Source organism: Lepisma saccharinum, chromosome 28, assembly GCF_977018435.1.
Source record: "Lepisma saccharinum chromosome 28, izLepSacc3.1, whole genome shotgun sequence".
In the NCBI taxonomy this organism is placed as follows: Eukaryota; Metazoa; Arthropoda; class Insecta; order Zygentoma; family Lepismatidae; genus Lepisma; species Lepisma saccharinum.
In genome coordinates this window covers 16,760,489-16,877,283 of record NC_139256.1, presented here as the reverse complement: position 1 = coordinate 16,877,283, position 116,795 = coordinate 16,760,489, and the positions used below count along the sequence as shown (strand labels likewise).

The 116,795-nt window shown below is 37.5% G+C and overlaps 1 protein-coding gene across 1 annotated transcript; it reads right to left on the bottom strand.

Annotated features, from left to right (window-relative positions):
- Positions 1 to 36,274: 36,274 nt before the first annotated feature.
- On the bottom strand, positions 36,275 to 105,060 carry LOC145980972 (uncharacterized). Its single transcript, XM_083114060.1, has 17 exons — positions 102,878 to 105,060; positions 98,887 to 98,941; positions 97,633 to 97,741; positions 95,518 to 95,598; positions 94,560 to 94,661; positions 87,755 to 87,893; positions 86,029 to 86,225; positions 81,081 to 81,184; positions 80,499 to 80,535; positions 77,595 to 78,124; positions 68,746 to 68,917; positions 66,700 to 66,870; positions 50,478 to 51,970; positions 44,754 to 44,922; positions 44,129 to 44,296; positions 41,903 to 42,045; positions 36,275 to 37,757 (listed from the first exon to the last, which is right to left on the bottom strand). Exons 1-17 carry the CDS (start codon positions 104,775 to 104,777, stop codon positions 37,661 to 37,663), a joined length of 5,667 nt encoding a protein of 1,888 aa, XP_082970186.1. The 5' UTR covers positions 104,778 to 105,060; the 3' UTR covers positions 36,275 to 37,660.
- Positions 105,061 to 116,795: the final 11,735 nt, after the last annotated feature.

The window sequence follows — 116,795 nt, the reverse complement described above, 5'->3', positions numbered from 1 at the left end:
CATACATTGTTATACCTTTAAAATTAAAAGTCCCGGTTTGACTTGAACACCCCTCGTATGTAAAGAATATTTTATGAGCTCTGGTGTTTCATTTAACATGGCACTTCACAGTCATGCTGGGGATTGAAGTTTGATTTCCAGAGTGGTCTCAGGTGGAAATTTAAATGGCATAAAATGGCCCTTGGGTTCACCCAACAACTAACGAATGTGTTCCTTTGAAGGGAGGATAGTAACAGAGGCAGTCAGAGCGTATCCTTCCTGAAATCGAGAATATGTGGAGTCCTATCTCCACAACCCTCATGTGCTGTCATGATATGGTACAATGTATGGGGGGTAGCCTCTTTTTAGCTTGAGATAATATTTTAAGTTAATTGGTCATTACGGAATAAGGAAACACTTGCATGTGTACAATAAATTTTTACTATTCATTCTACTCTGGTAACATACTACAGTATGCAAATTTTTAAGAAGAACACTTACGTATTTTTTCCATTCATGTTTCCTTATTGAAAAGGTTTGGGTGCAGGGCATAACGAAGAGGATACGAACCAGTTGGTCAAACCAATTGAAAACTGCCATTATTCATTTGAAATTAGAAAAAATAAGTAAAATTTTTATTTGATAGTTGATAATGAAATAAAGTTCAGTTAATCAGTATTCCAGTAAAATAAAGGGAAAAGAGGAATAAGTCAGTTGACTGGAAAAATTAATACAGCGGTTTCATGACTATTCAAGATTTAAAAAAAAAAATTGTGAGATGTTACACAAGGTAAACTTCGTGACTAAAATTTTCCCTTACTAGCTAAGATTTTTTCGTGGACGACGTATGTAAAGGTAATAACAAAAGATAAAAACTATAAAATTTCAAATAGTAACGGTTTGAAATTGGAAAAACATATATGTGTAGACAGGACAGTTGTATTTGATGTTCACCCATCTGTTACATCAAGTAGAAGAGCCTCTTGAAGCCTACAATAATTCTAATTCAGGATCAATAAAATAATATCTTATTATTACTTGTTTATAATAGCAATTGTTATTTGATTATTGTTCCTTGATTTTTTCTGTGGTTGATTGTAAGAATAACCCAAGATGTTTTACTACCAGACTGCTGCTTTAATCTTCGCAAAATTTCACTATCTTTGGTGAGAAATTTATCTACAATATGTTGTACAACTGAGACTGGCACTGTTTGCTACTGACAATGTTTCGAAGGTAGACTGTGCAGTATAGAATGAATCTGACACGGCCCACTTCAACCTCCGATTAGTTCTAAGGGGATATATTTGCTTGTGCAATTGTACAGAACAAATTCTGGTTTTATATTTGGCTGACCAACATATGGGAGTTTCAGTGCACAAGTGGTGTTACTGCACTCAAAACAGCCCTTGAGAAAAAGGCACATTTAGTTCTATGTTTATCGGTTGGAGTACAAACATAGTGGTGCTTCTATGAGCAAGAATGTAAAAACTGAGAGTTACTTCTAGCACAGAAATGTTGGTACTTCACAGTTCTAAGTTATAAATGTAACTCTATTTCCATGAAAAGTGGAGGCCAACCTCCCATGTTGACCTCCAGAGACCATCGAGTGTTGAAGAGGGTCGTACAGCATTATCGTCAATCATCCATCGCCACCATCACACAGGAATTCCGAACTGCATCAGGATCTACTCCAAGCACCATTACTGTTTGGCGTAAGTTGCGGCAACTTGGTTTCCATGGCCGAGCAGCTGCCCATAAGTCAAACATCACACAGACAAATGCGAAACACCGCCTCGTGTGGTGCAAGGAGCGTCGACACTGGACCATAGAACAGTGGAAAACCGTTGTGTGGAGTGATGAATCACAGTACACATGTGGGTGTGGCGAATGCCTGGTGAATGACATCTACCAGCCTATGTAGTGCCAACAGTGAAATTTCGAGGTGGTGGGGTTACAGTGTGGTCATGTTTCTCCTGGAGGGGCTTGGCCCCCTTGTTGCTTTACATGGCAATGTCACGGCACAAGCTTACGTTGACATTTTAACAGCTTTCATGCTGCCTACCGTCGAAGACCAGTTCGGGGATGACCATTCTGTCTTTCAACACGACCGAGCACCCGTCCATACTGCAGGGCTTGTGGGAGAGTGGTTTGACGACAACAACGTCCCACTAATGGACTGGCTTGCACAGAGTCCTGATTTGAATCCCATAGAACATCTCTGGGATGTTTTGGAATGCTGACTTCATGCTAGACCACATCAATACCTCTTCTCATTTTGGCGCTCTGCGAGGAATGGGCTGCCATTTCTCATGAAACCTTCCGGCACCTGATTGAAAGTATGCCTGTGAGAGTGAACGCTGTTATCAAGGCTAAGGCTGGGCCAACACTGCATTGACTGCCAGTGTTCCCGATGGAGGGTTTCCCAAACTTGTACTTTATTTTCAGGTGGGTGTCCCGATACTTCTGATCACATACAGTATGTCAAAAGTAATTTTTTAAAATAAAGTTTAACTTAACTTAACTTAATGTCATTTGTTCTTATGTAATAATCATATTACCGACACTAATGAACCCACCATACAGATTCGGACAATGGAATTTGATGGATTCTCAACAGATGGTAGCACTTACACAAATTATATATTACTAGCAAATAAAGTTGTTTAATTTTTGTACACAATAAGTTAACAAACTATGTACCCTTTTTAATTCATATATATATATATATATATATATATATTATTATTATTAAAAACATATTCACTAAAGCGTGTAATTTTGGAGTTCTTTAGGTTCGTTAACAAATTATTATGTAACACCTGCATACATCAGACATCTTGATAATTCTTAATTATAGTGACTGAATTTTTTTAATAACGCACAGAAGATCACAATATTCTACTGATCAGTGATCGGTTAGTTCATATGAACTTTCCAGCCTGATTATTACCAGTGCGTAGTTAGAGATCGGTTAGTTCATTAAACTCTCCAGCCTAACTATTGCCTATTTTTGTGGGAACAGGAAAAGGTTTATTATCCAATAATGCACAGAAAACCACTCATGTAGCTATGTGGTGGCGTGGGGCACCTTTCGCCACTCTAAACTCTAAACTCTTTGGGAAGGCTAGGACTGCCGGCGGCCCTTGCCTAACATTGGCAAATTAATTACTAATCGAATAACGATCATTCCGAAGAAATAAATCCTCGAGTTCATTTTCGAATTGTTCCTAGCCTCTTTATAATTTTACCTTTGAGCAGTTATTTACTCCACTTGCCCTCCTGCTTTTACGTGCGTCGTTTCTCTTCTAGATATATATTTTCAAAAGTAAACTATATTGAATGGTTTTCTTTAATAAGATTACGTATGAGAATCTGCCTGGTTCCCAAGGATAAATTCCATATAACTTATCATATATTTCATTTGGTTGTGATCTTAAGAGGCAAGCGTTGAAAGAAAGTCCGGAAAAATTATCTTTGAATAGTATACCCTGTCTCAGCTACCTCTGGATTAAGATCGCGCATCGAGTCAGGGGGGGGGGGGGGTCGAATGGTCAGAGTAAAGCAGTACGCGCTGCTGGGAAGGATGGTAACTAGTCACTTCCCCCTTCCATGCATGCAGGCCCCTCTCGCGTGTTCATTGGTGGAGCTGTCTCGCGTCACTACTTGCGCAGATACATGTTTTCGTTCGCCTGCTCCAGAGATAAGTGGGACAGAGTGTAATAAAGCGAGAATGAACCAGCATCCATTATCTACTCCTTAATAGCCAGCATCTAATCATGCAGCAACATTAAAGGACAATCTCGTCTTAGTGGCTGTTGGAAATGCTCGCCACGCCATCTACTGCCCCGTAAATGAATTAATAATGCAACAGCTCAACAGTATAAGTTAAATTGAAAGAATCTATGAGAGAGTGTCCTTGTGTCAATTGAGTCAATATCTTGCTACGTCAGAAAGGACAAAACGGTGAGAAAGTTCTTTCAAAACCGGATTCAGCTATGTTATAGTACTTTGCGTCGCTCTTACGGTTGTCCCGATTGCATAAAGTGTCCAGTTCTTAAATTGGACGACATAAACAGGGCTGTGGCGCCTCTATTTTCCATGTGAGTGCTTCCTCTACAGTTCATCACTCCCTTCGCAACCAATTTTCATCGTAACAGTAACAATAACAAAAAAAATGGTTATATTTGAAGGCAAGATTTCTGAATATTGGAATCACTCGATCTGCTCCTACATATTAGGTGGCGATACTCATGTCCAAAGTGTAATAATCAACTTCAAATCAGTGACGCTTAGTTCCCTTGCTGTTTACTATAGTGAGTCACTCATATACTTTAGTTTCGAATTGAGGATAGTTTTCCATTACCTACTGCTTTTTTTTATTATTAACATTTCTTTCATGTTAGTTTTTTTAGTGTTCCCCTGTGATTAGCACCACTTACAGCATGCAAGTTCTCATTTGATTAGTATTTAATTTGCCAATTTTAAGCAAAGGCTGCCGGCAACCCTTACTATAATATGTTAGATAAGTATTATCATTATACTTCTAATGTGTGTGTGTAGGACTTAAAGCTGAACTTTAAAATTATAAAAGTTGCAAAATCTGTCAGTCACTCTGTGTAAGGATAAATAAGTGTTTTTTCGACAAAATAAGCCACACATACTTCATAGTGAACTCTGGACCTCTGCGCACACATAGATGTTATATATGTGTCTCTTTGTTTTCGTGAGAAGATTGTCGGTTAGCTTTGACAAGTAACCAAGAAGACTGTGCACCTAAACTGTCCAGTCATCATTATAAATAACATAATATTTAAAAAAAATATATACTTATAAATAACCTTTTGAGATACTCACAGCTCCATGCAGTCAGTGATGGCATTTGATTGTTGTTACCTAGATACAGACAGCTGTTGTATGTATCAACAATACCAAATTATTGCTTCGACATTGTTGTGCACCTGGAAGATGTAAATTGACACCAAATCTCAGGTTAATAAAGACGATGAGGTTGAATGATGCTATGACAGAATAAATTCTTACAATTTTAGCTAGCAAGCGAAATTATTGGGTTGGTGCGAATGAAATGTCCGGCCCAGTTGCATCATTGCCAAAGGCCAAAAGAATCAAAACTACAATGCCTGGTTAATCAAAATAGTCGCCGTCTGCAGCCACACACTTTTGCCAACGCTCAGCCAACAATTGGATTCCAAAGCGGAAGAAGTCTTGAGTCTGCGACGCAAAGAACTCCTCAACAGCATGTTGCACCGCCCGATCATCAGCGAAGGTCTTCCCTATCAGGAAGTGATCGACATGCCGGAAGAGATGGTAGTCAGTGGGAGAGAGATCGAGAGAATATGTTGGATGAGGAAGGGTTTCATATTGCAACTTATGGAGAGCCTGCACCATCCTTTGGGCGACATGTGGGCGAGCATTGTCGTGCAACATGAAGACACCATGTCTGTGGACCATTCCTGGATGCTTGCGGAGAGGTTTGTGGTGCAATTCATGGAGTTCAGCACTGTAACGATCTGCATTGATGGTTTCACCTCGCCTGAGAAAGACATGATGGATCACACCCACCATAGACCACCATACCAGCAAGAACACCTTCCGTGGGTGGAGAGGTGGTTTCGGAAACCGTCCTGGACGTTGATCACTATCCAACCATTGTCCTGATCGTTTACGATTGTCATAGCAGATCCATTTTTCATCTGAAGTGACAATCCAATGCAGGAAACCATCCCGGTTATTCCTTACACTCAGAGAACTGCACACCTCCAGACGGCGAGTCTTGTTGGCCGGTGTCAAATCATGTGGTACCCATGAGTCCAACTTTTTCACTTTACCGAGCGCACGGAGCCGCCGAATGACAGTGGTATGGTGTATGCCTAACCCGTCTGCAATGGCACGAACACTTTTCCGAGGGTCCGCTTCAACGGCGTTCCTGAGGAGCTCATCCGAACATGATGTTGGTCGATGGCCACGGGGCTTATTTTGCAATGCTGTATCACCGGAACGAAATTTGACAAACCAGCGACGAATGGTGCGTTCATTTGCCATTCCTGCCCCAAATGCACTGTTAATGTTTTTGGCGGCTTGCTGAGCAGAATGTCCCAGTTTGAATTCGTAAAGAAAAATCACTCGCAATTGTGTGTTCCCCATGGTGCACTTTCAGATGACCCTGTTCAGCAATACACTGCCTCCTGACTATCTGGGTGCTCCAGCCTGTTTGTTGGACGTATACATAGTTTATGACGTTAGACCCGTGACCTCAGTTAATCCATGTGTTGTGTTGTCGAGGTGAGTTTCCCACCAGACGTCAAAGCGGACATTTCATTCCCACCAACCCAATATATTTAAATGCATACAAAATCTTGCAACATATTTATAGTAGATATTAACGTGCATGCAAATTTTCCACTTAGCATTGATTTAGTATTTGTAATTGCTTCAGCAGAAAAAAAAAATATTATTTTTCAGAAAAACCAAAGAGATTCGATATAGTTCTAGTTAATGTTATGTGCAACTTTTGGAAGCTCCTAAGAATTTATTCGATACTCCAGAATGTTGATTGAATGATTTTACTTCGCTTGTTGTGCCACTTTTGGCTAATCTGCGAAGATGGGGATGAGTGATGATATGATCAAATTGATGAATGGACATTCACAAACAACATGCCCAGGCCAGGATTTCAATCGCTGACCCCTCGCGTCGTAGCGCGATGTGCTAACCACTCTGCCACGGGAGTCGGCGATACACCAGAATGTATTGTCGCATGTGCTTTAAAAAAATAAAATTAATATTTATCAAAATGGGCATTATTGATTGTGTACTGGCAAGGTTGTCAAGGGGACCCAGGTTCCATTACCAGTGGAGACACTTTGGACAGCGGTTCATAATATGTGCATAGCGCATATGCTTGAGTCAAGAGATTCTTGATGTCTGCCCCACAAATTTAGCCAACGTACGTACCGGACCAGAACTGGATTTTTCTTTACAACGTGGACCATAATATCATCTCTTTCCAATATTACGGGAATTCCGCAGGGAATCAACGGAACCTTTTTGAACCCTTTTTCTATTCACTACATATTTCGATTCCTGGACCGCATGGAGTTCTTTACTGTCCAGAACCCATTTACGCTTGCTGATTTTCTCTCCCGGACAATTCCTGGACCATTAACAACCCTGCCCGAAACCCCTTGATTATGAGGCAACGTTATGTTTGAAGACGAAGGCAGTCTCCCTGATAGAGTATACTGTTCGCATTTCTAGCTGGCGGCTGGGAAACAATGAACCAGCGATCAGCTGAATTCGCTTCGACTGACATCGGACATTTTCGTCGGTGCTTCGGACGAAACAAATGAGAGTTGGATATACAACATGTTGCCACACGTACTGTACAATCGCCGAGGGAAAGAGTTGATCAGAGCCGTTACTGGATAAAAGTTGTACAAAAGTATACAAAACACAGAAAATTAGTACACAAAACACCCAAACACTGTACAAAGAAGCTAATAAAAACAACTGACCAAAACAAATGTACGCTTGGCAAGTAACGGGAGAGCGATGTTACCACTACAGCTTTTACAATCCAACTGAGGTTGTTGTTGTTGACATTGCCTTGGTCAGTATTTTAATGTTTTATTTAGAAGTATCCATGTAACCAAGAGGTCCCATGGTCTAATCCGGTCGTTTGAAACTGTAGGTCCGTCCAGTCCTTTAGCATATCCAAGTATAAATACAGGTGGGCACAATTGAATTTACCGTACTCAGATCCCTCTGGTGCCCATTTGAAGCAACATATTGGCGTCGAGCTACTCTGGCATGTGTGTACGAGTTCCGGCTCCCTTCAAGTTGGTTTCTTATTGTGTTCATTACAAAAACTTCTCAAAATAGCGGTATGATGATGTGAAATGATCAAGTATAAATAGGTGCTAGTATGGCGTACCACTGCGTACCACTAGAAGAAAAGTACTGCATAAAAGTAATCACATTTTGGCTACCTGTACCTGGGCACATATATCAAGTGTTTTACATGTTATAATAATAATAAAGTTTATAATAAGTATGATGATAAGACTAATATACCTATCACAGTGGCGTATACTAAGTCTAACACCTGGACTAGCTCACTATGACACCTGGTCCGAGGGGAGAAGACTAGGCTCATTCTTGACGTCTTCAAGGAACCCACGTTGCCATCCCAACGGTAAATAAGTTGCAAACTTATAAAAATTCAGGTTGCCAACTTATAAACATTCAGGTTGCCAACTAGTATTGCTCACGGGACGGGACAAATGTTTTGAAATTCGAGACGGGACGAGATGGAATGCCTGTCTCGTCTCGTTTTCGAGACGAGACGGGACGGGACGGCTTTTGAAAAGTCTCGTCTCGACTCGAATGTCTCGAAAAAATAAAAGCAAAATATTTAATCAGTTGCAAATACTTGTTTGCTTGGAATAAAGTATTTGAATTAGAAACGTTGATAAGCGTGTATTAAGTCAAAAGATAACTAACTATTCTAGAGAGAGTAATGAATGAATTGAATACCTAAACTTATTTTCAATACTCTTTCGAAACACAGCAATACTACCTATTTTTTTAAAAAATTATTCCAGATTAATAATTTTATGTTATGATGGCACTCCAGATACTAAAACAATTTTGAATAACATCAAGTAAAAGGCCAGGTAGAGAAGGTGGAAGGAGAGGCCAAAATATCGTGGAGTGTCCGAGTCCGAGATTTATCTTCTAAACATAGTCTCAGCTCTATAGGTTGGAAAGATAAACGGACCGACGGATAGGGTTTATTATTATTATTATTATTTAATATTTACACCAAAGTTTGTACAGAAGTGAATGTTATTAGGAAGTAGGAAAAACATTGTATAATTATTTATTGCTCATCTCGTGTGCGAGCCATAGGCTGTGCGCACTACATCTATTTTTATTACTAGAGCCCGGAAGTTCAGGCATTTATTTTCCTTAAAATAGGCAGGCAAAAAGGCATTTATAATGTGGAAAAAAGGCAAAATAAACTGAAAAAGGCACATTTGAAAGTCACTGACTTTTATCTATAATTTCTGGCAAAATGTTAATGAAGCATACATAAAACAAGCAAATGTAGCTGGACTCATTTCGATAACACCATTTTCACCTTTTAGAATATCACAAATTGTTTTCAATTGTTTCAAGTCATCATTTGCACTCATTACCCGTTTGCACTTTTCCACAACAGCTGACCCCTTTTCTCCCGACACTTCCATCATCTGCTGCATAGATTTTCATGGATGCTACAAGAGTCTCACCTCTTTTTTCTAGCTTTGTAATTGTCTCTGGCAATGCACCATAATGTGCAAAAATAAACGACAGTTCATTCTTCAGTTCTGAATAGCACAGGAGTTTTTTCACTTCACGAATTGAAGCCGTATCATTTTCTGGAAGAGCATCGATCACCTCACTGATTTTTTCAAGGTGGTTAGCATAATATATACCTGCTGATATCCAGGTTCCCCATTTCGTCAAGACTGGTTGCGGAGGTAAACTAAGCTCAGGTGCAACTTCCTGAAATGTTCAGGTTCGAGAGGGAGATTTCAGAAATATCTTCTTTGTGTTTGAAATCAACCTGTCCACTTCTGGGTGCAACACTCTAACTTTTTTGGCGATTCTGTGCATTGCGTGGGCTACACATGTGATATGAATCATGTTCAGGAAGAGAATTTTCAATGCTATGGCAGCCTTCTTTATATAGGGAGCTGCATCACTGATACAAAGTAACATGTCATCATGATGTACACCATCTGGCCAGAGCAGAAGTAGGGAATTTGAGAATAACTGAGATATTGACGAACCATTGGCTCTCTCTAGTTGTTCTGACATGAGAAGAAATGACGAGGATTCTCCTCATGTTGGTTCCATAGTTCATATGATGACGTTGGCTATTCAGCGTCCCATAGCATCAGTACTTTCATCTGTTTAAATCCAAACTTTCTTTCCACCAACTTTAGCACGAATTCTTTGCAGAGCTTCTTCGTAGCAGATGCTTAAATATGTTTTCCGCAGCGTAGATTCTGACGGCACGGTTTCTTTAGTGTATTTCTCCAGGAATTTCCTCAGTGACTTGTTTTCCACTTTCCAGAAAGGTATCCCTGCTTCCATGAAAGCTTTGCACAGTTCAAGAGAAAACTGAGATTGCCTGTTGGATGAAGTGCCCACTGTTGAAATTAGGGATATCTTCTTCTGTCCAACCTTTTTGGCAACTGCAGATTTATGTTTTGCTGTTGACACATGCTGAGATATAAAGTATTTTTTCTCATGGTTGAATGTTTTTTCACATATCTTGCAGAGAAGAATAGTACCATCTGTCAAAAATGTGCTTTCACCAAATTCATGCACGTAACCATGTAACTTACAACTTAATGGCACACTAAATTTCGGCATGATGACAACTACACAATCCTTTCCCTCCAAAGTGCAGAACTAAACTGAAGATAGAGAACTTGATTTTGGAATCCATGCAAAGGCCCTTGGGCATTAGTGCTGTTTCTTGTCAATAACCTCCTCACACGGACGCTGGATGTGATGACGTAATTGTGCAGGTGTTCTGCAACAGGTTTTCAGCAGTCAATCATTCACAAGGACATGTTAACGGAAAGGTAATATCTTAACTCAGCATGAAATACTATTTTTTTTAAACACACTTTTCTCCTTCAGCAATGTTGAAACATACGTGAGTTCAATATTACTTAAATAAGGTGAAAATTATTCACATAATAAACGGAAGAAAAATAAATGCCAACAACGTTTTTTGGGAGAAAAATAATTTATTTACACATTTTTTTAAAAAATGTTCAAATTTCATTGAAAAAGGCAAAAAAAAGGCATTATAATTAAAAATTGGCAGTGGGGTCCCAAATAGGCAAAATAGGCAAAATGAAAAGGCTTCTAAAACATTCGAAACAACATAAAAAAACATATATCCGGAAAAATTTTATCAATATATGCAGTAGATAAAAAGAGGCATTTTGCCAAACTTCCGGGCTCTACTTATTACACAACTATGATTCCCTACAGACTACAATATCCGTTACATTCCGTACAGATGTTAACATAGCAGTTCTGGTAAATTAACACTTATTCCTCTTCCTTATCCCTTCTCTTTACAGCACTTCTTTTCCCCCTAAATGTTTGTAAATACACGCCCACTTTTTCCAATAGTTCCATGCTCCTTTGCACTACAATTGATTCGAACACTCTCTCCAAGCTTATGTTGCGTAGCTTCTCCTCCTGCAGAACGTGCGTGTCCTGACATGAGAATAAAGGTTCTGGCCTATCATTACCATTGCGCATTTATATCTGCCTTCCTCGTTTCTTACTGTATTGTGTCTCCATCCCCCAGCCTCATCCATGTCAACCACTTTCTTGCCACCATGCTCACCTTCTTGATGTCCCCATTCCCGGAACTCCCCTTCTTTGGAGTTCGAGCGGTCTCTTAGTTTTACATTCCGCTATTATTTCCTGTCTATCTATATCCTCTAATCTTTGTTTCACTAATTGCAATGTCCCCTGGTCGACGTGTCCTCCTTCCCATATCCATCCCAGTCCAATTTCGTATAGTTTGCCTCTGATCTCTTTCGCCCATGTTCCCATTTCCTCCCCTTGTGCCCGTTGCACCAGCGCTTGCCATTTTACAGAGTTCTCCCTTCTCGATATTAATGTTGCCCAGTATTTAACCCTTCTCAACATATCCCACGTATGCTCCCTGACCAGTCCAAGTTCCCGTAGTACGCCGCAGTTTGCAGTGCCCATGCTGATATGCAAAGCCTTCTTGTAAAATGTGCATTGGATTCTGTTTAGTACATAGCCCCCCTTTGCTTCCCATATTTCCCTCCCGTACCCTATTGACCCTATTAATAATGTATTATACAGTTTTTCCACAAAATGTATATCGTATTTCTCCAATTTCCATACTATCCGCATTATTTCATTTGTTATTACCCCAGTCTTTCCTTGTACCGTTTGCATATGTCTTGTCCGTGTCCCTGCCATAGTGAAAACTAGTCCCAAGTATTTTATTCTTTTTATCCCTTCCAATTCTTGATTTCTGAAAGTCCACCTTTCGTCTTTTCCATATACATATCTGTTTTTGAACACCATAATTTTTGTTTTTGTGAGATTTACTTGCAGTTTGGATTCTCTGCTGTATTTTTCCAACCCGTCCAGAGCCCTTTGTAGGCCGGCATTTGTCTCCGAGATCAGAACCATGTCATCTGCGAACAGGAGCGCCGGTACCCTTGTCGTCTCCACCTTGGGGATGTCGGCTTGTTCACTCTTTATATACGCCACTATATAATATATAGAGAGAGTGAAGAGCAGGGGTGACAGAACACATCCTTGCTCTACCTCCGCTTCCGATTTTCGTTTCTCTGTCACGGTATCCACTTGACACCGTACACAGAATTCTACATTCGAGTATTGTAGCAAACATGCCAGTACAAATTGATGAGGAGTTCTTGGTAAAGTTATTAGGGAGTCCAAGATATGAGCAAAGTCTAAGAGGAGATAATTAGGGACAAATAATCTTGCATTATCCCACTCCGAGCAGCTAAGAGCTAAAGAGGAGGAGAAAATACGGGAAATTTGGAAAGAACTAATTTGGTGATTTTAGTGTTTACAGGGAACCATGACAAGATTCTAACACCCTATTTGCACGGGTTGCAAAATTGGAATTGTGGAAATTTCTTTGTTGAGAAAATTCTTGTTGTTTCCCTCAGGCATTCCACAGGTGGTTGGATTCGATTATTTTATGTCCGTTTGAAGATTATTTCCAATGCTTTTATTTTTATTTAAGGAGAACACTATTCCTTGGATTGTAATAACGAAATACTGAGGCTGAAATACAATAGAATAGATTTCTAGTGAAGGAAGATAACTGTATAACTGTCGTAGGAGGAAACATTGTTCTATGAGGGGACTCCCCGACGGTACAGTGATAGGGTCGTCACCTTGTAATCAAGGGGTCCCGGGTATGATACCCGGTGAAGCCACATAGTGATTTGGACCCCACTTTAAACTGTGGGTCCAGTCCCGACTAGCCTTTCTGTAAATCAGATGAACGAATGTTGTATCTGTTCTTTTTATTCTGTGAATTTAGCCAAGTTTTTGAGCAAAATACATGTAGTATCTACTGTCTACATTTTGACTCGTTACCAAACAAATTTCACAAAGTATTTTTTTTTTATCAAACTTCAGAGGGAAGCTGACAGCAATGCCAGGAAGGGGGGGGCGGGAGCTCAGCGCACCCCCTGCCTGGTTACGGCCAGGGTGTATTCCGAGACTATTTTTCGCCGCTCACCACTGATAGAGGTTTCGCTTTGAACAATGGACACCGTTGCTTCAGGGACGAGGTTGACCTGCAGTAGCGGGCAGGGTTGGCATGTTTAAAACAAAAGTGTTTAAAACACGTTGTTTTAAACGTTTAAAACAATGTGTTTTAAACATGTTTTTTTTAGAAGTGTTTAAAACACATTTTGGTACTTGATATTATAATCTATGATATTTTTTGTTTGGCAACCCTGTTTTTTCATTGAATCTGTGTCAATTAATCCTTGCTTTATGGGTCTCACTTATCGCACAACACTTGACCAAACTTGTGTTCTGACAAGGTAGCAAAAGTGTTGTGCGACAAGAAAGACCCGTGCTTTACCGTAGAAATCGAAACTTCTCAGTTCTTTGTTTCCTACCGTCCTGTAAGTTTGAGACAGGTGGAAGCTGGAAACTAATATCTGAATACACAATGCGTGATTTTGATCATGAGGTGATTTTTATTTCTCTTGCGATGCGATTCATTGGTTTATATAACTGAATGAAGCGCAGATGGTTACTCTTTGTCCCTGCAGTAGAGGTGTGCGGGATCCCGAAAAGTCGGGACGGCGATCAAAGGCAAAACAAGCCCGTAGCTAGAGGGGGGCAGGGGGGCAACTGCCGTTCCCTGAGAGCCTACTTTGGCACACCTGTGAAAAATACAGAACACGTTCCTACCTGAAATTCTCAATAATCTTTACAATTATATCATGTGTTACTCTAGCAACATAACAAAGACACTTATTGATTTTGTGATTTATTAGGGTGTGTGGGATTCCGTATTATGTCGTATCATGATTGGGGGAGGGGGGAATTCCCTTCCAGATTCAGACTTCGGAAAATGATTTCGCAATTTTCAGTATCTAGAAGAGTTGTGACATTTTGAGTAGTATTGTATTAAAAGTGCGTAAAGGTGTCGGATGTTTTTCTTGGGATGTGTTGCTATGAACTTGGAACTGCTTAAATTTTTGCTTCATGTGATAGAGAGAGGGAGTGGATATTTGAGTTTTGTTACGTATCGTTGCATTTCTGCCACTTCTAGCTAATGACAACAATGGCTGATGACGTGAAATTGATGAAGAGACACTCAAAAACAGTGCCGAAACCACATGGGGCATGGGGCATTGCCCCCCCCCCTCCACCTTGGACGGAAGTCCATTCTATGGGAAACAAACATTGAAGTAAAAACAAGACTTGAAGAATCTAAGAATAGCAGGACAATTGGATACTCATGATGGAATTGGTTTTTACGTGTTCCTTGCATTTTTCTTACAGACGGCCAAGGGGACTTGCAAGGGGCAATAGCCCCCCCCCCCTCCATTTCAAATTTTATACAAATAACAATACATTTCGTAAAATGTTCTTGCTCGCTTCACTCGCAATATCTGCTATTCTTATAGTCCAAGTTCAGAGCCATAGCTATGGGGCGGCGGGAGTCGGCCCTGGGAGCCAAATGATCTATAGTAAAAAAAATGTTAAAGAAAATGCCATGGCACCCCGTAAAGTTATTTGCGCCCTATTAAAACAATTTCTTTCTATGAAATTTAATATGAAATATTAAAGATGACACTGTAATCCAAGAAGTCATTGATCAGTCAAGGGATTCCTATTTGTTTGTCAGATGTCAAAACATGTATTTCGACTATAATATAATGCAATTCAAACAATATTTTGCAAAATGGTTAAGGCAACCAGTAGGCAAACATTGTCTGTAGTGATGCAAGAGTCTCCCCTTTGAAGGAAATAGAGTCCGTGGTGGACTAAGGGACCCATGCTTTAATGTTTTAGCAAGTACAAAAAATGTATTACAAATTTTTACACAATCCATCAAAGTGTAGATAATATGTAACCATTATTATTTAATTAATTCGATTTTTCTTACATAACACAATACAAAGGTGTTGTTGGATTCACATTAGATACCTTTGTGAATAAAAATCTTGCATCCTGGAAACTAGAGGGAATCATTATGAAGCATGATTTATAAAGGGCTCCCTTAATCAGTTGCAGAGAGGCCCAAAGCTGTTGGTACATATTAATAATCTATTAACATTATCGACCTGTAGATATCAAGTTGATACAGTCTCTACTATTTATAGTCTTATTTATGTTAAACTTTATATTCTTTGAAGTGACGTGCCCAGGATTTTCGAAAGATAGGGGTTATGTCTATATTTTTAAGTAGTCATTCCTCATTTTGCCACATTTTTCTGGCTCTGACGTTATATTTTTTAAATATTGGACCAAAAGGGAGGGGTATAACTCCCACTAGCCCCCCTTTGGCACGCCACTGATTCCTTGACAATCTGGAAAGATCATTATCGAAATGTTGCTATTTGATGCTGCTCGAAGATTTTATTGATCGTTGCAGTTTCAAGATATCAACCACTTATCTATTTTGGGGGGAGGGGGCAAGTGCCTCTGTGTACAATGCTATATCTGCCAATGTGACACAATATATTAAGAAATTACCCCCTCTAGGATTGACTTCCTGGCTACGGGCCTGGGGCAAAAATTCCCGGCCCGATCGCGACTTCGGGAAATGACTTCCCGACTTTTCGGGATCCCAAGCAGTCAGGAAATACCGAATGGTCATTTTAAAAAGTCGTCAATTCTCGACGTTTTCTGCATTGTAAATGTCTGGAACTTATCCGAAATTGTTAGTTTTGTACCAGAAGTGCAAAAACATGCACTTAAGATGGAAATTACGTGTAGAATTCGAGATTTCAAGACCTTTGGGAAATTTCGAACATATCCCGTCCCGAAAATTTTCCCCGTCCCGAATGTCGAGATTTAAAGAATTTCCCGTCCCGACCCAAAAAATTGTGTCCCGCACACCCTGCAGTATGGTAAACCTTATCTCCAAAGGTAAATAAACTCTCCTTGCCGCCGCTACACTCATAAAAATGAGTATTTTTTCTTTAACGACTTTAACTATAATTTACTGTGAAAAGGTTGACTTTCTTTTGTTTAAAACATGTTTAAAACATGTTTTTTTAACTCATGTTTGAAACTATGTTTAAAACAAAAAAAAATGTTTTAAACAAAAAAAACAGTTTGTTTTGTTCTTTTTAAAAAAAACACAATTTTTGCCAACCCTGGTAGCGGGTAAGTGCCATAAATCCAGACCTAGGAGAAGGTTGATGCAAGGGAGGGGCAATAAATATTCTGTAATTTGCTTTGCTTACCGACAGGAAGTTTTGCAGGAACAATAATACGAGGGACACTTATATAGGATTCTTTTCAGCTACTAGCAAAAGCTGAGAGAAATAGAAAGCGGCAGACTGTGAATGAAAGAAGGACAGTGAACCCCTTGTATTATTCGCCGACATGCAAGCTTCTATTTCGAAGCTGAGGCTATCAGCAGTGAAGTTATTAGAGGGTTGGAAGCAGTGACGACGCCAAAGGGGGGGCAGGGGGCGCTCCAAGTCAAACACTTCGCCCCCCTTGCCCCCCAACTGAAGATAATTAAATATCGAATAATAAGAGAGTTCATTTATAAGAGTATGACAATTTTCACCTTTTCAAAGTGGTGTATTCTGTATGATATCACTTTCCTGCTTATAATACCAACTTGACTAAATTTGTTTTAGTACGCGTATATAGCTATTCGAATGCGTGTGTGCGACTTTCGTTCAAGATTCCAGCGCTGACCTGGGCATAGGTGATTTCTCATTCATTTACGTCCTGTAATTGTCGCGATTAACCTATGTTTTAACCAGTTTTAAGAACTGGGAGAAAGCGTTGAATGTGGGTGGTTTTAAAACATCACGGATATTTTGAGGAACACAAAACATCATCTGTAGTACGGACAGATTATTCTAATCGTGGGTCGTTAGTGACAACGCTAATGGACATTTCCACTCATTTTTTTTTTTTTTTACAACAATTTTAAAAACTACACCCTGGAAAAATGACCCCTGCAAGTTCTCGCGTTTCTCTGCGTCCAGTTTAAGGCAGAAACGAGACTTCGAAAGTTGCGAGGCTAGCGTTGCGCTGAAAACACACCGCCGCCATGTTAATACGTCACGCCTTAGAGAGGGCTCGTTTGTCGTCTGCTTCGAGCGTCCAGTTCCGGATGGGTAGCCCACGGTGAGCGAACACGTGCAGCAGTTTTACAAATCTCTACCGATTTAAATAATGGAAGAAGGAGCGATAGGAGAAAGGGAAGCTATGCTTTGTAATGATCATTCTTCTATGAAATATCAGTGCTGCTCACGTGCAAGATAAATGATAGGGTTCAGCTGCGTGTGTATTCTCAGGCCATGCGAAAAATATTGCTTATAAAATTGGTTGCTGACCAGACACTCAAAAATATTTTTTAAACTTATATTTATCGAAATTTACCGTAACCTATGTAGTGCAAAATAAGAATTTTCACATTCTTCACTTTATTTATAAAGCCTATTTAACTTTCTTTTCCATAAAGCAATTTCAGTTTGTGTTCCATTTCTGTTGCGCAAATTATGATCAAATATTTTTGTGCAGATAAGAGAAAATACACTGAGAAGATTACATTAGTTGCACAGTACATATCTATACTTAGTTTATGTATAATTATTACAAGGAAATAATAAGTATAACCATGGGCGTATTTAAGGGGGATTCAACGGGTCCAACCCCCCTCTTTTTTTGGTTCAATAAAATTACCAGAGTTACCTGTTCTATCCGCTTGTTCATAAAAAATTCTTCGTACTTATTTCATTCTCTTAAATTAGAGACGAATAGGACGGGATACGGATGGGAAGGAAATTTCGTAATTCCACACACCAGATGGGACTGCAGACCAATGTCTGCAATTTCCTGAAAGTTTCGTAATTTCTGCGATAAGAAACTGCATTGAGACTGCCAAATCAGTAATTTTTCCCCCCTCGAGTCATCTTAAAGATATTTGGTTTCTAAAAACGTAGTGACACAAGATGAACAGAAAAGTATCAATACTAGCGTGACTTTGTGACTACATACACACAACTTTGTCGGGTCCAGTACCCCCTGCTCCCCAACAAGCTTCCAGCCAGCAGTGTCCTGGATTTTTACTTACGAAATAAAGCAACCCTAATCATACCAAAAGTTGATCCACCCCCCCCCCCCCCGTGAACTATATATAGGCCCATGTGTATAACAATATCCCATACTGAAATGGTACGATATATTTTGAATTTTGTTCTGCGAAAAAAGCCGCCTCATCTCGTTACCCCGAACGCATTAATTAGTTGGTTCACAACTTCACCACTAAGGATCCTATCGAGACGAGACATGGTCTCGTTCTCGTTGAGAGTTGTAAATGTCTGTCTCGTGTTTATTTGTAAATATCTCATTGACAGTCTCGTCTCGATTTATAAACATCCGTCTCGGTTTGGAAGGGCAATTCTCGTTCTCGTCTCAAGTCTCGAAAAATATAGAATTAACAACGTATGCATCATTATAAATACAAAAAAACTTTCTTAATTTTTTAAAATTTTTTTTGACTCCTCGTTTCGACGGTACGAGCCCTCGAAAACTGAATATTATCCTGCTTATATATGCAAACCAAACTGCAGATTCAGAATTACCAGGAATGAACTGGCGTTGTAATTATTATACACAAAATTCATGATTTATTTGAGGAAGTCGCATGTTCCAGGTTTGACTCTCGACCTGGGCATGACTGTTTCGTTGTGAGTGACATTTCATTGAACTGGAAATTGTTAAATGGGAGGATGTTTGCTCGAGACTTTGGGGACAGCAGAGGGGATGCTTCTATTCTTAATGTTAGTGTTACTCACGGGACGAGACATTTTCCGTCTCGTCTCATAAAAGGAGATGGGACAAGTGAATGTTTTCGAAATTAAATGGGACAGAAGAAAAAGTTCGTCTCGTATCGTGGCAGGTTGGGTGATACTTAGATTGTGCAGTTGGTGGTAGTGTGTGTGTGTGTGTGGTGGGGGTGTACTCCCGCACCCCGACTTCGAATACTCTTGTAGTCATTCATCTGCATTGTAGCTATTAGCCAAAAGTGGGAAGAAATGTGATGTTAGAGAAGATACATACTAAATTAACCATGCGTTCTTATCGTTGCGGTTAAACAAAGTGAACGGAAAAGCGACGTAAAAGTAGGCTAAATACAAAAATTTGCAATATACATATTAACTGAAGAAAACTGTCATTTACTGCAGGAAATTAAAAAACACCGTACCTTTTTATACCGTATCACCTCTTATATTGCAGAAATTGGCGTGTAAACCAGTGTTCTAAAAGTATTATCTTAAAATTTGCGAAGAAAATATCATGACGAAAATAATTGTAATTCCAGAAAAGGCATTCCTATAACATTAAGTTCTTGCCAGTCAGAACCAACCTATGTATTCGCAATGAACAAGGCTGTTCACGTGTTCAGCCATTGACTGTTACAAGGTTTGCTTTGTCACCCTAATGGGAAAACCTTCTACCGAATGGCTGAATTATAGTAAATACTGCTATACTGCTAGGGCATAATTCATCTCCAAGAAATGGAGCACAGATTTTTGCACTGGAAGTTGCAAGATACTTGTTTTACACAGTAACAAGTGAGTTTGCCGTCGCTTCCGCTGCTCATGCTTTGTAAGTTGTCGGGACGAGCAGAAGCATAGGCAGAAGCTCTGCCTGCACGCATTTCTATGTGATGACGTCAGAGGACCTCGTGTCTGTGGAGAGGACGTTTTCAAATCCGTGAAGTAGGAGGTGAATTTCAGCGGTGTTTGAAGGCGTGTTTCTCGAGAACCAAAACAAATATCGCCAAGATATTTTGCACATCCCATGTTTGTGTCATTATCTGTAAAATGAATGGATTTAAAACGTTTTTCATGTCAAAGTGGAAATGTCCATTAGTAAAATACATTCAAAGTTGATTCCAGATTTGGCTGGTTGATTGATTTGGTGTTTTAAGTCCAATTTATGCACAGTATGGCTAATCGGGACTGGACCTACAGTTTAAAGTGCCTCCACTGGGTATCGAACCCGGGACCAAAGGTGATCGGAGAAAACCGACACTACATGTCAGTTGTTGTGGATTCATCGCTGTTTCTTACTATTCAGGGACTTGAATTTCGAGATGATGAGCCTGAGGCAAACCTTAACAAAGGGAATTTCTTTGATACTCTTGAAGTGAATTTCAAAATGAGGGGATAATATTCGGAAATGTATTGAACTTGAACCTTAAAATGCAAATTACACTTAAAATTCGATTCAAAATACATTGCAGGCAGTTTCGCTCTTTCTCGTACATATCAAAGTCGAAGAACTTCTTCCCACGAAATCCAAAGGTGCTTGCAATTGTGTAGCACAGACATGCGTTGGAGTGGTAGAGTAACAGTAAGTAATGCCAGGGTCAGAATATTTCTTTTTCAGATTTTTTATCCTGTGATAACATTTCCCTGAAAAGTGAAACACAAATTTTGCCCAAAACTCTTCTGCGTTACGAAGATGGCACTAAAATACTCCAATTAATGGATTTCTTTGAAATCATAGGAAAATATAAATTGGCATTTCACAAGGTTCACACACTAGTTGTATTCTCTGTAACAATTGATTTCTGTTGGGGCAGAAACAGGCCAACCCCCGGCCTGCCACTAGCCGCACACCAGCTACAATTCGGGATGTCAGGCGCTGGTCACCAGGGAGAATTCAGCCACACAGAGAAGTATCGCAAACTGGCTACAAACATCACTGAAGAGTGCACACCCTCATTGACCACGATTTGGGTTTCGAAAAGCGACGCAAAAGGCGTGTTCATAAGCTCTTGCAGTGGCGTCGCGTGCGGTTTACATACGGGTGTTCACAATACAATTTTTATACTGAAAGGAGATTTACTCCTCTTCCCTTGTAACTTCATATTCAATTGAAAAAGTAAGAATAACAGTTAAACTTATTTTCAACTATTTCCCACAAAAATCACGCTATATTTGAAGAAATACAAGATTTTTTATTCAACTAACACTCTTTTAATTACGCAATTTACAATTAATAATGGCTAGTGCAAACTAATTAGTATAACATGCAATCTCAGGTATGTGCAATGCAAGACTACCATACTTCGCAATCTACTTTCTATTACACCGACCATATGTTAACCAACGACATGCATTCAGCATTGAGAGCACTTGCATCATTAGTGGGACAGAGAGGAGGACGCCTCCAGTCCAGAAAAAAATATTTTCTGTATGTACGATATTTGGGTATTATACAGAATGCCCTCGCCCCGCCCACAATAACTCGGTTGGGAGTACTTACCTCTTGTACAATGCAGAGGTCCGTCTGGTGAGGGGCCATCGTTTTTACTTCCGTTGGTTCTGCTTCGCTCATTCGCGAAAATGAAGTTTCTTTCAAACTCCTAGCAGTATTCATAGTGTACAAAACACAACACTACATTACACACACACACACACACACACACACACACACACACACACGGCACAACACACACGAACGTCTGAAAGCCGAGGCACATAAATTCACCCAACCGCTTGCCAATAGATATCACGCTCTCAACAGTCGACACCACTCTAACCGCGTTTTGCCGGTTGCCGCCAAAGAGCATAGGCTTTTTTATTGCCCCGCAAAACGAAGGGAACTTGACTAACTTGACCTTTCCAAAAATAACGTGTCCCCTTTGCAGTTCTCCTACAGCAACAGTGTTGCCAACAATTGAAACGCAGAAGTTGCTAAATCTTCAACATGCGCTAAAAGTTGCTGAATCAAATTTACATGTGAAAAATGAAAATATATTTTTAAAAAATGCTGCAAGGAACAACTTACATCAGGTTTATTCCAACCAATAAATTAAATTTCAATGTTTGTGCGTTTATAAGTAGATTAAAAATAACAATTTCAAATGAGATAATTTTATGCATATTTAATTTTAACTTTCTAACTTCAAAGAAAAAATATTATGTGTAGCAAAAATGCATCTCTAGTATTCTGAAAGTTATATTTTGTTCTTCATAAGAAGCATATTCTAATAACGTAGAGAATAGTAAAATTAATTTACTAACATCAATTGATAACTGTTTTCGGTAACAGCTATTTAGGCCTAGGACTCCATGCTATTCTGAGTATAGTTACCAGAAAAATACACGTTCAATTGATGTAAATATAGTCCGCACTTTCCTTTGTAATTTAAGTTGGTGAGAGTTCTTTTTTTTTTTGCATTAAAAACGTCGATTACTAAAATAAGTTGCATAGTCTAAATGGGCCTTAGACGCACATGCGCAAATCATATAAACCTTGAAAGATATGTAACTCCTGCAGACTAGTTTCTAAAGAAAAGTCGCTCGTCACTATTCCTTGAACTTTAGCGCCCACTGAAATTTAAAATTCGCCAGGTTTAGCGATTTCTCACTAAAGTTTGCAAGTATGTAGCGCAGACCGTCTCGAGCACAGAGTCCCCCTAGACATGCCTTGTATATGCTGCACTCTGGTGCCGAATGCAAGAAGTATTGCCGCTTGAATCAGGGCTCCCAGCACCATAAGTTCGCACAGCCCAGTGAACATTTTCGCGGTATAGTGGCCAAGAGTCCCTTAGCTGTCAGTTTGATGCGACACGCACAGCAATTGTGTTCAACGCAATCCGTGGAACACCGTGGGAGTCAGTGATACCAACTCTCTAAAAACGTTATCAGACGTGAAAGACGTCAACTCCGAGTAAGTAAATTGTGTGTATATATTCGAGCAACAAAGAAGTATTTTTTTCGAATAAATATATGTGTGTGTGTGTGTGCATTTAATATGTACGTAATTTAAAACATTTACATGAGTGTTCACGTGCTCATGCGAACATTATCACGCGACGTGCCTGAGCTCTTGCCAAAACACATCCAGGAACGTCGCACCAACTGTTGAAAGCTTTCTGAGCGGCACCTGTCAGGTGAAAAGTGGAAGTTCATTGCTACATTGGACGAGGCATATGTTTATCTTGATGACTGTCACAAGCCACGTGCAATTTTTTATCGATCGACAGGTTCGAGGGACTTTCAAAGATGGTTCACTGAATGTAAGGAAAGTTTTGGCACAGGTTTCATGATCATTGCTGGATGCTCGTACAATGGCAAGCTGACCATACATTGTGTTGCCAAAAATACGAAGGTTCATTCCGATTATTATCAGGCTAACGTCCTGAGATCAGTTTATCGCCATGACATTCCCCATCTCTACGGGGGGGACCAGAATCGTGTGTGGGTGCATCAAGACAAGGCGTCAAGTCACACATCTCGCTCAACCCGCCTCCTCCTCCAACAAATGGCAGAAGAAACTGGAATTCGTGTCATTCCTTTCACAGACATTCCAGTGAAGTCACCTGATGACTCACTGATGGACTTCTGCGCCTTCGGCCTACTGAAACGAGCCTTGTCTCAGGGAAGACCCCGTACCATTGAAGGGCTATGGAAAGCCTGTTAGGAGGAGTGGTTGAGGCTGGACATGACTACACTTTGTGCCAGTCTCCTACAGTGGAAACTTCACTGTCGGGCAATTGCCAAGATGCAGGGCCATCAAATAGAGCACTCTCGATGGTGATGACATGGTTTCTCTTAAGATAGGAGCAGTTTGAAATCATCACCATAGATCGGAAACAACCTCTGTATAATCAGGGCCGTTTTTTTTTGTTATTAGCGATAAACGCGAAATGTAACGGAGAGATGCAGCAAGTAGTATATGCACGATTTATCAAAAATGTGACTGATTTAAGGCTGTAATTTTGTCGCGAATTTTCGCAAAAATTGACAGTTTCTGCGAACATTTTCATTCTTACGATAAGAACGAAAAAATGGCATTTTTTACAAATTTCTTTTTAAGAACTATATTCGATTTGAAGATGTTGGCTGCAAAGAAATGAGAAATCATTTGGATAGGCACAGTAACCCGAAAGTTACATTCCACTTTTTCTAAAATATAAATATAACTGATTAAGGCTGATTTTCAGAAGGTGAAATTTATTATTTACTATTTTTAAGCTTATTTCCGATAAATGTTGCAAATAATATGCCTTGTATAAAATCATTCATTGAATTAGTAACATTATGTACTCGTATAAGTGCATGGCATTAAAAATTACCACGAAATTACTGCCATATTTTTAACTTTGGTTTGAGTTGCTGTTTTAAGTCCACTTTATGCACAGTAAGGCTAATCGGGACTGGACCTACAATTTAAAGTGGAATCAGAACCACTTGTGCCTCCACGGGGTATCGAACCCGGGACCCATTGATTACAAGGCAATGACGCTACCACTGCGCCATCCATATTTTTAACTATAAACACGGTATTTTATATATTTTTCACGAAATTTTTGAAAAATTAACACAAAAAAAAAACGGCCCTATGTATAATTTGTGTGTGTCTGTGTAGACCCCAATCTTCCTGCCCCCCCCCCCGCAAAAAAAACACATCAATCTTCAATGATTTTGCATCCTGGTAGGGTATGCAGCTGCCTGGCAAAATCCTCACCCTGTAAATTCACGATCTGCATGAAATCAGAAAACGAAATATATTTCCACCTCGTTTTCAGAAAACCGGTTTCTCAACCACTCCCGTCCTTTCTGTGGTGAAGGGAACTCCAGTGGGTCAATGAATCTCGCCCCCTATTTACTAGGAGCAACAAGAGAAGACGACCGCGCCATCTATTGACCACCGATGGAACTGCAATTTCCAAGTGCAGCGAGGTGTAAATGTAGCTTCCCCTTCTATAACCTAACTATTTTATGCTACTATTTCGTATATTTTACGTCCTTTGCTACCTTTAAGGCTTTCGCTTTATAGGATAATCGTGCAATGAGGATGCATGGTCAATTATTGAAATAAAATTATTATTTCTTTGTGTATGTAATTATTATTTTTTATAATTATGTAAGTAAAACAATAACAACGAACATTGAAATAACCATTTCTTGCCGAGGATTCGAACCTGCGACACCTGACACTTCAGAGCGTGCTAAAATAACAAAAGTATGCTTGTAAGTAATGTTTTCACCCAAAAACAGTTCTGCTACCTCAAAAACATTGCTTCAATCCGAAATTATCGCATTCCTGCGACAACGTATGTCAATCTCAATCGGCCCTTTCAACAATTATCACAAATTCCTGTAACCGAAATAAAGCCCCTATCACACGGAACTAGATTTCTAGTAGGAATGCTCTAGTTGACGCTGGACTGACTACCCATTTGCTAGTTTTCGCCTCACACGGTACTTGTTATACCGTACTTGTCGATAGTCTTTCGTTTCCATAATGGCGGCCGCGCGAGATGTAAACAACGTATCACTTCACACTTTTAAAATGCGATAACTATCCAACCGAGAGGAATATCGCATCGCATTAAATGGTTTTAGGTAGAGAAGAACGGCGCTGATAAAATACGTACTTTACAACGTTTACTATACACGTATGGAAGAATATTTTAGCTTTTTCAATTGTAAACTTGCCTTTCGTGTTGTGTGCACTCGGAAGCCACAGACAAAAAAAGGCTACTTTAGAAACTCACAGAATATCTTCACATGGCCAAACTTTGCTCTGATTGGCTGTTCCACAGTATCTAGTCGAAGAAGTTAGTAGCAATTAGAACATGTCCTATTCCTCAAAACCAGTCAAGCAGTCAGCCAGGCGGCCATGATTACTACCCAGAAAGTTAGTTCATCGCCAACTAACTAGAAATCCAGTTCCGTGTGATAGGGGCTTAATATTATATGTGTGAAATATATAATTTTAGGTTGACATTTTTAGAAGAACAGCGGACCCCTTGACCATCCCCATCCCTCTCCTCTCCTTCTCGCCCATGATGTCGAAGAAGGACAAAGAGGACTTTCGAAATCGCTGATATTTAGAGTAAATACAAAATATCACTTGGTAGTTTGCTTTTCACCCAGGGTGATTTGATTTTTAAAATTTTGATTTGGCGATTTAAGTCCACTTCATGCACAGTAATGCTAATCGGGACAGTTTAAAGTTGGATCCGAACCACTTGTGGCTCCACCGGGTATCGAACCCGGAATCCCTTGATTACAAGGCGGCGACGCTACCACTGCGCCATCGTTCCCCAGTGTGACTGGACACCTTCAGAGTAAGATAGACCCGATTAGGCCACTTAGCTCTTTTCTGTCAATTGAAAATGGCAACATTGATCCGTATCCGGTAAGTATCAACGGCAAGTCATGCCAATAACCCGCCTCCTTCTCCTTCCTTGGGGTGCCTTTCCTCATGTTGCCTGAGGAGGGTACCGGATCAGTCGTCTTCTTCGCTCTTGCCGGTGTCAGAAAAAATGTCAGTTTGCAATGTTTACTTTACGACAATATTAGGTGTTTTATAAAAACACAGAAAGTTTTTTATTAAAATTTAATCCATTGTTGGTCACTTCTTGCCACTCTGCACGGAATTTTCTAACTTGTTTCCGCGGTGTTTTTTCATCTTCCGATAATTCTCCATGATGTTTTCTAATATATTCTGCAGTTGCAGATAGTTTCCTTTGCTTCCCTTGTTCTCGCGTCGTCCAAGACGGGCACAGCCTTCCACCAAACACTCGCACACGACGAATAACCCACCCAGTGTCCAATGAAGACTGAAGTAAAGATAGGTTTGCGACAAAGATAACTTTATGGTTTGCACGTGTAGTGTTTGAGGCAAAATTCAGAGAACCGGGGAAAGCTTAAATAAACAATACCCTCGGACTCCCACTCCCATAAGGGTGAATGGCCAAAGACCTCCGGCCCCAAACGGTAGCCAGATGTGGGTCAACCCAAATTCCACCCTTCCTCTCAGAACAAAGTATACGACAAAATAAAAAAAATAATAAGTTCTCACTTTCAAAACTGGAATCTGTTATCTGTTAAAGGGAAATTTCCCTTCATGTGGCAACACAGCCGCAATCTTACGATACCTAGTAGGTCTCAGTTCGTTCTTTCCATCAACTGCAGGCCCCTCCCTCTGCATGACGTAGTTGCTTCGAGTAGGAACTCCACCGGTCGCACACCTGTCTGCAAGTGTTGCCAACTGCAATAGATTTCCACTACTTAGAAAGGGAACTCAAAGCCACATCGCCAATGAAATGAGATTTAAGAATGTTGCTAGTTTTGCCCCCACACACATTGAAATAGGTTTTCCGTGGTATAGGCTCCATAAGAATATGTCGTAAACAACCAATAATCCAGTGCACTACTGGAACATGTCACGTTCGACGCCAAGGTCGCGAGTATAGCAACACACTCTTCTACTGCGAACACCAGAGCCGTAGCCAGACAGGGTCCAGGGGCATTGCAGTAATCCCCCTCCCCTTTCTGAAGTTTGGTAAACTACTTTGTAAAATTTGTTTGCAGTGACGAGTGAAAATGTAGACTGCAGAAATTATTTTACTCAAAACTTGATAAAGGTTAAATTCACATAATACAAAGAACAGATAGGCGTAAAATTATTTCATTTGATTTACGAGCCGAAGTCAAAGTAGCAGGTAGTAATTAGAATATTTTATCTGGGCTTCAGCTATGAATGGGAAGATATTGAAAATATAGTGTAAGTATTTGAACAATATTTCTAGATTTTCATTGTCCTATATTAACTTAATGATTAGCCTACACAAACATATAATTTACTTTCATATAATACTATTAAACCTTTGAAAATGGACTTGGTTTATGAAGCCCTCCCTGATAACCCATGAAACATGAATTCACATATGAAACATGAATTTGAATTTGAATTTAAAATTTTTGGGTGCGTCAGCCATGGGGCCAGTCGCCAGAGCCTCGTTAGTCTGCAGTCCAGGGTGTACTACGTGGAAGACATATGAAACATGGAGCGACGTAAAATAAGAAAATATGCTACATGTTAACACTAAATTGTGTACGTATTCAAAGTTTCTTTAATGCATATTTAAATACATTACATAATCAATTAATCAATCTAATAACAAAACAACATTGATAGCAATGTTGGCATTTGGCCACCATGGCATTCTCTGTTTTAAAAACGTTTTTCATTTAGATCGTTCGGTTCCCAGGGCCGAGCTCAGCTACCCCCTAGCTACGGCATTGAACTTGATTTGACTGTATAATATACTTTAATATATTTCTACTTTCATAAAATTTGAAATCAAGGGAATTGCAATTGCCCCTCCGTTCCCCTCTGCAGGTGCCCTTTGCCGTCTGGAAGGAAAAATACAAGAAAAATATGAAAACTAATTCCATCTTGAGTATCCTTTAGCCTAGTTTTTCTTGTACTTTAATGTTTGCCCCCTTTGCCCAACCCCGTTATACTTAATTTTCGTCGAAAGTTAATGAGCAATGCCCCCTGACCCCTGTGGTTGCGCCACTGCGTGCCTGGTTAAGACACCATGTAATGAAAAACAATTAGTTTTCGATGAGGAGCTTTTTGTTTGCCCGATCATTCATTTAAATAAATGAAGCTGTAATATTGCGTGCATTTCCTGGCAATAAGATAAAAACTGCTTACAATGAACTGAAATCGCTAAGTATATACTGTAAATTCTCCTTAAAGCAGAGAGTTCCTCCTAGGACTTCGTAGGATTTTGGAGCTATGTAAGTAGGCAACACTGGCTGCAGCTGTCCACGTGGTGAAGAAACGCCTGGAGCGACACGCTGCCGGAGGGCTGTTTCCTTCTAGCAGGTTTTGCACGTGCCCGGGTATTGTTGAATGCCCAGGTACCTTGTAAGCGCAGAGCACCTTGAAGACGAGGAACCCGGGTAAAGACACAAGTCGACTTGTTGCCGTGGGCAGGCAAACAGGTAAACCTGTTCTCGCGGGGCAAGAACCACGGGCAGGCAAAAGCTAGACTTTGCAGTACTCTGGTTAAGATTACAAATAAGATTTTTTGTTGCCTTGTGGTCAGTGTTGTGGATATCACAGTGAAAAATAAAGATTTCATTATCATGCACAAATACGAGTACCAGATGCTCCAATATGATATTTATCAAAGTCAACAAATGAGAAGAAAAAAAACACGATTTGTAAATCTACAAGACCAATGACATTGGTCTGTGAAGGCTCTGTAAAAGTGCAAGTTACTAAAAATACTGTTCTATTTGATTACATTGTAGTGCATTACCATGGGCGTAGCCAGAAATTTTTGTACGGAGGGGGTTCAGGCTTTGATAAAAGTTAAAACATTAAAAATAATAATAATAAAATGGTTATGATTGTTATTGCACAACAATAACTATTATAAACTAATTTTATTTCTATAATAATTTTATTACATCCTTCCTTGGGCAGGCTGTTGTATTTGGTCCACCAGATTAGCGAATATGCAGCACAATTATTATTACTATTTACATTCACACGCCTTGTTCAAGAAAAAATTAAGTACAACCTCTCACATAAGAAATCTAATTTTTGGAATTTTGAAAACTTGAACCACCAATTCCTTGGATTAAGGAATAAAAATATGGTTTCTGCATTTTACACTCAACTTTTCGATCTCGCGTATTTTTACTTTGATTATTCTGTTGGATTCATGGGCGTCGAAAGGAGGGTATTGGAAATTGGCATAGTTCATTTCAAGTAAAAAAAAAAAAAATAGAAAGCTTGTTATTTTTATTGTTAATAGGATAAATAAAGATCATTTAGTTAGTATTTGAACAGAACAGAACATTGTAAAGTAACAATTTTATTATTATCAATTTCTATTATTGTTATTATTTCTACTATTCAAGTTTTATCATTTCCCTGGCTCCAGCAAAAAATTCTGGCAACGTGCATGGTTTAAATAATATCTAACTGAAATTTATTTCTGTTATTATTATTTACAATAAAAATAATATACTTTCCGTTTTTTGAAACTTGAAATTAATAATGCCAACTTCTAAGAGCTGGTCAATGGACCGGTTCAAACTCCTGCCCTTCCCGACGCTCATTTGCATTACATACATTTATTTTCAGCTATGCAAGAAATTTTTTTTAAAAAAAAGCTGGATTATACCCTCATGCAAAAAGACACTGACATTTTTCTTCAGGTAAACCTAATTCACTGCAGTAATACCAGCACTACTAATAATAACTGAAACTTAGGAAGGATTGTTACTGAAAAAAATTTCAACAGAGTAATATTAAATGATCTTGAATAAGCTGTTGATGAAACCCAGTGGCTGATTAAAGACTCTCTCTCGGAGGGGGCGGCAGCCATTACGGCACCCCTCTCTCCCGAACTTTCGGCGCTTAGCACACTTCCCTTACAAACTACAGTCCTACCATATGTCATAAAATCACTGTCATAACTAAACTGTTGGAGAGCCAGCTGTGTGTTTTTTTAAAGACATAAAAAAATGCATGATATATGTATTTCGAATATAATTATTTTTTTTACATGTAACACATACTGTGCGTCCAATTCCTTGTGAGGCCAAGAGATCGGGAGAAGTGTTGAGGGTGACGCTAGCGACATTTTCGACCAGTAACTCCCTAACTGGCTCGGAACTTATCAAGAGTAAGGAAAGAAGGCATTGCGAGCGAACCGAGCAAGAAAATTTTACAAAATGTATTTTTATTTGCATAAAATTTGACATCGAAAAGGATGTGTCCCTCCGAAGGTGCCATTCTCTGTCAATATTTGCCCCCCTAGAATTGATATTTTTAGATTGGCGGGCAATGCCTCCCTGCCCCCCTGTGGTTGCGCCACAGATGTAACATGGAGCAATGTGAAATATAAAATACACATGCAACATGTGTAACTTAAATTACATTTTAGACAAAATCAATAAAGAGAAGTCTTACAGAATTGCATTACAGAAAAGAAAATACAATGCGAGCAAAGTGAGGAAGAAAAATTTTAGATCGATTTTCTTGCAAACTGAAAACAATATTGATTTAATAGGGCACAAATAATTCCACGGGGTTCCATGGCATTCTCTCTTTTACAACTTTTTTCATTTAGATTGCTCGGCACCCAGGGCTGACTCCCGCTGCCCCCTAGCTACGGTTCTGAACTTGATGAGACTAAGAAAAGTAGGAATTGCGAGCGAAGCGAGCAAGAACATTTTAACAAATGTATTTTTATTTGCATAAAATCTGAAACCCGGGGGGGGGGCCTTGGCTGTCAATGTTTGGCCCCCTAGAATTGATTTCCATCCAAGGTTGTGGGGGAAGCAATGCCCTCTGCTTCCCCTGTGGTTATGCCACTGTGTACCACACCAATCATTCTAAGTTCTTTAACTTCATTAAAATAAAGACTAAGAGATTCTTCAAAAATCAAAATCAAAATACATTGATTTTTGATTCCAATAGATGTGACTGTCGGGAACATGGAGCAGTTTAAGCTATGTCTTGCCCCAAACAGGCAAGAAGAGCATTGCTGTGTCACCTTCCATGGTTGCTAATTCTTAGCTATTGGGTATCTCATAAAATGCCACAACGTTTGATATATTTCGTTCCAACTTTGTGAATTGATCAATAAATTTTTTTAAAAAAAAACTCTTGTGAGAGGCGCAGAAGAAGAATGATCACCCCCTCAAGCCTTTAATTCGCCCTTGCAGCAAGCTACTAAGATTGATAGTTGTAGTTTGCCTAAATTTTTTCCTTGTCACCCTAGTAGCACTGGGGTACATGTCAGCTGTTCTCTCTCCCTGGCTATGGCGTATCCACAGTGACTGTGCACGAAAATATGAGTGAGAAGGAAGAAGTGGCGGGAGTATTTTCTAGGTCCTCTGTGAAGGGACCACGACTCCTTTGATTCTCTTAAGTTCATTTTGTGCTTATCTTTCGTCGCCCCTCCCCCTTCCTTCGCCAACCTTACCTTTATTTGCCCCCACTTCGCCTCCTATCTGTCCTCTCTTTCTAATCTTTTGTCAGCTGCCATCTTTCATCCCACCCATCCTTCTTAATATTTATCTTTGTTAGCCCCTGTCTCTCGTTGCCCCTATCTTTGTTCACCCCGGCCCCCTATCTCTCGCTGCCCCATCCTTCGTCATTCTTAATTTTGTTCGCCCCCTTATCATTCGTCGCCTCTATCTTTGTTCACCTCTGTCTCACGTTGCCCCCTTATCATTCATCACCCCTATCTTTTGTCATTCTTATCTTTGTTAGCCCCTATCTCTCGTCACCCCTATCTTTCGTCATTCTTACCTTTGTTCTCCCCTTATCATTCGTCGCCTCCTATCTTTCGTGATTCTTATCTTTGTTAGCCCCCTTATCATTCGTCGCCCCTATCTTTGTTAGCCCCTGTCTCTCATCGTCCCCTTCATTTGTCATTCTTATCTTTGTTTGCCCCTCATCATTCGTCGCCTCCTATCTTTCATCATTCTTATCTTTCTTCATTCCCTTATCATTCGTCGCCTCCAATCTTTTGTCCCCCCTATCTTCTCTTCCATTCCCTTATGCCGTTAAGCGTCGGGTACCTCGTTCTGTCCATCTCATCCACTCCGTCCGGTCTCGACTCATTCTTCTCATTTCGTTCTTAGTTTTTCCATATTTTAATCCTATCTTTTCTATTCTACCCTCAACCCTCATCTCCATCACTTGCTTGGCTTTCCTATCTTCATTCATTCTATTTACATGTCCATACCACTTCAGCTGGCGTTCCTCTACTACTTCAGTCATTGTCTTCTTTTGTTTTACCTCTTCTCTTATTCTTTCATTTCTTATTCCATCTCTTCGAGTTTTCCCCACTGTTCTTCTAAGATATTTCATCTCTATTGCTTGAAATTTACTTAGATGTTTATCTTGGAGTGCTAAGCTTTCTGTGCCATAGCCCATGATGGGAACTACAATTGAGTTGTAGAGTTGCATTTTTGTTTTTATACTGATCTCTCTTTTTCCCACTAAAGTATTACTTATTTGATAATATGCTGATGCTGCCTTCTTTGTCCTATTCATTATCTCTTGATCAAATTTCCCACTGCTACTTATGATAGTTCCTAAGTATTCATATGTTTCTACTTTCTCTAGTTGTTTCCCTTCACATATTATATTCAGGGCTTCATTTTCCTTGTCCTCTTTAGTCACCCGCATGATCTTACTCTTTTCTATATTAATCTTCATGCCTTTCCTTTTAAGTTCTTCATACCATTCTTCCACTGCTTGCTGAAGTCTCTCAGGTGTATCTGATATCAGTACGATATCATCAGCATATAATAGTGCTTGGATATATACTGGCCTTAATCTCCACATACCTATTTTCGTTCTGTGTGTTCGTCGTTTGCATATTTTAGAAATTTCATCTAAAAAGACGTTAAAAAGGATTGACTGAGGCTGTCTCCTTGTTTTATGCCTTTCTCAATGTCAAGTCCACCTGAGTGTTTGCCATCTACTCTAATTGTTCCTACAGGATTATTATATACAATTTTTATTGCATTCAATAATCTTACTGGTACTTTCTTTGCCTCCAATGCTTCCCATACATATTGCCTAGGGACTGAATCAAAAGCAGCTTTTAGGTCTATAAAAGCTAGATATGTGTCCTTGTTCTTGGCAATTCTTTTTTCCATAATCGTTCTTATAGTATATATATATCTTGTGACTTGTGGACACTTATGCTAAAAAACAAAGGTTTCCTTCAGCACACTTCGAAATTCCATTCTCACAACGCAGATTCAACAACCAGTCTTCCCCCTTCCCCACTCCTTGCTTGCGCCCTCACGGAAAACTTTCATTTTGACATCGGATACTGATAAACAAGCTTCCTTCGAATGCAGTTAACAGGCGGGAGTGAAAAGCATTGCTTTAGAACAACAAAGCCCATCTTCCTTTGTCGGCAAAAATTTTCCCTTGAAAAGAGACGCAAAATTAGAAGTCCCTTTTCCCCTTCATTTTCATGAAGAAAAAAAAAAGGTGCAAGAAACATTTCTGTTAAATACATGTGTTAGGAACAATATATATATATATAAAAAAAAATCGAAACTCTAGCCAAAAATAGAAAAGTTATAACGTAAAACCTACAACCTTGACACAGCGTCTCGATCGAGATGCTTGGGACCGTGAGGGTTACATTTGGGTATCTCGATCGAGACGCTTGGGACACAAAAGGTTAAATCCGACCCTAGGATCCTACACTCCTCAAATGACTTCAAAAGGACACCAAGTATGACATTCAAAGAAGTTTTCTATGATCATATTACCTATTCATTCTTTTTCTTCCACAAATTCTATAGTCTCAATCTGTTTGCTCGTCGCGACTTTTAATCCTTGTGCGGAATGTATGGTCTCCATAAAATGCACATGCACTTTAACTTTTATAGACAACTGAAGAAAATATCACAAAAGGAATATCCAATAGTTCATCTGCAAAATAAAAATGCTGTAAAATACTCACAGTACATATTTGTGATATCAACCTAGTGGCGTGTGCAGGACTATCGAAAGGGAGGATGGGGGGTTGCATATACTCTTTTCGTAGTCAGTCCTCATTTTGCCATCTTTTACTGTCTTTGATGTTAATTTTTAGGAATACTGGGCCAAAGGGGGAGGGGGATTATATCTCTGCTTCAGCCATACTGGTATCTACACGAAGCTGAAGACTACCAATGAAATAGAATCGACTACTTTAAATTTAAATTATTATTCAGCAATGTTAATTATGAAATATATATAACTTTCTATGTCACTGATGTGAACTGTAGTTTCAGTTTGTGGTTATTATAAACATTTATTTTATTAAATATTTAATATATATTTCTATGTGAAACATAACAGTATTTCAGATTGACTTCTGTGAAAGCTTCCTGTTGCTTCAACTTCATTCCATCCTTGTCTTCCTACAAGTGTCCCTCTTGTGTGTGTCCACATCACATTATGTACTCACCAAAAAATGGATTCAATAGCTGTAATTGTGATGTTCCATTTTACACATTCTCCTTCACTCACCTCCTTTTACTCCAAACATATTCAGAAGCTTTTATGCTGCTCCTCTTTTAGTGTAAGGGACTACATCCATACAAAAACTGAATGTAAGAATTGATGTTTTGTACAATTTACACTTTAGACGAAAGGAACATATGCATTATCTGAATTAAGTCTTCTTTAATTTCTATGTTACTATCATTCTGATTTGTTGATATTACTCCTAATTATGCAAGAGGCTAGTGGTCTCATTGATCAACACCTGGTGCTTTATTCTTGTCTCTTGAATTTAAATGGTTCTCTAGGCTGAAGAGTTGAGGGAGGGGAGGTTGAAATTTGGATAAGCATATATATTTGTGTGTGTAGACCATGAATCTGTGCCACATGGTTGCATTCATACAAGATATAAAATATTTTTCAAGGGCTTGCAGCACCAAAATGAGACCTCAATGTTTGTGTTAGTGTCCTCCACATGCCGTGTGGAGGCCTCTACGATGGCGCAGTGGTAGAGTCGTTGCCTTGTAAGCAAGGGGTTCCGGGTTCGATTCCCGGTGGAGGCACATAGTGGTTCGGATCCCACTTTAAACTGTAGGTCCAGTCCCGATTAGCCTTACTGTGCATAAAGTGGACTTAAAACAACAAATCAATCCAATCCAATCAACACGCTGTGAAAGTTTGTGGCTGTTGTACGGTGACATCCTCTATATATGAGCAACAAGAGGGTTCAACCAGATATAACATGAACAAGTGAATCTTTATGAAATTTAAAAAATGCAAGTTGGGCCTACGTGAAAAGATTTCTGATTAAATAATTTGAGGGATTTTTAACATAAAAGTAAATTTTACTGTAAGCCACGAAAAATTTGGAGGTGTGGGTCCAGTGTCTCTCCCCTTAATGGCATTCTTCGTCCTATAACACAGATTATTGTTTCAAATAATAAAATGCATAGAATATAATTTATGAGTTTCAATTGAAATTTATTTTAATGCAACGTTTTGCTACTTGTAATTGTCTTGAACAAAAATACACATTCGGATGGATGCGCTGCCACGATTCATGTCTGAACCAGCCAACGTTCCATGGAAGACTAATTGCGAGACTTGCAGCTGCCTAGGCATGGGAAACTTTTGCGCATGCGCACCTGCATTCCGACAGGGTTGCCAACTTATATTGGTAGATACAATATGCACCACCCTATAGGATAGACAATGTTGTTTCTCAAATATTCGCAGCATTGAATTTAGCAAAATATTCTTGAGTTTATTGGTGACATACAGCGACACCCGACAGACACACACATGCCTGTGTGTATTTTCGTGCATAGCCTTGTACTACCTTATCAAGCTATCTGAGACCACACATCGAGTACGGTAAGTTAACTTGTACCACAATATAATATTATAATTTCTTGTTGGTTTGAAAACTTTTTTTTTTATTATTTATTTATAAAAACAGAGATATTCTTTGAACAGCAGCATCTTGTGCCTGTTAAGTTATTTGAGAGCATAGAAGGGGTATAATTCTGATTAGTAGACTTTTATGAAAGTGTTTTTTGTACCCAACGGCATGAAGACAAAAGTGGTTGCATTTTGCAAGTTCATTTATGCACGTCACATTAGCTATTCTTAAGCAGTGGGGAAGTCAAACGTTAGCAGTACTGACATCCAATCTCCTCTTGCATAGAGTGAAAGATGGATTCAAGTATGAATTATTTTATACATCGGCAAGTTGAAAAGAAAAAAACAGAAAATAATAAATTGTCTGCTGAGAATGCAAATGTTCTATCTCCAAATTTTGTATAAACAAATTGCGACATTTTTTCTGTTGCCTATTTAGGATGCAGTTGTTTCACCTTAAATACAAATACACATAAGGTATACTTATTTGAAGTATCCAGTATTGGCCAGGAGTAGGTGACTTGTCAGTGGACTGTACTGTGGGCAACAATTCAACATAAAGAAATGTTTGCATATCAGTACAAACCTTGAAAACAAATTGCAGCATACAATAACCCCATACATATATATGTTAATTGTGCATAACATTCAATTACACAATTTGATGAAAAAAATCGAAGCAGAATATTTCTGATTTCTTTTACAGATCATGTATCTTACAAAGGAATTAATAGTAACAGAGAAAATTTATTTTACAATAAAGAATGCCACAAACAATTTCATGAAATAATTGAACCATGACGTGAAAAACACCCACTTGAAAAAACATTTCCCAGTTTGTAGTGAAATGTGTGTGTCAGTAACACTACAATAATATTAACAAATTATAGTTTCATATCTTTGTCAATTATAAATAATATATTCTAACACAACATGCACATCGGTTAAGTGAAATTTTATATATTTTATTATAAACATTATTCTTTTAACTTTAGAGTCCGTATTTGATGAGCAATTATGCTTTCAAGTAGATTTGTGTATAATATATACAAAAGTTATCACACAATTAGAAAATTGTTCATTGGAATCCACTAAATGCATGTCACAATTTATAATACATAAGAAAGTGTTCTCAGTGGTATGCTTCCTTAGGGATCTTTTGTTGCTTGTCGAGTTCCTTGAATATTTGAACAGCTTTCATCAAATTCCAATTATTGTCTTGCAGACACCTGGAATTTATTTTTCACATATTAAAAATAAGTACTACAAAATGATTAGTGTCAAAAATTAATAATAATGGAAAAATCAAAGGGCTTCTATTTTATAGCAATCTTCAGTTGTCAAACCCTTAAATTATTGTTAAAACTTTTATTTAGATTTTCGTATTTTGTGAGAAGGTAGCAAAAATAACTCCATGGCTTAGTATGCTGGTAAGAGGGAATATGGAACTTTATATTATTTACGTTGAATTGCACACCATTATCAAAAGTGAAAACTTGGCTGCCCAAACGAATGAATATCAAAAAAGTCACTCTTAATACTAGAAATACAATGTAGCAATTCACAGGGTTCAGAATAGTTAAATAACATAAGAATGACAGTGGAAATATATCAATGTACTCAAGTTTTACTTTAAAATATTCATAGATTACGAGGAGATCTTGAGTTTTTTTAAACTTTTAACCACTGTTTTAAATTTTAAATACTACGTTTTGGAGACTGATCCTTTCTCCATCCGCATGGTAGTGTGATGTATTTAGTCAATCATTTGTTCAGTTTGGATGTGTTTGGAGATGGCGTCTATATGGTGGAGTATAAAGTCTGTTGCCTGGGAGGATTATATTTCAGTGGCCGAGGCTCCACAGGCCATGACGTGACCACCAGACAAGGAAGAACCTGGGTCACCAAAAATATCCCGGCACCCTCACAACAAACAGGTCTTGACCACTAGACAAGGTGGAGCCTCAGTCATCGAAATATATTCCTCCCAGGAAACAGACTTTATACTCTATCATACAGACACCGTTCCCAAACACATCACATGTCCAGGGACTGAACAAATGATTGACTAAATACATCACACTACCCTGCGGACGAAGACAGAATCCGTCTCCGAAATGTATGCATTTAAAATTTAAAACAGTTGTTAAAAAAAACAAAAAAAACTCAAGATGAATGAATCACCAATGATCAGCTGCAAAGAATTACCATGAAATAATCAAAATTTTGAAATAGCTGCCACTTAAACATGAAATCAAGGTTTGTTGTGCAATATTGCCACGTAAGTAATGAAACACTTCAATCAGGTACTTACTAGGGCTGAGCAGATACCACAATTTGCTGATATCGATTCCAATACCTTAACCGATTCCAACCGATACCGATACTTGTTTAATTCGAGTAAAATAACAAAGGCTAGTTACTGAGTCACAAAACTCATCACATCACATTAGTATTAATGATATCAAATACTCCTAAATTATTCTCATATAACATTATATCACTTAAAATGTCCTGTGACATTTTATGTCAACTTCTTTCTATCCCCAGTGGATGCAAAAGAAGAAGAATAAGTTTTTGAAATGTTGCAAGCAATTGCTAAAGTGTTGCAGATTCACCGTAAAAATCGGTGACAAAATTCGATTTTATTATTCAATATAGTTGCCTTCGAGGGCGATACAACGATTATAGCGGTCATACAATTTTTCGATGCCATTTTTATAGTACGATTTCTCTTTAGCCTCAAAATAGGCCTCAGTTTCGGCGATTACCTCTTCATCAGTGCTAAATTTCTTTCCAGCGAGCATTCTTTTAAGGTCTGCAAACAGAAAAAAGTCACTGGGGGCCAGATCTGGAGAATATGGTGGATGGGGAAGCAATTCGTAGTCTAATTCATATAATTTTGCCATCGTTTTCATTGATTTGTGACACGGTGCATTGTCTTGATGAAACAGCACTTTTTTCTTCTTCAAATGGGGCCGTTTTTTCGTGATTTCATCCTTTAAACGCTCCAACAACGCTATGTAATAATCGCTGTTGATGGTCTGGCCCTTTTTGAGGTAATCGATGAATATAATACCATGCGCATCCCAGAATACTGATGCCATAACCTTGCCAGCCGACTGTTGCGTCTTTCCACGCTTTGGATTCGGTTCATCACGTGCAGTCCACTCGGCTGACTGTCGATTGGACTCTGGAGTGTAGTTATGGAGCAATGTTTCATCCATTGTAATATATCGACGGAAAAATTCGTGTTTATTACGGTTGAATATCGCTAAACATTGCTCCGAATCATCAAAACGTTGTTGCTTTTGATCGATTGTGAGCACGCGCGGCACCCATTTTGCACACAGCTTTCGCATGTTCAAATATTCATGCACAATTTGTCCAACACGTTCCTTTGATATTTTTAAAGTCTCAGCTATCTCGATCAACTTCACTTTACGATCATTTAAAATTGTTTTGTGGACTTTTTTGATGTTTTCGTCGGTAACAGCCTCTTTGGGGCGTCCACTGCGTGCATCGTCTTCGATGCTCATTTCGCCTCGTTTAAATTTAGCAAACCACTTCTCAACAGTTGATTTTCCTGGTGCAGAGTCCGAATAATGTTTATCAAGCCAAGCCTTGGCTTCAACAGTATTTTTTTTCGCCAAAAAGCAATGCTTTATTAACACACGAAATTCTGTTTTTATCCATTTTTTCACAATAACAAAAGCTGCTTCACTCACAATGCTATCTCTCACGAACTAATTATCCGGCAGCTGTGAAATTTATACACGTATCTTTTGAAGGTTAGTACTAAGTAAAAATCACATGGATTTAATTCTAGTAACGCCATCTATGAGTCAGCCTATGAACTTTTCAGTCCAACTGTTATTATTATAAGTGTCCATGCCAGAGAAAATTATAGTGTGTAAATAAAATATATGCAGTGCGTATAGTGTACAGCTTGCACAAGGAATGCAAAATAAATACAAATGTAAACAACATTCTTATCGTTTGGATTAATCTGTGGAGGGAGGAAAAAACGACGTAAAATATACACAAATACAGATGTATATATATGCTCATTTGACATCTCTGTATATGCCCTGCTGTCCATAATTATCTGTCATTTGCAATAAAAACAAGTCACTGCAGTGTTGGCATCGGGGAGCAGTCACACAGAAGGGTAAGAGCACAAGAAGAAAATCCACAACCCTCCCTCCTACAGCGACATTCATTCCTTTCCCAGGAACTCAGGAATGAGCCTAGCAGTATAACAATGCTGGTTTTGAAAACGTCACATTCTTAACCAACGAGCTGTTTAAAACATTCGTGGAATGTATATCGGTGCAGGCATGAGTCTCGCAACTCAAAGGTGACGAGAAGGAAATTATACAGGAAAATGTCAGGTCACTGCCTGGGGTGAACGAGGTGTGATCGCGGAATATGGACAGAACAAAAAGAGATTGCAGTGACGACACATTCAATGGACCATATTAGTGTGTCACGCTGGAAGATTGAGTCCAAACAGAGTGGGTCACGCGTTTGTCTCCTATTCAGAGCCATTTGAATTTTCCATCAGAAGGGGTAGCTTTAATGATTGTGACAGCAGTTATGAAACAAAATTGTGATGTGTATCATCCATCAATGTAAATATGAGATTTTGGAGAATACATCTATATATAACACATACCTTACAGATGAAAATGTAAAGAATAAATGTAGTAGAAAATTGAGTAATGATGTCCGATTTGGAATGGCAGCCAAAGGACAGCATCACTGCAGTCACGTGAGGCTGCTGGTTTCCCATGATCCATAGCAGCAGCGTGGATGCACTGCATTTGAGATTGGCTGAGCTTCGGGCCGGCTTCAGCTGTGCTCTGAACTGGAATATCTAGATTTTTTAAAAAAATGCATGATTTTCTTCCTCCGGTTATTCTTTGCCTTATTCTCTGTAAGGCATGTGTTATATATAGACATATTCTCCAAAATCTCATCTTTACATTTATGTATGACACACATCACAATTTTGTTTCATAACTGCTGTCTCAATCATTCTGATGGAAAATTCAAATTGCTTTGAATAGGAGACAAACACGTGACCGCTTTGTTTGGACTCAAATCGTGCTCTGTCGTCTGCTGTGATGTCACCACTAATATGGTCCATTGAAAAAAAAAAGTGTTTTCCAACACAAGACATGACACAATCTTGTATGAAAAGAAAATGAGTGGTGGGGAAAGCTGCTATGAAATGATTGTATGTCACCACTATTTTTAGTAAAAAAAAAAGTGTAAAAAAGAAGATCTATTGTACTTGCAAATTGTCCCAGATACTCTTTTTAACCTATCAACGTATAAATATAGAAAACCTCATGGAAGTAACACTTACTTCAGAGCCCAAACTGGGATTAATCCTGTAATATGTACTAAAGTTTCTATCATTAGGCATTTTGTAAAGTTATCCAGATTATTTTCTGCAATCCCTTCTCCTACTTTAAATGCTGTATGGTCTTCGGGCAATTTTTGCAATTTCTGAAAGCATTAAAAAAGATGTAAATTTAATAGAGCTTTACTGCAAAATATAGAGATATCCATAATGAAGAGAATGCCAATCCAATATAAGATGGCAAACAATCAGTAACAATCGATACTTAATTGTGGTCATCTTTAATTTACAAATGAATGTCTGACAACAGGGTGTTTACTAAAATAACAAATCCAAATGCTTGACTTTTTCTTGACCTTTCTCTTTTGTTTTTCTTAACTTTTATTTATTCGATTTCTTCTCAGGTAACGGAAATTAGCAATTAAGAAAATTAAATATTTATTTAATGAAAAACTCATATCAAAAAGCCAGTTAAGACGAAAACTGAACAGGAGAATTAGGCATACTTTATCTATTAATGCATCCTGGACTGCACTTGGCAGACTAGTAAGGCTTAGCATCTAGACTCACAGCCAGTTGGGTTTGTGTTGTTGTCCCTGTATATTTGAGATTGTCCCTTCATCCATCATATCTTACCACCATTCATCCTCATCTTCGCGATTCGCCAAAAGGGGCAAAAAAGTGAAGTAAAATAAACTAAATCATTCAATCATTGTGCTAGCAAAATTATTGACCACAAGTATAATTTTTTGACTTTTCATTGACTTCTTGACCTACTTGTTCATTTCCTTACTATTCCTTGACTTTCATGACTTTCTTGACCGGAAGATGCCCTGGACAAAAAGAGCACAAATCTCCTGAAAGATAATAATATAAATATGTTGATGTGCTAGTAATAACTAAACTGAACTCCATGATGCAACAGATGTTCTGAGGAGCTGGGCTAGTCACGTAGCTTTTCATTGGGTAACACATGGTCACATCATGGCTGTTTTCTGACATTTGAGACCGAAATCCATTACTTCGTCTTTTAAAGTATCGCCCCTCTTGTCCTGAAGATGATGCTGGGTCAATACCGAATTTTTGGTGCTTCCATCAGGTATCACACTCGGGACAGTCGAGAGGTCTTGTAATAACCATACGTGAGTGAGAAAAGCATCATTTTATGTTACTTTTCTACCTTGCCAGGTTAATTACTAAGAGGGCTAATCAACAAAAAGTGAGACTGATTTTTTTTTTTTTGACAGCACCCTGAATCGTTACATGTTTCTAATGTGCATAAATAATACCCAAATATGGCAGCACCATGAGATCCTTTGTTTGGCAGCAACACTCCTTGTTGGCACTGTGCATTTCGCATGACACAATGGAGGTAAGGAGCAGTGTGCAGCAATTAAGTGGACACATGTCGTGAGGTGCTACATCACTTCAGTGATGGAGGCATAGTTTTTCTAGAATCAGTTATCACCAGATGAGTCTTGGGTGCACCACTACAACTCAAAAAAGCCAGCACAGTATGGAAATCGCCAGGGTCTCCAAAACCAGATAAGGCTAAAGTTGTTCCATCTGCAGGTAAGGTGATGATGATCACTTTCTTTGACTGTAAGGGAATGGTGTACAAGCACACATTTCCCTCGAACACTACAGTTATAGCAGAATACTACACGTCAGTGTTGGTGACACTGAGGAGACACATCGCAAAGAAACGACCACAACTTCACTGGAATTGGTAGCGACTTCATCATGACAATGCACTACCTCATGTGGCAAATCACGTCATGGCATATGTATTTGGTAAAATTCAACATCAACACATCCACCTTATATCCCAGACATGGTGACCTTATATCGCTGTGACTTTTTTTTATGTTCCCTGCACTCCAAAACTACGTTTTGCGGACTCTCAAGCAGTGCTGAACAAATGTGAGAAGATTCTCACGGATCTCACAAAGAATGGCTTACATCATGTGTTTGTGGACTGGCAGAAATGTTGTCACAATTGCATTGAAGTCAGGGGAGAATCACTAGAGTAATAAACAACTGTACAAAAAAAATCAGTCTCTCTTTATTGATCAGCCCTCGTATGATGTAGATCAATGGTAATAACATGAAATTGATAAAAGAGAAATACCCATGTAAGTATCTGGATTTGAACCTAGAATCTCTCCTAAGAATTAAAATTATGACAACTGACAGTTTTTCAACAAAAATGAATGATCAATATTTTACCCGAAGTTGTCTCTTTTGTGTGGCACCCACAAACAATTCCTCATTCACAATCCTGCAGCCTTCGTCAATTGGTATTATCACAAATACTCTACTAAATGAGTAGTATGGTTTATTCTTCATTTGCAGTTCACGGAAAATACCACTGACACACAGTGATATAAGAGTTCTCTGAAAAAGTAAGAAAATTAATATTAAAATAACGATAGTACTTACTCAAAAAGTATAACACATATTGTCCATATAATTACACACATTATATATTAAATAGCAAAATATTTTTTAAAAAATGTACTCTCGGTGATTAGAACTTCCCTTTTGATTGAAACTAAAATTATGGGTACAACAGCACATAAGCAATTTGCAACGGAGTTTGAATTTGTATCTATAAAGTCCACTTTATGCACAGGAAGGTTAAAACTTTACCTACAGTTTAAAGTGGGATCTGAATCACTATATGCTCCTGCTGGGTATCAAAACCAGAACATCTTGATTACCACTAAGCCACGGTCACATCATATGCAAACAAGACTTCTCAGGGTTCGCACTCAGATAACTTTTCATTCCCAAATCCTGGTAAGCACAAAAAACATTGATCTTCCATTACACTCACTAGAGAATAACTTACCGTACACTTCAATAAGTCAATATTCAGTGTTTCCATCAAGTGCTTTGTCCTGGGCAGTGTCCTGAGGCAATTAATTATAGCAACATTTTTTTGGTACAGAAGTTTGTTTTGTTGATTTGGATCATTGTATTCCAGTATATTTCGAACTTTGCTTGCAAAGTTCACAAATCTGGAATAAAGAATTAATAAATAATGAAAAAGTAAATAAATAAACTTATCAGTAGACCCCAGATTTTCATTAATATGAAAGTACAAAATATGTAACAATAATTGATAACATATGTACCAAAATATGTATTATCAAAAGGATATGTAGTTAAATAGGAAGCATCAAAAATATGTAACAGCAATTTCAAGAATTCTGCTAGATACAGTATGCGCCAAAATACACAGTACTGAAATAAAAAGACTAACATCTTGTCATCCGTGAGTTTATTTCTCCCAAAACAATTGGGGAACAGACATATCGCTGACATTCAGTTTCAAGGCCGTTAATTGTAGACTTTAAAGGGTGAATGCAGCACCTGATGGATAACACATGCATGATTCACAATTTGTCAAAACAGTTACTGGTCGACCAGACTTCCCTTTCCGTTGACACAGTACACTACTAGTGTAAAGGCAGCCATACATTAACATAAAAAAACATCGAGGTCATTAAATTTTGCATGGAAAGTAGAAATCCGACAGTATTTGGGGACCTGCAGATGGTACGCACCGTAATTTTTGTATGCTCCCCATAATTTTCATACGGGGGTGTAGTACAGGTAGTACACCCAATTGTCAACCTCACTTCCACATAGTACACCCTCGACTGCATTTTGCAGACGAACGAGGCTCATGCGTCTGGACCTATGGCCACTATAATCTTCGTAGGACTGTGTGCGTGTTGTCCTGTGTTTTGTCCTTATGTGTGCTGAGTGTGTGTTACAGCCTCAGCTTTTAACAGAGGTCAGAATATTTTAATATTTTAGTTATGACACGACATTACAGTTATGTTATACACACCCAAAATTTTAAATTCAGATTCAAATTAAAAAATAATTTCCATATGGCCCAAAACTTTAAGAGGTCTTTCACTTTTCTGCATGTACATGTGCGTAAAGGCATTTGGGGAGTAAGAGCACGTTGGAACTGGAAGGGACCAGCGGAGATAATTGCCCTGCTCTTCCCTCGGCTAAGACCCAGCTACTGCGAACAACGATAAACCGTGATGTACCACCACTGAAAGGTCAGTCCCTTTGTAGAAAGCAGGTAGTATGGGACTACCTGAGCTTGAGCTTGGAAGAACTGGGATCTTAGGAAAGGGTGTACGGATGAAAATATATGTCGCAGTGTATGTCTCAGCAATCAGGCGTAACGTACTTGAGTAAATAAGCAGCAGATTTACGTCGCGTATTTGCACATTAGTATTTGGGTCACTTTACAATTCTTTTTCAAACTTGAACCCTCTTCACGACCACTTCCATATGAGCGGAAATAATACTCAATTATGAATGCTTGTTCCTCCGTTGTGAGATCTATTTCCAACAACAAGTGTAGAACACAACTTCCTTTTCACAACTGAGAACATGTGCAGCTGGAGCTATGACCCATTGTCAAATGCACATGCATTATACTGGCTGTAAGTCCTTGCTAGTCTGCCAAATGCAGTCCAGGATGCATTAATAGATAAAGTAAGCCTAATTCTCCTGTTAAATACAGCTTCAGTCTTCATCTTACCTGGGTTTTTTCATAAAATAAATATTTATTTTTCTTAATTGCTAATTTCCGTTACCTGAGGAGAGATCGAATAAATAAAAGTTAAGAAAAAAAAGGAAGGTCAAGAAAAAGTAATGAAAAAGTCAACAATTTTGGATTTGTTATTTTACTTTATATACGAGTCATTCCATGCCAAATCAACACAGCCTTTGACCTGACCATCTCCGATTTTCATGAAATTTGGGGAATTGAAACTATGCATGGAACTTAGTAACTATGGAAATTTTTAGTCTCGTGCGTCTTGTAATTGTTAAATTATTAAAGGTCAAAGTTAGCATAAATTGCCCTTTTTGAGCCCGCTTAGCTATACTAAATCTGCTGTAACTCCGCCCCTATTTTGCCTAGGAAGCTTAAATAAAGCTTATTGTACAGGGAATTGAACAAGCTTTCCAGTGATATATAACAAGCCTACCTTTGGATAAAAATATAATTTTGTCACGTGACCTTGACTTTTGACCTTGAATATCTCAAAACATGTCATCACCAAAAATCGTGAAAAAAATATATTTGTCCCTCATTCCATACTCTAAAACATATCATAAAATCATTCTGGGACTGCAATGGGATCAGAAGATACAAAATAATATGTGTAACTATGTGACTGATAAAAGCCCGATTACATGAACTATGAAGAGTCAAATGTCCCTTAACACCCCCTACAAAATGTGAAGGAGTTATCCTGGGTATAATTGGTCTTGAAAGAAATAGGTTAGGCACAGGGAGATCCCTAGCCGTGTGTGTCAAGCGCAGATCCGGCATATTGTTGACCGCCATATTGAATTCAACGCAAAAATTTCAAAGGAAAGGGGGTGATGTGATATATCAAATGAGGCTAGAATTTCACGAGAAATGAAGTGACGAAGGATTTTCCAACATATATTTAACCATCAAAAATTTATTACTGCATGCTTGTAACCATTTTCTCCTTTTCGAGGTGTTAAAAACAAAGCATTGGAATGCTCCTAACGTGTTAGGAACTCATCGAGATCCCGCTGACATCTTGGGAGAGAAAGAAGTATACGCACCATTGCATATGATTTTAATCAGCTACATTCACCAAATAGTTGAATAGTGAAGAATATTGGGAAAAGTATCTCAAACAATTACGTGACACTTCCTTTGGAATGAAAAATTCTTCAGTGACGAGGCAAAGTTTTATGTTCACGTTAAATTAATAAAAATAATATGCAATACCTGTGATTTGCTCAGTCGAATGGTTGTTGCTGGTAAGCTAATTATGTGGTATAATGTATGGCGAACGGAAATGGTTGGTCCATATTCAACAACGGAACCTTAAATGGTGAGGGCTTCTTGGATTTGTTAAGTGAACAGGTTTTTTCACTCTTGCTTACGGGATATGGCACTTTTCGGGAGTTTTGAAACAGGACAGATTGTGACCACACTATGTGGACATTGTGGCAATTTCTTCATGGTAAATTTCTAGGTAGATTGATGGACACACGGGGATCTATTAAAAGGCCTGCACATTCCCCAGATCTAACATCTTAGGAGGACTTTTACCTTCAGAAACATTTAAAGAGAATGGTGTATGCGCTAAAAGTTTGTGATATTGACCATCTGAGAGAAGGCATAGTTGCTGCTTGCGATGTTGTTGCACCTGCTACATTACCAAATGTTCTATGCGAGTGTGAGAGACGTCAACGAGTGTGCTCACAGGAACATTGACAACATTATAATGTGCATATATGGTAAGTGAAAGATATGTGTATAACTTTTTGCTGGCGTCAGATACGTTGGAAAATCCTTCGTCACTTCATTTCTCGTAAAATTCTAGCCTCATTTGATATATCACATCACCCCCTTTCCTTTGAAATATTTGCGTTGAATTCAATATGGCGGTCAACAATATGCCGGATCTGCGCTTGACACACACGGCTAGGGATCTCCCTGTGCCTAACCTATTTCTTTCATGACCAATTATACCCAGGATAACTCCTTCACATTTTGTAGGGGGTGTTAAGGGACATTTGACTCTTCATAGTTCATGTAATCGGGCTTTTATCAGTCACATAGTTACACATATTATTTTGTATCTTCTGATCCCATTGCAGTCCCAGAATGATTTTTTGATATGTTTTAGAGTATGGTATGAGGGACCAAATATATTTTTTTCACGATTTTTGGTGATGACATGTTTTGAGATATTCAAGGTCAAAAGTCAAGGTCACGTGACAAAATTGTATTTTTATCCAAAGGTAGGCTTGTTATATATCACTGGAAAGCTTGTTCAATTCCCTGTACAATAAGCTTTATTTGAGCTTCCTAGGCGAAATAGGAGCGGAGGTACAGCACATTTAGTATAGCTAAGCGGGCTCAAAAAGGGCAATTTCTGCTAACTTTGACCTTTAATAATTTAACAATTACAAGACGCACGAGACTAAAAATTTTCATAGTTACTAAGTTCTATGCATAGTTTCAACTCCCCAAATTTCATGAAAATCGGAGATGGTCAGGTTAAAAATTGCACATATCTGTGTTGATTTGGCATGGAATGACTCATACTGTATATTTTGGCACATACCGTATTTATTTTATTTGAACATATTCAACACAATTTTAAGGACATAAGTTGTTCAAATTAAACTTGTATCAAATTTATAAACTCAAAAAGTACAGCAACATGTACATATTTAAGAAACCAATTTTGTCAACTATTAATTACGGTTTTCATTGCAAATTATTGTAGAATATGTAAATATATAACAGAGCTCTTTGTAACTTTCAAAACAAATTGTAAAGAAGCATCTACAGAAACAACAATTGAATAAAATACATAGCTACTTTTGCACTTTTTGTATAAGGGAACATAGCGTAACTTGCTACGTACAGGAAAGAAGCATTCTTGTCCACAGATGCCAAGTTTCTAGGTGCTTTGCCTAAACCTAAAAGCGAAATGAAAATATGTAAGCAGAAGGGAGGGGGGATAAACTCCAGCATCCTTTGATAAATAACAGTTCCCATTTTTTATTTAGCCTGTCTTTGACTTGGTAGTCAATTTTAGGTGACCGTAAGCACTATGCATCTCATTGATTAGAAAATATGACATCACATGAGCTACAAATTTTCTTCATGTTTCATAAATCGAAAATTTAGGAAAAAGGATCAAGATAAGAAAAAATTACCAAAATATGTTGTTTTATGCAAAGTTTAATAGCAAATATGTAATATCCTGGCAAATATATAAAAATATGTAACATGAACCTTATGTAAAATCATGTCAGTTATATAATTTGTTGACATTATCCTGTTCAAGGTGTGTATTTAAAGAGGAATAGAATATGTAATTACATACAAATCTGGGCTCTACTTATCAAATAATAATCCTTTATTCATAATATTAATATTGCACAATATCAATATTTTATAATATCTTGCTATGTGGGATCCATCAAGATTGAATGTATAATACGGGACAATGTAAAATTTGGGAACATAAAATCGGGGTTCCACTGTATTATAACATGGAAGAAATTTGCACTAAGTTAGATACTACTTATTAAATCACTAAAACTATCAGCAATGTTATGGATAAAAAAATATGCCTACATCAAGAGAACACTGATAGGTAAAGTTCCCCATTCAAATAGCATTATGCCATGAAGGCATATTTAGGTAGGGCTCCACACATTCTTAATATAGGCCATTTTGGAGGTGATTTGATCAGCACCATGCTCTGGCTGCCCTTACCATCCCAGGGTTATCCCCAGGTACCCATTGATTTGAGGCTGGGTGAGCCCCAGAGCTGCTTTATGTTTGGACAAGGCTGGAAAATTCCAATCTTAGATCACCCACTCTGGGAATCAAACCTGGGTCTCCCATGTGGAAGTCAGATGCCCTACTGACTAGATCACTGAGACCCTGATTCCGTGCCAATTTATATATATCATTGCACAAGACAATAAACATAAACAAAGCCCTCATAAAATTTAAGATGTTTCTTACCTAACACCACTTATTGAAAATAGAGCATTTTCATGGTAGAAGTCTCTCAGTAAGGATCTATTTGATGAATCAAATATACAAAAGTAGTGATCCAGAAATCTGTGAACAAATGTTTTTATATCCTCATCATCAGTACCAAAGTAGATCTTCTTATACAATGGAAGAATTGTCCGTTTATATGTGGTAGTGCTGACTCTGGTTTCTATGGAATTTCCTTTCCTCATAGTTGCTTTGGCTACTACAGAACTTTTATTTTGTTCACGGGTTTTATTTGCCAAGCTACCTGGTACTTCTACAATTTCCTTCCTGACAGCAATGTTCTTCACAGGTTGTTGGCTTGATGCATCTGTTTCTTTTCCTGCAACATTCCTTGCAGGTTGTTGGCTCCCTACATTTCTTTTTTTCCTTGCAACATTCTTTGTAGGGCGTTGACTTCCTATGTTTGCCTCCTTTCCTGCAACATTCTTTGCAGGTTGTTGGCTTCCTACATCTGCCTTCTTTGCAGGTTGTTGGCTTTCTACGTCTGCTTTCTTTGCAGGTTGTTGGCTTCCTACGTCTGCTTTCTTTGGAAGTTGTTGGCTTCCTACATCTGCCTTCTTTGCAGGTTGTTGGCTTCCTACATCTGCTTTCATTGCAGGTTGTTGGCTTCCTATGTCTGCCTTCTTTGCAGGTTGTTGGCTTCCTACGTCTGCCTTCTTTGCAGGTTGCTGGTTTCCTATGTCTGCTTTCTTTGGAAGTTGTTGGCTTCCTACATCTGCTTTCTTTGCAAGTTGTTGGTTTCCTACATCTGCTTTCTTTGCAAGTTGTTGGTTTCCTACGTCTACCTTCTTTTCAGGTTGTTGGTTTCCTACGTGTGCTTTCTTTGCAGGTTGTTGGTTTCCTATGTCTGCTTTCTTTGCAGGTTGTTGGTTTCCTATGTCTACTTTCTTTGCAAGTTGTTGGTCTCCTACGTCTATTTTCTTTGCAGGTTGTTGGCTTCCTACATCTGCTTTCTTTGCAAGTTGTTGGTTTCCTACGTCTACCTTCTTTTCAGGTTGTTGGCTTCCTACGTCTGCTTTCTTTGCAAGTTGTTGGTCTCCTATGTCTGTTTTCTTTGCAGGTTGTTGGCTTCCTACATCTGCTTTCTTTGCAATTTGTTGGTTTCCTACGTCTACCTTCTTTTTAGGTTGTTGGCTTCCTATGTCTGCTTTCTTTGCAAGTTGATGGTTTCCTAAAACTGACACCTTTGCAGGTTGTTGGCTTCCTATGTCTGCTTTCTTTGCAAGTTGTTGGCTTACTACGTCTGCTTTCTTTGCAGGTTGTTGGTTTCCTATGTCTGCTTTCTTTGAAAGTTGTGGGCTTCCTATGTCTGCTTTCTTTCCTGCAACATTTCTTGCAGTTTGTGGGCTTCCTACGTCTGCTTTCTTTCCTGCAACATTCTTCACAGCCTGCTGACTTACTACCTTTGCTTTCTTTTTCTTCTCAACCTTCCTGTCCATAAATATCCCTTGCACCTACAAAAAGATATTTCAAATCATAATCATTCTTTCTTACAAGATAATATTTTTCACTACAAGGATCCATTTTTCAGTAAAAACTCAATTGTAACAAAATGTCCATGACCAAAAATCAATCAATCCAAAATTTCTAAAAAAATTCTTACATAAAAAAAAATAATGCGAGCATTTTTTATTTTATTTTAAAGGAAGATTATCAAAACTGGATGAATGGAAGATCATCAAATGATTCAATGTCGGCTTCATCTTGAACAGCTACTATTCTGATATGTGTATCATTTTCATGTATCCTACATCCTGTTTCATCTGGTTTTCACCCATTCCCCAAATTTTAGAAATCAATTATCCTGAAAATTGGGCAAATTCAAATTTTTCATTTATCTTGTATTGTGTGAAAAATGTATTTTTGTGATTAAATTACATCAATTTTAATATTTCTTTTCCTTCTTAAAGTAAAACTCTAGTAAATTGATGTGGTATAATTGTGATGGACTACTTACATATTAATACTAATCAATGTTCTCAACAACTTTCACAAAATTCAAGCATTGGTAAGATTACCGCATTGATATCCATATTGGTTAAAAGTGGTATCGGTTGAACCCCTAATTTAAACCTATCACAATATGCTAAAAAAATGTTAATAAAGAACTGCAATTTAACCAATTAGCACTACAGAGCAACCACAAACAAAGGAATCCTCAGCTAGAACCTTTGTGCTGTAACGTACAGCTCATTGTGCTGCATAAAAGGGCGTTGCCTCTAAGGAAGTGTAAAAACAGAACTCAAGCAGGAAGTAAGGACTTACGTCACATACACTTGTCTCATCCTTGACGCGTGTGATAAAGACAAGGCCCTTCCTCCCCCCTTCTTCTTAGTCAAGGGCAAGGTTACCGTAAAGGCGACCAACAGGAAGTTGAGGTGGTTTAGTAAAAATAAACAAGGCCAAGACCTTGGCCCTGACGACAGGCCTCAAGGCATTCTAACCACAAGAAAGCCTCCGTCAGGGCCAGCAAGGCCAAATGGACAGATTACGAAAATAGCCACAAGGTTGGGAGCACTAAGAGCTGGGTTGAGGACGAAGACAAGGTCGTATTGTGAATATATACTTCTTGCAAAACGAGGTTCTGGGTCTGTGTCCTGCCGACTTGTGTGACGACGAGAGGCCGCCCTGCCTGACGCCGCTGCTATCTTGGAGGGTAAGACCCATTTTTACTAAGTGGTCTTTCCACTTAGAACTTGCCTATTAGTTATAATCAAGATATGGCCATGAAGCTAGCAATCAGTACTTAGGTACTATAGTGTAAGTCTAAGATAAATAACATATGTCATGACACGAAACAATGCCTTTTAGTTGAAGAGTTAGTGTTAAGTTCTTAGTTATTAGAAACCCCACGCAATAGCGTTACATTTGGTGGAGGTGCGATCTCTGCTTTATCCAGCGGAGGGCCGATCCCAGTTAAAATAATTTACCCCCTCAATCCCAAAATTGGTTGTCTAGATACTTTGATTCTAGGTTCCGTGTTGTCTCTTGTGGTTTGTTGGCGGTCTTTGGTTCAAAAGTGTTATTCTTCTTTTCGTCGCTTTCTGTCGTATTGGTTCCGCTTTGGGTTGTCTTGAGGTGTCCGCTTTGCTCGTTGTCCGGAATTATGTAGGTTTAATGGTTCTCACACGTCAACAGACGACTGGTGAACGCAAACCCCTGCTTACTGCCACCGTTACGTGTCCTCTCCCTGCTTGTTCGGAGGAAGCAATACATACACCGCTACCTACCGAAAGTGATATATTCGAAATGCCAGATCCTACGTCAAACTCCGCTATGTGTTCTTACGCTAGGGTTCCGTCGATCCAACCGGATATTTTTAACGCTGACCCTGGAGAAAGTATAACAGACTTTTTCAACACATATAAGAGAGTTTCTTCCATTTTAGGTTGGACCGATCCGCAAAAGGTCACATTTCTGCCTGCGTATTTAAAGAAAAGCGCGTTGGCTTACTGGGATTTGAATCGCGCCACGTTAGAAGGTCTAGAAGGGTTTCCACAGGTCGAAGAAGCATTGACTAAGGCTTTTCAACCACTTTTACCGGTCGGACAAGCTTATCTAGATTTAGCTGCAAGAAAGAAACAAACCAACGAGTCGATAGAGAATTATTTTTACGATGTGCTAAAAATGTGCAAGCGAGCAGATCCTAATATGAATGATGACGGGAAAATAAATTTTGTTTGTAATGGCTTGCCAGCACAAGACGCAGAAAGGTTAGTAACAATGAAAGCACAAACACTAGATGAATTGTTGGCTAATTTGCGACTTTTGGAACGCGCAAAACGGCAAGCAGACATCGCTTCGCGATCTTACGCACAGGTTGTCAAAGGTTCAAATGACAAGCAGAAAGAATTTGACGGAAGATCGGGAAGTGAAACGAGATATGTACACACGATGGAAGAATCTCGAAACGCTGACCGTGAGAGACGAAACAACCCTCCAGTTTCAAACACACACAGAGGTTCCAATAGAGGTAGAGGTTTTTCTAATTCCTTCCGAGGTAGAGCTAATAACGGCAATAACAGTAGGAACAATGATCGAGCTTGCTACTCGTGTGGATCAAAATTTCACTATGCGCGTTTTTGTCCAAATAAGGGTTCATATCCTTCAAATGAAAGATATTCCACCAATCGAGGACGTGGATCTTTTTCAATGCAAGGCCGTGATTCTAGAGGAAATACTCATAGGAATTTCGAACGAAATCCTAACAGAGGGCCCCGAACCCCTTCACCTTTTCCAAGAAACTCGGGAAACCCAAACGCATAACGGGAATGCGCCACAGGGGTCGCCTTCGCCCAAATAAGCAAAAACCCCTGAGAGAGCGATCGTGTCGTGCAGAAAATTGTTCTTCTTTCTCATTAGGTGACGAGAATTACAACAAAAGACCGATGATACTTGTCAATATTTTTAGGAAAAATATTCCAGCACTTATAGACACTGGTAGTACTTGTAGCCTATTACACTTTGGTATGTTACCGCGCCATCTTAAAATTTCTGCTAGGAAAACAGGTTCAGTGACATTGTCTACGTTATCAGGAGTTGCATCACGGAACACTCCAGTATGTAACTTTTATTTTTGGGTTGGACCACATAAGTTTTATATGCCATTAGCGGTTTGTGCTAATTCTTCGTTGCGAGATCGCATCATTTTAGGCGCAGACTTCTTTAATTGCTTTGTTAGATATTTGAACTCGTCCGGAGTAGTGTTACGTAAACCACAACCTTCCTTTGTACCTTATATTCGGGAAAGGTACACACCTATGGTGAATAACGAGATCCGAACCCTAGTACGGAAAGACGACCAAAGCAGAAGCACGACTAGACGATCGTCACCCGAAAAAGACTCTAAACGTATAAACACGGCATCAATAAAGGTTCCAAGCACTTTCATGCCTCCTAAGAAATTCGTCGCATTTGTTTCCGAGACTAATCGCGACCGAAACTTGCATACTGTCGTTTCCAGAACACAAAAGGAAAAGACAACGGAAGAAGCGCCGAGCGCGATTAACGATAACCTCCCTTCGGGTAGGAAGAGCACTGCTATGACATATTCCAGTGACGTAGCAGATAAGACTCTATTTGAGGAACTTCCGCACATGAACAAGGAGGAAAACAGGAAATGTTCGTCCGCCACAACCAAGCTAAAAGTCTTATCTTCGCATTCGGTGGTATTGGAGCCGTACGAATATTCGGAATTAACTATAACTTTTGCTACAGCTGTTCCCAACAATGAGGATTTCATCCTTGAAACGAATAATGGTCTCTATGACCAGTATCGTTGCTTAGTCCCTCGCCTGTTAATAAATTCGTACACAACGACTCATATCCCTATCATTAACATGAATCATTTTCCGGTCACTTTTCCACAGAATTATGTAATTGGTATTTTATGCAAGCCAGAAATAATCTCTCCGACCCCTTCTTCCCCTCGTCAGGATGAAATGCATCATCACGTGGATGTAATAAAGGATGAAAACCTGAAAAGTTCTTTCAAATTCGAAGACAAAGAATTCAACGTTGAGACCGACTTAGATATTTCATCTGATATCACGGACGAACAAAAACGCGAATTACTGACTATTCTGGAGAAATATAAGCACTGTTTTGCATCCTCGCCGGAACAACTTGGTGTCACAAACGCCTATGAAGTTACAATTCCGCTCACAGATGATATTCCAGTTAGACGCACTCCATACAGGGTTTCTCCTAAACAACGTGATTTTATCGAGTCGGAATTGAAGAAAATGCTTTCCTTAGGTATTATCCAGGAATCTGAGTCTGAATATGGAGCACCTATTATCCTTGTAGCGAAAAAAGACGGTTCTTGTCGCATGGTAGTAGATTTTCGCGGGATTAACTCGAAAATGAAGGTTCCAAACTATTGTTTACCAGTTATATCAGATATCATTCACTATATAAGTGGAGTAAAATACATATCTACGTTAGACCTCTTTTCAGCGTACCATCAGTTAAAAATTGCAGAGAAAGATAGGCATAAAACAGCCCTGGTGACCCCTCTTGGAACATATGAGTATACTCGGCTTCCTTTTGGGTTGGCGAACGCCCCAGCAGCATTTCAAAGGTGTGTAGATAAAGTTTTTGCAGGTCTTAAATGGAACAGTTTATGTGTCTTCCTGGATGACATAATAGTATTTAGCGAAACTTGGGAACAACATTTGGAGAGACTGGAAAAAATGTTTCTCGCTCTGGACCGAGCTAACTTAAAAGCTAAGCCTAGTAAATGTCACTTTGCTTACGCGGAAACAGAAATATTAGGACATGTAATAGGAAGAAACGGAGTCGCCACCGATCCGAAAAAGGTAGCAGCTATTAAGAAAATTCCAGTTCCAACGAACCTAAAACAGGTTAGATCGTTTCTTGGTTGTGCAAATTTTTTTCGTCGGTTTATAGAGGGCTTTTCATTAATTGCCAAACCTCTTACCGATCTTACAAAGAAAGGTGTACCATTTCTTATGGGTGAACATCAAATCGAAGCTTTTAACAAACTGAAAGAACGTTTGTCGTCCGCCCCTGTGCTACGACATTTTGATCCCAAATTGCCAATCGAATTACATTGCGATTCTTCAACAATGGGCTTCGGTTCAATGCTCTGTCACGTGACACGAGATCCAAATAATGAAAAGAAAACTATAACCCAGCCAGTTTCATTTTGTTCACGATTATTCACGGGACCACAGGTTAATTATAGTATTTGCGAAAAAGAAGTATACTGTCTTGTATTCTCTGTGCTTCACTTTCGTCAATACTTGACAGACACTTTCTTCACAGCAGTAGTAGATAGTGCAGGAGCTTGTTGGTTACGAACAGCGAAGGATCTCACCAATCGTTTGGCTCGCTGGAGCATAAGGCTCTCTGAATATAAGTTCGCCATAAGACACCGTCCAGGACGTCTTAATTGCGTGCCGGACTGTCTATCTCGCACTGCATCAGCTCCTTTAACAGACGAGGAACGTGATTTCATTGATCATGGGGATATAGTCGAGACTATAGATCAACAGGTTGATCTTGGGTTAACTGACCGCGCTACCATGATACGAAATCGCCAGATGCAGGATCCAGAAGTCAAGGCACTAATAGAATTAAAAGAACGCGACCCATCCCATCTTTCTGTTCGTTATTACGAACTAGATAACGGAGTGCTATATAGGCGCAATACAGGCAGAAAGCTTCTGGTAATTCCCGATAACATGATACATGATGTGCTAACAGAGGTGCATGACTCACCGTACACCGGAGGACACTTAGGTCAAACTAAATGTTTGCAGAAGGTAAATGAAAGATATTACTGGAGAACATCGCGAAATGACGTAATACATTACGTACGCTCGTGCCAGATATGTCAAGAGAAAAACGCACCATCAGGAATGAAGCAGGGTTATCTTCACCCTCTTCCGATGGGAAATATTTGTGAATCTTGGAGTTCAGATGTATTCGGACCAATAACGCCATCCAATGGTTACAAGTATATTTTGTTTGCTGTAGATTCACTCTCATCTTGGGTAGTTGCTCAACCTCTCAGAAGCTTATCTGCAAAGAAAATCGCTACCTTCTTTGTCCAGAAAATTTTTACAGTATATGGTCCAGTGTCCACTATTCTTACGGACCGTGGTTCTGTTTACCAAGCTGCCTTGGTGGAAAATATCTTGAACGAACTTAAAATAAAACATCTGAATACCAGCGGCTATCACCCTCAGTGTAATGGAAAAGCAGAACGCGTAAATAGGAGCATTGCTAATATGCTCAGTAAATATACCGCTAAACATCAGAAAGACTGGGTGTCTTATCTGAATCTTGCAGTATATGCTTACAACTGTAGTCCCCTAGAAGGATTATCAGGTTTATCTCCCTACGAAATCATGTATGGTCGTAAACCAAATTTTCCACTAGAAATAGGATTGAATTCAAATCCTGTAGACTCATTCTCTGAAAATTTTCGGAAACATGCACGAACCATTCGTGATATCGCCAAAGAACTGCACAGTAAACGGCACCAGAACTCAAAACATCGGTACGACAATAACCGTCAAGAACCATCCTTTGTTGTAGGTGACCTTGTTATGGTTTACATGCCTGCAAAACAAAAAGGACTTTCCGACAAGTTACGACGTAAATATGATGGTCCATTTTCAATTACAAATGTCAGAGGTAAGAATGTTTATGATGTGGAACGAGTGAAGGGAAAGAAAACACTACGTGTGAACATTTCTCGCTTAAAGCAATACTGGCCACGATCAGGTCTTTCACAGTAAAGCAAGTTATTTTATGCACCAAGGTTAATCGGGACGCCGATTAAAAACGTATTTAAATATAGTGGACGCATATATTATATAAAAAGGGTTTAGTTTCGAACATGGTTCTTTTGATTACCAGGCAAGTAATTGCTACTTTTCATCGCATTCAGGAGAAATTCATTTCAAAGGGCAATATATATATAATTGTTATTTCGCTTAGGAGAAACAACAGCAGTATCTGGTTCTCAATTATTTTTCCTCCTCTGTTTATAGTGGATATTTCTATGGCTATCGCCACACAGGTAAGAAAGAAGGAATGAGCGATCTCAACTGTCTAGACAAACAACATATGCATGCAACTCGCTTCCTGACAACTTCCTCGTGCCGTGGCGATAGGCTCTTAGCCCAGGCTCCGCGTATTATCTATCAACCGAGTTGCGGTCTGCTTCTTATCTTATCTCTACAAGAAAGACCTAAACAAGTCGACTTCCCTATCTAATTCTCTTATTAAACTTCCAGAATAAAATAGCACACGATTGTTTCTTAAACTTGTTTTATTCGGTTATAGTAGCCCAAATTACAGATATACATATCTACTATAAAATCCCATATGCATTATAGTCACAAAAATAAATTATTTTTTTTTCTTTCAGTTGCCATAATTAAAAGACTTTCTTAGGAAGGTAGGAAAACAGTTCTATTTTTGTGCCTTACGCTACGCGTATATACGCTTCGCCTTCATAAGACACGAAAGCACGCCAGTTGGCTAATCATCGCGCTTACGCTGTTTTAGCATTTTTTTTTCTCTCTTTCTATCTACCCATTATTGTTACTATTATTTTAACTCTTTTAATATATATTTATCTATGTCTAACGGTTACCTGGGAAAAATTGTAATAGAAGGATTGGAATTAGTAATTACTCCTGCTGGGCCCCAATTTCAATCCATCATTCAAGGAATAGCTTCGCAGCTAAACGTTTCTCCATCGAGAGTTCTTGAACCAGTTAAAGTAGAAACAATTAACAAATATCTTTCAGTGTTATTTAAAACTCAGTCGGCCGACAAATTCTTCACGGATTGCACTGAAATTGCCCGTAATTTTATACGCATTCATATGAAAGCTGGTATTTATAGGAATTTTCCGATTAGCATCGGCGATAAAAGTAACACGGAAGTATTGCAACTTTTGCAACAGTTGGATACCCTTTTAGCTACAGAGGCGCCAAAAGAACGTTCCCCCTTGGAGTAACTACTGCTCTCGGAACTTACTTAAGCATTCATGAAGTAAAAATGTGAAAGGCAATTTTAACACAGATTATAGATATGTAATAGTTTTATTGCGTCAACAAAGAAAGCGTCGTCTACGTCCAATTGTATTGTTAGTAGGCCTATCTCTATATTATATTCTTACCTGTAGATAAACAACATTTCTTTTTAGGGGGTACACAAGTTTTATCACGTTTTAATTTAACTTGGTCTTAATGATGCAGTATGGCAATTAATGTTGACCATAGGTTATTTCGATTGAGCACAGATATTTTCGAAATTCCAAGTGTTGGAAATATTAGAGACTCCGTGTGTGAGCAAGTAGTTTTTTCGGAGCTATTGTTATTTGTAAAGTTTGTCAACGCTTGCGCAGTTACAGTTGAGAGAAAGAACGCCTTTCTTGAGGATTCCCTTTTATGTATTCAAACGTTCATTTTTAGATGTTACCAGCTCTATCACTTGGAATTCCATTTTGATTGTGAGTTCAACGTTTCCTTCCAAACATTGGATTTATATGCTTACTAACATGAGTTCTGATACCGTTCCCATTCACATTGACGAGAGCAGTCAAGATTCTATTTCTAGCCTTTCGACTGTTCTTGTTCATGCTTTTCCTGGTGACATGTCCATCTCGGATGACTCAATGGATAATATATCAATTCTTGTGAATGACGATGAATTTGCCTGGGGCATACTTCCAGAAGTTCCCAATTTACCTTTACATTTGTATTCACCAACCATGATGGATATTCAGGACGCTTTTATGCCAATAGGCCATGATGAGGAAATCGAATTATTAATTTTTACCTTTATGCATATCGATTTCGTACAGGCCTTTGTAACAGTGGAAAATGTGCACATAGATGAGGGCATTGATATCCTGCCCGCAGTCCTACCACGGGACTCTGCGGCTTTTCTTTATGTTATCCATGACGTTATTACATTCCTACGTGAGGGTCTACGCAGACTGGTGACTTCCGAGTCACGGACAACCTGGCTCGAAGAGAGAGCTATAGAGCTACGGAATTACATTGGGTCCATTGTTCAGGTGGCAGGAGATCTATGGACTCTTCATACCTGCCTCGATACTACCAATGGGTCATTGCAATACTGGCCTGTCTACCTTGAAGCTAGGGTAGGCTTATACGAACCGTAGTTCATTTGTTGTGTATATACATATGATTATGTGTACAACTAGTTATGTTCACGGTCTTATTCGACCGGGCTGAAGTACTCATATTATATCTACCTATATATATTTTTTCTCATTATTTTTTTTATTATATTTTTATTATTATTATTATTATATTGTTATTATTGTTGGCAAAGTTATTACTGTAGGTGTTCAACCTTTGCCACTGTTGTAATGTCTCATACCAATATTATCATATATTCTTCTGAGTATTATTATTATTATTTTTATTATTATTAATAATACTATTAGTTATTGTTGTTTAGTTTTGCAACCGAGTGTCGTTTAGCGTTCATTTACAACCCATAGCATTTTCAACATGCTTTCCTTCAACCCTACAAACAATGTCTGGCTATTGTCTAGGTCACAACTTATGTTACGTGTTTTAATTGCTTCGGGTCGAAGCAATAATTCCCAGGGGAGATATATAAGTGTATAGTATGGGCACTTATGCTATCTCTAGTTTCAGATATTCAAGATGCTTTTGGTATACCTAATTTTATTTTTGGATGATGTTTGGACCATCCCAACCATTAGGCTCATGCCTGGAGCTTACTGGCGCCAACTACCCAAGGTCATCCTCTATGAAGGAAGCGTCCCCCTTACCTACATGGAGTCTCTACCCGACCAAGATATTGTTGACTATTCTATGATGAACTTCGCTAAAAAGGATAAGGTAAATTACGTGGAAACGAACCACGAGGTAGAAATATTTCATTCCTTGGACAAACTGGTAAGTGAATTTCAACACTTATTTAGTGTTCATTTGAATAATACATATGTTGAATTTCCTCCACCTCCTGAGGAGTATTCCAGAGCTAAACGTGGACTTGGACTAAATTTCATTGGAAACTTTGCTAACTGGTGCTGCGGTATTTTGAGTGAGAACCAATTCCATGAACTTTTGGTGAATGAACACACTCTTAACGCTGAAATACATAAGGTCACGTCTAGTCTCAAAAATGAACATCAGAAAGTACACTTATTAAAAACGCAAATTCGTGATTTAATTCAACAGACAAACGACACGCTGATTACTGTTGAAACTCAAGTAAATTTACTAAAAACTAGTTTTGGAAATAAATTGACAGAATTGGCCAAAATCACCAATAGGACGACTCAAAACTTGAATATAATGGCTTTAAGATCTCTATTATTGCATCAGCTCTTGTTAAGCTCTATGATTAATTCCGAGATACGAGAATTAAGAACGTCATGTTTCGCAAACAAAATTCCGTTATATCTAATCAGACCTCAAACATTAAAACGAGACCTCAAACAACTAAAATTCACCTTAGCAGTAAAGGGATATCAGTTAGCTATACCTACTACTAATCTAATGAAATACTATACAGTGCCATTAGCTCATTGCTTGTTTTCACCTAAACAAGTAGTAGTCACATTAAAAATTCCGATCACGAAAATAGGTGAAAACCCTATCCTAGAAGAATTTCTTACGGTTCCATTTCGTTGGCTAAATAGCACTTGCAACATTATTCATCCGCCATTATACTCGGCAACAAGTCCAACTTCGGTTCGACTCCTGTCAGGGACCTTTTTGGCCACCTGCGACCCACACAATTCGCCAATGTGTTACTTACCTCGATTCGGTCACGATGCCACTTTAGGTTCTTCTTGTGCACAAAAGATCCGCCAAGGAGCGACTATTAGTGAGTTAGCTGGCCATTGCATGTATCAATGTTACGAAGGAAGTAACGTAATAGTGACGGAAGTATCGCAGGATCATTACGTAATCACCAACCCACCGCCCAAGATTAAAGGAGAATGCAACGGCAATGACATCATAATCGACACTTACAAAACTGAACCCGGAGCTTTGGAAGTCACTCTGCCATGTAATTGCTCATTGTCAATTACAGACGAAACTCATATTCCTAGAACTTTCCCCTGCTCTAGTGAAACGAGCGACGAGCTGCATAGTTATCATATTCTGCCAGCCTCGTGGGGCAAAATACCGACGATGAAAATAGATGTATTATTTTCTGGTAGTAAGGCAGCCGAGTTTAACCATTTCAACGACTGCCTAGACGCAAAGTGGCCCACAAAAATACCATTTCTAAAGATAACAACTCAAACAGAACCGCCTGAGGAAAATAATGAATTAATTGACGATTTAGACGATTTAGACACCGACATCTATAAGGGAAACCTTTCCAAAATTTCGTTTAGTCTAATTTGGAATGTAGCACTCACTCTAATCACAGCATGGTTGATATACAAATATCGCTTATTGGCCACACAGTTAATTGCTCTTAAACAAGTCCAACCCTCAGAAGCACTGGAACCCTCACAGGAAGTATTCCATACAATCATTGATTACTCAATAGTTATAATGATTTTAATATTAGTTCTTGTGTTTTTAATTTGGATAATCAAGAGATATAAGGAAAGTTGTTGCCAACACAAACCTAATCAGAAAGCCCCAAACGCTTCTACAAGTGTACTATTTCATAATGACAAGGTGCAACTGACACCCAAAACCCCCAAAACACCACGACCTCTACCACGTACGTTCACACCAGCGCATAACCCGATACACATGAGCATGACAGCATGACTAGCCGTGCTGACAATCTTAGTACATTCATTTATACCAATTAATGGCTTATCAATGAAAACCTTTGTCACCCCGGGAATTTATATGACAGAAATAGATCCCCCTATCTTATATACAACTTCTGTTCCTCTGCTGTACCGTTTACAGTACAATGCAGCCTTTACTGAGATTGTTGATTGGGAAAATTTACCCTTTTCTTTAGGAAATACCACGATTGCTACTGATCCCGCATTACAAGGATGGAGTTATTTCTTAGCTTCCAAAACTCACATTCGCTCACTTTTCCTGAAAGATTCAGATATCAACAGAATCCAAACCAGAATACGGCAATTCCCTGCCGGTGACTGGATAGATATTAAGGAGCTTGCACTAAACATTCATCCCCAAATGCTAACTATGTTAATTTCAGCTTGTCAGAATAGGAAGATTCATCCTGCTCTGTTACCATTTCACATTCTGTTACAACATATACAAGCTCTCACCAGTAAATTACGGAATTATAACTATACTCTAGCCATACCTTCTGATAACCTCGGACAGTATTACAACACACCTATACTCGAATGCACTATTGGGCCCACATATGCCCTCATTGCATTGAAAATACCGCTAATCCAACGTCGTTCCAGAATTAGGATATTCGATCTAAAACCCCTGCCCTTCCAGCATAACGATCAAATATGTCAAGTGCAAATAATAAAGGATACAATTATTTTCGATGAAATCGATCAAACCTATTTCGATCATTTATGTACCTTAACCACAGACACGTTATGCTTCATCTCTCCGATTAGGAATGTAGTTACTACAGAACACCAATGTGTTAGATCAATTATTAGCGAGAATGTACCTTCTGTCGTACGAAACTGTCCCCTACACTGTCACACTGACTCGATGGTTAATCTACCTGTATTACTAAATGTTTCCACTTATTTAGTACTCTCACCAATGGATCAAGAGATCAGCGTGAAATGTGAAAGCATCTTATTTAGCTTCAAGAGGAACTCTCCCTATGGCACATTAGTTGTACAACTTGGTTGTCAATGTACACTCTGCGTCTTTTCTAGGTGTTATCAAGCACAATTTCCTTGCATTTTACCCAATCAGTCAAGAGCCCAAATCTCTAATTTTATTCCTATCCACTGGATAAATTATCAATCCACAAACATCACTAACTATGAATGTACAACCGAATTAATTGACAAACCTGCATGCACCATGGACAGTCATCAGATACAACACTTGAATGGAGACCCAATATCACTAGTCCCCACTCATGCCTGGTTGAGCATTATGACTGGTATAGTCTTCCTTATCATAGCATGGATCCTATACAAGGTCCATTGCAGAAAATCGAAGCCATTGAAACCTACCTCCGTTCCGGTGGGCATGAAAACAAATACCATGAGAGCTCCGTCTTATGAAGCACCGAAATGTCCCATTTATGAAAGTATTCTAGAATAAACTTCACTTTACTAATGACACGTAAGTTTCAGAGTATGGACATCTTTATTCTCCAAGATGACCAGAGCCCGGAACAAGTCATCCCTGAGAGGACTTCCCTGACTCTACAAGAATCTTCAACTTGATGGACTCAACTACGGAGCACCACATTCTCCCCTTCGGCTGAGAACATCAACTATGACCTGCGCACTGCATCCAAGAGACCTTCGCGCAAGAACTACCATAAGTGAAGTGAAAAGTGATACCTATCTAAAGGACATTACTAGCCAGACAAAAGGCCAATATATTATTGTAATTATATCAAATGTAGCTAGTACTTCAAAGGCCATATCCATGATATCCATATATATATATATTCTCAATTTTAATTTTAGCTTTGACTGCCACATACATTATATACAGGGCATGTCAATACTTAGCTTAGATGGGGGCCATCTAAGATAAGGAGGGGCGTTATGTAACGTACAGCTCATTGTGCTGCATAAAAGGGCGTTGCCTCTAAGGAAGTGTAAAAACAGAACTCAAGCAGGAAGTAAGGACTTACGTCACATACACTTGTCTCATCCTTGACGCGTGTGATAAAGACAAGGCCCTTCCTCCCCCCTTCTTCTTAGTCAAGGGCAAGGTTACCGTAAAGGCGACCAACAGGAAGTTGAGGTGGTTTAGTAAAAATAAACAAGGCCAAGACCTTGGCCCTGACGACAGGCCTCAAGGCATTCTAACCACAAGAAAGCCTCCGTCAGGGCCAGCAAGGCCAAATGGACAGATTACGAAAATAGCCACAAGGTTGGGAGCACTAAGAGCTGGGTTGAGGACGAAGACAAGGTCGTATTGTGAATATATACTTCTTGCAAAACGAGGTTCTGGGTCTGTGTCCTGCCGACTTGTGTGACGACGAGAGGCCGCCCTGCCTGACGCCGCTGCTATCTTGGAGGGTAAGACCCATTTTTACTAAGTGGTCTTTCCACTTAGAACTTGCCTATTAGTTATAATCAAGATATGGCCATGAAGCTAGCAATCAGTACTTAGGTACTATAGTGTAAGTCTAAGATAAATAACATATGTCATGACACGAAACAATGCCTTTTAGTTGAAGAGTTAGTGTTAAGTTCTTAGTTATTAGAAACCCCACGCAATAGCGTTACAGTGCATCTTCCCCTCCATTCATTCAGCTTGGATCATGGGCTAACCCACTCCACTCTAGCCCTCCCCTCCATGCTTGAGTAAGATGAACTGAGAATGCGGTTCTGCACAGGTTCTTAAATACACTACTGAAACTTTTTTACAGTGGTGTTTGGAGAATGTGGATTTCTAACCTAAACTGCTATCTTTTTTGCAAAAAATAATATAGTTCTCTTTCTTTTGTCACAGGAGATATGTTGATAATATTTTTGTATGAATAACTACCACCACAACCAATGGAGACATACCTTAAACAGTTGTCCAGCTGTTTCTCTTGTTATGAGCAATTCATCATTGCAAATGCAGTACCTATTTCCCTTGGGAACAATCATGAACAGCCTTCTGAATGACTTAAGGTTTACTACTGTTTCCCACATCTCCTCAAAAACTCCACAGACAGAGATCAGAACATAGTAATTCTGGAAAAAAAGAATACATAAATATCTATCCTTAATTAATTCTCTCTTTCTCCCTCTCTCATGAATTTCATCTGAACATGTTTCATTCTCATCTTCCCAGTCAGCCAAAACTGGCAGAAAATAGAAATAAAATCAGTCAATACTTAAACAATAAAAAGTTACCATTTGTTGAAACCCCGTGACTTATGGGCCACCCTGTATATGGGTCATTCCATACCATTTCAACCAAACCTTCTCGCATCACCATTTCTAAAAATATTATTAATTTAATTCCTATTTTAATATTTTAAAGTGTTGAAAATCAATGAATTTTTTTTCACGCGTTTTAAGGGCATTTTGAATTAGTCATTTTACAGTGTTTTTGCATTTCATTATCAACTATAATAATAATATATTTATATATAAAATACAGTTAATTATCTTTCAATACAAGAGTTCAACTATTTAGCAAAGATTGAGCATGTATCCTTTTTCAGCATATTGGCCAGGTTAGCTGCAGTGCTAATTCAGCAATTTCGTATCTGATTGGACCTGATATACATATTATAAAAGTACTCATAAAAACGATGAACCAAGCAAATAGTTGATTTTGACTGAGGCATACAGAGTACAAAAATACTGCTTAGTTCATATTCATGTATACAGAAGGTTGCCCATGATAAAAATAGTAGACTTTGAACCTTGCAACTGGCTAGTAAATTCTCTTGCGCCACCACCGATTGTGTTCAATGTACGGCCACGGGCCCAAACGATCGCCCGGCAGCATAGTTTCCACTGTAGCAAACTCCTGTGTAGAATGGGAAGGGGAATGTCTCGCCATACCCCTTTGGCAACTTTCGCAAGACCCTGCATCGAGCAAGTGCCAGTTTGAGGAGTCCAAACCCACAGTAGTCCATTGGTGAGGCATCCGGGAATTTCACAGGGATGGACGAAAATGGGATCACTCGAATTCCTGTCTCTTCTGCCTTCCTTGCATAGAATGCCTGGGATGCTCAAGCGGTATGGCTGGAGGCCTTGTCCATGTGGATCCATATATGTGTGGTCTCGTCACCGTACAGGTGGCTGCAATATCCGGCCACCACCAGAAATCCTTTGGAAAACTTTTCCTTGCACTGCAGCACAATGACTCTTCTGGTCTGTTGGACGGTAGAAAATGGATCGAACTCTGTTGGTCTCATCTAGGTAGACACACCCCTCATCCAGGGTACACACCCATTTCCACTTGTCAACTGCAAAGTATATTTCATACAGTTTTCTGGCGTTTGTGAACCTCTCCTGGATGTGGCGCTCTGTGAGGCGGTGTCTGTGTGCTTTGTGACGTGCTTCCAATGAGAGGTTCTTCCGGATGATGTTGGAAACTGTGCCTTTTGAGATACTGTGGCGTATAGCCAAACTTCTCTGCATTGGGGGATTGTCGTGTGTCACTGATGTCCTAATGGTGCACACTGTATTGGAGGTTCGAGCGGGCTGGGGCCGTGATCTCCTCACAATTTCTGGCCGACCACGTACCGCAGGGACCTGCTGGGCACATGGTCGGATGATGAGACCCACACCAGCTTTGCTGATGATTAAACCCTCTTCCTTGCACCGTTTCACTATTGCTGAGTGACTATAATGGGTGGCGGAAAGTCAAATGTATCAAAGGTAAATGTATCAATGTAACAATGTAAATTTAATACTACCAATATGTACATCTGTGCCTCTTAAATTGGAAGTATTTTTCTTCTCAAAGTCTGAAGCAAAAAGTAAGGTGCAACTTATATTTGATGGTGTCTTGAATTCGAAGAAATATGGTATATTCAATTTTATTAATTCTACAAGGCTAGGTGGACAATATGAAAAGATTTTCTGCATTACAAAAATTGCAATACTCACCGTAAAGCTTAGGAGATCAATTGAAAAAGAACTGATTACATGACTAGTGAAAGGCAAGCCATGAAAAGCAGTTACAATATCCACATTCCCTACGTGAAGCCTCCCGACTCTAAATTTTAGACTGCGCGTCTTCTTCAAGTTTCTATTGTCGTGGAGGTATGGAAGAGGAATCCTGCCGATTGAAAGATACTCAATGAAAATCTTTACAATTAAACTTGGTTAATGATGGTGATGAGGATGAAAGGAAGACACACTGATGAAATGGTCAAGGGAAGACATAGAAACACACCCATCTTGCTTACAATTCAAGCCTTGGTTTCATAGTGTATGGTTCTAACCACTGTCTCACAAGAGTGAAGTATGTCTTGTACATAAGACTTAATAGACTCTTTCCATATTTTAAAATCATATACCTGTACTATGACCAAAGTGGTTTCGTTTAGATCAGGTTGATTTAACTCAAGATGTAGATCAGGTGATTTTAAATCACATTAAAGAAATAATTTACAGAACAATGTAGATATCAGAATCACTTTTGGCGAAAGTACATTAATCTTGTTATCAATGACTGGTGTTTATTAGGCTCTAAAAAAGGAAAAGAAAGGAAACAAAATATATGTACTGATGGAGTGAAGCTCATACGAAAGGAAATGTAATATGTAAGCTGTAAATACAATTAAATTTCTCTTCATTCAAAATTCAGTATTTTTATGCACAAACATAGCAAACATTTTGTGTAGAATAACATACAAAATATTAATCATGTTAAACTCTAAATAGTGTCATTACCATTAAGCTGTAAATAAACATGGCAGGTGATATTTTGCAAACTACCATTAAAAAAAATCACCAAAATTCAGTTACAAGAGCCATAAAAAATATTTTAAGTTACAATTATATAGTACATTCAGAGTGTTTTATTTTCACTGGAAGATAAGTTACTGAAATAATTATAGTTTCATTAACACACTCAACAAATATTCCCATAGTACGTTCATATATATTAGGGATGGGCCGATATGAAATTTTGGCCGATACCAATAAAGTACCGATATAAAATTTGCCGATACCGATAACCGATATTCTACCGATCCGATATAAAATTAGAAATGGTCCTTGAAGAACCTGACATGATCATTGATCTCCTTAATAAATGTGTGTTTCAAGGTGACTGCAGTGCAAAATAAGTTGAATATTTACACATTTACTTTTTTAGAAAGAAGGGCATGGAGATTATCCATAAAAATTACAACAAAATGGCAGAATTTTGCACTAAATTATAAGATATTTATCAATATATCGGATCGGTAAAATAATCGGTAATTTTACCGATAAACCGATACGCCTATATCGGCCGATACCGATAGAGTACCGATTAATCGGTCCCATCCCTAATATATATAGTATCAGAAACAAAAAAATGTATGTATTTACAAATAATTTTTATTTATATTAATCGAACTGTTCAAATATTTTACAGGGCCAGAAAAAACCTTTCTATATAAAAAGATATATCTATATGTATGATGCCAAGAAACATACAATCAATTTTAAGTGTGTTTTAAAATAATGAAAAAATCGATTTAAATAAACAAAATCTGATTTATTTATTATTGAACTCAACAGGTTTACACCAATTTACAAAGTCCATATTATAATAGTACAATTGCTTATACAATACATAGAATAGCAATACTGTAGTTTCATAACACATTTCCATCCATCATAAGAATAGGCGATAGTAAAGTTGAGGTTAAAAGTGAGAAAAGTGCTACATAATTTTAACAGTGCTCTTACACCTTTAGAATCACGAAACAGTATGTTCTGTTTTTCTAGCTAATGTATTCATAACTGTTTTCTTGAATTGGGAATATGACATTGTGAAAAAATCTATGCTTTTATTTTCTTTCTCTATAGAATTGTAGACCTTACTCTTTCTCCAAATAGGTGACCTTTTCATTATATTTGTACGTGCTTTGCTCACATAGAAGGTTCCATGCTTGGGTCGTGTTTTAATGTTTGGAATACATATTTTGAATTGTGAAAGCCATAAAGGAGTTTTTTTTAAAAAATAAATTCATGATTTTTATCTACTCTGACTATGACCCATATTAAAATTGTAACGTTCTACTTGTTTTAGTTCACTGGAGATTTATAAGCTACCATAAAAATCAAAGAGGCCGGGAGTTAAGTAAGCGTTTTGGCAGTAGAACGTACAAATTGCTGGGTTGGAGGCTCTTGCCACGTTTTTCGCGACGCCCCAAATAACACTGGAAGTTGACTGGTGCTGGCCCAAAAATCGCCACAATAATGTTTCCTATAAAGTTAGTTATTTCACAACTAATACAAATTCAGAAAGAATCACAATTCCAAAATGCATCACGCAATAATGCAATCTACTCTACGCTACCATAACCAAATACATACATACTAGACCTTTTTTTTTACTGTTATACTCAATTTCAAAATTTTGGCAAATATCAAAATATATTCATAGTTGCATTTTTTACTAACATATCTTTTATTGCGTAAATACTTGTCTACAATTGTCCCAAAATGATGTTGCAAACAATTATGAATTTACAATACTACGTGACTCGGCAATTCTACACGATCGCCCTATTTATCCCACACAACAATTCAAATTTGAATATTCGTAATTTTATACATTAACAATTTCTTTGGTTTATTATATGTTGTATATCACAGAACATATGAAATCTCATTGTATCTAAAATACATTTCTTTGGTTTTTTATTAAACATATTCATTCATACAACCGCTAACGCCTTAATTAATCTGACGTGTAACTAATTCTTCACTTTCGCAACAATGTACAATTAAAAGTGACTTCTTTCATTTTGACCAGCAAAACTACTGCAATCTTAAATTATCTCAATTATATTTATCATATCGACTACAACTTTCAACAAACTCACGTAATTTTCAAATTATGTAATCAACTTTTGCGTGCCTTCAAGTTGCAGTTACAATTATAATATCAAATTAACTAGATGCTCATAAAAAGGGAAGCAAATTCATAAATCGAAATTGTATTTGTTAGACAAAGATTGAGTCGCACTACGAGACTGTCGCAATTTGCCAGATTTGTATTTTAGCGACGAACAGTGTATTTTTCCTTTTTTATCAAATGCATCAGATTCATGTCGTTAATTTAATACGTGCCGTTTCTAATCGTAGAGTACGTGTACTAATATCCAGTGGTCACTCGTAACCTTTTTACGTACAAACAATGCAAAGTTATCAGCAAATTGCAAACCACTAAATTATTCCGGTTTCTTCTTTACTGTCACATAATTTCACTCGAAAGTAGGGTTACAAATCAAATCCCACATACTTGTGCTACTTCAGCATTTGACGCAATTTTAAAAGGGTCAAAATGGGTACTTGTCAAAACCACACACGTTCCACTATAAAGTTCACTGCTCATACCTGTATAGTAATGCGACGTGTCCTAGGAACGAGACTTCCAATTTTAAATGTAGCAGCAAACGTGGTCAAACGGCTTCCTTCCTGAAATGAAGTCCCAAATTACGTCTTCCCATCGTAATTTTGGCCTGTCTTCTAACAAATTAGCTCTTCCCAATTCTCCTTTGCTTTCTTCACCAAGCATCATCTAAGTGCTTTCTTCACCAAGCACGGCCTTCATGCTTTCTTCACCAAGCATCGTCTAATTTGGATGGACGAAGAAACCATTCCCGTTGAAGCCGTACACCATCGCTGTTTTCGTGGAGTATTGTAGAAACGTAGCACTTTACTGCATGTTCTCCTGTAGTCAAAGTCTGAGTGGATAGTACGTCCCGTAATGTACCTAGTCTAGTAGTGTACTTGACTCTTGCGTGATCGAAGGGCGAGTGTGATTACAACAGTGGCGTGCGGTGCTAAACCAGGCAGGGGAACAGGTGACCTGCACTTGCCCCCTCCCCTCCCGTACCTATCGTAATATAATACAGTAGACCAAGTAAAATTCAACCCTTGTTGAAATGAACCAAATAAACATACGAAACATATACTAAAAAAATTCAGAAGTCACATACATGAAGCACGTTAAAATTATGAAAATACCAATGTTAAAGCAAATATGATATAATGTAAAGAAAACATTAAAAACAAAATTGTTGATGCGCAACATAGGAAACATTAATAAAAGCAATTTATGAGTGATCAGAGAAAAAATGTTTTGTCGAAACCGGTTTCATCTCTCTATTTGTAGATTAAGTTGACATTTTTTTTTATATAGTTGAGCATTGTAATTCAAACGTCCTCAATGCAATAATGGCAATCAGATGGCCGAGTTTTTTCATGACGTCCACTCATGGGCATCCGGAAGGGGGGCAAGGGGGAGCCGTGTCCCCCCCCCCGGAAAATGAGAGTCAACCAAAAATTATATATTTGTCACATATAATTTCATTTCAGCCACAATAATATGTGTTAATTATTGCATGAATATGATAAATTCAAATTTAAGCAATGTTTTTTTGAGGGTACAACACTATTATTGGGGAAAAGGTACCTTGCTTGCCCCCCCCCCCTGGAAAAAAATGCCTTCCTTGCCCCTCCCTGGAAAAAATCCTGCGGACGTCCATGTGTCCACTAGATTTGTAGAAATTGTGACAAAACCCGAACTGTTCCAAACTCCCTTCTCGGGAACAAACAAGGACAACAATAATTTGCCACTGGAAGAGTATACAGTTACAGAGTTGTAGTAACTTGTTTGAAAATGCCTTGTGTACGATTTAGTTTTAGTTTTTAATTCGGTTAGGATAGGTGTTGGTTTGCTGTCTTTTCTGTAAAGTTCAATGAACTAAAATCTTTCATCTTCAGCCGGTCGATCATACAACACTTGCAACATTCGCTTTGTCCTGCCGCTGCATGCGTCTTGGGGCTGGTGGAACAGGTGGATGCGAGCTGTTCCCTCGGAAGCTATTTCGCAGCGTTTAGCCAAGGCATTTAGCAGACGCTTAGACTGTAGAAGATTTTTTCCAGTTCGTTATGAATGACAGACGCAATTTTGCAATGAGATTAGGAAACTATAGACTTACTACACTCAAAACCATCACTACGACGCAATTAAACTTTAGCACATAGCAAAAACTCGAAGGAAAACGAATTCGCTATGTCTCTCGCAGGGAACAGCTAGAGAGTTCAGCTTCAGCGGCACCATGAGGATCGTTTACCTTCGCGCGTGGTCGGAAATACTCGGCAACAGCCAGCAGAGGGTGGGACAACGAGGGTAGGTGAAGTAAACAAACGTCCAGTCACGGTGGAAGTTTTTCTTCAGCGTGTTGATTTCGGAAGAAAGAAGTGTTCTTATTATGTAATTATAGATAATTTAAATAGCTAAAAAGGGCGATAAGTAGAAGGGAACAGCCTGTTCCCTCTGTTCCATGGAGGGACCGCCACTGGATTACAAGCTGCCATAACCTGCTGGGGCATCGTCCATCAGGTGACGCTGTTACATCATACACACGCTAACTAACCTAGTGCTGCCATCTCGTATCATTTCAACGAACTATGTGGTCCTTATACACAAATATGGGAGCAATCAGGCGACAAGCGTCTGCGGCAAACTTGTAACGAAATTTACGTAATAATATGTATTTTAAATATCATTAAATGCGGAAATACGTTACAAAATCAGAACACAAATATAGCACACTAAGAAAATGACAAGCTATTTTAGTGCAATGTTTCTACCTTGACTCTCTTCCATTCTATCTCGGTGACAGACATCAAGAGTCCTGCATGGGACCACTTTTGTTCGAGACCCCCACTCACGAGCATGCTATGCTGAAGCGTTACTGCACTTGCAGTGGAATGATTGGCTGGTGTTATCACCATGCCCGAGGTCATCCCAAATTACAGAGCCTAATAAGCAGCACTGTAAACCCAAAAACATGGAAGGAAACTACTCCATGCAAATACAATTGCAAATAATAAGTCCAAACATTATCAGGCAAGATCCAAATACGATATAGATGAGAATATGCAATATCTACAGTCCGAAATGTAAAATTGAACCCCAAGATAAGCATGCACATTGTATCCCAGTGCAACAAATACCTGTTCACAATGTTCACTATTGAAAAGAATGATTATATTCTGTGAAATAAGAACATACAATAACAACATACAATCCAACGACATTTTCACGTGGCATATAAAATACCCACCTACACTGTTTCAGCTCATTATCATCTATTTCTTTTCACTGTGTATTAGTGCTGCAATGAGCGTTTTTCGCTCGAGCTGCAAATAGCTAACATGAGCAACGCTAGTTGGCATGCAGAATTGATAGGTCTTACGCTTGAGCGAAAAATGCTGGAGCAAGCGAAATACACTAGAACCAGTATTTCAGTCATTTGTCTATGGTAATGGGTCCTCAAGTATGGATGGTGAAGTAAAAGACAAAGTGAAATTGAAAATTAAGTGAACATACGTCACAATCTCCATGTTAAAATGCAGTTTTGTATATCTTACCGAGATATGTGAAAATGAAATAGATGATTATAGGCTGAAACTACCAAGGCTGACATTTTATGTTTCTAAGATTATTGTCACATTAAAATAATGTTCGATTGAATGTTATAACTGCATTTTATTATTTCACAGAATATGATTATCCTTTTCAGTAAGTGAACAATGTTGCACTGTTGCACTGTGATATGATATTTTTAATTGCTTAGGCAGGTCTGTCAGCATATGTATCCATTTTTACGTTTCAGTCTGTCGATATTGCATACATATGTATTGTATTTGAGCCTTACATAATAATATATGGAATTATTATTTAGAATTGTAATTGAATAGGTTTTAGGTTGACAGTGCTGCTTATTAGGCTCTGAAATACAGGACGTTGTCAATCCTTCCACTACGAGTGCGGTATGATTGAGAGTGGGAGATTCGATCGAGTATTTTCGTGCGAAAGTGGTCCAATGCAGTACTCTACTGTGTATGATAAACTATATTTTAATATGGAGGTGAGACTTAAGTTTCAATTTCACTGTGTACAAGATCCATATTTGAGTGCCCACTACCAGACAAATGGTGGTAATATGTAGTACTTCCTGGCATCGAGTGACGAAGCAAAGAGCTCTCAATTCCATACGATATGTAGAGTCATCCATGCAAACCATTGGGCACTCTAGTACACTAAAGTATTTGAACCTTGGCCTCTGGCATACAGTGCCATTACTCTACCAACTGACCTATTAATTTTCATAATTGGGAAAAGAGAGACGCGGTAATATATAAATACGGAGAAACTAGTACTCACTTTATCCACAAAACTACTTTTCTTCTTCATTCTATTAATTTCAGTGGCCACGAGCTCTTCAAAAGATGCACGCCAAGCAACAGTACAGCAAGTTCCAACGAGGATGGTGGCAGTGGCCACTGAAATTAATAGAACGAAGAAGAAAAAACAATTTCGTGGATAAAGTGAGTACTAGTTTCTATGTATTTATTGACCTATTAAGTTAGGCCTGGTTTTGCCTGAATTTTCACAACCACTATTTCTAAGTAAGTTAAACATGTTTTTAGTTTTTATAAACACAACAAAGCTGTTTAGGGTACATAACTGCATATGTTTCCTATAATTTAGCTTTAGGTCATATTTTGTGATAAAAGCATTTTTTTGGTCATATTTAGAGCATTTTAACATTTCACCAGATGTTATTCATAAAATCGTGCTTGGTGATACTAATGCAAAGGAATTCTGCTTGATAAAATATGTACTTTGTCAGTTTTTTCAGCAATTTTACCAGACATTTTCAAATAAGTTTTAAAAACTACAGAATATTCTAGAATTTAATGCTCTTTACAATACAGTTTTTGGTTACATATATAAATCAATAGGTCCATTTGCAATAAATTTAATAAGTATTTCTTTTTTACTTACCAAATTAGAGTTTACAAGTGTATGAAAAATTCACATGCACTGCAGACACAACTGATTTTTAATATTTCCTGACTTCTCCAAATTTTAAAATACTTTTATTGATTTTTTATTTTTTCTCTCAGTTTGTTAGGTCAGTTGGAATCTTGATTGTAATTTTAAGCAATATTTTCTTAGGATAGATTTTCAGTTTTGAAGGTATAACCCTCTGCCCACAAAGTGAGTTGGTATCATTGTATGACGTCTTGCCTCATTTTGATTGGCTAGCATGCTCAGAGCCATGAGGAAGAATCAAGCCTGCTCAGTCGGAAGGCATCCGTTAAGGGGGAAAGAGTGGAGTGACTCTTACTGTACACGTGAATGGTGAGTGTGGCTATGCGATGGGGGATGTACGTAGATTAGGGTTCCTTTTAATTCTTTAGTTAGATATTTATTTATTTGTTCAATATTAGGTTTGTTATTTTCAATTGATAATTAGATTATTATTAGTTTCAGTATCCAGGAACCTAATCTATAATTCTCGGTCGTATGGCCGCGGGCACTACTCACGTATTGTCCCCCAATTATTAATCAATTAAGTTGTAGGATATAAATTTATTTGAATTTGCTATAAAAGGAAAGGGAAATATTAAATAGTTGTCTATTAGAATTCTATATTGTGGCATTGTTAAAAATAAAATTGAAAAGATCTAAGTTCTGGTTTGAAATCGTAAAAATAATTTCCTAGAAGAATGGACTGGGACAACAGCTTGCTTTCACTGTCCCTCTGTATGGTAGATACTGCTTTATGCAGTTGAGGTTGAGCATGTCGAATATGAGTAAATGGGCCTCTTTTTACAGTTAAGTTGCAAAGGTTATAGAAATGACCTTACCTAGTAGTAAAACAAGCAAACTCAAGAATTACGTTAATAGTGAAAAATTTATAACTTACATATTATTACTGGCTTCTGCTACCAATGAGAAAAGGGCCGACTCTGTATACCAATCCACTAGGAAGTCCCTCTTCTCAGAATCATATATACTGAAATACTGTTGAATAAAATTTTTCACAAATTGTACAACTTCTGGATCGTCTGTGCCAAGGAAGAATTTCTGTGAACTTGGTACAATGAAACTCTTGGAAGTGCTTGCCTCTCCAACTATTTTAATTTCGTTGTCTAGTTCAACTTCCTCCGTGAGATCAACCAGGGGAGCCTTGACTTTGGGGTTGTGCACGTTGTAGTGTTCCACCAAGACAACTTCCGAATCTCCACAATGATTTTCGTCTTCCAGCACAACTATTTCGGTGTCCATCTCTTCAGAATGATTTTCATTTCGTTCTTCCACTGGTATGAAGGGTTTTAACACCTCTTTAATTAACCTGCAAGCTCTTTTCTGTTCCCTTATCTTCTTCTTAGCTTTGTCAGTAATTTCTTCACTTTTTACTCCAGCTACCACGTTGTCGACTATTACAACTGAATCCTGCAAGTAAAAAAAAAAGAAGATAGACAAAGAGAATTAAACAGTAAGCACGGAGAATAGCAGGACATGGATGAGGAGCAAAAAATTAATTAAGGACCAATAATTAGCTTTCTTTGGCTATTTTTATAAAATAAGGCTGAGCCAATACTGATTCTATTGTTCAAAAATGTTATCAAAAATCATCATTCATCCTCATCATTATGGTTAGTTTAAGGAGGCAGAACAGCAACATAAAAAATTTGATTGTCGAAAATATTATGTAGTGACAAAATGGCTTTACAAACGAGCTCTGCAAGTGTAATTAAGAAATACAGATCTAAGTTTTAATTTCTTTCAGGAAGAAATTGATTGATTGATTGATTTATTTATTAGCATCCATTCAACTTTACAAAAGTTTCGAATTGTCACATTGTACATGTACATTTAGAATACATCTATAAAATTATAGGCATAATATAATATAAATACAATAGATAGTATGAGATACAAGATATCATATAAAGAGAATAAATGCATGCTCAATGTTATTTTCTTGAGACAAATTGGCTAAAAATATGTTTTCTATATTCAATGTTCGCTTCATTTGCTATGACATTATGTATATACATATATATATACACACACACAAACATAAATTGAGCATTAAATAGTCACCTATACTTACATCTAGATAAATGAAATCGAACAGCAAAGGAAAAATATAAAATAATGATAGGGCAGTTCTACTTTGTTATATTATTGTTGTTATTCCTGTCACTTACGGTGTCAATGTACTCTTGCACTGTGTAAAAACAATGTGCCTTTAGGAATCTTTTTAGATGTAACTTGTATACTGGCAATGACTTTATATTTTTAAATGCATTTGGTAGCATGTTAAATAAGCGTATACCATTATATGTTACCCCTTTTTGGTAGAATGTGGTATTGTGTAATTCCATATGTAAGTCGTTCTTTCCCCTGGTGTTGTAGGTGTGGTAGTCCTTATTTGCTGCGTGTGTATTTTGACAAATTTTCATGCTTGTTAGGATTTCACATAGGTATATGCATGGAACTGGCAATATCTGTAATCCTTGAAATAATGGTTTGCATGGTGCATCTGTTGGAGCATTTGCCAGAATTCTAACAGCTCTCTTTTGTAGTCTGAATAATGTAATGCTTTTGTTCATGTTCCCCCAGAAAATGATGCCGTACCGTAATACAGAGTGAATGATGCCATAGTATAGTGTTTTTGCTGCTTCTAGATTTACTACATTTCTTACTGTTCTCATCGCATAACAAAACCCACTAACCTTGTTTGCTGTAGCTTCAATGTGTAGATCCCACTTTAAATTTTCAGACAGTTGTACGCCAAGAAATTTTATGTTAGATACATATTCTATGTCCTGATCTTGAGAGTTAATTTCTGGAGTTTCACTGCTACAGCTGTTGATTTGAAATCGAATTGCATTTGTTTTTTTTAATGTTTACCACAAGACCATTTTTTTCTATCCACTCCGAGATGTGCGTGATTGTATTCTTTACGTTGTGTTTTAACCGTTCTGTGTTTGTTCCTGCTATAAGAACAGTTGTATCATCAGCAAAGAGAGTTGTGTTTGCATCTTTACAGTTCTGTGGAAGGTCATTGATGTAAATTAAAAAAAAGTAAGGGTCCTAAAATGGATCCTTGGGGTACACCATATGTAATACGTTGTTTCTTTGATCGATAATTTTCCTTGTTATTATCCTCATCGATGTGAGTTATTTCTACTATCTGATTCCTGTCTGTTAAATATGATTTAAACCATTCTTTTGCTACTCCCCTGATCCCATACTGGTCCATTTTTTTTACCAAGAGTTTGTGGTTGACAGTGTCAAATGCTTTCGTTAGATCAAGAAAGAGCCCTACACAGTGTTCTTTATTATCCAAAATTTCTCTAATTGCTTCTGTGAATGTGTGTATAGCAGATTGTGTAGATTTTCCTTTGCAAAAACCATGTTGTTGTTCTGAAATGATGGAAAATTTGTTAAAAAATGTTATTAATCTATTGTACATAACCCTTTCGAGTATTTTTGAGATGACTGGGAGAAGAGAGATTGGTCTGTAATTACTCATTTCATTTTTTGACCCTTTCTTGTGCAGAGGTTTTATTATGGCAGCCTTTAGCTGTTCTGGATATTTACCGGTAAGGAGACTTAGATTAACTACATGACGTATTGGGCCACATATGTGCGCGGCACATTTTTTTATTACAATGTCAGGTATCTCATCTATGCCGGCAGAATAATTGTTTTTCAAGCGACAAATCTATAAAATGTGAGGAGTGTCCATTAATTTCCTACTCAGGATAGTTTTTTCATTATCTCTAATATTAAAAACATAACAAGATGCACTTACCAAAGCATGTAATTGTGGTAAATAGCTCCGAACAGAACTGAAAAAGAAAGGACTTATAGTAATCAAGAAACAGATAACAAATAATTGCTATTAAAATAAAGAGGTTGCTTCAAGTAAGGATTGCATAGCCATACACGGTAGTTGCAGTGCGAGGGGAGATGGGTGACTTTTTTCCCACTAATTCCTAAACCAATATCAGATAACTGGTATGGCAAATTCTTCTTATCTTTTACTCCCATAGCCAAGGAAGCAAACAAGAAAAAAGGAAAAGCTTTCACCCCCCTGCCTCTCTGCTTGGAAAGAGAGAGGGAGTGGAAAGCTTGGAAAATGTATAAAGCAGGAAACGAGAGTTATTTATGGCAAACATAAGCTCGAGATAAATGTCATAATGTTTAATATGGTCCTTATATGCATTAATTCTCTTGAGCTTAACAGGTGTTACAAGCATATAAATACAATTTTTGATATAACATTTCAGGAGAACACATATATCCTTCATCAGACATTTATTTTTAGTTAGATAAATATTTCTACAATTCAAGCAAACGAACATTCAACAAAAATTACTATATGTATAATTACCTTGCATATTCGTTGAAATGAACCCAAGATAACTTATTGAATTGCAAGAATAATCCTTGTAGAGAAAATGGCTTCAGATGGCGAAGCTCTGAGAATTCTCTTATCTGAAAAACATATATACATCAGCCCATATATACACACTACCCACAATCACATATGCATACTAATTGTTGGTTTTCTGGTCAAGAGATATTGCATAAAAATAACAAGAGTGGAGTAGATAGGGTTACCAGACATCCGCTTTTCCCCGGACATGTCCTACATTTTAGCCTAATGTCCGGCATCTGGGAGAAATTTCAAGAATATCATAAATGTCCTACATTTTGAGCGTCAAATAATATAATTAGGAAAATCCATGTTTCAATTGAACAAAAATAAATCATGCAAGTTACAAGTCTAATCTAGTGAAATTTATTTTGGTCCAGTCATCATTGTTCGAAAATAAAATAAAAGTTTGCTCTGCTAGAACAAAAATTTATGAACAAAGTTTTGGGTCCACATTCTGATGTCACTGTTCAGTGCCTGAGTAGAATTTCTTGCCTTGGGGTTTATACTGATGGAACAAGATGTTTCCTATTCTTATTCAATGAATTGTAAAGCAGGGGGTATAGAGAACAAAGTTATTGAACTAAAAACTATCTCAGATTAAACCATTTCAAGGTCATAATGCAAAAGTTGAGAGAGTACTTTCATTAGCATCTGCATAACTGACTCATGAGAGAAATATTTTTTCATAGAAGTCTGTAAAAAGTTTGGAACTTGTTCAGTATAATTTTAGAGTTTTATTGTTCAGTCTGTCATAGATATATTTGACTAAACCTGAAAGTTTGATAAAACATGGATTAAAAAGAGGGGTATTGTTTAGTATTGATTACAAGTTTCGAAATTTTGCATTTAAGAATTAATTAAGAAATCATACTTTATTAATGCCGAAAAGTATCAATTTTAAATTACTTTCCGACATGTTTCAGAAATGTGTATTGTTCATTGCAAATGTTTTGTGTCCTACGTTTTGGGACATTATGCCCTACTTTTCCCCTGTAGCGGTCTGGTAACCCTAGGAGTAGACAAAAATATCAAATGCATAGACTTCCTCAGGGTGTCTACTATTTTGTGAAAACGAAATTCCCAGACTTTTCCAGGTTTTCCAGACCAACAACAAAAATTTTACAGACCAAGTGATTAGGGCAATTAATGTACATAAGAATTACTACTTTTTGCTCCACCAGTATGATCTCTTAATGCTATCCCTTATCTACCAAGAAACCATTAACTGTCCTTGCCCCAACCACAATGTTTTGGCACCCAGTCAAAGGTGATATACGTATGTAAGAAAATCAGAGCACTTAGATGAAAATTCACACTTAGTCACACTCAAGTTTATAACTGTAAACTGTAGTACATTAGATTAATCTTTTCAACACAAAGCATTCTTTATCCTCTTGTACCTGTATATATATGGGAATTTACCAACATAGTAGCAAGCTTTCATTATCACATTATGTGAAATTATTGATGGCCTCCCTTCACCCCTTATAGCCATCCGATCCACCCATACATTATAAAATAATTGTTTTACCAATTTTTTGGTTAATTTATTTTCATAACAATTCAGTAGTCACAAGAAAAATAATGTGTGTTTATAAACTGAATGTAATTTTGTAAAATAGTTTTCTTCCTTTAAAATAAATGCAAAAGAACACATTACTCGAAAAAACACACTTACACTATTTTCTTCTTTAATGCTTTCATCTTTTCATCAAATTCTTGGATTTCCTTTGCTGATCTCTCAAGGATTTTAGCTTTCTTTGTACTCAGTTCTTTCAGTTCTGATATACTTCTTTTCCTCTCTTCTAAAAGAGTCTTCTGAGTTTTTGTTGTATCATGCTTCCTTTTCAGAGCTTCCTTCCACTTTCCATTTGCATTCCTTGCTGCATGGATTAAAGATTTCATTACAGGGACTTATTCATCCCTCCATAATTTACAAGCATATCATGTATACATCGTTGGGCAATAAGTGAGTCCTCGTCAACATTATCCACAAGGCATCGCTTATTTACAGAGAAACTGTGCTCAACAGAAGCATTTCCATGTGAAAGCATTGAAATCTTCAGGACAAACAGTATAAAGGAAATAGGAATTGTAGCTTTCCTGGCGACGTGATTCAAACAAGTGTTCTCGTAGGACACACATCCGGGAAGTTAAGCAGAATTCTAGCAAGGCACGGGGTGAAGACCATTCACAAGGCCACCACTGAGAACCAAGGCCCTACTCCATTCAGTCAAAGATGACCTGGAACTCCGTATTCCAGGACTATACCGAATACCCTGTGAGTGTGGAACACCATACATAGGCCAGATGGGACGCACAATTGAGCAGCGGCGGAATGAACATCAACGCAATATCCGATTATTCCAACCTGAAAAGTAAGGACTACATTGGTTTCAATTTCTACATTCCCTTAAGATGAGAGCAATGTATGCCCTCGAAACATTGGAAGCCAACTCCAATTTAACCTGGCTAGTAACCCGAGAACACTTGTTCGAGTATAAAGGAACTGTTGTTACAGTCTTCAGGAATTGTCATCCACATCTGATCCAGCCGATCAACAGCAATGTCAATTTTTTTCATTCTTGCAATCACACCGTCATTACTACATAAGTCAGTATATATATCTGCAGCAGGGCCAGAAAAATGGCGCTTTTCAACTAAAACTTGTAATGCCACATTTACTTGGTCTTCACCTACTTTTCCATCCAAAATAGATGCTGGAGAGAGACATGCTGCATCATATGTGAACCTATATCAATGGTGATCTCATACATATCTTCTTACGGGGCCTCCCCGATGGCGCAGTGGTAGCGTCATCGCCTTGTCATCAAGGGGTCCCGGGTTCGATACCCGGTGGAGGCACAAAGTGGTTCAGATTCTACTTTAAACTGTAGGTCCAGTCCCGATTAGCCTTACTGTGCATAAAGTGGACTTAAAACACTAAAATCAAAAATCAAATCAACATATCTTCTTACACAAACATTGTAATATTTTCAGACAATCTTCATGAAAATTTAACACCTGAACGTCAGATAGTTGCACAGATCTAAATGCTGCTCGGGTTGCAAATCCAATCTCAACTTCTTTTGCAGAACACCCACTTATCTGGATCAGTTAGATTTAGTTTCAAAAGATCTTCAGAACTTACAGCTTCAAGCAGAATGGACATCTTTATAAACCTGGACATAAGGGATTTCAGTAGCTTGATCAAATGTGCACAAAGGAAAGGCACCACCGGTGAATCAGACTGAAACCTGACAAGAAAGGGTTCTACAGTATATCATTTGCAATAGTCTGAAAGAAAGCTAGCCTGACTGTAACAGAAGATTCCTCACTTGTGACTTAATAGTTTTAAGCTTTCACACCTTAGTTGTTCAATGGTACCAGAAACTCTGTCAGCATAGGTTTTCAGAAATGGTAAAAGGTACTATGCTTTTTCCACCACACTTCCATTATCTAACCACCGAATTGGATAACACTTTTTTGGAAAAACATTTGATCCTGTAATTCTTGTGAAATCTGCTCTCTTAGCTGGAACATTTTTAAATAAATTGTACACTGCTCTTAAGAATACCACTACGTTCCAACCAGAACTCTGAAAAGATGCTTTGAAAGCACCATGGAGAACATGAAGTCCGCAGCTTCCATTTCCAGCAATGTTGTACTTTCTGGCTCATTAATAGCCATGTTTTCCTTAAAAAAGGCAAGACATTTCCAGTTAACTGCTGGTCCGTTCATGGATATTTGCACTATGTTTTTCAAATTGATACCTTTTACACCTTCTCGAAATGCCAGTAGCAAGTCACTAGCTTTGGTATGGACCAGAAACAAAAATACAAACTTTTCCAGAAAAATAAATTTCCCTGACTTTTCCAGAAAAATAAAATTCCCTGACTTTTCCAGGTTTTCCAGACTGGTAAGACACCCTGTTCCTTTCATGATTTTTATTTCCCACCATTTCACATGGCTAGCAGTCACCATAAGATGAAACAATGAGAGATGAATATTTCACTATATTTTAGAGATCAGATAGATTAATTTGTACTTTATTGGTATCAACTGACACAGACATATCATCATTGTACCTGTAAAACTGCTCAAAATTTTAAAGAGATCGTATTTCTACAATTAGCCTAAAGGTTTGTGCAAATTCTACCATCTTGTCACTTTTATGAACACAAAAGTGTTATTTGTAAACATAATGTTTAAATTAAGGCTGAGCCGATACCACTTACTGATGCCGATACTCTAACTGATGTCCCACCGAAACTTGAAAATTGCAATACATTAAATTTGTTCAAAATATTGATCAATATTTGAGTGTAAATATTCTTCTCCCATTATATGCATGAATTTAACAATAAATTTACTTTAGAATCTAAGAATTCCATCAGAATATCAAAATAGATGAAGAAGGTCTCTCGGGATATCAGCAAGGTGATTTCCAGATAGGCTTCCGAGCTGATATCCCGAGAGAACTTCATCATCATTCGCTGCCAGGAAAGCTTCAAGAATTACATCAAAATAGATGTTATGTAATAAAATAATTAAGTTTGTCGTGCAAAATTTTTGAAAAATAAAAAGGAAGTTTGAATTTTGCATAATTTCCAGGGTAATTACACTGGTATCGGAATTGGCTCAGTCCTAGTTTAAATACAAGAAGATCTACTTTATTAATTAATGTGGTGAATGAACCATTCAGCTTCTTTGTGGAATCGTAGCAATTTTATATGTGAACTTCATTTATATTGGCAAATGTTTGATATTGGTCCATTCCCACTGTAATTACATAAGCACATAAACAGATTGTAATTCGTAAAACAACAACAAAAAAAACACACACACGCAAAATCCATACATACATCAATATTACATTGAATAAATATTATATACTTACATCATTCATTGAGAGATCTAACAGAACAAGAGTTTTCAGAGGAGTTTCTGCTGCCACCTTGAGAAATTCCAAAGATCTAATTTTATTCCCATTTAACTTCAGTTTTACGACATTTCGACAATGTTCATTGATGTACTGAACAACAAATTCAAACACCACCATCTCATAAATCAGGCAGCAATGAGTAGCACTCAACTCTGAAATGGCCAATGTTATTACACATTAGAAATGTCATAATTTTTTATAACAACAATTGTATACTAACATAATATTTATCAATTTATCAATGAAGAATTGTGAGGAATAGTCAAGTCACAAACATAGCTGATAATAGTTTTAATTGATAGATTGAGTGATTTGACTTATTTTACTTTGTTTTTCTACCACCTTTGCCTAATCATGAAGATGAGGATGGCTGATGAAATAGATGAAGGGACAATCACAAAGAACACCCATGCCAAGGGGCCTCCCCAATGGTGCAGTGGTAGCAGTGTCACCTTGTAATCAAAGGGTTCCAGGTTCGATTCCCGGTGGAGGCACATAGTGGTTCAGATCCCACTTTAAACTGTAGGCCCAGTCACGATTAGAAAATGTCAGATGGTGATTTGCAAACTTTGTACAGTGCGATTACTGCCACACAGTTCTCGTATACACCCCACTCCATTCGACTCGCAGTGAAATTCACCTTTCCGCTACCACAGCCAAACACACAATGATACTGGTTGTTGTTTGATCCAACATTGCAGGGTTACCTTGCCAACCAGTGTGTTGCTGTCTAAACTTTGTAACAGAATTTATGATATGACTGAGTATTATCAAAAGGATATGTAGCTAAATATGAAGTATCAAAGAATATGTAATACTAATAATAATTGAGTATTCAAGCAATTTCAAGAATTCTGCTAGATATTTATTTTATTTGAACATATTCAACATGATTTTAAGGACATAAGTTGTTCAAATTAAAATTTGTATCAAATTTATAAACTCAAAAAAGCACAGCAGCGTGTACGGATATTTAAGGAACCAATTTTGTCAACTATTAATTACTATTCACATCGCAAATTATTGTAGAATATGCAATTATGTAAGAGAGCTCTTTGTAACTTTTGAAACAAATTGTAAAAAGAAGCATCTACAGAAATAACAATCAAATGAAAATACATAGCTAATTTTGTACTTTTTGTACAAGAGAACATACTCACTACGTACAGAAAAATAGCTTTCTTATCCATGGATGCCAAGTTTCTAGGTGCTTTGCCTAAACCTAAAAGCGAAACGAAAATATGTAACCAGAAGGGGGAGGAGAGAAACTTAGCATCTTTCGATAAATAACAGTTCCCCTATTTTTTTCTCCAGTCAATTTTAGGTGACCGTAAGCACTATGCATTTCATTGATTAGAAAATATGACATCACATGAGCTACACATTTTCATCATCATATTTCAGAGATTGAAAACACATGAAAAAATCATGTTGTTTTATGTAATGTAAATTAGCAAATATGTAATATCCAGGTAAATATGTAACATAAAACTTATGAAAAATCATGTCAGTTATATAATTTGTTGACATTTTCCTGTTCAAGGCATGTATCTAGAAAGGAATAGAATATGCAAATACATACAAATCTGGGCTGTAGTCATGAGACAATTGCTTAATGTACCTAACCATTGAGACAGCTATATGTTAATCTAGAACATCAAAATTAGTCATTAATTAATACCAGTATTTCGATGAAACTGTCCTAAATCAAGTATTTTTTCATTAGGCTTCCAACTTGATAAAATTACTCTTGCAAGTTTATTCTTCAAATCTTCTGATAGCACTGGAACTATGGAAAATAAGGGCTCAACACTCCTCACCTGTAACAGAGAGAAATTAGACATTACAGGGTGCACAAACATGACTTATATACCTGGGCATTTAGATTTTTTTTATTTTATGTTGGTTTTTGTCTAAATGCGATGATGAAGAAATGGTGATTACAAAAAATTCATTAGTGGAGGCACATAGTGGCTCGGATCCCATTTTAAACTGTAGCTCCAGGGCCGATTAGGGTAATTCCACGGTCACTTACGTTACATTCAGAGAAGATAAAATTATTTGAAATGTGATTTCACAATAATTTACTACTTTTAACACAGTTTAAAAATTTCCTTAGCTTAATAAAATTATAATTCAACTTTCTCACTCAAATTTGATAAATGTTATTCATTGTATAATGAAAAAAATCAAATAAAACGGTCACTTACGTTTCACAAAATGTGACAGTAATATGTGAAAAGTAAACTTGCAATTTTATTCCTGTTCTGTTTTTACGATTTGAAAAATATAACTTTGAGTCAACTTAGATATAGTGTCTTGGAACTCAAAACCATTTTGAGGTATTAAAATTACTCATGCGTAAAGAGAGAAAATAAAATAATAGTCACTTACGTTACCAGTCTGAATTATGAAGAGGGTATTAGTGTGCGAGTAATAAAAAACTCAAACATAAGTGACCGTGGAATTACCCCAGGGTAATTCCATACAAAAAAAAAGGACAAAATAAAATTTTTTTTGAAAATACATCTAGTGAAATGTTATCTCTATGGGTACATAGTATACTTTCTATAGTTATTTGGCAACAGTGTAAAATTTCCCAGCATTCCCTACTTTCCAGATGGCAGCTATGATAAGTTCCCTGTAAAGTGACTGCTGGTTTCCAAGAGAATTTCTTCATCAGGTAATGTTTTTTTCATTTGAATACATAATGATATTTAGTATTTAGACTTTACCAAGTTAATTGATAGCTAATTTGCTTCAACATTTAGTGATGTGCTAAATATAATATTTATTGGAAGTTATCTAATGATACGTTCAAGTTTCTATTATTAAAATGTATTATTATTAAATTTGTTACTATGTCGTTGTATTATTGTTCTTATTAATAACTCAGTAATACTCAGCGGTGAACGATGAGACTCGGTGAAGTACACAGACTCCTCTCAGGTACAGGGATAATGTTAGGCAAAGACAATGCTTCACAGCACAGAGGAATAAAACCACATTATTGCAGTAGATATAATGAAAGGTTTTATTCTTTATTTACTGTGATTATAATGCAAACACGCTTAGTACGAAGGATTTCCCTTTGACGATGACTTGACTCAACTAAAATGCATAAACTCAATGTGTGGCTATCGGCATGCCTATGATCACAGACCTAGCTTGCGCCCCGAACTACCACACCAAGAGTTATGCAATAATAACTGAGCCAATATTTGCTCTTTAGACTTTTATCACAAATTAATCCTTAGGCTAGCTTTATTTCTTAATGTAGAATGGTTGCAGTATTGTGCATATCATCAATGCATGGCCATCGGCATATCTATGGTCACATAGGCTTAGCTTGCACCCCGAACTACCATACCAAGATGTATGCACAACACCGAGGAGTTCTTTTTAAGTTTAAAATCCTCGACGATCCGTGACGAATGTGTGTTAATTCTTACGCGATATCCTCGCTTTTATACTATTTTCGAGAACACAGATTCAAGTACAGATGAATCACTCACTATCTACAAAAGGATGCTATCAACAAAACTGACATCTATTCATGTTTAGAAATACAAATTCACATTGTGCACTCTCGCAAATCTAAAGATACATTGAACTACCATAATAGAGCATAAAATACAATAAATGTTAAACAAAAGATATACATTACAAACAAGGTGCAATATTACATATAATAAAATGGAAATTATGCTTTCTTTGGTCAAAATAAATATATTAGTGACATATTTTAAAGTTCTGACGTCACATAAAAATATGGATCATATCATCAATTTAGCAGGTTTTTGTAGGACATCATGTATAATTTGGTTAAATGGCCGCTAAACCTAGTTACGGAGCAAATAGTGGTGTATTTTGGCTGCTTGTAGCAGTGGTTCTCAACCTTTGTGAGACCACAGCTCAGTAAATTTATTTCTTACAAGTTGATGCCCTGAACCCAAAAATTTCACTCATAAATACATTTTTGATCTTTAAAGTTTATATAGAAATTCATATGCACCCTTAATAAATATGAATATCAAGTATGGCATAATCATAGTTCAATTATGTATAGACTTGCTGTCAAATATAAAATTACATTTAAATTACTCGTCAACCCCTTAGTGCAACAGACCTTTTACAGCCTGGTACAACTGGTACTAAAACTGAAGAAGAAGCAGAGGCAACAGCCTTACTTTATTCAACTCCAGAGGCCCATTCATGATTATAAAAGGAACCTTCTATCAAAACAATTTCATGATAATCTACTCAAGTAAAAGTGTGCCTTTATTTTTTTTAATATTAATTAAATTAATGTAGATGGCTCATTATATCATTTTAAACAGCAATTATTTTGTAAAACAAGTCACTTAAGTTGCAAAAGTACTGGTCACTTATGTTACAAAAGTACAAGTTCAGCTTACCGTTACTACATATTAGTTGCTTGCAGTAAGCTGCTAATTTGTTTTCAGCACTCACATACAGCCTACTAAGAGATAATAAATTTTTAGCTAAATATTTTCATTGCTATTATCAGGACAAAAACTATCTCTTTTTTTGGTCACTTACGTTACAAGCTAGTCTACCTACAAAAACCTCCTAAATTAGATAACTTCCAATAAATATTATATTTAGCACATCACTAAATTTTGAAGCAAATTAGCTATCAATTCACTTGGTAATGTCTAAATACTAAATATCATTATGTATCCAAATGAAAAAAAAACATTACCCGATAAAGAAATTCTCTTGGGAACCAGCAGTCACTTTACAGGGAACTTATCATAGCTGCCATCTGGAAAGTAGGAAATGCTGGGTAATCTTACACTGTTGCCAAACAACTATAGAAAGTATACTATTTACCCATACAGATAACATTTCACTAGATGTATTTTCAAAAATTGTTTATTTTGTCCCTTTTTGTATGGAATTACCAATTAGCCTTTCTGTGCATAAAGTGGACTTCAAAACAAATTCAAACGAACATAAAATTCATGAAGAGAATCTGGTAAATGAGCATTCAGGTTCAGGCCTGAACTGAAACTTGAAACCCTCATGAGATGGTGTGTAGAATGTTCAAGATGATCAATAGACCCAGCATTTTTATGTAATATCAAAGTACAAAATATATACATAAATATGTAACAATAATTTATAAAATATGTACCTAAATATGTATCATCAAAAGGATATGTACTATCAAAGAATATATAATAATAATAATCGAGTACTCAATCAATTTCAAGAATTCTGCTAGATATTTATTTTATTTGAACATAATCAACATAATTTTAAGGACATAAGTTGTTCAAATTAAAATTTGTATCAACTTTATAAATTCAAAAAAGCACAAACTCCAGCTGGGAGAAACTCTAGTATATTTTGATAAATAACATTTCCTGGTTCTTTCTTGTTTTTCTAGCTTGTCTTTTGACTTGGCAGTCAATTTTAGTCTCATTAATTAGAAAATATGACATCACATGAACTAAAAATTTCAATCCTCAGGTTACAGAGATCAAAAATATAGGAATAAGGATCAAGATTAGAAAAAGTTACCAAAATATGTTGTTTTATGTAAAGTAAATTAGCAAATATGTAAAATATGTAATATCCTGGCAAATATATAACATAAAACTTATGTAAAATCATGCCAGTTATATAATTCATTGACATTTTCCTGTTCAAGATATGTATCTAGAAAGGAATAGATTATGTAATTACATACAAATCCGGGCTCCAATGATCAATAACTGAGGTGGCATTTATTATGTGTCAGTAGTGTTCAAGCTACTGAAACAGTGGAGTATCCTAAGTAAAATTAACAAGTGGATTTCTAGGTCTTCTCCTATAACATTTAACTACACATTACACATGTTTTTTTTAAAAAAACTCACCTCGTCTCCAGCAGTTCTTCCATGGCCTATAATTTTACATAAGGATGGAAACAATATGCTATTTCCGTGCTTCCTTTATATAGGAACCTATAATTTTGATGATCTACTGCCTGCATATTCAGATTATGGCATCTTGGATTTCAATTGAAAATACCACCACCTAAAGACAAAAAGGTACTGGGTTTTTCAACTAGGTGCCTAAATAAAAGTAGCATGGATAGAAACTGGTTCTTACTGATTTCCACTGATTCTGATGCTTCAACATTAACAATAAAAAGTTATTCACAATATTTATAAATATGACTATATAAGTACCATGATTCAGAAGTGTTAAGTGTGAAATATCGTTAGGCTTTTGTTCATGATTTTGTTGAAATATGGAGGTGTTCATTATGGAAGATGAACATTAAGCTGTTTTACAGTAAATCTATTATTACATGTTAATTAGTGGTCTATTTGGTATTTCAAGTAAAGGAATGTGTATACGCCGCGGTGGCTCAGTCGGTAATGCATCTGACTACCATGCTAAAGGTCCCGGGTTCGATCCCCGGCCGGTTCAAATCCGGGAACTTTTCTAACGATGGAAGCGGCCCCGGAACCCACCCAGCGTCGAATAACATGGGTACCTGGGGGAAACCCTGGGGGGTAAAGGCGGCCAGGGGCATGATGCTGATCACATCACCCCCACTCACGACCGGATCAAGAAAGTGTGGGGCGTTACCCCCACACTCCCTATACGCCTTCATGGCATGGTGCTAAGCACAGGGGAACACTTTACCTTTATAACGCATGCACATTAGCCTGTGTGCATACGCGACAAGAAGTAATGGTGTAAAAGACCTCTAGCAAGAGTATTAAAAATCATAAACGGCCAATCACTGAAGGTGCAAGGTCATAAGTTTTTGTTTGTGTGAGGTAGTGTAGCTAAACGCCATTACGAGCGCTAGTGGCACAATCTCTCAAGATGACATGGAAGGAAGAGAAAGTATTTTGCGTATTGGAATTTGCTCCTACAGGGTCTATCATGACAGTGCAGATACACTTTCGAACAAAATTCAGTTAAGTGTGCACTGCACAGAAACAGCAAGACACAAAACCTTGACAAACTAAAGGAGCACATCTCTGAAGCAGTGGAGTCGATTTCTGAGGATATGCTGGAATGTATCTGGGCAGGACTTGAGTACCGTTTTGATGTCTGCTGTGTCACCAATTGCACCCACATCGAGCACTTGTAATGATGAGGTAAGAAACTTGGATAATTGTGTTTTCATTTCATGTCAATATGGTTGCAGTGTGTCATTTCACATCGGAATGAATAATATTATATATACTTCTGAATCAGCTTGTATTTTTGCTATGTTGGGTTCATGTGCTTGTAAGAACTGTAAACTACATGAGAAATTATTAACATTTGCATAATTTAATCTTATTAATATGTTGTGGCACATTTTTGCAGACCCTGTGAGATATCCTGACTCGAGAAAATATCATCCTGCATCAGTGATTAACTCCAAACCTGTACATTCTGATATCAACATATTGCCATCAGCCCTGTTCTAATAAGAGTTTTGTTCCATACATTTCCAGCATTCTTGTAAGAGAAAATCCAGCAGTTCTCAAAAATGGTGACCTGATAAATTCAATTGGGCACCAAACCAAAAATGTCTGTTTTGAGATTTGTAACAGGTAATTTCCAACAGAGATTCTGAAACTGTATGCGAGGAGGTACTTTGGTATTGGCAAAGTAAGTGTAATTGATTGATAAAGTATAAAAAATAAAGTGCTGCTCTATGCTTTGCACCACGCCATGAAGGTGCATAGCGGGTGTGGAGTTAGGACCCCCCACTTTCTTGATCACGGCCGAAGGTGGGGGTGATGTGATCAGCACCCCAGCCCTGGCCACCTTTAGCACACAGAGTTTCCTCCAGATACATGCTTTATATGACGCTGGTTGGGTGCCGGAACTGCTTGAACAGTTGGCAAAAATCCCAGTTATCACCCACCGGGAATCGAACCTGGTTCTCTCACATGTTAGTCAGACGTAATTTTGATTGAATTTGAAATTTTTGGATGTGTCAGCACTTAGGCTATCTTGCATCCTGTAGTGATACAGAGTTCATGTCCCCGAATTTAGAGAAACTTAAACTCAGATGGCTGGGGTTTGAGCTGTAAGATAATACACTTCATTAATTAGGTAGAGCCTTAATGCTAAGCGGAAAAAACCTGTAGGGTGTACATATGTTACAACCCGTCACATTATACAGGGTCCAGTACTTTACCATAACTAAAATATAATTACTATAACATAAATGTAATGTTCAGGGACTAAAATATTCTTACTTGGGTTAAAAGCTGAGGCTGTAAAGGGACGCTCAGTGCACATAAGGACAAAACACAAGACAACACACACACACAGCCCTACGAGGATTATACTGGTCGTAGGTCCAGACGGCAGAGCCTCGTTAGTCTGCAAAATGCAGTCCACGGTGTACTATGTGGAAGTGAGGTTGACACTTGGGTGTACTACATAGAAGGGTCACCCCTTAAAACCCACAAAGAAAGTGTAAAGCTGTGATATATATAAAGTCCCACACAAACCTCAATCTGGTCCTTTTCCAAATCTTTCTTCTTGCAATAAATCAGGTGTGCCTCATTGCTACCGTCGAGATGAAAAACCGTTAGTTCTCTGGTTGTAGAATACTGAAAGGAAATAGAAGAGTATTGATTTTAACACCTTGCATTTCGTTAATCTGGTTGATGCACAACATCCACATCGTGTACTGTATTTTACATTGAGTTAACTGAAACAATGAGGATGAATGATGAAACAAAGGAATCAACGCAATGTAACGTTACACTCTGACCAGGACTCAAGTTCAGAAACTTTGGTGTGAAGATCATTAATGAAATACTCAACTCTTGTAGTAACTTAAGTGTCCACCAAAATTTTATAACTAAAAAACTTATGTTAATGGTGCAACAGATCTCTAAGAGCTTGCGAAGCAGTGATGCACATTAATTTCCATCACCACTGTTTTCTGGCTTTCGGGACCGAAGCCTGCCACTTCTTCTTTCCAAGCAGTTCCCAAATTGTTCTCACGATGCTGAGTCAACACCAAAATTTTGGACACTCCCAATGAAAATCAAACCCTGGACTTCTCGCACTAAAGGCAAGAGAAGAGCAGTGACCATTTGGCTACGTGGGAGTCACTATTTCAATTCGGAGTATGGATGGAAACTTGCAAACTTGGTACAGAAATTTGGGAAAGTTCTCCTGTCTTTGATGAAAGCCATTTTCTGTGATTGTGAATAGTGCATATTTTGTGGCTGCAAGGTAGACCAACAAGTTTCATTTCTTTTTAGTTTACCTTTACATCCATAAAATTTTGTGCACCTGGATTCCATGAAGCATAGGTAAATATATGTTTCAAATCATGAACATAATTTATGCTAATGGTGTATAGTTAATTGGAATAGGCAATGGGAAGGGGTAAGGCACTGATGTAGTGAGGTGTACGTAATAGTGAGTAGCAACACAGAATATCGGACAACTTACCCCTATAGGAGTAAATATCCCCACATGTTTTCTCATCAGATTAAGCAGTGCTGGTTTCTTAGTATAGACAGGAACGGAGCACTAGAAGAAATGTAAACAACACAAAATTGCAAAATTTATTATTATTATTATTTTTTGGCTTTACTGCAAAAGACAGTATGTACATCAAACATATAGCATGTTAAATCTTTGCCAAAGTGATCAGATAAACAGAAATCAGAGCAAATCATAAGCATAATATAAATTTTGCTATCACTTCAGAGTAGTATTGTACTGAAGAATTTTGATTCTACGAGAAATGCATTTTTGCAGCTTGCTACACAAAAGACAAATACATATTCTCCCTTCAAATAACAATACCTATTAAAATAAATTTAAATTATATAAAGTTGAACCTGAGTTATACAGATGTCAAGGTGAAGAGAAAATAATACGTGTACCTGAGAATTACTTACAAATCAGATTTAGATACCAAGTCATATCATTATTAAAATGCTGTAATTGTATCTATTTTGAGGAACAGGATATACATAATACAGTTATTTCAATCATAAAGTGGTAAATTAACAATTCTAAAAGTGTGATTCTTAAATATATTACATTTGCAACTTTATTAGTGAACCCTTTGGTACTGAAACGCAACTTTATTAGTGAACCCTTTGGTACTGAAACAATAAAGTACACACACTAGTTTTATACTACGTAGAAATTTTCAGCGAAAAATGCAGGCTCTACAATAATAGTTTTATAGTTTTACTACCCAATTTTAAAGAAATGGTCTAAAATAGCATTTCTTTAACTAATGTCTATGCAACAGTTAATCAATGCCTAAATCTGCAGTTATTTCAGCTTCACTATTATATAGGTTTTGCATCCACTTCCCGTATACATTTTAATTTCTGGTCAAGCGTATAACTCTTCCTGTTTCTGTTCTTCATGGCCGACCAGTAGCAACTGAAAACTGTCATTTCTGTAGCTTGGTTAGGTACAAATTAACTGTATTTTATGAAAATTAGTACGTAAAACACTGAATTATAAATGCATTATGTACAAATAAGGTTTAATTAACATGTTTTAAAATTATATTTTGTCGGGGCCTACAATAATTTACATATAAAACAGAATTACGCAGAACTGAGTTACATATAAAGCAGTCTCAACTGTATTGAACACTTTAGGTATACACTAGGGTGACAGAATAAAATAGACACCTGCTGACAGAGCATCGTCACCACAATGGTGCTTCTAACTGATGACGTTTTCCATTCCAAGTTTGAACAAACATCAGGAAGGAAGGAAGTGAGACTGTCAACCATGCCACGTGCGACAGGTGCCAAGGATATTAGCGACTTTACATGAGGGCGCATCATTGGGTAATGGGAGCGTGGCGCACCTCAACGAGAGATTAGTACGTCTTTGGCCATACCATTGGCAACAGTGACAGGGTGATTGAACAATTTAAAAAGGACAGGAAGACAAGTGTATAACACAAACCCGACCGACCAGGGCCATCGAGACGTGTCAGATGAGCGATAGTGAGACACGTCCTCAGAAATCCAGGGATCAGTGTGACGGACGTCGCGCACGCGGCACAACTTGTGAAAAGAACAATTCAACGTTATCTCCACAGGGAAGGGCTTCATAAACGAGTGGCAAAAAAGAAACCACTGCTCACAAAATTCCAAAAAAACAGACGTTGCAAGTGGGCAAAGGACATGACATCCCACGGTGACAACTTTTGGCCAACTGTCATCTTCTCTGATGAAAGCCGGTATTGCCAATTCAGTGATAGCGGGAGGATTTGGGTGTGGAGGTGTGACTCGAGCCAGCTGGGACAGATTTATCAAGCAGAGGGTGAAATATGGCAGCATCAGTGTGATGGTGGTGGGGACGTTTACCACAAGGCGTCATTGACGGTTTCATTGAAACCATGCCATGTCGGTTACAGGCGTTGGTGGCTCACAAAGGCGGACAAACTCAGTATTAAGATTCCACATTCACAGCAACCGCCTGTGTATTTGCTTTGCAAATAAATGTTGGTGTTCCGTATCATGGGTGTCTATTTTATTGTCACCCTAGTGTATATCTGCCAAATCACATTTCTGCATATCTCACCGTAATTTTATAAAATGGTGGCAATTCTACCCACAATGGTGAAGTTATTGGCCCTCCATCCTTAGAGATTATGTTCACTCCTCCTTCATATATTCGGAACGTAGGAACACTGAAAACAAAAACCAAACATAAAATTTATTCTCACATAACACACATAAGTAATTAAAACTTGACAATATAAAGGGTGTCCCAACAAGAATGCCAGATTTAATAATGTGAAAAGAATCTCTTATTTACATGACATGGTATATATTGCAACATCATTACAAAGGGTACATGTTGCCAGTTTCTGAAAAACAACATGTCATATGAGCCCCACGACTTGCTCTGAATGTAGTGATGAAATTACTGATGACTCTTACACAGACTTGATCCTCGATTTAGCCGATGACACGACAAATTTCCTCCTTGAGTTCTGGTAAGGTTTGGGGATAGGTTTCATAAACCTGCAATTTCACGTACCCCCAAAGGAAGAAGTTACAGGGTGTCAGGTCACATGACCTCGTTGGCCAGTTCTGGTCACAGTTGCACAAAAGGACTCAGCCCAGAAATTTGTCATGCAGCAGGGCAATCGTTGATTGATTGAGTTGGTATTTTAAGTCCACTTTATGCACAGTAAGGTTAATCGGGACTGGACCTACAGTTTAAAGTGGGATCCGAACCACTATGTGCCTCCACCGGGTATCGAACGCTACTACTGCGCCATCGGGGCAAGACAATTTTCTCATGGGAGATGTGGCAGCTAGCACCATCTTGCTGGAACCACACATGTACAATATCCACACTATAAGACAACAGTACTTAAATATACAAGAACAGTGTTACCAACCCAACAACAAGACAATGGCGCAATTCAAATCTGGTGTTCTTGTCGGGACACCCTTTATATTGAGTCATGGATAATTGATAAATAAATTTCTTCTATCATTTTCTTGATTATTAAAAAATATCAGCTCTTTTCTTTGACATGCGCCTCATAATCGGAAATTGGAGGCTAACAACTTAGTAATAGACAGGGTTCAAGCAAAGTGATACTCAGAGAAATATGTTTATTGAAAAATCATTTACAGATTAATAATTTGGGTAGCTGCAAAAAAAGAAGACTAAATACTGAAAATCCCAGCAGTGCCAATGGACTTTCTTCAGCATTACAAAACAATAAATGAGATAACTCACTATGCCAAAATTACATTTTAAAAATAATATAGGTAGTTTAGCTACAAAGCAAATGCAGCAATTACTAAAAATACTTACAAGTTAATATCAGGAAGTTCTCCTTCATAGAACTTTGTCCAAAACAGTTGAATATCTGAAACAATAAATGAAATTCTGTTAATTTTTGTCTACCAGTATTGAAGTAATCAATAGGGAACAGAACTTTAGGTAAATAAATGTTTTTTTCCGCAATAAGATAGAGACCCTCGTTTTTGCCAAAATTCTGATCATAGCCTTATATGTCAACACCACAAATTTTATTTTACATAAAAATACATATTTTCCAGTTTTCCAGTAAATACATATTTTGCAAATTTTTATTTTAAATACATAAAATCGCTTATGGACTTCAGCTACATCGAAATCCTCGCAGGAAAAATGTTTATTCTCTGCACCTCTTTCATATCGAGAGTGCTAGGTTTGTTTTGTCTTTGAACACGCTCGCTGGCAGATAGTATTGGGGGAAAATATTACCCCCACTGGATCTAACGCACATTGTGCTAATGTCTAAATTTACAGAAATTTTTGGGAAAAACTAAGGTTTTCACACTTTGTGCCAAATTGCACGTGTTTTGGAAGGTGAAGTAGAGGAAGAGGAAGCTTTGGAAAACTACAGCTTTAGTGACATTTCGTGCTTCAAATATGGAGCGATCTTTCTCACAATATAAGATGATTTTTAGAGATAATCGTCACAGATTTACAATGGAGAATTTGGAAAAAAACTATGGTGATACACTGCAACTCTTCCAAGAAATAGCTCGCTAAGAGGTAAGCATTTAGAAACTGATTTCAGGTGTTTAAAATGCATGTAATATTTTGTTTTTGTTACCTATTTTTATTATTTTTGTCACATATTTTCCTGTTTTAATCACATATTTTTAACATTTATGGCACATAAAAAAATAAATATTTCTGAGTTTTTTAGAACATAAAATTCCGTTCCTTAGTAATCAAAATAGGGAAGTTTGTTCAGAGTAAATGAATTCCAATTCTAAATTAGCAAAATTCACACAACTATTATTATTATTATATGTTTTAGTACACATAAAAAGTAGCCACGTTTAAACATTAAGATTCTGGTGCTGGTAACAGGTGAAGCAAGTGAACAGCTAATCAACAGTTAGTTTACTGTCAACATCGTTCCACATTAAAACAAACTTTTTTCCACCTTAGTAAATTTTTCGGCATACTGAACGTTCATGTAGATCATGCTCGTCTTGTTTAATGTTTAAAAAATATTCAAACAGACACAGTTAATATCAGTGGAAGTTTCATGTTTATTGCTTTTTGGAGCCAATTCATAGTATAGAGCAGGGGTTTCCAACTGGTGGCCCGCGGACCGCATTTTTTTGCGGCTCGCAAAGCCAGTTTGCAAAATACATTAATTTTTATGTATTTTTATTAAAATACGTTCTATTTATGGACTTCCTTAAACAACTGGCGTTTCTAACAGATATCACAGGTCATCTGAACGAACTGAACTTGAAACTGCAGGGATGAAACCAGCTGGTGTCAGATTTAATGGGAAACATAAATGTGTTTCGTAATAAACTGAAGATTTTCAACGTTACTTTGGAGATGAATAACCTGGTCCATTTTCCAAGCTATCGGCGTCTAGCAGAAGTTGAAGAAACACTGGACTTTTCTGAATTCAGTGCAAATATTAAAGAAATAATGGATGAGTTTGACTCCAGATTTAAAGATTTTGAAGAACTTAAAAGCAGCTTCCAGCTATTTAGCAATCCTCTTGGTGTTAACATAGAAGAACAACAATCTTCTCTCCAACTTGAATTGTGTGATTTGCAAGGCGATGTGTTCCTTCAAACTAGGCAAGAAAAGGGGCCAGAGTTTTTCAAATACCTGTCAAAGGAACGCTTTCCAAACCTTAGTAGTTTTGGGCAAAGAATGACATCGATGTTCGGCAGCACATACACGTGTGAAAGTGTTTTTTATTCAATGAAGTTCATCAAGAACTGCTACAGAAGCCGACTGGCAGATTCTTCACAGCTTCACCTTCTGAGATTTTCAAATACAGAAATTGAAGTGGACATTCCAACTTTAATAAAAGAAGCAGATCGGTCTCAATTTTTACATTGAACACTTACTATGAAGTATTCTTATTTGTATGGTGTTTTTTTCATTTCTTTGAATTCATCCATAAGTATTGGGTTTTTGTGAAATAAATTCTAATTAAACAATTTTGATTTGGGATTCCATTGTTTTTATGGCCTCATTTTAGAAATTTAGGTCATGCGAAAGTACTACATTTTCAGTTTAGTACTTACAATTTTTGTAATTTTTAGCCCCCCCCCCCCCCCCCTAAAAAAAATGGCAAGCCAATCAACTGCTGGATATAATTTTGGCCCTTGGACCTTTTGAAGTTGGAAACCACTGGTATAGAGAATGTCTCCAATTTCGTTAATATTTGGTATACTAACTAAATTTGGCCTTCTAATCACGAATCTGTTGTTAAAATGGGGGTCACACGTGAAAATCGGGAAAAAAGGCGATAAAAGTAGGTTTTTTTTTTTGCAACTGTATCGCATTGTTTTATGAACAAAATTTTAACTAAGCTTTCCTAACCTAACCGGAAATAGTTCGTGGGGCTATCCGTGAATGGTTCGTGGGACTATCCGTGAATGGTTCGTGGGGCTACCAGTGTATAATGTTAAAGTTTCTACACGTGACCCCCGCATTTTAACAACAGATTCGTGATTAGAAGTAAGTATACCAAATATTAACGAAATTGGAGACATTCTCTATATTGTGCTATCATACCTGCTTTTTGTACAAAAGTTACGTACGTTCAGTCTCGGTTGCATGACTTTTTGGACACTCTGTATATGGGTAAACTGAAAAATGAGTATGGAAATGCTTGTGCATGCTGGTGGCCAATTTCTATGATGAAGGTCCCAGTGGGAGCAAGTTCTGCTACAATGATGGTGGCCAGGGGAAAACAAAATTCAGGAGCCAGTATTTTTTTTCCAAATATATGTTAAGAAAGCCTATCCAACTAAGATAAAGCTACATATTTTGAAATGTGATCTTAAAACATTTTATTTATTAATTAAAGGCCTCAGGAGTAAAACATGGTGACATTTTGGTCATTACAAAGTAAAAAGAGCCATCTTTCAATTTTCGCATGTAATTGTCATGGCATGCAATTTGCAGTGGACTCATTGAATACTTCTGAAACTGGTAAAAACAACACAAAAACAATTTATCTGCAGTATAGCTTCTAAAAACCTTTCTAATAAACTCAATAATGACCAAAATGTCACGTATCATGTTTTGGAAATGGAAATTTCCGTAAGTGAACTTGAATTATTAAAAAAATATATTTTTAGAATGGATTTGAAAATTTTGGTGCCAGGTGAAAATTGGTACCCTTGACCATCTGTAAAATATTTTGCATTGTTTATCAAGATTTTGTTATTTATGAACATTTTCAGTTGATTTTTGCTTGTGAAACTGTGTTATTGCGAAGTATGTCTGTTACCTTAGCATGTTACTTTACCATGTAGCAGAACAGCCCGAATGTAGTGAATGTGAAACAGTGAATGTAGCACCCAAAACGACTTTCGATAACAGCAGCTATAACTTTACGTAGTTAGGTTAGTATTGCTAGGTTTGGTACTGATAGTTATTTTTGACGTGTTCTCTTGCTATTTTAGAGTGCATACAAACAGTTTTCACTAACAAAAACAGCAAAAGTACGCCAATATTGCAGGTTTTAACTTACGTGTGCCATACATAGGGATCAAATATCTCCGTTATTTGTGCCTTCCTAATGCTGAGACCATGTTTATATTGTGTAAAACACTCAAATCTGCCAAAAAAAAAAAAAAAAAAAAAATGATGTAATTTTCAAGGGAGTACAGTGGGTAAATGGCCCTGTGAAAATTTCACATATCATGGCGACCAAGCATCTACCCCTGATTCTAACCATCATAAATTTGTGTTCTCTTTTGTTAACAGTCAACTGGAACTGAACACTTCACATACTCAGAACTATGATTCGTGAACTTACCAGTTACAGATGGTCCAATATTCTCCACTACAGAGTATTCAGATGATACTTCTTCACAAGAAGAGGTGTTCGACAGTTCAACATTCCTAACAGGCACTTTTGAACATGTAGCAGTTGTAGTATTGATGTTTCTTTCTTGCATGTTTTCACTATTCTGTCTATAGTTGTGTTGCCTCAGATCTACCATAGCTGTATTGATAACAGTCAGGTTTCCTATTGTTCCTGTTCTAACATTTGGCATTCGATGTGCATGAACTGGTAAAATGGGAGGTGGTACCACAGGCTGGGGAGGCCCATGAGGAAAATGATGCCTAATTGGCCAGTTAACTGTGGCAGGAGTCACTTGTCGAGGTACCACAGGAGGCCAAGGTACCATTCTAGGTGCAGGTACGATGCATGGTGTTGAATGTGGAGCAGGTACCATGGATGGTATTGAATGTGGATGAAGTACCATGGATGGTGCTAAACGTGGAGGTGGTATCATGGATGGTGCTGGATGTGGAGGATGTACCATTGATGGTGCTGAATGTGGAGGAGGTACTATGGATGGTGAGGAATATGGAGGAGGTAACACTGATGGGCTGACACTTGCAGAAGGATGGGGTACAATGGATGGTGGAGGTACCATACAAGGCACAGAGGAAGGTGAATGAATTGATGTGGTAAAGGTAGTGGGTATCATGGAAGGCTGGGGTGCTTTGGAGTGACCCAATATAGCAGGAGGAGGTACTGGTTGAGGAGGCAATACTTGAGATGGAGCAAAATCCCTAACTACTGACTTATTATTGATTGATGAAGTGTTCTGAATTGAAGAGAATTGTGACATACAGGAAGGATTGACAGGTTTATGTGACAGCATAGGTATTGCCTGTCCATAGCTTGGAGAGTCTGAAGCAGATGAACCCTGACCAATTTTTATTATTGGAGAATAAAGTACACTTCTAATTTTCCCAGGCACTGATACAGACTGTTCTATTGAAGTTTCTGGCACATTTGCCACTACAGAACTTGAAAATTCCTTATTTATCACAGCACTACTATCACATTTTTCAGTATCAGATAATTTTACATTTGTTACTGACCCAATATCACATGTAGAGTCTATAGGTTTACCTATAACAATATTTTTTGCCTTATGTTGCTTCAAAATCCATTTTTTTGACAAACTGACCTGCCTAGATTCAAGTGAATTACTTTTTGCAGATATTGGTAAAGCTTGGAATATTGCTGATGACGGTAAAAATGTGTCATCTAATTCTGGTACATCAGTTTCATGTATTCCCTCAGTTTTCTTAGAAGGAAGTTCAGCAGTACTCTGTTCACTACCTGGTGTATTTGAATCACGTAATAAACACATTTTCCGATGAATGGCCATCACTTCACGTTGCCTTCTGTATAGATTTTTCCGTTGCTTTTTACTGATTTTCTGCGGATTTTGATCCATTCCTAAATCTGTAAGTAATTTTTTTGACACATCCAATGGAGGCACTGGAGCTGTAATGGGCCACGCTGGATCAAATAAATGCATCTTGATATCTATAGCATATAACACTCTCTCTGGAAATATTTCTTTCCAGGATTGGCGTATTTTGTACATCCCACTCTTTGTAGTTGGGTTTGCCTCCGAAAATGTAGTCTGGTATATGGATCCAATTTTTGCAGAAAAAATATTTATGTATTCCTTGCCGACATATTTTATAATATAATCTATCAGATGTAAAGCAGGCAATTTTAGTTTTGACTTGATTTTTTGGATGTGTTTTTCTATTGTATCTGCTATTGCTGGTGCAAGAGCAATGTTGTCCTCAGCAAGCATGGTTAGCATTCTAATGTGAGGCTTGCTACAGGTGGTTAGGTCTCGCAATGAATTTGCGAATTCAGCTACAACTTCATCGGCCATTGCTAATGTTTTTTCTATGTACAAATATCAAACCATATTTTTAACTCGCGAAAAAGTTCCGCATATCGAACTTCTATGTGCGATGAAAATAACATTGCTCTCATACGGAAGAATGAAAGCACATAAATTCCACTATTTCCGTCGTACTTCTTTCGGCATTATAGAAGTTGAAGTTACAAAAATCGTCCTTGATTCATAAGCGAATATATATTAAATATCTTCCCAATTCTTGCAGAAGAAAATTCACGAACATACAGAAATGTTACAACATTGAATTTTCAATTTGTCCACAACCGTACTAAAGGAATAATAACAACAATAATAATGTTATTCATTATAAATACTTTCACTTAAATTTAGTTCCATAGTAAGTACGATTATGCGCAATAGTTATCACATTAATTCGTTGCGTTCAATTCTCTTCGAAGATTAAATGTTTATGTTTCTTTGGCACTGGTCTCTTTTTAATTACGTCCGAGTCTGCTGCCACGCACGTGTCAGCAGTAAGAATAAGCGTCAGATTTGCTCCTGCCACGTAATTCGTTGGCTAAGAGGATGTTACAAATCTTAAGAACAGATAAAGACGAGAAAATTGCAAGTTCATGACTAGTGGGAATGAATGTACGTACAGGTAATTTAGAACCTTTTTCTTTAGAAAGCATTTAGCGATATTAGTTTAATGCTAACGGAACCTAACCTAACTACGAAAGCATTTAGGTTTATTATTAGAAGAATGCTAAAGAGCCTAATCTTAAAACATTTATGTGAAAGTAATCGCTACAACTTCACAGTATGTGTTACAGACGTAATTGCATACGTAGCATGATGAAATCACGATGAAACAAGGACCGAGTTTCCTGCCACGCACATCTCTTTTGAGGTTCCAGTAGAAAAAGAACGTGGCAGCAGACACTACATTTCATTACACATTTGTGGGGGTCTCACTCATTACACAAGCCTCAAACAACATCCCTGCCCGCGAGTACGGAAAACGGCCAGCGTTGGCATGTTTAAAACAAAAGTGTTTAAAACACACGGCTTTGTTATTTTTACAAATGTTTTAAATGTTTAAAACAATGTGTTTTAAACATGTTTTTTACAAGTGTTTAAAACACATTTTGGTGGTAGATATTTTATAGTCTGTGATATTTTTGTTTGTTTGGCAACCCTGTTTTTCATTGAACCTGTGTCAATTAATCCGTGCTTTACAGTTCTCACTTATCGGACAACACTTTGGCAACCCTATGTTCTGACGTCACGGGAGAAATTATTTTAAGTTTAGGATAAATGCCTATGTTGTTAGGTTAGGCAGGCTAGCTATGTATGCACAAGGTAGCAAAATTGTTGTGCGACAAGAAAGACCCGTGCTTTACTGTAGGCCCGTATTCATAGTCGTTTCTTCATAAACGTATCTCAAGATACTAGCCAAGAGACGGTTTACTTCACCATCTTGGATAAGAACAGTCTGTGCCAGTGTTGCCACATGAAGGGAAATTTCCCTTTTTGAAGGGAAATTTGGAACTAATTTTAAGTGAAAAGGGAAATTCGATGAAAAATAGCGAATTTTCAGGGAAATTTTAAGACAGACTAAACATTAATTATATTAAACATTATAACAGATTCCAGTTTTGAAAATGAGAACTTATTATTGTTTTTTTTATTTTGTCGTATACTTCGTTCTGAGAGGAAGGGTGGAATTTGGGTTGACCCACATCTGGCTACCGTTTGGGGCCGGAGATCTTTGGCCATTCATCCTTATGGGAGTGGGAGTCCGAGGGTATTGTTTATCTAAGCTTTCCCCGGTTCTCTGAATTTTGCCTCAAACACTACACGTGCAAACCATAAAGTTATCTTTGTCGCAAACCTATCTTTACTTCAGTCTTCATTGGATACTGGGTTATTCGTGTGCGAGTGCGAGTGTTTGGTGGAAGGCTGTGCCCGTCTTGGACGACGCGAGAACAAGGGAAGCAAAGGAAACTATCTGCAACTCCAGAATAATTAGAAAACGTCGTGGAGAATTATCGGAAGATGAAAAAACACCGCGGAAACAAGTTTAAAAATTCCGTGCGGAGTGGCAAGAAGTGACCAACAATGGATTAAATTTTAATAAAAAACTTGCTGTGTTTTAGAAGTTTCCACCTAATATGTGAAATTTACCAGAATAGAACATTTGCTCAGGTATGTACTATATATCTTTTTTAATAAAACGCGTATATCCATACGCCGAACTTAACATTTTTATGGGGAGGCAAAAATGTGATTTTCCACACAAACTCTTCATATGTGCGCCTTACTAGAACAGCATTTTGTGTCGAATATTTTTAATTTTCTTCTGATGGTGTGATGAAGACAAGGGGCATTGGCCTCCCTAATCCAATCTCTGTTTGTGTGTTTTGCTTTTTACTGATGAAAATCTTCAGTTGCCAACTATAACATAGTTTTAGCTTTCATCTCAAAACAAAAAATTTAGCTTGGTTTAGAAATAAAATCTAAATCTTCCAAAAAAACATTTAAAAGATATTGATTTTATTGTTTATTGATTTGGTTTATTTTACTTCGCTTTTCTGCCACTTTTGGCTAATTGCAAAGGATGAGTAATGATATGATGAAATTTATGAATGGACACTCACAAACAGCCATGCCCAGGCCGGGATTCGAACCCGGTACCCCTGGCGTCGTAGCATTTAAAAGTTAAATTGATTAACATTTTATACATACATACGAACATGGGTCAACGATAATATTTAATTATTATTATTATTAGTATTATTATTAGTATTATTATTATTAATAATAATAATAATAATTCTTTAGATGAAGGAAAAAAATGGGGGGAAAAGGGAAATTTTACCCCTTGGAAAGGGAAATTGTGCTTACAGATTGTGGCAACACTGGTCTGTGCCAAGATACACTTTTGGCGTTTCATAGTCCCCTCTCAAGATTCGCTGTTTCATAGACACTTCTTGGCAGCGTAAGAGCGATATTCGGTCTCTTAAGATCCTATATTCGCCAAGAGAACGAAACAGGTCTCTTGAGATACAGAATGTTCTCTTCAGAAAATAAAAATGGACGTTGCAGTTAGAAACTATGATGAAGAGGATGGATATTTTGAAGATTTTCTCATTGCAACAGCTGTTTTGTCCCGTTTTTATGCCTCAGTTTTGCATCAGGTATGTAAATTTAACTACTCTCTACGTAATTATCTTGGTTTGAGGAAACATAAACCTTAATAATTGGTTGTACTGCCTCTCTTTCTTCGGTTTATTGATTCATAAAGAAAAGTGTAATCCTGTATTATAATAATATTGCTTCTGCATGAACATTATTTGATTCTGAAGTAGTGCATCGATTTGTTACTGAGTTGTGTAGCAAAATAATGGAATACAATAGGATTTTGGTGCCGTTAACCCAATGTACTCCCTCGAGAATTGTTTTGTTTTCTTTTTAATGGACAGATTTCGATGTTTTACGTAATATTAAATTGGTTCCAACTCGCGGAAAACACAAATAACGGATGTATTTGATTCCAAAGTATGACCGGCGTAAGTTAAAACCTTCCATCTACGGTTACTTTCGCCGCCTTTTATTAGTAAAAAACCGTTTATGTGCACACAAAAAGAGCGAAAGAACACGTCAACTCCTAACTTAACGACGAAAAATTTTAGCTCCTGTTGTGGAATGTCGTGCTGGGTGCTATATTCACTTGCACGAAGCCCTCAGGCTGTTTCACAGTAAGGTAACAGACGTATTTTATTTCACAATGACACATCTGTGCGAGCTAAAAATAGTGAAAAACCTCAACATTTAACATAAACCATGCAAGACATTTACTTTCTTGAGGGAGTACAGATTGTTAAGGGTACCTAGTATTTCTATTTTGGGTGCAACTACTGACACAATGTGGTGAGACCAGATATATCTTTCACACATTTTCAATGTATGTATGTCAAATTACTCACACTAACTTGGGAAAATAAACAAGACAATAACAGTTAATCAAACTACCTAACCTGTGCACTATAGAAGTTTCTGATTATTTTTAGACACACACATGGAATACCTAACTGCCCTCCCTAACATGCAGTGCAAAATATAGAATACAAGAAAATATTTGTGTCTTAAAAATAAATTTCCACAGTGACAAATCACGAGACCTGGTGAATAGCCCCAAAGCTTGGTTCATCACCTGGATGATGAAGGTAGTCGCTGATTTTATTTCATTACTACAGTATATATGATTACACAAAAATATATGATTTATCATGAACATATTTGAACAAGCATAATTGTGAAATCATGAATATTTCTCTTCTATTTTCCATTCCAAAGGTGTACACAGAAGAGGCTGTATCCCTTCAGATAATTTTTATTTGACATAAATTAATATAGGTCCAAACTCTGCTTTTGTAATTTCGATATTCTCATAGTACACACATGCATTTACATAAATCATATTCTACATGTGCCTATAAGCAAATACTGAACAGGTTTTCTGATGAGAATAATTTTACCATCCTGCTCGTGTGCACTTATGCAAGTAGTTTAGGCAGGTATGTAGCAATTGTTTAGATTTGAATAATACTGAAAAACATTTACAAACACAGTTATTTTCATGTTATTAACTTCAGAAATGAGTATTTTCTGCATTTCAAAATGCACAAGATATGGACATTTTAATAATCAGGTATGTGTATTGGGTTAATTTGTGGTTAGGCATTAATTTATGTGGAATGAATTTTCTTTACAACTTTCCATGTTCTTATTTTAAATTGTGAGATCAGTCTTAATGATATTTTGTTGTTATTTTTTCAGGTAGTGCAGGTCCCAAAAGGGAGTTGTTGACTTCGTGGCTAGATGGACAGGAAGTATTTATGATAATTCGATATTCCAAAGGACAAGATGGAATTCTTCATGGCAAGGGATATTCAGCTCAACTCGACCATACCTCTACAGTCCATTCCAAGACCCACCAACTGATGCTGAAAGAGGTACAACTATGCCCATGCTCAGCAGGGGAATGTTGTGGAGAGTACCTTTGGGATATGGAAGCGACGTTTTCCATGTTTGTCCAGAAGACTTGGAAACAGTTCGAGACATTGTTATCGCGTGTGCAGTTTTCCACAATATGGGTATCATATACAGTGGCGATGTTGAAATTTTCAAGGAACCTCAGATATCATGTCTGTAGAAATAGAGCCTACACGTGTGCATCGTAACAATGGTGAGCTGCAAAGGAGCTTCTTGTGAATAGACTGTTCATATGAATATAACAGTGTAGTCAACTTATACTTTGTCCAAGACTATTCACTCAGTTTTCAATGTTTCTCTTTTTCTCTCGCACACAATTTTCTGCGTCAGCATGTGTGTGTGACAGTGAATTATAGTGGTAGGAATCCTAGTTTTATGAGATGCAACCTGGGTATCTCTTCGTTTGATTTTTATTGTGAACGCTGTTTTAGCATTTTCCATGACGTTAAATTCGTATTCATCCAAGTGCTGTGTGCATTGATACTATTGATTGATACTAAGAATATCAAAAAGTTATCCTGCAAAACTGTATTTTCCTTAAAACCATGCATTTTACTACATGCTTTTAATGTCACCAAAAACATGTGTATTTTGTATACGTGGACAACATAATTTCATTTGACTTATGTTCTTTCCCCTTTTTTTTTAGTCAAAGAAAATAATGAAATGTGACCTTCCTTTATGTATGACCAGTGAACAAGATTATTCTCAAAATAAAGTAGTGCTTTACCTGTAAATTAGTTTTGATTTTGATTTATTACACAGTTTAATGTTTCTCAGTGATGTCCATGTGTCTAGTAAAATTAACTTCTCAGTGATGTCCATGTGTCTAGGAAAATTAACTATCTTAATTCCTTTGGTTCTTTTATGAATTTGTGCCGGACCCTGTGGCTGAGTGGTTAGCACATTGCGCTGCGACGCCAAGGGTCCCGGGTTCGAATCCCGCTCTGGCTTGGTTGTTTGTGAATGTCCATTCATCAATTTCATCACTCATCCCCATCTTCGCAAATTAGCCAAGAGGCACAAAACGCGAAGTAAAGTAAACTAAATCAATCAATCAATTTTATGAATTTGTAACATGTGGATATTCTTGGAAGCCATGCGAGGGAGTATGTATGCACCATGTGCACACATGCACAGACAATCAATAAAAAAGTAACATAAAAATCTGTGGTATCACACCAAAAATTATTTACAACAGGAATTATATGCTTTCAACTATTCAGTATAGCCTGGTACAGTTGAGAGTTACTCAGGTAAGTAAGTGCATCAAATTCTCTTGATATCATTCATTAATGGGAAAAGGCCTGATGATAGTGTACCATCAAGCTAATGTTACTCTAATTGACTGGGTAAAAAAATATATACTCCTTATACGATTTGAAAAATAATGAGTAACTTATGAGAGAAATGTTCATAGGAAGCAATTGAAGGTCTCTGTGTGTAAAACATGCTAAGTGACACCTTGGTCATTTCAGAGTTCATTATGAAAAAATATTATTAGAAGCTATACTGTAGATAAATTGTTTTTGTGTTGTGTTTACCAATTTCAGAAGGCTTCACCGAGTCCAATGCAAATTGTATGAGATGGCAATTTCACTCTAAAATTGAAGGATGGCACATTTTACTTTGTAACTCAAAAATACCAAAATGTCACTTACCATGTTTTCCACCCAAGCCCTTCAATTGATCATAGCTCGCTGGAACATTTTATTGTGACCATGGACTCTCACATTGTTTCTATAGCCTTTGGTACAGCGTAAATGAGCAAAGGCAGAGAGGCTGTGATTAGGGAGTGGGATAAATTAGTTTGGTAATGTTTGTGCATCTCCTCATATGTGAGAATCCCATAATCTTGTACCTTGTGTTTTATGATGGAATGAAAAACACACCCAGTGTATTGTTATACACTTTTGCATTAAACTTTGATACATCTCAGATATTCATTAAATGACAGTAGATTTATTTTGTCTTCTGTCAAAAGTTTAGCCCTTAACATATTCTGAATATTTGATGTCCTTTCATACACTCATTTTGTGCATAAATGCCAGGCTATAATCGCTCCGCATATCTTGTTCACGTGTATTGTAACCACCCATTTGAAATTCAAACTTCTAGATGTTACGCTTTCTTCGTTGATGAATTTTACTTGTACTTGTGTCGAATTATGTCATTGCATTTCGCTTATACTCTTGAGAATAGGAGTGAACAATTTATATGCACATTGTGGAAATTCATTATGAGTATTCAGCTTGGGATTTCGAATCCATAGAAGGAGTTTTGGTACTAATCTGATATTCCCCGGACAGATTTTTTCATTTTTACAGAAGAAACTACTTAATGGTAATAAGTTCCTGTAGCATTGTTTAACATCTGAAAGGTGTTTTGTGTGATGTGGGAATGTTTCATAGCGGAAATTCAACCATTGACACACAGCCCCATGAACGATTCCCGGTAAGGTTAGGTTAGGTAGGGTCACGTTTAGGTTACAATAGTTAAAAATTGGTTTCGAAAGAAATATGCGTAGCCCCACACACCATTCTCGCATAGCCCCACGAACCATCGACACATAGCCCCACAAACCATTTGCGGAAACGTACGTTCTTCAGTTACAAAAACACTTTTATTAAAAAAAAAATACAATTACTTTGATCAAAAAAACGTGAATGAATTAAAGAATGTTCCGCGAAGCAGATAGGTAAATACAAATGTCAAAAATTGACAAAACGAAGAAGTTATAGGTGTCCGGGGAATATCAGATATTTACCGAAGTTTTTAGTTTCTTTCATGATTTATTCTATTTTATGTATGTGGAAAGAGGACATCAAGTAGATTTCAGGAAAAAAATTGTAAATATTAATAAAGTGAACAACATCTGTTCTATGGTTTTCTGAAAAGAACATGACAATGTGCAGGTAAGTTTGGACTAGATAGCCCTTTCTCATTTGTTGCAAATTGATACTTGGGTAGAAAATGGAGAAGCATCCCAGTATTAGACTGATGTAAGGAAATTATGTTCAGATTGATGCTACAGTGAAAGAGTGGTAAGGTTGGTAACCTTCAAGTTCATAAGATTCCTCAAATGCATGCCTGCAGCTGTAAATGCCCATTTTGCTCAACTAAAACTTTTTTTTATCTTATGCTTATGGATATGACTGATGTAAGGAAATTATGTTCAAACAGATTGATGCTACAGTGAAAGAGTGGTAAGGTTGGTAACCTTCAAGTTCATAAGATTCCTCAAAAGCATGCCTGCAGCTGTAAATGCCCATTTTGCTCAACTAAAACTTTTTTTTTTATCTTATGCTTATGGATATATATTCACAAATGAATTGATTTTTCTAATATATAATGTATCAAATTTGTGTCCAAAAAAGTTGAATTGAAATGGTTCTCGCACATATCAATGCAGCGATGTCCGTTTAACCATAGAAACTGCAGACTCTTAGTGCTAACAGTGTTGGACACGTTCCATGTACATATTTACTCCAGGCTGTCTACCAGTCAAGATAGTAAAGAAATCATGCTTGTGGTCAAGAATTTTTTATTTTTTTTATTTTTTTATTATATATATATATACAGTGTAGCGAGTTAAATTGTTATATACCTGTCCTGGGATTTAATAATATTGAATATTTGGAAATTTAAATTATATTGAGTTGTGTTTAAAATTTGTTTACTTTGGTTCTTAAGAATTACATTTTTGTATGCATAAAGTTTTGTAAAAATATTACATAACGTAATGTGGCCATTCCCCATCTAAGATGATATCTGGAGCATTAATTTTTACATGCATTCATAATTAAAGCAAGTCAAGCACAGCTTCAGTTTTCATCTTCACCGGCCTTCTGGTAAGGGTTTTTCACTGAATAAAAATATCTAAATTTGCAACTATGCCTAAGTAGTGAGCAATTAAATAAGGTTAAGAAAAAGGGAAGAAAGATCAAGAATTTTGGATTTGTTATTTTGGTAGACACCCTGTACTCCGTTGATTAAAAATCTGTTTTGCAATGTGAATTGACAATGATAATGGATTTGAAAAACAGATACAAAGACCTTTAAAGCAAGACCAAAATTGTATTTGTAGGACTACAATACTATAAGAGAAGTAGTTTCGCAAAAATTGATAAGAATAGTTTTTTGACAAATTTAAAAAATCTGAAAATTAAGAATTGTTTAAAACCTTCCTGGTTGCACCGTAATAAAATTTCATTAGAATCGGACCACCCATTTCTTTTTTATAGAATTTCAAAGAGAGCGATCGTATGCAAAAAAAAAGGGGGGACACTTTTTTCTGAAGACAAAAAAAATTGCGTAGCATAGATTAACGCAGAATTGAGTACGCTGAGTTTTGATGTAACTCGTTTCTATGTAGACTAATTACTGGTTAATTTTTAATTTGAATCCAAACTCGAGTATCTATAAGTTTTAATCCGTGAGTAGATAATTATTTTGTTGTTGTTGTTATTTCTCTTTCATCAACGTATATGAACAACAAAACATGAAGCTACAGCACAGCACCTGCTGTGAATTTACGTCTTGACTGCACACCGCTGCGTGATTTTCTTTTGTTTTACTACCAACATACAACCCTATCGCTAGCCCAAGAAAAACATACAAAGCCAGGAAAGTAATTCATCTTCTGTAACAAAATCATCACTTATCGAAATAAATGTACTTTTACGACTCTGTTCATAACTTCACGTAATTTATTAATGTATTTCAAAATGTGTTTTGTTGTTTCTTTTGACAATTTCTCTTGCAGTTCTTTTAAGTTGGTATCACTTCAGGCAATCGTATCTCAGGATCGTCGTCTTGGCGAAGAGAAAGTTTCTTTCCTTGGGAAGAGAGGATCTTAGCCAAGAGTTTCTCAAGATACGACTATGAAACGACACTGTCTCAAGACGAGATTACCTTCCCAAGATCGTCTTGGCTAAGAATCTCTTACACAGTGTCTTGAGACTGGTGGAAGCTGGAAATTGAAACTAATATCTGAAAACACAATGCGTGATTTTGATCATGACGTGATTTTTTTTCTTTTGTGATACGATTCATTGGTCTGTATAACTGAATGAAGCGCAGATGCTTACTTTTGGTAACATAATTTTGTACTTTGAAAGATAAATTGATCTGGAGAATCTATTATGACACTGTAGGTTGTTTTCTGCTATACAAACTATTCAGGCAGCAGGAAATATTTCACTGTGATTTTTTCAGGACGAGGATAGTAATTTTATAATACTTAGTTTCTTGAAATTTAGATGAATATAAATCCTAACCTACTTCAGTAGTGGCGGAAAAAGGAGGGCTATTACCCACAACTTTGTCCCTGCAGTAGAGGTGTGCGGGATCCCGAAAAGTCGGGACCGGGAAAGAAAATTTCCGTCCCGATCCCGACTTCCGGAAATGACTTCCCGACTTTTTGGGATCCCAAGCAGTCTGGAAATTCCGAATGGTCATTTTAAAACGTCGTCAATTCTAGACGTTCTCTGCATTGTAAATGTCTGGAACTTATCGGAAATTGTTAGGTTTTATAATAATAATAATAATATATCTTTATTGAGCGGGCGAGGTTCAGCGTACGCTGTTCCTGTACCAGAAGTGCGAGAACAAGAACTTAAGATGGAAATTACGGGTAGAATTCGAGATTTCAAGAGCTTTGGGAAATTTCGAACACATCCCGTCCCGAAAATGTTCCGACTTTTTCGGGAAATTGAGAATTTTCCCCAACCCGAATGTCTGGATTTTAAGAATTTCCCGTCCCGACCCAAAAAAAATTCTGTCCCGCACACCCCTACCCTGCAGTATGGTAAACCTTATCTCCAAAGGTAAATAAACTGTCCTTGTCGCCACTGTACTCATAAAAATGAGTATTTTTTTTATCTTTAACGACTTTAACTATAATTTACTGGGAAATGGTTGACTTTGTTTTGTTTAAAACATGTTTTTTAACTCATGTTTAAAACTATGTTTAAAACAAAAAAAACATGTTTTAAACAAAAAAAAACAGTTTGTTTTGTTCTTTTTTTAAAAAAAAAAAAACACAAATTTTGCCAAGCCTGAAAACGGCACTGTTCTGGGCTCTCTGCCTGGTGCCACTCGAATATGATACCGCTAGAGGCGCTGGTGTCGGCACAGCTGCATGGTATTCGTCTGTTTATAATGGAGTAAATGGGGCTTTTGCTGCAACGTCAGGTTCTTTTACTTGAACAGTGGCGTCTAGTCCCTTGGGGCTTCCGGGGTTTAGCCCCTAAAGAAAAGCGGACGTATTGATGTAATTTTCAATCACCATAATACATAAGTATCACATAATCTTTTAAAAGGCGATATTTACCCACGTAAGTTCATCGTCCGCTGCAATGGATATGACAGCCCTCCTAGCGGCATTGATGTCAGTTATCGGTCTCGGGGCTCGTCGCAGAGGAAGGCGTGGTCTACACGCTACAGTGAAGGTCACGTGCTAGCAGAGAGAGCAAAGGGGGGAATGCAATGGGTTTGGGTGTTTATTCGGGGCTAGTTCCGTCGCGTCGCGTTCGTTCGATCCCTCGTGTTATAGTGAAGCTTTGTGGTGGCTTTTATTCGCTATGAACAAAGTGGATTTCTTGTTGGCAACACCATGTGACTGTTTTCAAATTGTAAAATGTATAACCACTTCTTGTGTAAAAGAAAAAGAAAGAAATGTTATAGCATACTGTTTTGTTGCGTAGCAACCAGTTGTTGAAAACAATTGAAGGAGATAACAAGAACGTTTTTGCATATAGTTCGAATCATAGTAATTTGTGAATTATTTAATGTATTTATTCAGTGCAAATAATAAGTATACTCATCAGAGAACAGTGTTGTGATTTTGAACTATATACATTACTGTTATTTCATAATTTGCTGTGTGGTAGAACAGTGATTTACTGAGTATAATGAAAAATGCTCAAACCTCTACGACACTAGCAAAAAGTGGCGACCGTGTGACAGGACTCTGAAGTTAAGTAGTTC

Coding starts and splice junctions, on each gene's coding strand:
- LOC145980972 (XM_083114060.1), bottom strand. CDS start 104,777: ATGGCCGATGAAGTTGTAGCTGAATTCGCAAATTCATTGCGAGACCTA. Junction 95,599..97,632: donor CACCATTTTATAAAATTACG/GTGAGATATGCA, acceptor CATTTCTTCTAG/TGCTCCGTTCCTGTCTATAC. Junction 86,226..87,754: donor ACAGTTTCATCGAAATACTG/GTATTAATTAAT, acceptor TGGCCATTTCAG/AGTTGAGTGCTACTCATTGC.